Source organism: Sorex araneus, chromosome 5 (assembly GCF_027595985.1).
Source record: "Sorex araneus isolate mSorAra2 chromosome 5, mSorAra2.pri, whole genome shotgun sequence".
NCBI classification, from domain to species: domain Eukaryota; kingdom Metazoa; phylum Chordata; class Mammalia; order Eulipotyphla; family Soricidae; genus Sorex; species Sorex araneus.
This window is the reverse complement of record NC_073306.1, coordinates 98934100-99078278: the sequence shown is the minus strand read 5'-3', so window position 1 is coordinate 99078278 and position 144179 is coordinate 98934100. Positions and strand designations below refer to the sequence as shown.

At 43.2% G+C, this 144179-nt stretch overlaps 1 protein-coding gene across 1 annotated transcript; it reads right to left on the bottom strand.

Annotated features, from left to right (window-relative positions):
• Positions 1 to 46928: 46928 nt before the first annotated feature.
• On the bottom strand, positions 46929 to 120465 carry AKAP10 (A-kinase anchoring protein 10). The gene is made up of 15 exons (XM_055137968.1): positions 120193 to 120465; positions 112062 to 112109; positions 105605 to 105787; positions 103006 to 103560; positions 94113 to 94211; positions 84145 to 84229; positions 82995 to 83118; positions 81502 to 81638; positions 77978 to 78122; positions 74587 to 74760; positions 68696 to 68805; positions 61502 to 61584; positions 58470 to 58522; positions 57757 to 57852; positions 46929 to 54132 (listed from the first exon to the last, which is right to left on the bottom strand). The coding sequence occupies exons 1-15, from the start codon at positions 120278 to 120280 to the stop codon at positions 54127 to 54129; spliced, it is 1986 nt and encodes a 661-aa protein (XP_054993943.1). The 5' UTR covers positions 120281 to 120465; the 3' UTR covers positions 46929 to 54126.
• Positions 120466 to 144179: the final 23714 nt, after the last annotated feature.

Sequence of the window (144179 nt, the reverse complement as noted above, 5' to 3'; positions counted from 1 at the left end):
AGTTATATCCCAACCCCAGCAAATACACAATTTCCAATTAGGATACAATCTGCCTTCGACCACATTATTGCCAAACTAAATATTCAGACAAATGCACTGATTTCTAATGGAATAATTTTCAGAGTGAGCAGCCTAAAGTGCAAAACAGCAAATTCCACAGGGAGCCCTTTCTCAGAACAGATGGGTCAAGTGCAATTTCCAAATGTAAAGGCCACAATACCAGATTGGTGTCAGGCCCTAATGGATGGAATGGAAAGCTGGCACTGTTCCTTTTCGAGACCCCGCAATGCAGAGAATCTTCCCAAGGCTAGTCCAAGTCCCGGGGGATACCCCAAAGTATGATTGGGACAGTTGTGTGATAATGAGTGGGACAGCTGTGTGATACAGATGAAGCACAGGAATAAAGCTGAAGCAGACTAATGCCACACCAGGGTCTCACAGGAAAAGACTTTCTCCAATACACCAAAAAGCAAGAGAGCACTGAGCACAACAGATTTGTGGGACCCACACTTGATTTGTAGGGGGCCCCTCAGAGTTGTAGGGGGCCTATTTCTGGATCCTTTTTTTAAATTTTATTGAATCACTGTGAGATAGTTACAAGCTGTCATGTTTGGGTTACAATCTCACAATGATCAAATACCCATCCCTCCACCAGTGCACATTCCTCACCACCAATATCGCGAGTATACCCCTCTTTCCCACCCTCCCCCTGCCTCCATGGCAGACAATGTTCCTCATACTCTCTCTCTACTTTGGGGCATTATGGCTTGCAACACAGACACCCAGAGGTCATCATGTTTGGTCCATTATCTACTTTCAGCACACATCTCCCATCCCGACTGATTCCTCCAATCATCATTTTCTTAGTGATCTCTTCTCTATTCCATCTGCCTTTCTCCCCTCTGCTCATGAAGCAGGCTTCCAGCTATGGAGCAATCCCCCCCTGGACCTTGTATCTACTGTCCTTGGGTGTCAGCCTCATGTGATGTTATTCCATACTCCACAAATGAGTGCAGTCCTTCTATGTCTGTCCCTCTCTTTCTGACTCATTTCACTCAGCATGATAATATCCATGACTATCCATTTATAAGCAAATTTCATGACTTCATTTCCCCTAAAAACTGCATAGTATTCCATTGTGTAGATGTACCAAAGTTTCTTTAACCAGTCATCTGTTCTAGGGGACTTGGGTTGTTTCCATATTTTGGCTATTGTGAACAGTGCTGCCATGAACATATAGGTTCAGATGTCATTTCTACTGTGCTTTTTTGCATCCTCAGGATATATTCCCAGAAGTGGTATTGTGGGGTCATATGAAGTTCATTTTCTAGTTTTTGAAGAACTGTCCATATTGTTTTCCTATTTCTCGACCCTTATGTATCTCAAATCTGTTGATCTCGAAACAATCAGTTATCTCAATTTAAAAAAAGTGTTTGTTTCAGTTTAAACTACAGAAAAAGTAGATAATGTGGAAAAGACTTGGCAGTAATAGTGGTAGTAATAGTAGTAGAGGAGTAGTAGTAGGAGTAGGAGTAGGAGTAGGAGTAGGAGTAGTAGTAGTAGTAAAAATCAGAATAATTATACAAATAATAAAAAGAGAGACTTCAAACATATAAATATCAAGTAAATAAAGGAAGATCAAACCTGAATTTAAGTAACATTTTCCCAGCCCATACAGGTGTCATGTCCTCTGTCCACTCCCCTGGCATTTTTTCACTGTCACTGTATCACTGTCATCCCGGCATATTGAATACGCCACAGGGAGTTTGCCAGGCCTGGTATTTTTTAGGGGAACAAAATCCAAGCCTTTCAATTCCATAGAGGGTCACTTATACCCTTTAAATAGGGTAGAACAACAGTATAGCAGGTAAAGAGCTTGCCTTGCATGCAGCCAACCCTGGTTTCCTCCCTTTTACCATATATGGTCTCCCAAACACCACCGGGGTGATTTCTTGGCACCTCCAGGTGTGATTCCAAAAAAATATGTTGAAATTTTTTGTTTCGAGGTCACACCTGGTAGTGCTCATGTTTTACCCTGGCTCTGCATTCAGGGACCACTCTTTGTGGAGTCCCAACATATGGAATGATGGGACTCAAACCCAGGTCAACCATGTGCAAGGCAAGTGCCCTATCTACTGTACTATTGCTCCAGCCCCCAGTTTAAAATGTTTATACTCTTGCAGTGGTGTTTTGGTTTTACAGACTTCTGGAGAATGCATTTCCTGTAAACTTTGTGGAAGTAATGTCTAGAAAACTGAGTGATGGGAGAATAATAGAATAATAATAGAGGCGCTGTGGCCCAAGCACCTCTGTGGTTCCAGGGGACCCACCCACAGCCCAAAGATGGGCTCTTGCTTAAACTGGGATAAAGTTTTTTCTGCAGAGACTTGCACACTGACAAAATTGGAGACTCGGGGCCGGAGCGATAGCACAGCGGGTAGGGCGTTCGCCTTGCACGCGGCCGACCCGGGTTCGATCCCCGGCATCCCATATGGTTCCCCCAAGCACCGCCAGGAGTAAATCCCGAGTGCAGAGCCAGGAGTAACCCCTGAGCATCGCTGGGTGTGACCCAAAAAGCAAATAAATAAATAAATAAATAAAATAAACTGTTGAAAAATAACTTAAAAAAAAAAACAAAATTGGAGACTCTTGGGAAGGGAGCTCCAATGACTAGCAGTGGGCAGAGAACCCAAAAGACACTGTGGTCAAGGTGTTTGTATTTTGTTTGTTTGTCTGGGGGTCACACTTGGCAGTGCTCAGGCTTTACTCCTGGCTCTGAGCTCCTCCTGGTGATCTGGGGAAATAGGGGACCATGTGGGATACTAGGGATCAAACCCCAGTTGGCTGCATGCAAGTGTCCCACCCTTGTACTATTGCTGCTGCCCTGACATTTGTCACAGCCTGACTGTGCCTGTATCTGATCCGACCCTGGTGTCACATACACCCGTTGGTTGGGGCAGATTCAAATGTTTCCAGGAGGCTTAGCAGTAGCACTTCTGGGAGCCCATTTTGAGCTCCTCCTGTTTATATTAATTCCAGTTTATCTCTTATGTTTATTTGTTTTGATTTGGGGGACACACCCATTGGTTCTCTTGGCTTACTCCAGGCTGGGGCGGCATATGTGGTTCTGGGGTCACACCCCTGTAGGCCACATGCAAGGCCAGCTCCCTCCCACAGTCCTGGCCTTGATAGTTGCTGACATATTTGGGTGTTTGTTTGTTTTTTATTGAATCACCATGTGGAAAGTTACAAAGTTCTCAGGCTTATGTCTCATACAATACTCAAACACCCATCCCTTCACCAGTGCCCATATTCCACCACCAAAAACCCAGTATACCTCCCACCCCCTGCCCCCCTATCCCCGCCTGCATAACTGATAAATTTCACTTCATTTTCTCTTTACCTTGATTACATTCCATATTTCAACACAAAACTCACTATTGTTGTTGGAGTTTCCCCCAAAAAACACAGCCCTACTGCCAAGGAAGCATTTGATAGTTTTTCCATTGCTGAAAATGAAGAGATGTGAAGTCCCGCTGTTCCAAGTACATAACTCTTTTTTTTTTCCTCCTTCCCATGCCACCAAGTTCGTGCCTGCTTAATAGTCCTCATAATATGGCTGACGCCACGATGCCCGAAAAGGGAAAAAAAAACGAGAAAGAAGGATATTTCCTGTCCTTGGCCGGCGTGGGGCTATGGCACAGTCTAGACATGGCTGCAAGCAGTTTCTGGAACCAAAAGTAGTTTAGTTGGCCTCCGGATTCTGGTTGATCAGCAGCAAAGCGGCCGCACAAAAGTGTGGCCACCCGGGTCGAATCTCAGCGGAGCATGCACTGGTATCAGCCCCAGCCCTAGACTGCCCAAGCATCCCGCTGTTCCAAGTACATATTTTTTTTTCCCCTTCCCGCGCCACCAAGTTCATGCCTGCTTAATAGACCTCATAATATGGCGGACGCCATGCCGCGTTTCTCCCCAAAAAGGGAAACAAACTGAGAAAGAAGGATATTTCCTCTCCTCGGCCGGCGTGGGGCTATGGCTTAGTTCACAGTCTAGAGAAATGGCTGCTACTTTGATTACCTTCAATATTTCAACAAAAAACTCACTAATATTGTTTGGAGTTTCCCCCCAAAGTCAGACCTGCTAAAAAGGAACCATTTCACGTTGCTGACAATTAAGAGATATTAGCTCTTTTGGATTTTGGATTTCTGTATAAAGTCCAGGGAAAATTCTGCCAGAAATTGCATCACTTCAAGCTTTAACTTCCCTTTTGTGGTGCTCATAAGATGGAAAAGCCTGGAGAGAGAAACCCTTCCCCGCTGGCGCTGCATGGGCAGTGGCTCAGGTCACAGTCTGGAGGCATTTTTGCAAGCTGCTCGTGTCCAAAGTAGTTCAGTTGGAATCCGGGGTCTGCTGCTTCTGCAGCAGCGGAGAGGCCGCACACGTGTGGCCGCTGTGCTTAAATATCGGCAGAGGGTGGGGCCAGTATCCCCCCACCTGCCCCCTGGGATCTCGAGCGCATCCTGCCGCAGCTGGGCTGGTACCTCCATTTTGTGCTCAAAAAGCAGCGATCGCCATGCTGTGCCCAGGAAGGAAGGGTTGAGACACCGCATGGGGCAGTGGCTCAGTCCACAGTCTTTAGGCATTTTTGCGAGCTGCTCGTGTCCAAAGTAGTTCAGTTGGCCTCCGGGATCGTGCAGCAGTGGAGAGGCCTGTTGCTGACATATTTGAATATCCCTTGTCATTTCACGCCATCTTTTCAGCACAATTGCAGCTTTTTTTTTTAACCTTTTGGGTCACACCCGGCGATGCACAGGGGTTACTCCTGGCTCTGCACTCAGTAATTACCTATGGCGGTGCTCAGGAGACCATATGGGATGCTGGGTATTGAACCTGGGTTGGCCGAGTGCAAGGCAAACGCCGTACCCGCTGTGCTATGGCTCCAACCCCACAATTGATGCTTTTGCTGCCGAACAGGAGCCATTTAAACTTCAGGCAGCTTTACTCTGTCTGGCTTAAGAGTTTCCTTCTATTCCTTCTTTTTTTTTCCGTTTGTTTGGGCTACACCCAAGGGAGCCCACTCTGGCTCTGTGCTCAAGGGGTCACTTCTGGCAGTGCTCAGGGGAGCACAGTGTTGGGAATCAACTCTGTGCCTCTCAATTCAGTCCGCTGTGCTCTCTCCAGCCCTGGACAGGAAGTTTGAAACCAGCATTGGTGCAGAGATGTCATTTTCAAGAACTTTGCCACACCTTTGGAGCAGAGGTCTGAACTTCCCACACTCAGCTGTTTGACACCTGTGCCTGGAAAAAGAAAGACCAGGGTTCAAACCCAGTGCAGTCACACCATTCTTTTGGGTCTTTGTGGTTAGTTTCTGTTTCGGGGTCACACAGGCTATGTTCAGGACTGACTCTTGACTCATACTCAGGGATCGCTCCTGACAGGCTTGGGGAACCATATGGGATGCTGGGATAGAACGCAGGTCACTCTTAGGAAGGCAAGTCGACACTTGCTGCACTATCACTCTAGTCCAGTAGTAGAACTCATTAGCTGAGAAATTATCCTGCTAACAAATTGGCACCTGACATAGTGCAGGAGCCTCCAGCTGTTGGAGCTCCACACAGGAGTGAATGACCAAATGGTGGCATGGAGAAGTCCTTGTCCAGAAAGGTCTCCTGCTAGCACCATGCACTTGTCTGGACCTTTGGTCAGTAAGATTTTGCTATTTTTCCAAGTCAGCTCAGTGTGTGCAGTGACCTGTACGTCTCTCTCTGCCTCTACCTTGCCTGTCAATATCTTTCTCTCTCAGGATGGGTTGAATCCTCCTGGTATTTGGATTTAGCTCTGGTTAGAGATCTTGAAAGTTGGTGAGAACTTGCCCCTTCCCTACCAGGCTGTGAGGCTCAGTCCCCTCATTGGTCTCCCGTCTGCCTCATGTCACCGGTGCCAGGGAAAACCCTCCCAGCCTGGTCACTAATTTTGAACCTTGGGACTTTGAACTGGGTACCACCTGGCTGGGTTATCTTACACAGAGGGACATGGGAGAGGAGGCTGTCTGCAACGTCTCTGGCTGCTTTTCACATCAGAACTTTACCCTCAACCCTGTCTGCTTCTTAATGGCTAAACTGCTGCCACAAAGGTGTTTAGTACCAGACCAAAGAATCAAAAGTTCATGGCCATTCCCCAGAGTTTGCCCTGGACTTCTAAAAGTGACAGGTCATTGAAAAAGAGACTGGGTAGGGATGTGGACGCTCTGAAATGTAAACTCAGGGTATACTTCTACTTGCAGGCAAGGGAGAGAAGGAAACATTTGCCTCCGCCTCTCCAGCCAGGACCTGAATTAGCCTTTGGAGTCTATGCAGACATTCCCGGTGTTTCTAAAAGATTCTAAGCTCCACCTCAAGGCTGACAACTATGCCTTGCACTACCTGACCCGCCTTAGTTTTGCATGGAGCAGCCTTCTCTGTGTCCCAGGTGAGTCGAGCCTAGGGAGATGTCTGCCCTGCATGGTCTGACCACTTCATCATAAATCAGTGCCACAAGAACCACCTTACTGCCATAACGACGTGGAGTACCTCCTATCCCTGTGACTTCATGGTGCTGCATCCTGGTGCTGCATCATCCCCAGCTCTGCGTGCTTTCACCTTATCGACGAGCTGGTGCTACGTGACCTGCCTTACACAGCAGAGCTCACTGGTAAATGGGAGCAAGATTAGCACAACTGATCACTTGGGTTTTCAGTCTTACAATGCATTTATTTTGGGTTTTTCTTGTTTGATTTTGGGGCCACACCCAGCACCACTTTAGGGCAAATTCCTGGTTCTCTCTCTCTCTCTCTCTCTCTCTCTCTCTCTCTCTCTCTCTCTCTCTTTTTTTGCTTTTTGGGTCACACCCGGCGATGCTCTGGGGTTATTCCTGGCTTTGCACTCAGGACAAACTCCTGGTTCTCTCTCTTTTTTTTTTCTTTTTGGGTCAGACCTGGCGATGCACAGAGATTATTCCTGGTTTTGCACTCAGCAATTATTCCTGGCAGTGCTCAGGGGACCATATGGGATGCCGGGAATTGAACCCAGGTCGGCTGTGTGCAAAGCAAACGCCTTACTCACTGTGCTATCACTCCAGCCCCACTCCTGGTTCTCTTGATGGTGCTGGGGGACCATATGGGATGCCGGTAGAATTGGGTTGGAGGCTTGCTAGGCAAGTGTCCTACCCACTGTACTCTGGCCCTAGAGGATTTGTTTTTCTGTTTGTCTTTTTTTGGTTTGGGGCCACACCAGCGTGCTCAGGGTTCACTCCTGGTGGGGCCAGGGGACCAGATGGGATGCTGGAGATTGAACCTGGGTCAGCCACATGCAAGGCCAGGGCACTACCCACTGTACTATTGCTCCAACCCTTCAGCGCTTTTATTTTATTTATCTATTTTTATTTATTTATTTATTTTTTATTGAATCACCATGTGGAAAGTTACAAAGCATTCAGGCTTAGGTCTCAGTTTATATAGTGATCGAACACCCATCCTTTCACCAGTGCCCATATTCCACCACCAAGAATCCTAGTATACCTCCCCTCCCACGCCTTCCCTGCCTGTGTAGCTGATAATTTTCACTTTACTTTCTCTTTACTTTGATTACATTCAATATTTCCACAAACAACTCACTATTATTGTTTGGAGTTCCCCCCCCAAAATCAGACTGCTGAAAAGGAAGCATTTAATAATTTGTTTCCCATTGCTGAGAATGAAGAGATATGAGGTCTATTACAGGCGCACGGTTTTGGATTTCTGTGTTTTAGTATTTTAGTAACTAAGTCCAGGGAAAATTCTGTCAGAAATTGCATCATTGCAAGCTCATACCTCTCTTTAGTGGTCCTTATAAGATGGCGGTCGCCACGCCTTCCCCCGGAAAGAAAAGGCTGAGAGAGAAAAACCTTCCCCTCCTGGGGCAGCATGGGCCGTGGCTTAGTTCACAGTCTAGAGACATTTCTGCAAGAAGCTGCTGGTACCAAAAGTAGTTTAGCTGGCCTCTGGGATCATGGTCATCCAGCAACAGAGAGGCCGCACACGTGCAGCAGGTCACATCCAATGCTTTTATTTTGCAGCTCTCTTATTTACAGTACATGCAGGTACATTTTTGCAGGCCAACTCTTGGATATCAGCAGCAGTGATAAAAACAGGACCTCTGTGTCCGAGACAATGCCCAGCGAGCACCAACCTGGGGGTAACCTCCACCCTCCCATCACCAAATAAATAAATAAAAATGAATGGGGGGAGGGACATTCTCTATGAAAGCAAAAGTCAGAAAAGTGTCATTTTATTCAAGTCACATTATGGCTTTTCCTTCTATTTAGTTCTATTTTTTTCCTTTTTTCCCCAATGAACCACTCCCTTTGACACCCGCCTGCTCAGGCCTGCTGGGCCATCTCCTCCGCCCTCCATTTCTAGTTTGATTATACTGCTGTTGTGCTGAGAGTCTTGTGAATTAATGTGCAGAATTTTGATACTAACACATCACTGTATCACTGTATCACCGTTACTCATCGATTTGCTTGAGCGGGCATCAGTTATGTATGCATTGTGAGACTTGTTACTGTTTTTGGCATATCGAATACGCCATGGGTAGTGTGCCAGGCTCTGCTGTGTGGGCAGGATACACTCGGTAGCTTGCCGAGCTCTCCCAGAGGCTCGGAGGAATCTAACCTGAATTGGCTGCATGCAAGGCAAATACCCTACCGCTGTGTTATCGCTCCAGCCCATGCATAAATTAATAATAAAATATGGTAATAAGCACATAAAATGAGGATGACAGTTCTTTTTAAAAGTCAAATTTATCAGAATTAATTTAGAGATCTAATTGGCTTCGTTAAAAAAATTAATGAATCAGGCAGCACCTGGTCTAACAAAAGAAAAAGTTTTCTATAGAGTACAAAAATGGGAGGTTTTTACACTTAGAAAGATGATAAAACAGGGGCCGGAGAGATAGTAACAGAGGTAAAGCAAAACAAAAAAAAAAGATTATTAGGAAAAGAAAACGGAAATTATTTTCAGAGGCTCATAGACGTGGTTCACTGGGAGGGCATCTCTCTGCCTCATTGGCATCCAGCTATGAGTTTGATACCAGCACCACCCCAGGTAACAGATGAGATCACAGCACACAGCCTTCGACTGGTGCACAGGGGCCAAAAGGAACGCTCCCAATCAGTCCAACAACAACTAAGGAAAGGGAAGTGAAAAAATAAAACTTCTGATGGACTTGGGGGACCGTATAGCAAACCTGGAACCCAAACCCAGGCCTCAGTTGTCTGAGGTGGCTTCAACCAACCTCTCTGCTCCTACATTCAAATCAACCATTGAATTATTTCTTGAGACAAATAAAAGAGCTTGAGTTTTGGGTGAGGTCAGCCTATTTTCTTTTTTTTCTTAGCTCTAGAAAGAGCAAGATCTCAGCCTTGTCTGATTCATAGCTCCCTGAACACTGGGCAGCGGGACTTGGTCCCAGTCCGTACAGAAAGAGTGGAACTGAGGTGACCTGAGGACACCTGCTGGCACAAGACTCAGACCTGGGTCAGCTGCATGAAATGCAAGCACCTGGGTCACTGGTCCTGTAAATAACATTTTTGGAAGAGGTTGCAACTGCTATCGAGTTGGTATTGTGTATAGATGGAGTGGGGTGAACGACTCCGCTGGGGCTTATTTTTTCTTTTGTGGTTTTCTAAACATTTTCGGAACTAGTGCAACTGCAATGCCTGTGAACTACTGCGCCTTTCAGATACCATGATTACATTGTGTCAGAGATTAAGGCCGCCACAGAGATAAAGGAGGACCAAGCTGAGCTCCTACAACATGTGGTCATCTCCATACCAGTCCCTGAAAGTGGCCTGGCCTTCAGGCCACACTTAGGTCAGTTTGAGCTGCAGTGTGTAGAAACTAACCCCTGCCACCCCAACTTTCAGGGATGCTGCAGAACCGAGTCTGACATGAAATTTGTTTTTCAGGTCTAGAAAGAGATATGAGAGTGCCGTAAGCCCAAATGGGTTTAGTTCTCAGAGAGGTCAGGAGCTGAGGAGGAGGAGGAGGAGATTTAGCTCCTTGGCATGAGCTTCACAGGAGGGATCATTCCTGCCTGTGCTAGCCAGTTGTCAGACCGTTCCACTCATTCTGTACTGCGGCCTGGGACCAAGTCCCACTGCGAGATGTTCAAGGAGCTATGGACGAGACAAGGCTGAAATCTTGCTCTTTCTAGAGTTAAGAAAAAAAAGAAAATAGGCTGACCTCATCCAAAGTCCAAGCTCTTTTATTTGTCCAAGAAATAATTCAATGGCACATTTTAATGTAGGAGCAGAAAGGTTAGTTGAAGCCACCTCAGACACCTGAGGCCTGGGTTTGGGTGCTCTCAAGGGAGACCTATGCACTGAGGGTTAAAGGAACATCAACTAAAGGGGCTGAGTAGGAATGGCATGATTTGGGTAGCACTAAGCTTGTATACATATAAGAACTGCATGCTTACACAGTCACTGGGTGGCTCAGCAGGGCATTGGGACCCTGGAGCTGCTCTCCAGGGTTGAGGCTCTGCAGAAGCAGAAATCTAGGAGTCTGAATGTACTTTCCCAACTGGGCAGGACATCTCCAAGCCTACTCTAAGCATTTTTCTTCTTTCTTTTCTTGTGTGACACCCAGCTGTGCTTAGGGCTTACTCCCAACTTTGTGTTCAGGGATCACTCCTGGTGGACTTGGGCACCATATTTGGCACTGGGGACTCACAACCAGGTCAGACATATGAAAGGCAAGTGCTTTCCTTGCATTTTTCTTTCAACATATGGCTCAAGCTGGCGATGTTCCATCATTGTTAATGATGTGTGTATTTCACATACAGTTGTTGACTTGCTTTTAAATCTTTTTATTTTTATATTTGTAGGATAACATTGGTTTGTTCTTCCTCACTTGCCACAGGGAGCTTAGGTTTAGACACTCCTGGAGACACTCCTTTGTTTATCTGTAAACTCTTCTCTGCACCCTCCTTCCCAACCAGTTAATCACATTTTCTCTAATCAGATTCTGTTATCTTGTAAGATCAGATCCTTCTAAGGACTCTGAACTTGTTAGTGTCTTTTGCATAGTTTACCTTAAAGCAATGTCCTTTCTGTATGGACACAGGAAGACAGTTAATATTATGCTTTGTAACTTGGGAGTTGATTGACTCCAATAATATTTACTCCTGGGCATCTGCTTTCTCAACTCAGTTGCCCTTAATTACAGCACCCCAAAAGCAGGGTCCCGACGAGGGACAGAATGGACCCAGGGCAAGCTGTGAGCTACCCTGGCATCGAAATGGGCCAGGCCACAGCGCCACAATACTCAACTATAAGTTGAGGGCATGATTATGGACAATGCTGTCATGATCCAAAGGTAACGACAAGACTAGGACCCTGCTGGGGTTAAGAAGACTAACCTGGCCTGAGGACTGTGGTCTGGGATATATAGTGAGATGTCCTCAGGAAGAACCAAACTTTATATCTCTTACTGTGTTCATACAGAATGACATTGCTAGAAATATTAGAAGTAGATTTACTATAACTAAGCAGATTACTAGCTCACACCCTGACACACCCTTGTTTGGAATCACACCCTTGAGCGGATCTCCTTAGATCAGATTTCCTTAGATGAGATTTTGTTAATCTCCTCAAAAAATGGTCTTACCCTTCTTTGTTGATTTGTTAATGTTCAACCCACCTTTGTGTCACTTCCCTATGTAATTTGCTATATAAACTGAGACTGGGGCACTGAGGGGAGACAGAAGGAGACAGAGGAAGAAGACAGGGGAGACAGAAGAAGAAGACACAAGAGAAGACACAGAAGATACATGGGAAGACACAGAAGCGAAGGAGACAACACAGACAGAAGAAGACAGAAGCAGAGACAGAGCGGTAGGAAGAGACCAGAGGAGAGACTACAGAGACAAAGAGAGACAGAAAGAAGCAGGGGAGACACCAAAGCAGAGCTCAAGGGAAAAGAAGTGAGAGTGAGCGAGGACGAGAGAGAGAAGCAGAACGGGAACGAAGATTGGAATAAACTGCAACTCAGATCAACCAGCCTGGCCCTCGTTCCTTCCTTCACCTGCCTCATCATCCCCATCAACCTCCCCCGGGGTGGGGAAGCGGCGTGAGACTGAATGTGGGCAGCAGGAAAGATAGAGCCCCGCTGGTCCCTTCCTCTTTTGTGTGCTCACACAATATTGAACTACCATGATACACAAAGCTGTTCATGTTCCAACACCCATCCAACACCAACAGTCATACAACTTTCCAACACTCATGCCTCAACCACTTAATTCCCTACCACCAATGTCCCCAGTTTCCCTCCTGTCACTACTCCCACGCCCGCTCCAGTCTCTATAGCAGTCACTTTCCTTTTGTTCCTCCTCATTCCTTTTGGGCATTATGGTTTGCAACAGAGATAATGAGAGGTTATCATGTTCATTTCTTTACTTACTTTCAGCATGCAGTTCTTATCCACAGTGATTACTTCCGATTAAATCCCGTTTTCTTCCTTCTTCTCCTTGCTAACATTGGTATTGTTGTGATGATGGGGGTGCACACACACCTGGCTGTGGTACACCTGGCTATGGCACACACACCTGGCTGTGGTACACCTAGCTATGGTACACATGCCTGACTGTGGTACTCGCCCGGGTTACAAGGCAGGTTGCAGCGTTTGCACACTCGGCTGCGGTGCTCACCGAAGTTTGTGCTCCTTTAGTAGTTTGTGGTTCTTGCACACGTGCTGACCCGGCCAACTTGCTTGGTCAAGGCTCATGAGTGATGGCTGTAAGGCTCATACGTGTGCTCGCCAGAGGCGCTCTTCTGGCAGTGGTGTTTGCACCTCATTTTAGCAGTGGTGTTCTCTTTGGGTCACAACCCTCCTCCTTGTTTTAAACCTGGTTGTAGTGTGGTCAGAAATGTTTTGTGTCAGTGGGATTCAAAGACAGCAGACCTGCCAGGCTCCAGCCGCCGAGCTGCAGAACTGCACTCAGTGTACATGGGATATAGAGATTCGAACTCCTGCTTACAAGGCTTTTTCCAATGGGTCTTTCCTATGGGTCTCATGCAAATAGTTTAGTATTGTGTTTACTATGCAAAATTTGGTGGGATTTTTGCTTTTTTTACTTTTGGAAGTGGTACACCCAGCAATTGGGGATTACTCCTGATTCTGCCCAGAGGTCACTCCTAGAGGTGCTTGGGGGCCCTTACATGGTGCCAGGAATTGAACCTGGGTTGACTGCACACTAGGCAAGCACCTTTCTCGCTGTCCTATCTCTACAACCTTTAAAATGCACAGTTTAAGGATCAAGGATGAAACTCATTCCTTTCCTCCATTGCTACTCGGATGACTGGGGGTTGTACACACTCCTGACTGCAGAGTTGTGGGGGACGGGCTGGTGGGAGAACTCACTTGCAACCATGAAGACCAAAGTCAGCAGAGCTGCAGGGACTGCACTTGGGGCATGCAGCCGTTCAGGGATGGAACTCACAGTCATACACTTGGAGGTAGTTGCTCAAGCCACGGACTAGCCCCCATTCTTCTGAAGAGCAAAACTTAAAACTGAAGTTCAGCCAGTGAATCTTGAAAATGTATGGCACTAGCAGGAACAGCATAAAGTTATATGCTAAGTATGATTCTCAGTGCTCAAGAAAAATAGTTTTAAAAGACCTCAGGGAGGGAAAGGTCATGCGAAAAAGATGCCACTTTGGCATATTGACTATTTGCAGGTGGTGGTTATTATTTTTGTTTTGGGGCCACACTCTGCGGTACTCAGAGCTTTCTCCTGACTTTGGAGCTCAGAGGTCACTCCTGGGCAGGTTTGGGGGAACATTACAGGTTGATGGGATCCAGTCTGGGTTGGTCATGGGCACGCCCAGTGTCTCACCCACTGTACTCTCTCTCCAGCCCCATATTCCCTATTTTGAATTAAAGTTACCTCAGAAACACCTAGGGCAAGGAGCAAACTAACCCTACTCTGTTTCCCTGAAGCAGGACACGAATTTCACCTCAATGGGGAAGGTAGAGAGACAGTCTCAGAGACAGGGAAAGGGAAGGCAGGCCAGGAAAATTTATTTGGCTGCATTCTTTGCTAACTAGTACCCAAGCGTAAAGTTTCTTTTTCTTGTTGATTCACCAAAATGTGTTTCTTTATCTAAAAGGTGTAAAAAACAGTTTGCTTGGAGCGCTGCTTTAGTCTCCTGTGAACAAATACGAATCTTTTTCTTCTCTAATCTCATGTCAATTTAGCTACTTGGCCAACCCAAAGAGCCTAGGAAGGGAAAGAGAAGTTTTCCTCCTTTACAGTTCCATGGAGAACATGTCTGCGACATCCTGGTTGGATTGCACAGGCAGTGCTAGTGCTTTCTCCCTTTGCTTGGGAGAAAGGGGACATTCAGCTAAGGGTTTAGAGATTTTTCAGATATATTCATTTAACGTTCAGTCACAGTTATCTCGAATGTTGCTGTAAATTTAAACAAGAAAAGCACCTTAAAGGGCCCCAGCGATAGTACAGCAGAGTAGGGAGTTTGCTTTGCACACGGCAGACTCAGGTTTAGTCCCCAGCACGCCATGTAGTCCCCTAAGCACCGCCAAGAGTAACTCCTGAGGCAGAGCCAGGAGTGACCCTGGGGCATTGTGAAGCATGACCTTAAAACAAACAAACAGAATGAGGGGCCAGAGCAATAGAGCAGTAGGTAGGGTATTTGATCCTCATTATCTCATATGGTCCCCTGAGCACTGCCAGGAGTAATTCCTGAGTGCAGAGCTAGGAGTGACCCCTGAGCATCTCTGGGTGTAACCCATCTGTAAAAGAACAAAAGGAAAAGAATTTAAAATCTTCTCTTGATGAATATTATGCTTCCTAACTGTATCAAATAAACTGCTGAGGGACCAGAGTGATAGCGCAGCACAGGTAGAGAGCCCAGTAGAAAGCTGACCTGGATCTGACCCCCAGCACCCTATATGGCTCCCCAAGCCCTGCCAAGAGTGATCCCTAAGCGCAGAGTCAGAGTAAACCCTGAGCACCACTGGGTGTGGCCCCTCAATACGAAACAAAAAATAAACAGCAGAGAGAATGAAATAAAGGGCTGGAGAGAGCTCAGTAGAATGAATACATGACTTGCCTGGAAGATGTCTGGGCTCAATCCCCAGCATCACTGGTGCCCCAAGCACTGACGAGAACAAACCCTGAGCACAGACCTGGGTAGAAGTGGCCCCTGAGCACTGCCGGATGTGTGCTGAGAGAGAGAGAGAGACAGAGACAGAGACAGAGAGACCCAGAGGAAGAGAGGGAGAGAGACAGAAGGACAGAGAGAGAGAGAGAGAGAGAGAGAGAGAGAGAGAGACAAAGACAGAGAGACAGAGAGATAGAAACAGAGACACAGAGAGAGAAAAGCTGAAAAATTGCCCCCAGCTCTGAGAATTGAAAACAATGGAGATCTTGGGCTGAAACAGTAAATTTGGAATTTTACCTGGCACATTTGGGATTCTGGGGGTTTGAACTTGTAATCAGAAACGAGTTTTATAACTAAAACATGGCACTATTTTTCCATGTCACAGTCAGAAGGTTCAAAGCTAAAAAGTTTGAGGATGTCTGGGTTAATGAAGCAAAAAAAAGTTACTAAACACAAAAACTAAGGAACCTTGGAAAAAAGAGTAGAGATAGAGAAAACAGGATGTGCTCTTTGAAATGATACAAAGTATCATTTCAAGAGAAACTTTTAGGTAATGTTGGACACAGAACTGGTAAGAACAACTCCATCTAGCCTGGTTCCTGCTTCAGGTCTTGTTTCACTTAAACCTTTTTGTTTTTCTTAAAACCCTGCTTCTCCCCCCTGGCCATCTGCAAGGGAAGGACAATTGGGCTGAAAACTCGGTCTTGGCAAATAGTTTCATAACCACTATTCGCTATCTATAGAAGGGACGCAGGCTGGGCGGACAGCCGCCAGAATGTTCTGAAAACATGTCTAATGACCTATCTGTAACTATTTGTTTGGACTATTTAAAATTATGTTTTCTTCTGAATTATGAAACTTGCAATTTTCACTTACGTTTTTGTTTGAATTTGTAAGCGTGGGCTATGATGTAAGCATTGACTATAAAACTTGCAGTTTCTCCCTTGATCGTTGTCTTGCTTTGGTCTGCGGGTCTGAAAGCTTGACCCCAGCTAGCTGGCTTAATAAACTCTGCTTGTGTGTTACATTACTGGCTGAACTCTTTGTGCGGGTTAGGAGTGGGGGAAATTATGGACTCCAGACCCTAACAGTAAATTATATGAAAATAAATGCTATTAGTGACAGTAGTAAGTATACGTACATAATAAACATATAAATAATTTTACTTATTAAGCTCTTAAACTTTTCCAAATGGTATTTAATTCATTGATTTGAACAATAACGATTAATAAAATTTTGCCATTTAAAACTATCTTATGCTATACAAGCATTAAGAGAGAATTCAGAATTCATTAAGACAGAAACAACATAGTTAGTTTTTTTTCCCCAGTAAATCAAGGTGGTTCTTATTAAACTATACTTGCTTAGAAAGATGTAAGAGGGGTCAAAAACAATACCTTAACAGATAACGCACACAGTTGACCTCCTGGTTCAGTCCTCAGCTCCCCGTACAGTCCCCCTGCCTGCCAGGAGCGATCCCTGAGTTCAGAGCCATGAGAATGTCCTGAGCACTACTGAGTGTGGCCCCTGAACAAAATCAAACAAAAAAAGGTATAAGATGAGAGAACGAGGGGAAATGTGAGCAAAAAAGAACATAGGCTTCTCTAGAATGGAAATTAGCCAGCAGGGACAAATGAGATGCATGTTCAAGGGGAACTCTGCTTTGTTTTTGCCATACCCTGGTGTGCTCAGGCTGCCCATAGTACAAAGAATTGACCATGGCTGAAATGAGTGCAATCAAGTGCCCGTTCGACTGTCCTATGGGTCAGTTCCTCGCTGCCTTCTTTTTAACACTTAAAGTCATACAGAAAGTTCTGACCCTTCCTTATAACTTTAAATGTTAAAAAGATCAGAGGGGGGGCTGGAGCGATAGCACAGCGGGTAGGGCGTTTGCCTTGCACGCGGCCGACCCGGGTTCGAATCCCAGCATCCCATATGGTCCCCTGAGCACCGCCAGGGGTGATTCCTGAGTGCATGAGCCAGGAGTGACCCCTGTGCATCGCCGGGTGTGACCCAAAAAGCAAAAAAAAAAAAAAAAAAAAAAAGATCAGAGGGAAATTTTGCTGTGTTCCTTTTGTTAACTCTGATTTCCAAAGTCTTCATTTTCCTCATGACAACCGGTCAGGCAAATGGTCCCCCAACAATTTCTCAATATTAATAAAGTAGCTTAATCATTTCTATGACATATTTCTATGTTGATAAGATATGTGATACTGTTTAGTTTAACTCAGATTGAAACATAACGTTTAAGGGGCTGGGGCAATGGTACAGTGGGTACAGTGGGTGGGGCATTTGCCTTGCATGCTGCTGACCCAGGTTCACTCTCTGGCATCCCATACGGTTCCCTTACCCTTCCAGTAGTGAGCAGAGACCCAGGAATAACCCTTGAGCACACAAGGTGTGGGCCCCCAAATTTTTTAGAAACTAGAATGTTTAAGATTATTTCTTGGCCTTGGATTCAGCTAATCCACAGTTCAACTCCTGACACTCCATATGGTCCCCTGAGCCTCACAGGGGAAATCCCTGAGCACAGATTCAGGAGCAACCCCTGAGCACTGCCAGCTGTACCCTCCCAAAGTATTTCCTTGCATTTTAACATATAATACTATTTACATCAAATATTGTTAGTTTTCCTTCCTTCCCCTCCCCCCCGTAATGTCTTGGTACTTGGTTGTGTGCAGAGACAGCCAAAGGCAGTGCCAGGGTCACAGTCACGCTGAGGGTGGCACGGGGCAATGCAGCAGAGCCCCGCCCACACCTGCGGGTAGGCACTCCGTCACTGACACATCTCAGCCTCTTATTTGTATAGGCAGGGAGTGTTGGGCAACACCTGACAGTGCTCAGGGCTACTCCTGGTTCTGTGCTCAGGGATTATCCCTAGCCGGGCTCGGAGACCCTATGTAGCGCCTGGGATTGAATCTGGGCTGGCTGCATGCAAGGCATACCTGCTGAGTTATCTCTCCAGTCCCCCATATTTAAAAGATTGTATTGAGGCGCCATGATTTACAAATTTACTCATAGTTGAGTTTCAGGCTACGATTTTCCAGTACCAACACCATCACTCATAACAACCTTCTCTGACAACGTCTTCAGTTTCTCTCCGGCACTCCCGACCTCCTCCTTAGCAGGCACACTCTGTGCTCAGGAGTCACTCCTGGCAGGCTTGGGGGGATGGAGCTACGGTCCTGGTTTTTGTCAGAATTCACACATGGTTCTGCCTTTGGGGGATCACTCATGGGGCTGGAGACCCTATGGGGTGCCAGGATTGAACCCGGGTCAGCCAGGCATCCTACCCATTGTACATTCTCTCCACCTCTACAAAACTTTTGTTAATTTGGCTATTGTACTTTGTACTTTGTGCTTTCAGTTTTGTTGGTTCTGTGGTTTACGTAAGTAGGGGTGTGGTATTTCCATATATATGAACTTTTGTCCTTTTTAAAAAAATCACCCCCAATACATGAAAGATTTGGTGGCTGTCCTTGGGAGCTCCTCAAGGCTGAAAAGTTTCAGGACTCTAGTGCCGTGGTCTTACAATATCATCGTGAGGGGCGCAGGGGAGGCTGTGGATACTCTGCAGTCGAGCTTGCAGGTGTGAGCGTGAGTCTGAGCTGGGCATCCCACACCGGTGTCTGTCCCTTGGGTCCCACAGCTCAGTCTGTGAGCACTGCCCACCCCCTCAAAACTACAGCAGCTAAGAGGCAAAGGAGAAAAAACCGTTACTAAACTATTTTTTTAAATTCACTTTTCTGGGGCTGGAGAGATAGTACAGTGGATAGGGTGTTTGGCTAGGATGAGGCTCACTTGGGTTTGATCCCCAGCATCCTACATGGTCCCCTGAGAGCCACCAAGAGTAATTCCTAAGTGTAGAGTCAGGAATAACCCCTGGGCATTGCCAAGTTTGGTCCCAAAACAAACAAACAAAAGTTCACTCTTCCATGGTCAAGAATTTGGGTTGGGGCTGGAGCCATATCTCAGCAGCAGAACATGTGTGAGGCCCTGGCTTCCATCCCTAACACTGTAATATGTATATATACATATATGTATATATATATACACATATATACATATATGTATCTTGTATAACTTGTCATCCTGGTGCTCATCCTGGTGCTCATCAAAGGAGGCGGTGGTCTGATCCCATTTGGAATTTTGGGACAACAGCGACATAGGTCAGGTGAAACCGTCGATTGAATATGATGTGGTCAATTTCGTTGTGGTCCACCAGGATACTCCCATGTCCAACGTTTAGATTCAGCCTTATGGAACTGCAAGTTACCATGGATGGTCTTGGTTGACATGATGAACTCAGTCTCTCACCCTGTTTGTTCTATTCTAGGTCATTGGTCCTGATGTGGAGTCCTTTGGGTGACCTTCTCGGTCCTATCTTGGCATTAAAATCACCAACAATGACCTTGTAGAAAGAGTGGTCTGTTTTATAAAACTTCTCCAGCTCCATGTAGAACCTCTCAATTTCTTCTTTGTTGTAGTTAGATGTTAGTGTGTAGATGACGAAGATAGAAACTGCCAACAATGAGCCACTTCTATTCAAACATAAGCATCTGATTCAGGTTATTAGACACTCAAACTAACCGATGCCAACTTCATGTTGACGAGGACACTGACACCGCTGATGCCTCTACTGTCGCATGTTCCGAGGAACAGTTCTTCTCCAGTGTCAAAAACGGTGTGATGTGATCGATGCCTTCTCGTCTCAGTCCAATGATGTCATACTTGATCTTCTGCACTTGCACCATCAGATCCTCAGTGGATGCTTCCGATGCCAGTGTACGTGCTTTGAAAGTACAGACAATCATTTTAGTCCTTCTTTGTTTTGGCAGCCTAATTCGGCCCTTAGATTTTATCAGTCTCTCCTTGCTCATCCTTCCCAATGCTGCCGTATTGGGGGCTCTTTCAGCATCAGGGGTATGAGGCCCATTATTATTGTTACTGTTTTTGGCATATCGAATATGCCACAGGTAGCTTGCCTCGTATATACATGTGTGTGTGTGTGTGTGTGTGTGTGTGTGTGTGTGTGTGTGTGTGTGTAGGGGTGGGGAGATGGCTCAGAGGATCAGAACTGGTGCTTTGCACATGGGAGGCGCAGGTTTGATCTATAGCACCACACGGTTCCTGAGTACTGCCTGGAGTAGTCCTGGATGTGACACTCCCACCCTTCAACAACAAAAACAAACCAAAAAAAGAGGAAAAGAAAAGAAAAAAGGACTACTGAGAATGGTTCATCTCTGCCCTGCATGGTACTGGCTGTGTTGGTCCAGCTGGTTGGAAAGAGGATCCAGGACGGCCTCACTGCTTTGTGTGGTGCCTCTAGGTGGATTCACACAGAGACACCCCCCGACCCCATCTGGTAACTATCCACCCCCCTCCAAAGTGATACCATCCCAACTTGCAGATTTACTTTGCTTTTATATATAAGAGCATGGGGCCTTACTTAGCATGGAGGTGCTAAGTATGGCAGTGATGGCTAGAATGTTCAAGGCTCAGCCCCACAGTGTTCAGGGTCATCAGAGCTATACTCTTTGATGTAGCATCACACACCATGTGATGCTGGGATCAAACACCAGGCCTTGTGCATGCTAGCAGGGTACTCCACTGCCTGAGTCATATCCTGGTCCCAGATTTTTAAAAATTATATTTGTTTTTTTAAAACATGGACACACACTACTTTATATTAGTTTTATGCGTCTGGTTTCGGCATTATGCTTGTGCATTTCAACCTGTTTGTTACTTTCAGTTGTGGTGAGAAGGAGTTACACTTTCATCTTTGGCTTGCACCTAGCAATAGAATTGCTGGTGAGAGGCTGTGAGCATAGTCAGCAGTGACAGGTACAGACGAAATGTTTCCCAAGTGATTGGAACTAATGACACCGCCAGCAGTCAAGCAGAAGTCTAGTTGCTTTGCATTCTCACCAGTGTCTTATTTGCCAGTCAGTCTGTTTGCCCATTGTGGGGGTGACAGAACAGTGCTAATTTCTACCTTATTTAAAGGCTGAAGAGTGCCACCTGCCCTCTCTCCTCCAAAGCCTAAGCTGCCGCTTCACCCACAGCTCTCAGCTGCTTGGTCAGACCTTCTGGGACCTGCCCCTGTGAACAGGACCAAAGCAGGGGCACCATTGCCAATTAAGAAGACAAAAGTAGGAGAAAAAATGTGGGGCCAGGGGGCTAAGAGCTTATGTCCTGAGAGCCTTGACCGTCCTTCATCTTTGATGTGTCTGCTTTAAGAATCATTAGGAAGAGAACAACCTTCCGGGATCATGCGCCTTACTATCTTATTTTGGTTTTGCTTGTCTTTGTTTTGGGGTCATACTCAGCTGTGCTCAGGACTTCTCCTGGCCCTATACTCAGGAACCACTCCCGCTAGGCTTGAGGAACCACATGGGATGCCAGGGATGGAACCCCAGTAGACTGCTGGCTCTATCTGCTGTATTATCGCTCCAGCTCTTTGTGCCTACCAGGGCTAAAATCTATCTCCACACTGGAAGGTCTCTACATAGTGGGATAAACATCGTTGTTGCTTTGTCTAAAGGGATAATCTCATGGGGGGTAGGTGGGGTAACACACCTAGATCAGCAGTCACAGAAACTTTGCCCTAGTGTTTTTCCTTGCCACGGCCATGTTTCTGGGGTTTGTGGTCCTATTTTCTCCCCATTCTGCCTTTTCTCTAATTTTGTCTTACCCCTTAGTTCCCATCTGTTGGAACTGGGTCAGCAAGATAATACTCTACCCGCTATACTATGACTCTACCCCCCTGCCCCCCCACACACACACTAAGGGCGGTGGGAAACTACAGGACCTAAATTCAGTGCCGGAATATTCTCCTAAAATCCCTGGTAATTAAACAGGAGGAACTAGATCTACGCCTGCCTGTCCCACTGAAGTACCATTGCATGTAATGGAAATAGAATAGCAGGCATAAGGAGTATTCTGGTGTGTAAATTAACAAATCACATCAGTACTCACAGAACCAGGAGTATGAAGCTCTGCCAGCACTCACTAAACTCCTTACAGTGGGGAAACAAAGATTGCAGCTGTACCGCACACAGGCAAGTCCTTTAAGTTCATCAAAATTCTTTTTGTTGCCTTTGGGTTTTGTTTGTTTGTTTTGGGGTCACACCTGGCATTGCCCAGGCCGGGCTCAGGGGTTACTCCTGTCTCTGAGCTCAGGGGACTATTATGGGATGTCAGGGATCAAACCTGGTACAGCCACATGTAAAGCAAGTGCCCTACCCACTGTACTGTTGCTCCAGCCCCTCATCAGAATTTTTGAGCCTGCTTGAGGAGGACCTCAAATCAGCACTCTATGAAATAGTAACAGAAATTAAGTAATCACTGGAAGAAAAATTCAGTCAATTCAAATAATTGATCAGAGTAGAAAAGAATTTATACAAATGTAATTGAAGGAGCTAAAGAATACAATAGCAGGTCATAGTAACAGCGTTCTGAATGTGGAACTCTATGAATGTGCCAGTGAACTGGAAGTCAAATTACAAGTCAGCAACAATAATGAAATGGGGAAAAAAAGAAGTAAAAGAATGGAAGAGAAATTAAGATATTTAATGGATAACAATAAAAGGAATAATCTCTAAATTATAGGAATACCAAAAAGAAAGGAAAAAAGAGGAAAGGAAAGAACAGCTTGTAGAAGTGTTAATAACTTAAAACTTCCCAAATCTTTGGAGTGAGGCTTTTGCACACATACAAGGGACTCAAAGAACAAAACAGACTCAAACAGCTCATGTGCTACCCATGCACATGTGTTGCTGCCTAAATACATGTATCACCCACATCTCCCCTTTTGACTGTGTATTTCTACACTTTAGCACTGGAACGTGTTCTAAGGCTCTCTCTCCACGATAGAGAAGCCTATGTTTTCTCTTTCTCTCTCTTTCCCTCTTCCCCAAAACTTCCAAATAAAACATGTCTTTACTTAAAAAAAAAAAAAAAAAAGCTCAAACAGAACACCAAGACACACTGTAATCAGAATAGTAAAAAAAAAAAAAAAAAAAAAATCAAAGACAGAGACAGACTACTTAAAGTTTCAAGAAATAGACTTCAGGGGCTGGAGCAATAGCACAGCGGGTAGGGCATTTGCCTTGCACTTGACCGACCCGGGTTCGATTCCCAGCATCCCATATGGTCCCCCGAGCACTGCCAGGAGTAATTCCTGAGTGCAGAGCCAGGAGGAACCCCTGTGCATCGCTGGGTGTGACCCAAAAAAGCAAAAAAAAAAAAAAAGAAAGAAACTTCAAATACAAGTAAAATAATAAGAATCACAACATATCTCCCACATGAAAGAAAAGAGTGGAATGATATCATCAAAATATTGAATAAGGCTCGCTCTGACTCCCCCACCACCGCCTGGCACCTTTCAGCCACCGCACCGTAGGGTCCTGACCACTCCCCATTCTGCAGGTTAGGGGCGTATTCTCACATTAGGGGGTGTGGCCTCAAAAGTGGGCGTGATCTCTTTCTGAGGCTGCGGCCACATAAGCAGCCACAGTTGTTTTTTACCATTCCATGCATTGTCCTTTGGCCACAATTGATAGAATCTACTCCTCTGAAGAACTCCCTGGTCATCTTAGTCACTATATATTAATAGTCAACTAACCTAGCCTATCCTAATTTCACGAAAACTGTCAGTGAACACATCAAGTTGCACATAAAAGTCCTTTGTAAAAAGAGCATAGCCCCACATCTTCAGTTGAAGCCCCTCCCAAACTAAGAAGAGCACCTGATAGTAAAGCCCATAACAACATGAAGAAACAGCGAAAATCCCCACCACCAGGAGAGATCGAAGAAAGTATCTCACTAACCTCAGCAGCCACTTCCCAGAAATACAACCTCCTCTCAGATAAAGAATTCAGAGAGGAAATCATGAGGATGGTTGACGAACTCAAAGCAACTATGGAACGAACATCCAACAAATTAAGGGAGGATATGGATGCATCAGTGGAACGGTCCACCAAGATAATTCAGGAAGAAATGAGAGCAGAAATTTCAAAGCTACGAACAGAAGTCACACAACTAAAAGAATCAGTAGATGAAATAAAAAAAAACTCGATAGGAGCCCTCAATAGTAGAATAACTACAGCTGAAGACAGAATCAGTGAGCTTGAAGATGAACTGCACAAAGCATATAGGGAAAAACAAATAATGACAAAGGACCTCAAAATGGCTCTAGAGTGAATTAGAGTCCTAGGGGATGACCTCAGGAGAAACAACATAAGAATCATGGGAGTACCAGAACCACACGGAACCAATCCCAATGAAAAAAACACAGACATCATTGCTAAAAAATTCCCAGAGCTAGAGAATGCGGACATCCAGATCCAAGGAGTCCGAAGGGTGCCAGCTAAAAGGGACCCAAATAGAAAATCCCCAAGGCATATCATAGTCATAATGATGGATGCCGTGGATAGAGACACAATACTGCAAGCAGCAAGATCAAAGAAGGAGATCATATACAAAGGAGCACCCCTTAGATTTACAGCAGACCTATCAGAAGAAACCTTCCAAGCCTGAAGACAATGGTGGGATATAGTGAAAAAACTTAATGAAATGAACGCCTCACCAAGAATACTCTACCCGGCTAAACTCTCAATTAAATTTGAAGGAACCATACACTATTTCATGGAGAAGCAACAGCTCAGGAACTTCATAGACTCAAGACCAAATTTAAAAGAAGGACTCAAAGGGCTACTATAAGACAAGGAAAAAACCTACAAGAACAACAAACCCTACAGAAAAATGGCACAAAATCCCATTAAAAATAATTTCCCTTAATGTAAGCAGTCTAAATGCACCAATCAAGAGGCACAGAGTGGCAAAATGGATTCGGAAACTAAACCCAACTTTCTGCTGCCTACAAGAAGCACATCTGAATAGTCAGAACAAACACAGAGTCAAAATCAAAGGATGGAAAACAATCCTGCAAGCAAACAGCTCCCTCAAAAAAGCGGGGGTGGCCGTATTAGTATCCGACAACATAGATTTCAGGCTGAAAAAGATTAGAAGGGACAGCGAAGGTCATTTTCTATTCATCAAGGGATATGTACAACAGGAAGAAATCACACTCTTAAACGTATACGCACCTAATGAACGACCAGCTAAATACTTAAAAGAACTCCTAACAGAATTTAAGGAGGACATAACTAGCACCACAAAAGTAGTTGGAGACTTCAACACTGCTTTATCACCTCTGGATAGATCGACAAGAACAACACTCAGCAAGGAAACAATGGCTCTGAAGGAAGAAATGGAAGAGACAGGGATAATAGACCTAAACAGGGATATACACCCCAAAAAGAAAGAATACATATTCTTTTCCAGCGCACATGGATTATTTTCCAAAATAGACCACGTTCTGGGTCACAAATTATACCTTAATAGAATCGGGAAGATAGAAATTGTATCAACTATCTTCTCAGACCATGATGCACTGAAGATGGAAGTTAATCACGCACAGACGCAGAGAACCAAATCAAACACCTGGAAATTAAACAACTCACTATTGAACAATGAGTGGGTCACGAAGGAAATCAAGGAAGAAATAAAAAAATACCTCGAAACAAATGAGAATGAAGACACAACCTACCAGAACCTATGGGACGCTGCTAAAGCCGTGTTAAGAGGAAAATTTATAGCTCTAAAAGCTTTCTTCAGGAAGGAAGAAAGGGCCTATTTAGATAGCTTGACTACGCAGCTCAAGATCTTAGAAGAGGACCAGCAAAAGGAACCCAAACCAGATCGAAGGAAAGAAATAATAAAACTTAGAGCAGAAATTAATGATATGGAAACCCGGAAAACAATCCGAAAGATCAATGAAACAAAGAGCTGGTTCTTTGAGAAAATAAGTAAGATCGATAAACCGCTAGTAAGACTCACAAAGAAAGAGAGAGAGAAAACTCTAATAAACTGAATCAGAAATGAAAAGGGGGACATCACAACAGAAACCAAGGAGATTCAAAAGATCATCAGAGACTACTTTGAAAGTCTGTATGCCACAAAACAAGAGAAGCTAAAAGAAATGGACCAATTCCTTGATTCCTACAATCTCCCAAGACTGAACCAAGAAGACTTGAAATACCTGAATAGGCCCATAAATATCAAGGAAATCGAAACTGTAATCAAAAGTCTCCCCAAAAACAAAAGCCCAGGTCCAGATGGATTCACTGGCGAATTCTTCCAAACATTTAAAGAAGACTTGTTGCCAGTTCTCCTCAAGCTTTTCCAGGAAATTGAAAAGACAGGAACCCTTCCGAACAGTTTCTACGAGGCACATATCTCCCTAATACCAAAAGCAAACAAAGACACCACTAACAAAGAAAACTATAGACCAATATCCCTGATGAACACCGATGCGAAGATCCTCAACAAAATACTAGCAAATAGAATCCAACAACTCATCAAAAAGATCATACACCATGACCAAGTGGGATTCATCCCGGGGATGCAAGGATGGTTTAACATTCGGAAATCAATCAACATAATCCATCATATCAACAAAAGTAAAGATAAAAACCATATGATCATATCAATAGATGCAGAGAAAGCATTTGACAATATCCAACACCCATTCGTGATAAAAATTCTCACCAAAATGGGTTTTGGAGGAACTTTCCTCAAGATAGTCAAAGCCATCTACCACGAACCTATGGCAAACATTATCATCAATGGAGAAAAACTAAGGGCCTTTCCTCTAAGATTGGGGACAAGACAAGGATGCCCACTCTCACCACTTCTCTTTAATATAGTACTGGAAGGAGCTGGAGAGATAGCACAGCGGGTAGGGCGTTTGCCTTGCACGCGGCCGACCCGGGTTCAAATCCCAGCATCCCATATGGTCCCCTGAGCATGGCCAGGGGTAATTCCTGAGTCCAGAGCCAGGAGTAACCCCTGTGCATTGCCAGGTGTGACCCAAAAAGCAAAAAATATATATATAGTACTGGAAGTATTAGCAATAGCCATCAGGCAAGAAAAAGATATTAAAGGGATTCAGATTGGAAAGGAAGAAATCAAGCTCTCACTATTCGCAGACGATATGATACTATACCTAGAGAAGCCTAAAAGCTCTAGTAAGAAACTCTTAGAAACAATTGACCTGTACAGTAAAGTCGCAGGCTATAAAATCAATACCCAAAAATCCATGGCCTTCCTATATGCAAACAATGAGACAGAGGAAAGGGTCATGAAAAAAGCAATCCCGTTCACAATCGTGCCCCAGAAAATAAAATACCTTGGAATCAGCTTAACTAAAGAAGTAAAGGACCTCTACAAAGAAAACTATAAAACGCTACTCCATGAAATAAAAGAGGACATGAGGAAATGGAAACATATCCCCTTCTCATGGATAGGGAGAATAAACATTGTCAAAATGGCAACACTCCCCACAGCATTATACAGATTTAACGCGATCCCTATAAGGATACCCATGGCATTCTTCAAAGAAATTGATCAAGCAATCCTGAAATTTATATGGAACATAAACGCCCACGGATAGCTAAAACAATTCTTGGGAAAAAGATGATGGGAGGCATCACCCTCCCCAACCTTAAACTCTACTACAAAGCAGTAACAATTAAAACAGCATGGTACTGGAACAAAAGCAGAGCCGAAGACCAGTGGAACAGGGTGGAATATCCCCACACACAACCTCAAATGTATGATCATCTAATCTTTGATAAGGGAGCAAGAGATGTGAAGTGGAGCAAGGAAAGCCTCTTTAACAAATGGTGCTGGCACAACTGGACAACCACATGCAAAAGAATGTGCTTAGACCTCAACCTGACACCATGCACAAAAGTCAGATCAAAATGGATTAAAGACCTCAACATCAGACCACAAACCATAAGGTACATTGAAGACAAGGTAGGCAAAACCCTCCACGATATAGAAGATAAAGGTATCTTCAAAGATGACACGGAACTAAGCAATCTAGTAGAAGCAGAGATCAACAAATGGGACTACATTAAACTAAAAAGCTTCTGCACCGCAAAAGATACAGTGACCAGAATACAAAGACTATCTACAGAATGGGAAAGGATATTTACACAATACCCATCAGATAAAGGGTTGATATCAAGGGTATATAAAGCACTGGTTGAACTCTACAAGAAGAAAACATCCAACCCATCAGAAAATGGGGTGAAGAAATGAACAGAAACTTTCCCAAGGAAGAGATACGAATGGCCAAAAGGCACATAAAAAAGTGCTCTACATCACTAATCATCAGAGAGATGCAGATCAAAACAACCATGAGATACCACCTCACACCACAGAGACTAACACACATCCAAAAGAACAATAGCAACTACGGTTGGAGAGGATGTGGGGAGAAAGGGACCCTTCTACACTGCTGGTGGGAATGCCGACTAGTTCAGCCCTTTTGGAAAACAATATGGACGATTCTCAAAAAACTAGAGGTTGAGCTGCCATTTGACCCAGCAACACAACTGCTGGGAATGTATCCCAGAGGAGCAAAAAAGTATAGTCAAAATGACATCTGCACTTATATGTTCATCACAGTACTGTTTACAATAGCCAGAATTTTTGAAAATACCCGAGTGCCCTAGAACAGATGACTGGTTGAAGAAACTTTGGTACATCTATACAACGGAATACTATGCAGCTGTTAGAAAAAATGAGGTCATGAAGTTTGCATATAAGTGGATCAGCATGGAAAGTATCATGCTAAGTGAAATGAGTCAGAAAGAGAGAGACAGACATAGAAAGATTGCACTCATCTGTGGAATATAGAATAATAGACTAGGAGACTAATACCCAAGAATAGTAGAAATAAGTACCAGGAGGTTGACTCCATGGCTTGGAGGCTGGTCTCTCATTCTGGGCAACTCAGAGAAGGGAACACCAAGTAAAATGTGGTCGGAGGTCATGCGGGGGAAGGGTGATGCGTGCCGAATGTAGACTAGAGACTGAACACAATGGCCACTCAACACCTTTATTGCAAACCACAACACCTAATCAGAGAGAGAGAACGAAAGGGAATACCCTGCCATAGTGCAGTGTGTGGTGGGGGGAGATGGGACTGGGGAGGGTGGGAGGGATGCTGGGTTTACTGGTGGTAGAGAATGGGCACTGGTGAAGGGATGGGCTCTTGAACTTTGTATGGGGGAAACATGAGCACAAAAATATATAAATCTGTAACTGTACCCTCACGATGACTCACTAATTAAAAATAAATAAATTATTTTAAAAATTGAATTAAAAAAAACAACTTTTCAACTTAAAGCCCACTGCCTGCAAAGCTGACATTTAGATTCGAGTGAAGGATAAAACATTTTCAGACAAACAAAAGCTGTTGACATTTGCTCCATCTAATCCAGAAAAAACTACTGAAAGGCCACCTATAAAAAGCTAATGGCTAATTGAAAAAATAACTAGAACCCATACAGAAAAATGGTAACACAGCCTTTTAAATCTCTCTGAATGTCGTGGACTAAACTCTCCTATCAAATGGCACAGAGCGAGGGCTGAATCAGGAAGCAAAATCTATTTATTTGCTCCTTTAGGAAACACAACTAAATTTACAAGATAAATACAGGATCAGAGTGAAAGGATAAAAAACAATCATACCAGCCAATGGTAGAACAAACAAACAACAACAACAGAAGCCCACTGGGGGTGCTGGAGCGATAGCACAGCGGGTAGGGAGTTTGCCTTGCACTCAGCTGACCCGGGTTCGATTCCCAGCATCCCATATGGTCCCCTGAGCACCGCCAGGGGTGATTCCTGAGTGCAGAGCCAGGAGTAACCCTTGTGCATCGCCAGGTGTGACCCAAAAAGCAAAAAAAAATAAAAATAAAAAGCAAAAAAAAACCCCTACTGGAATAGCCATACTATATCAGACCAAATAGCATTCAATTTAAAGAAAGTTCTAAATGAAGATCTGGTATTAATGGACATATATAAGACCCTCCATCCTCCAAAAGTCAAATACATATTATTCTCTATAGTACATGGAACCTTCTCCAGGATAGATCACATACTAGGGCATAAGTAAAACACACATCAGTTTACTAAGGTAGAAATTATACCAAACATCTTCTCAGGTCACAATGCCACGAAGGCAGAAATGTGCCATATAAAAAAGATGGAAACATTCCAACAACTAGAAGCTGAACAAAATATTGCTAAATAAAAAATGGGTTAAAGAGGAATAAGGAATAGATAATAATAATTGAAATTAGTGAGAATGAAGAAACAATCAGAAGATATGAGACACAACAGAAGCTGTAGTAAGGTGAGGGAGGGGAATTCATAGCAATACAGTTCTCACTAGGAAAGAAAAGAAAGCTCAAATCAACAATCTAAATACAATCTTAACCTTCTGGAGAAGGAACAAAAAATGAAGCCCAAAACTAGAAGAAGGAAGGAGATAGTAAAACAACAACAACAACAACAACAACAACAACCACGTAGAGGATAGATCAATAATATAAAAAAATCATGAAAGCAATCAACATAGTCAATGAAACCAGGGGTTGGTTCTTCAAAAGAAAAAACAAGACTGACAAAACTTTGGCTAGATTCACAAGGAAAATAAGGCAAAACTATCTAAATAAATTGGACCAGAGGTGAAAGGGGGGAGGCTTCTCAGAAACTCAAGATATTATTAGAGTTATTATGAATTACCTTATGATGTTATGCTGGAAGAAATTAGAAGAAATTAACCTAGGTGTGTCTTTCAAATACCTCTAGGTTACCTGGAAAAAATGAACAGATTCTTAGAGTCATGTAATCTCCCAAAGCTGAACAGGGAGGTAGTAGAAAGCCTTAAACAGTCCAGTTACAAGTAAGGAAACTGGAACAATAACTAAGAAAGTCCCCTAGAACAAAGCCCTTGCTCAAATAGGTCCATTGGTGAATTCTACCAAACCTCAAAGAAAACTTACTACCTTCACTCCTTAAGCTCTTTCAAAATATTAAAGAAACATTAATTTATCCTAATAGTTTCTAGGAAGCCAACACTACACTAATACCAAAGTATAACATATAAAGACACTACTAGAAATGAAATTTTCAGACCAATTTCCATGATGAACATCAATGCAAAAATCCTGAACAAAATTCTAGTGAAACAAATCCAGCAGCATATCAGAAAAATCATGCTCCATGAGATTCATCCCATGGATGCAAGGATGGCTTAACTACATGCAGATATTCATTAACATAGTAAACCACATAATAAAAGCAAAGATAAAAATCATATGATCATATTAATCAATGCAGAGAAAATTTTCAGCAAGATCCACTATCCAACTATGATAAAAAAAAAAACCTCAATAAATTAGGGCTGGAAGGAACTTCCATAAGATAATAATGGTCATCTATACCAAATACATAATCACTATTTTTTTGTTTACTCCTAGCTCTGCACTCAAGAATTACTTCTGGTGGTGCTCAGGGAACCATATGAGATTACAGAGATCAAACCTGGGTCTGTCACATGCAAGGCAAACACTCCACCCACTGTATAATCGCTCCAGCCCCTCAGTATCATTTCCCCCCACTTTATTAAACAGCGTGGTTTACAAAATTGCTCATGATGTACTTGCTACAGGCATTCAGTATTCTAACACCAATCCTCCCTCACTTTTACCTTCCCTCCCCCATAGTCACCTTTTTCTTAACCACCTCTCAAGCTTGACCCCATAGCAGGCCCAAAATAATTTATTTTATATTGCTTTTACCAATAAATGGCTAATGGAATTATTAAAAATATTTCAGTGAAATAAAATTTGTGACAATTATTGTGTCTCAACATGGGAACATTAAGTTCTTGTCTGAGGGTTTACTAAGCTGTTTGTGCTAGTTGAGCCTTCTGTGTTAATGTTTTCATTAATCAAATTTATTTGGTTTCCATGTTACATTCTCATCCAATCTGGTGTGCTTCTACTGGGATGTTAGCTTTGCAGACTTTAGAGATGTTGCTCAAGAAAATCCAGAATATTTAATTGGGCAGTGAGTTTATATGGTGGTGGTGATGGAGTGTGGGTGTGGCTTTCAGGGCTTCGGGGAGCAGAAATGTGTGTGGGGTGGAGGTTGCCCACCACCACCCTGTGAAGGCTGGAGTTTCCAGCCAAAAGTACCCAGTATACCTGAAAATTTTGGCAGTTTTTCATCCCTATGAGGTGGTGGAGTTCAGCCGCAGGCATGGTGGCAACTGTGGTTGGGGTGTGGGAGTGGCTGCTGGGGCCCTGGCAGGGTCGGGATATGGCCTGCACCCCCTTCTTCTTTTCTTTTAAGTAGGAACTTTTTTAATCTACACAGAACAGACAGAAACACTGAGGTGCATGGAAATTAAAGTCATTACCGGCTCTCTTTTCAGCATTACCAGTTCTGCCCTGTGATGCTCTTAACGTGAAAGCGAAATTTGTTTCTTTACATTTAGTCTTAGGATTTTGTATGTCTTTTGATTCATTTCTCATTCTTCTCTTAGCTTTTCACCTCTGTATTTTCTATCAGTATATCATCAGCTTATTTTTTAATTGCTTGTATCATAAATTGCACAGTTCCCTCAATTTTGCTGAAAAAACAAATTTAGATGTGTTCTAAATTTTTTTCAGTTTACTAGAATCTGTCCGTCTCAAGAGTAATATCTTTGAATGCCATGTGAGTACTCAGTCCTCTGTTTTATGGAGTAGAGTTTCTCAAAGCCTCATGTGCTCCTTCTTTTCCCTTATTTACTCATCCTTTATCCCCCCCAAAAGGAAGAACAAAATAGAAAAAAAAAATCCATCTAGTTTAAGATATTTTTCTGGTGTATAAAATTATGATGAAGAAGAAAATAAATAAATGAAATAAAAGAGAATAAATAAAATGAAGTTTTATCCGACTTCTGTATTATCCGTCTACCTACCATTTGATTCCTGGAACCCAGGACATTTGTCCCAGATTTGGCTCAAGTGACAACCATTAAGTCTCGCTCCAATCTTCCAGTGTTTTCCTCTCTCAGATGTATTTTGAATCTGGAGGTTCAGGGACAGGAACACATTTCACTTTCTAGTCGGTCGGCTGGTCGCCGCACCCCCTTCTGAGATCGCCCAGAAGTCTCAGCCGGGGACCAGTGTTTCAGAGAAATGTTGCATCCACTTGATTTCTTTTGAGATTTAATCATGAGTCTCTGAAGCAGCGCCAATAGATGAGCTTAACATGGCACAGTGGTGGAATGTGGGTCCAGTATCATTAAAAAAAATTTTTTTTTGCAGGGGTGGGCTCTTTGGCTGACTCCCAGAGATGCTCAGGGGTTACTCCTGGCTCTGCACTCAGGAATTCTGGAGGTGCTCAGGGGACCATAGGGGTGCTGGGAATTGAACTCGGGTCGGCCGCATGCGAGGCATACGCCCTACCCACTGTGCTATCACTCCAGCCCCTCGCCTGTTCCTTTTCGATGTCAGGGTAGCTTACGGCTTGCCCTGGGTCCATTCAAGTCCCTCGTTGGGACCCTCCTTTTGCGATGTAAGGAAGTAAGAGCAACTTAGGCTTAAGTCAAGTAAATATGATGGGTGCCTGTAAAAAACTAATGAGCGCCGAGGGGCGAGAGCACTCGCGGGCTCTCTGGGTGGCTCTGTCTCACCGCCCGCGTCCGGTGCCCCAGAACCGCTGTGTGTGCCGTCGGTCGAGGGCAGGCGACGGAAGGAAGAAGGAAGAAGGCCAAACTGGTTGCTCGATCCGTTTATTTTATTCTCTCCCTCCGCTTCTCTCCTGCTCTCCTGGATCTCTCCCCGTGGATCTGCCCCGTGGATCTGGCTCGTGGATCTGGGCCCCCCAACCCACTCTCACAGCCTAGTTAAATCTCCACAGCATCAGGGGGTTGGGGCATACACGTAGGTGTGGTCACCATCAATAGGGTAAGGTTCCTTTCCCTTAGGGGATGCTTCTCCTAGGACTTAATTCTCTTTCAGCAGGAGGATCCACCCAAGGGCGGAGTCCCATGAATGTGTTTCTCTTCTCCTCAGCCAGCAAACATATAAGAATTCATAATATTAATTATTTTGTATGGACACAATAAGAGATGCATTAAAGCTTATAGAATTGCTCTCCTGGGGCCATCTCAATCTCAGACTACAGTGCTCAGGCCAGATCAGTCTTTCCTATCCCTGGCAGGGTCCCAGTCTCATAATTACTATTGGATCATGACAGCATTTGTCTATGATCAAGCTCTTAACTTATAGTTAAGAATTAGGCACTTTGGCCAGGCCCATCTCGATGCCAGGGTAGCACATAACTCACCGCTTGCCCTGGATCCTTCCTGTCCCACGTCGGGGACCCTACTTTGAGGTGCTAGGAACTGAGGGCAACTGAGCCTTAAGTGGAGAAAGCAGAGGCCCGGGAGGGAATATTCGAGGCCAATTAATTCCCAAGTTATAAAAACATAATATTGTCTTCTTGTGTCTATACAAAACAGTCATAGCTTTAAAGTAAATTATTCAAAAGGCACAAGAAGAAGAGAAAGGCAATATTAACTTATATAATATAAATTCAGTATCCTAGGAAGGTCTGACCTTGCAAATTAGCAGTCAGATTAAGGGAAAGCCTCGGATTAATTCTTTTGGGGAAGAGAGCATGGAGAAGTGATTATAGCTAAACAAAGGGACGGGAGAGATTCGGGAACACCTTGATGGGTGTGACTGGGGTAAACCTAAACTCTGGGTAAAACCGGGACAAGCTACTTGTGGCAAGGAGGGAAAGGGCAAAGTAATGTCATCCTACAGGTGCCCAGGAGTAAATATTATTCAGAGTCAATAAACTCCCATGTTACAAAAGCGTAACGTTAACTGTCTTTCTGTGTCTATATAAAAAGGAAATTGCACTAAAATAAACTATGCAAAGGACATAAAGAAAAGAGAAAAGCAATATTTCACTTACATATACAAAATCCAGAGCCCTCAGAAGAATCTGACTTTACAAGTTTCAGGGTCTGATTCGGGGATATTTGTGGTTAACAGACAGGGGAAGAAGAGCACAAAGGAGAGGTTAAAGGCAAACACAGGATTGGGAGTGCATGGTGAAATTGGGTGTGCCTCAGGAGCACTGTGATCGGAGTAACTCAGGGAGGAACAAGGACAAACTGATGTTACTTCTTAAAATTCTCAGAACTGTAATCCAACACTGTCACTCCAGCCCTAGTATCATTCTTAATATTAGTAATCATTCTTTGTGACTGATCACAAAGGAAGGATGTCCACTCTCGCCACTTTTATTCAATATAGTACTAGAAGTCCTAGCAACAGCAATTAGTCAAGAAAAGAAAGGGATCCAAACTGGAAAAGAAATCAAATTGTCACTATCTGCAGATGACATTGCAATATACATGGGCCATGAAAACTTCTTTAAAATGCTCCTAGAAGTAATAAACCAGTACAGCCAAGTCTCTGGCTACAAAACCAATACACAAAAACCCGTTGAATTTCTATATGTAGATAACTAGAAGAGAAAGAGATCAGAGAACCAATTTCATTCAAAATAGTGTCCCAAAACATCAAATACCAAAGCACTGTAGCACTCTTGCATTTTCGTCCCATTGTTCATCAGTTTGTTCAAGCTGGCACCAGTAACGTCTCCATTGTGAGACTTCATGTTACTGTTTTTGGCATATTGAATATGCCACGGGTAGCTTGCCAGGCTCTGCCATGTGGGCAGGATACTGTCGGTAGCTTGCCGGGCTCTCCGAGAGAGATGGAGGAATCGAACCCAGGTTGGCTTCGTACAAGGCAAGCACCCTACCTGCTGTGCTATTGTCCCAGTCCAAAAAAACAAAAACAAAAACAGACATCAAGGAAACAAATTTAATGAAAGATGTGTGAGAGGTCTATACCATAAAGACTGATATGAAAGAGAAGGAAGAAGACCTTAGGAAATGTAAAACTATTAAATATTCCATGGGTTGGAAGAATCCATGTTGTCAAAAGATGGCCATCCTACCTAAAATATTTTGTATATTCAATGCAATCCCTATTCAGAATCAGGTGACATTCTTCAAGGACTTAGAGCAGTCTTAATTAAGACTTAGTTCCTATGGAATCATAAAACATCCTGAATAGCCAAAGCCATACTAAGAAATAAGAAATTGTCTAACTTGACTACCTAATTTGAATTAGCTAACTTGAAACTATGCTGTTACTTAACTTGAAACAATGTTATAAAGTTAGAGTGGCCAGAGTGTCAGTTTTCCTCCCCCATTGTCCTGGTGGGCTCACCTTCCACACAATCTCCCACTCCCTCACCCCGCCCCCTTTAGTGAAAGCTTCAGCTAAAGGCCAGTTCTCAGTTTCTGTTGACTTGTTGCTTCCTAACTATTTTTCTCCCTATCCCAGATGTGAGGGAAATCCTTCTGTATCTATCCTGGTTTACTTTGCAATGATTGAACTTTGCTTATAAATCAAGAAACTGGCTCTCCAGCATACATTTGCTTGCTACAGTCTCTGGGAATTGCTCTCTTTTGTCTTGGGGTCATAGCCAGCAGTGCTCACATATCACTCAGGGGACCCTCTATTATGCCCAAGATTGAACCTGGGTTGGTTGCAAGCAAAACAAGCACCGCACATGCTTCAGCCCCATTAAAGTGTTCTTGAGGGTCTCTCCCTCTGAATTCTGGTGTCCAGAAAATCTAGTTAGTATCAATTCCCTTGACTCAAAACCAAGGTGTCCATAAAATCTAATTAGTATCAATTCCCTTGACTTAAAACCAAGCTCCCGGAAGAGAGCTAGGCAGAGAGTCTCTCGCCCGAGTGCCTAGCTGTCTTCCCTCGGGCCCCTTAGAGGGGGTAGGCTTCAGTTTCCCTCTCCGCCCGCCCCCAGCAGAGCTCCCGAGGCCGAAGACCTCCTGAGCCTAGCCACAGCCATGCTCAATGGCCCTCTCCACATGTTCAGACGAGCCTCACGCATGAAGGCACCAGCAGAGGAACCCAGGTGTGTGGGATCCGGGGCTGAGACCTCCAAGCCTGCTCAGATCGGGACTGAGCCTCTTCTGCCCAGATTTCCCTTTTTCCAGTAGCTAGGCAGTCACACCCAGGGACTGCACCCGGAACCATGTAATCCCACCAACAGCCAACATCTGGAGACTTAAAACCAAGCTCCTGGAAGACATCTTATAGCCTAGTTCTCGCCTTTGGGAGAACATGGCAAGCTATCGAGAATTCCCTGCTCACGTGGGAGAGCCTTGCAAACTCCCCATGGTGTATTCATATGCCAAAAACAGTAACAATGATGGGTCTTATTCCCCTGATCCTGAAAGAGCCTCCAATGCAGCACTATTGGGAAGGACGAGTGGAGAGGCTTCTAAAATCTCAGGGCTAGGACGAATAGAGACGTTACTGAGACTGCTCGAGAAATTCCACGATCAACGGGATGATGATGATCAATTCCCTGGAGGAGGTATCCCAATCATGAAACTTTGTTGTTCTTGTTTTTTTTTTAACTTTTTATTAAATCACCATGTGGAAAGTTACAAAGTTCTCAGGTTTATGTCTCAGTTATACAATATTCAAACACCTATCCCTTCACCAATGCCCATATTCCACCACCAAAAACCCCAGTATACTCCCCGCCCCCACCCCCTACCCCCTGCGCGTTCCCCTGGAGATCTCTCCGGCCCTCCGAGAGACAACAGTGGAAAGCGCTCCTAATTAGGTGGGTTCTGTGAGCGGTTCCGACCTGAAATAAAACTAGTGAGGATAATAAATAGGGGGCCCAAGACGACACATGCCGATCAAGGGCAACTTTATTAACTGCCACGCTGGCTTTATACTTTTCTTAGCAGGGGGTTGGTACATAAGTTGTCAATCATCAGGGAAGTGTCTTCTCAGACCAAATAAGGAAAGGTTCGGGGTGTATTAGGTGGGCTTACAACATTCGTCAAGAGTAGATTGAGAAATAGTGGGGAGAGGAAGGCAAGGGTTTATCTGGCAGGAGCATCTGGCAGGAGGAAGGCACAAGGTAGAGGAAGGTATTCTACTTTAGGGCTTTATGGCATCTCTCAGTTAACTGCCCTGGGCTACTTTTACCTCTTGAGTTTGGCTATTTCCTTTGTCACAAGGGCACCTTTGCCTCAGGTCATGCAAAGCTGGTAATGGAATTTTCCGGTTTGTCCAGGGTAAAGATTTCGGGGTCCTCTTTTGTTCAGGGTCCTGAGCAGTCCCCAACAACCCCCTACTGTGTAACTAATGAATTTCACTTCATTTTCTCTTTACCTTGACTACATTCCATATTTCAACACAAAACTCACTATAGTTGTTGGGAGTTTCCACCCAAGAGAGACAGATCTACTACCAAGGAAGCATTTGATAATTAGTTTTCCATTGCTGGGAATGAAGAGATATGTAGCCTCACTGCTATAAGTACATAACTCTTTTTTTTCCTTTTTCCTTTTCCCTTTTTTTTTTCCCCCCTCATCCCCCTTCCCACGCCTCATAGTATGGTGTACGCCACGCCGCGTCGGCCAGCGTGGGGCTTTTGCTTAGTTCACAGTCCAGAGAGGTGGCTGCTACATTAATAACCTTCAATATTTCAACAAAAACTTACTGTTATTATTTGGAGTTCCCCCCAAGTCAGACCTGTTCAAAAGGAACCATTTCACATTGCTGACAATTATAAATGTTAAGTCGCATAGACGCTGCATTTCTGTATAAAGTCTAGGGAAAATTCTGCCAGAAATTGCATAGCCCAGCTCACAGTCCCAGTGCTTTGCTGTAAGAAGTCTCTGGAATCAAAGTCTTTAGGTGCAGAGGTTCCGCTTCACTCTCAGCAGCTCCGAATTTATCTGGGCCGAGAGCGTGCCGGTTACACCCCCTTCCCATGAGTCCCTGGGAGCCCCAAGTGAAGAATCGAATACCTCTGGGTTAGGATTCTTAGAAGATGGTGCCTGCCATGTGGGTGCTGCCAAGCCGCCGTTTTCCATGCAGGAAGACAGGGTGGGGAGGAAAAAATCCACCCCCGGGCAGCACAGAGTTGTAGCCCAGTTCGCAATCCCAGTGCATTGCTATTCGATGCTGCGCTGGATGCCCGAATGTGTTAGGTCTCTGGAATCAAAGTCTTTAGGCGCAGAGGTTCCTGTTCTTGTTTTTTGTATGCCACATTCAATGGTGCTATAAGGCTACTCCTGACTTGGTGCTCCACTTGTGGTCAGGTGGGTCTCTCCCAGCTAGGGCCTCCAGAGGCTGGAGAGATAGTACAGAGGGAGGACCCACATTCAATCCTCAGCATCCCGAATTGTCTCTGGAGAACTGAGTGCAGAGCCAGGAGTAACCCCAGCACTGCCAGGTATGGCCAAATGACCCTCCCCACCTGCCATCATGAAGCCTGATAAGAAAGCTGGCTGCCAGCTATCTGATGCCCTTCGAGACAAGAAGGACTGACCTTGCCCTGGCTGTGGGTCTTTCCATCTGCTTAGAGACATTTTGCCTGTGGGTTATACTTTGCCCTTCTCTGAGTCCGACAAGGAGCCTCCTGCATTTCCTTCCTGGGGGCATCCCGATCAGCTCGGTGCTGAGGGCTGAACTCAGGACCAGATCTGGGTCAGGTCCCAAGAGGCAGAGGAGGCGTTGGGCCTGTAGCTGGGTCAGGACAGAATGTTCACTTCCTTTTGAGCTGGGCAGAGACAACAGATCAGCAGTTCTCCGTTGAGTGGGGAGAAGAGGAAATCTCCCTTTCCGGTGTTGGCAACTAAACAAGAAGTATAAATAAATTCTCAGGATCTACTGGACCTTTGACAAGGAACTGACGACCATACCCGTGCTGCTCTGCAGCCGTGGGCGAAACAGGGAAGACGAGAGGGTTTCTGGTGTCTCCCTGCTTACCTGCATCACCAGGAACTTTTGCTACCAAAGGCCGATCAGATCTGCAAACTTTCTCTCCTCTCTCTCTCCTCGCTCTCTCCCTTCCTCTCCCTCTGTCTCTGTTTCTCCCACAAATGCAGAAACGTGAAGGGAGAAAGGGAGGAAAGGCTGGAGACCACAGAGGGATGTTGCACAGTATGGACTTGACCCCACTTTCACACAGAGCAGCAGATATGTTCTGGCCTCCTGCCACAGCCTGAAGTAGATCAAGGGAAGTCACTTACACATGACTGACCGAGGACTGGTGCCTGGCTCTGCAGCGGGTCCCACGCACCACCAGGAGTGACCCCTGAGCACAGAGGCAGGGTAAGCTCTGAGCACTGCTGAGGGCGGACTACCTCACCTCTACAAAAATGTCTTGTTTTGGTCCACATTTGGTGGTGCTCAGGGGTTACTCCTGGCTCTGCATTCAGAAATCACTCCTGGTGGACTTAGAGGACCACACGGAGTGTAGGGAACTGAGCCTGGGTCAGCCACACTCAAGGCAAGTGCCCTACTCACTGTACTCTGGCTCCTAAAAAAAATGTCTTGAGGATTTCAAAGAACTTCTGTGAGCTGTATCTATTGACAAATTGTATTATAAAATAAAGCAAACAATTTTCAGTATTTATAATTTACTTTAAAAGATGGGGCCAGAGAGAGGTATGGTAAGGTGCTTGCCTTGCATGCCCCTGACCTGTGTTTGCCCCTGGCACTCCATATGGTCACCTGAGCACTTCCAGGGGTTATTCCTGCGTATAGAGCCAGGAGCAAGTCAATTATCAATATTAATAAATATAATATTGGGCCAATAAACACAATTATCAATATTTATTGGCCCACCCACACCACTGAGTGTGGCCCCACAACAACAAAACAAAAATACAAAAGAGAATATGCTCATTAATAAGAACATAAATTGCCTATTGTGAAAAACAACAATATTCAAAATAAAAAAATTTTTTGGTGTGTGGCAGTTTTGTAATCACTTTTTTTTTTTTTTTTGGCTTTTTGGGTCACACCTGGCGATGCACAGGGGTTACTCCTGGCTCTGCACTCAGGAATTACCCCTGGCTGTGCTCAGGGGACCATATGGGATGCTGGGATTTGAACCCGGGTCGGCCGCGGGCAAGGCAAACGCCCTACCCACTGTGCTATCTCTCCAGCCCCTGTAATCACTTTTGTTTGTAGATCAGAGTAGAAGTGTGGCAGAGCAGAAGACAGCAGGGGGCCTGTCTGTTTGTGGGATGTTGGTCTGGATGAGAAAATTCTCGCCCCACAGATATGTGGACAAAAGGGAAGTGTTTTAATAGACTTTAATACAGCATCAAAACTTTGGGGTTAAGGAAAGAATGAGCTAGCCATCCACACTCTGGAGTCAACAACACTGGAATCACCGAGACTCAAATTTTAATAACTAAATGTAAAAGGTGCCTGTCAAGATGGCCAGCTGGGGGGTGGGAGAGGGAACGTGGTGGAGGGACGCTGGCACTGATCATGGGCTTGATGATGGAACGTTTTTTGTCAAAAACCCAACCACAAATAACTTTGTAATTCACAGCGCTCCAATAAAATTTTTTACAAGTACTGTACCAAAACTTGACATGTGTTTTGTTTAGTTTTGGGGCCACACCTGACTGTGCTCAGGGTTTAGTCCTGGCTCTGTGCTCAGGGATCATGTTCTAGAGGGGCTCCAAGGTCAATATAGGGTACTGGGGATCAAATCAGGCTGACTCCATGCAAGTTAATTGCCTTACCACTGTAGTATCTCTCTTGCCCCAAAACTTAGTTTTTTTTTTTATCATTATAATTATCAATAAAGTGTGCATTGGCCTTCCCTTTTTTACACCAGAACCAACCACTGGGAGGGCACACTGGGCAGATAAGAGATGGGAGTTGTGACTGGGAGGTGGTGACAACTCCATCACATGGCAGAGAAGATGGCCAGAGGGCAGGCAGGCTTGAATGGTGGTGGGAAAATTCGAGCAAAACATAATGCCCAAAAGTAGAGAGAGAGAGAGAGAGAGAGAGAGAGAGAGAGAGAGAGAGAGAGAGAGAGAGAGAGACATTGTCATCCTGTTGCTCATCGATTTGTTTGAGCGGGCACCAGTAACGTCTCTCATTGAGAGACTTATTGTTACTGTTTTTGGCATATCCAACATGCACAGGTAGCTTGCCAGGCTCTGCCACGCGGGCTCCATACTCTCAGTAGCTTGCCGGGCTCTCCGAGACGGGTGGAGGAATTGAACACGGGTTGGCCGCGTGAAAGGCGAAAGCCCAACTGCTGTGCTATCACTCCAGCCCTAGAGACAGAGAGAGTATTGCGGAAATTGTCTGCCAGAGAGGCAGGGTGAGGACAGGGATGGGGTGGGAGGAGGGGGGTGTGGGGGGATACTGGGGACATTGGTGGTGGAAAATGTGCACTAGTAGAGGGATGGTGTTGGATCATTATATGGCTGATCTCAAACATGAAAGCTTTGTAACTCTGTCTCATGGTTCAACAAAATAAACAAATGGCCAGAGGGCGGGCCAGCGCAGCAAGGCAGCAGAGTGCTGCTTCAGAGCCAGGCGCAACCGTGTGGGCGCTCCTAGTGCAGCGCCAGCGCCAGGGTACCTAGTTGTGTATGGCAGTACCTGGCAGGCGCGCTGGTGAGCTCAGGGTGTGGGGCTGATGTACCTGTCAGCAGCTCTCCTTCCCACACTACAGCAGAGGGTCATCTGCGCAGCAGCTGAGAGAGCTCCTGACTAAGGCGGGGTGGAGATGAACTTGGTACTAGCAGGTAATTCCAAGGGATGAGTGGCTGTGGCAGGAAGCTGTTCCAGGGTGGAAAAGACAGAAGTTGCAGCACAGAATCTGAGTAGAACTCTAGACTCGGAGTAGACTCTCTATAGAATCTCAGTGTAGAATCTGAGCCTGTCATACCGTTAACATCGATTCCAACCGCATCTTGCATTCTTACCTGTCCATGGTTTTTTCACATCATGGTTTTTTCACATCATTGATCAGTGGAAAACACTGCTTCATTGGGCTATGCACATCTTCTGTGTGTGTGTATATGCGCACACACAGTCTCACTTGTTAGGGCCAGGGAGATGACTCAAAGGCTAGAGTGTGTGCTTTGCTTGCAGTTCTGCCCCCAAGGTTGTAGAAAGTGACTGGGAGCATCATGCTGGAATAGCCCTGAGCACTGTGGGGTGTGCCAAGCAAGATATTATGAAGCCAGGGACACGATTCAAGTGGTAGAACACATGCTTACCATATTCAAGGCCCTGAGTTTGAGTCCTAGTACCACATGCCCCAGGACTGCGGGGTGTGGTGGGGGTGGGGCGCTCCTAACTCTCCTTTGAGCACCAGAGTCTGAGTAGTGTGGGGACTGAGTTCTGCTAGGTATGGCCCCTATGTGGTGGTGGTGGAAATCACATTTATTAGAAAATCTCATTGCTAATTGGGAAGCTAAATTCACAACAGTAAATACCAAGGCTCTAAAAACAGAAGTTTTACATAAAAATGTAATTTATTCATGACAAAAAGGTCACTGTATCACTGAAATCTCATTGCTATATCAATTTGCTCTAGCGGGCACCAGTAACGTCTCCATTGTGAGACTTGTTACTGTTTTTGGCATATCGAATAGCTTGCCAGGCTCTGCCCTGCGGGTGAGATACTCTTGGTAGCTTGCTGGGCTCGCTGAGAGGGGCGAAGGAATCGAACCCAGGTCGGCTGCATGTAAGGCAAACGCCATACCCGCTGTGTTATCGCTCCAGCCCAACGTTAGTGATAGAATGGCATTATTTATGAACACAGTGCTGGAACTTAGTTAAGGTTTAATATTCTTCTAATTTGCTTTCTCTTTCTTTTATACCCAATGGGTGCTCAGGGCTTACTCCTGGCTCTGCACTCAGGGATCACTCCTGACAGTGCACTAAGGACCATATGGGATATCATGAATCTGACCCAGGCCAGTCGTGAGCACAGTGCCTTACCCTCTGTACTACTGATTTAATTATTTAGGCTTTTGGGCCACACCTGGCAGTGCTCAGGGCTCTGGGCTCAGGGATCACTTCTGGAGTGGCTCATACATGGTGCCAGGAATTGAACCCAGGCTGGCCACTTGCAAGGCAAGGGCCCTAACTATAAGGTCATTGTTACTGTCATTGTCATCCCGTTGCTCATCGATTTGCTCGAGTGGGCACCAGTAACGTCTCCATTGTGAGAGTTTTTTACTCCATTGTTACTGTTTTTGGCATATCGAATACACCACAGGTAGCTTGCCAGGTTTTGGCATGTGGAGAGATACTCTCAGTAGCTTGCCGGGCTCTCCGAGAGTGGTGGAGGAATTGAACCCAGGTCAGCTGCGTGCAAGAGAAGACGCCCAAACCCGCTGTGCTATCGCTCTAACCTATAAGGTCAACTTAAAAAAAAATTGTAATACAGTGACTTATGAAGTTGTTCATAATACAGTTTTTTCAGTCATGCAATGTTCCAACACCAGTCCCATCACCAGTGTGACCGTCCCTCCATCAATGTCCCCAGTTTCCCACCCATCCCCCAAGCCTGCTCCCTAGGCAGGCACTAATTTACTTCCTATTGCTTGTTACAACACAAATGGAATTATAAAAAAATCATCAAAAACTAATTAATAAGAGTAAATTTGTGATGTTCTCACAATGGTGTTCAAGTCATTGTCTGAAGATTTAGCGGGCTGGTTGGTGCTAGTTGAGCCTCTGTGATACTGTTCACACTCCTCAGAGCTGAGCTGTGTTTGTGCCACTTCCCCGTCAGATGTGCTGTGGTCCCATGGGTGCCAGCACTGAAATTCAGAGGCTCGTGCTGCCTCACAGTGGCCATGTGCTCTGGGACTGACTGGGTTGCATGACAAAATTCAGTGGTGGAGCCGAGCTATTTCTAGGCCAGAGGCGTTGGGTGTGGCTGGGGGCTGCTCTCATTCCTAGAAAGGCCAATGATGTATTTTGGAAGTGTCAGACTTCATTTTCCAGAAAGTATCTTTTAAATACTGAAGTTTGAATAACCAGCTCTTTAGTGTTCTATCCACCCGAATCACTGCGAAGTGCTTTTCCTGGAGACAAACCAACACTTTAGAATGCAAAAGTGCTTCCTGCATACTTGCCATTTGTCCCATGAGATACTACAAACTATGTATTGAGTTTGACTCAGTGTTACGCCACACAGGATACTGATGTACTCTGGAAGACCTGGTTAGAGCCCAGGGTCTCACGTAGTGGGGTCATTCTCTAGTGCTGAGCCACGCCGCAGGCGGCCAAGAAGGCAGTATGAAAGGGAAGTACTGGTGCCCGAGTGATACTACAGCAGGGAGGGCATTTGCCTTGCATGTGGCCAATCCGGGTTCAATCCCTGGTATCCCATATGGTCCCCCAAGCACTGCCAGGAGTGATTCCTGAGAGCAGAACAGGAGGAACTCCTGAGCACCACTGGGGTGACCCAAAAAGCAAGAAAAAAAATAAAAGAATGTTCTTTCCCTGCCCATATCCTTCCCTTTGTCACCGCTGTGATGACTGTGGTGCTCAGACACTTGGCTGCTGTGTAGGGTCTCACACTGTATTATTGTTGTTGTTGTTGTTGTCTGGGATACCCCAGCAGTGTTCAGGGGGACCGCATGGTGCTGCGAATGGAGCCAGCGTCAGCTGCACACTCGAGAGGCACAGCTGCTGCACTAGCTCTCTGGCGTTGGGCTCTCGAAGCTGGCATAGCTGCACTAGGGCCTCATCGGGGATCAGTCGTATGAGCTGGACTTCTGGCCTCACGCTTGCCAAGGTGCCCCCAAGCTCCCCCAAGGACATCCACCTGACTTTTTTACTGCAAGTGCTGGTGGTAACTGTAGTAAACTATGGGACTCGGGTGTAAGTCCTTCCTGTGAAGGTGCCTCTTTCACCCAAAACTGCAGCATCTGCAAATACTGACAGTGAAATGGGTGATATCTTAAGTGCTACACTAGGAAAATCATTTTGGCCTTGTTGACTCCCAGAGACTCAGTGACACTCAGTCATCTTGGGAACTGCTGGACAGTGCCAGGCAGGCACCTCCACTCTCTCCTGCCCTCTCAGCTCCCAAGGCTTAGGGAGACTTAGTTCCAGTCCTGGGCTGATGGGCAGAGGAAGGCCATTGGCTGGTCTGGCTCAGCTAAAGCCAGTGCTCCTCATTCCCCGTGCTGTCCACTGGGCCATGCTCCTTGGTAAGCCAAGCCAGACCTCTCCTGAGGAGAGCGTGTGCTCATCTGCTGGACAGGTCCAGACTCAACCTGCCACACCGTGGAACGGGAAATTGAGTCTCAGAAAGGCCGACGGGAGGTGTGGGAGGAAGTCAGTCAGACCTCTGAGACTGGCAGGGGGCTTCTTTAGGCGAGTGCGGGGAAGGGTAGGACACACCAGGCTGTGCCCAGGGATCAAACTCAGGTCAGCCCCACTCAAGGCCAGTTCCTTCTTCTATTAGGTTTTAGGCCACACTGGCTGTGACAGGGCTTACACCTGGCTCTGCACACAAGAGATCACTCCTGCTGGGGTTCAGAGAACCATATGGGGGTACCAGGGATTGGACCCAGGCTGGCAATGCGCAAGGCGAATGCCCTAGCTACTGTACTATCTCTTCTGGCCAAGGAAAGAGCAGTTTAAAATGTGAGGACTCGTGAAAAATCACATTTACATGCCCATCAAAGAAAGAGTGTAGAGGTTTTAGTCTCCAAGACTTAGGAGACTAGAGTAAGAATAAGGAAATTGAATTTTATCAGGGAGTTCATTAACATGATTCTATGTTTAAGGCAAACCACTATTTTCCTAGTAAAATAATTTAAGATACTTATGCATTTAAACTTGTAGAAATGTTGATGAAATAGCCAGATGTCTAATTATAATCTTATTTATTTAGTTACACATGCATATTTAAAATAACATTATATACAGCCATAGGTACAGAATATTGCTTTAGCCCTATTCTCACATTTCAAGTACATATTTTTCAAACTCTGTGTGCATCTTGGACATCCACATCTTTATTTTATGTGCCATAGTTTCTTGAAGTCTATCTCCATTTGAAGCTAAGTTGTTTGAGATACATTTAAAAAATATTTCTCTGACACTGCACACACACTGTCACTCTAAGTTTGGTAGAAGTCACTTTTTGGACAGTGATTAAGTCATATTCCTAACTTATGATGTTAGTGCATTTATAATCCTTACAACAAAATTATTGCTTTTAAAATTGCTCTTTGAATGGCTGGTTTATAAGAACTCTGATAGTGAGGCGATTATCTCCTGGACTTATCACCAAGTTTCTTCCCTCCCCTTGTTAACCCATCCCAATAGGAGGAAATCGGGAAGTGAACATGACTTGCGTTCTTTGTGGTGGTTGTGCGCTAAAACGTCAGCAGGAACCAGAGGTAGAGCAGCTGCAGGAGATGAGTCTGGCTAAGAGGTGCAACTGCAGAGTAAAACATCATTCCTGGATGAGGAAGGCCAAAGAGGCCGGCCTTTGTGTGGGTGGGTGAATTGTCACATGGACAGTGTTTTTTTTGGGTGGAAACGGGAGGATGGAAAGCAGAGAGAGCCTCCGTGTGACAATGGAGGGCGGGAAGGAATGGAGGCAGGGCTGATCTAGTGGCTGCCGTGGTCAACACGGACACAGGATCCTGGTTAGCTATGGGGCAAGGGGACGGGACAGCCTGCACAGGTCAGAACTTCGAAACTGGTATTTTGAGGGGAAAGGTACATGATGACCAGATCTATGAATCACAAAAGAGGGTGAGCAGCAAGCCCCCCAACTCATTACAAGAACTGTCAGTTTCCAAACAGGAAGGAGGAAAGGCATGTCCTGAGAAAGCTGCTTTCTCAGCAACCACAACAGGCATTTAACAGAAGGGAGAAGGAAAACAAGGAGGACAAGGAAGGAAATGAGGTACCAGTGTGCAGAGGAGGTGGACTTGGAAGCCATGGTGAAGAGTTCAGAAGTTAGTTGGCAATAAATTAAAAAAAAAAAAAAAGAAGTTAGTTGGTATAAAGTGTGTGTGTGGGGTGTGTTCTGAGGGGGACACAATTAGACATAAATTTGTGCAAAAGGTTTCAATGGGTGTGATGCCAACCATCTAAAATTTAGGCTGTGGAGGAAGAATGTCAGCAGCACTGGGGCTGGAGAACTAGATAAGGCTGAGACTGGCCAGTGGCTTTCTTTTTTTTTTTTTTGCTTTTTGGGTCACACCTGGCAATGCACAGGGGTTATTCCTGGCTCTGCACTCAGGAATTACCCCTGGCAGTGCTCAGAGGACCATATGGGATGCTGGGAATCGAACCCGGGTCGGCCGCGTGCAAGGCAAACGCCCTACCCGCTGTGCTATCGCTCCAGCCCCTCCAGTGGCTTTCTTGAACTTTAGCGAAGCAGGGGGCAGGGCAGTACCTTGAAGGTCTCAGGTCTATATAGTCTTCCAGTGATGGAGAAAGTGGGGTAGTTTCTGAAATGTCTTTGACCTTGAGAGACATCGAAATACTATTACAGGCCCCTGTGCGTGACTTGTGAACAGGGATCTTTAGTGACACTTCTGTGATACCCGGGAACTCCCCGTAAAATTTTTTTTTTTTTGCTTTTTGGGTCACACCTGGCAATGCACAGGGGTTACTCCTGGCTCTGCACTCAGGAATTACCCCTGGCGGTGCTCAGGGGACCATATGGGATGCTGGGAATCGAACCCGGGTCGGCCGTGTGCAAGGCAAACGCCCTACCCACTGTGCTATCACTCCAGCCCCAAAAGGAAAGATTTTTAAAAGCAGATTCTTGAGGGATCTGACGAGCAGCAACATCTGGGAATCTGTTCAAAATGCAAAAGACTCCATTTCCTAACACCTACTGAAAACTCTGGGGGGCAGGCCCTGTGATCTGTTTTAACAGGTTTCCAGGAGCTGCTGAGGCATGTGACAGCTCAATAACCCCCGCTTTCAGGTAACAGAAGGAATGCTTTCAGTTCTAAAGTCACAACCCTTCCGGCTTTCCTTGTGTCTCTCTGACACCTGCTCGACCGCCCTGAGTACCGATAAGCTGCAGAGGAAAAGGAGTCCAAGTGTGGGGCAATAGCTTCACTGCCTGCATTTGATTCATTTGATTCCTGGCTGTGAGGTCTTGCAGAAGCTCCTTTATCGCTTCGACTTGTTTCACTTAGAATAAGGGGTCCTTACTGTCTAAGACAATCGTAAGGAGGAACTGGGGTTCAGCCTGGCACAGAGGTACTCAGGCTGTTGGCTCCTGGCCCCAAAGGGGCCTCGGAAACTGCCTGTCTCGTGAGGTCAGCGCGATGGCGCACACTGTACAAGGCATGCATCTTAATATACATTCAGCTAACATTTATTTTTTGCTTCTAGTTACTCAAATTTCACATCGTAAAGCTCCATGGGAAATTAACCACTGCTTCCTAGAGTGCTGTGATTACTCTCTTCTGAGTTCTGTTAGACTCAGAGACGTGTCTTGTGGGCTGCAGAGATTGCGGTGCACACCACTCGTCACCAGGAGCACCCCGCTGAGTGAGCCTAACCTTGGGAGGGAACGGAAAGGCACAGTCCCTGAAGGACCAGTGGCTGTGCAGGCAAAACGGCGAAGGCAAAGGGTGATTCTTTCTCAGGCCCCTCTTTTCTACCTCTAAGCCCCAGTTATAGCTTCCTCTGGGGATGGCAAGCATGATCCAGGAGGAAATGGGTTCTGGAGTTAAAAATATGAGCACACATTTTAGACAGGACTTCCAATTCTATCTCCTCTTCAGCAGACTAGAAATTCCAACTGGCTGGAAATTTGTTGTATTCCTTCCTGTGGCCCTGCATATAAACAGTGCCTGGCACTTTATGATCCTTCACATCCTTCTGAACAGGGGGATATTTGCTAAACTAAAAAGCTTATCATCAGAAGCTTGCTGTTTGTTCACCAAGAGCTGGGGGCATGGAAGGCTGCCAGCTATGCTCAAGTACTAAAAGGAGAGTTTTCCACCGTCTGCACAGCACATGGGATTCCTACGCTGAGGTACACAGAGATCAGCAGTGAGACGGGAGTCTTGGCATATCTGAGAGACCTGGATATCTGAAGGAGGGTAATAAGTTATCTTATCATCTCTCACTGCTTCCTTGACGAATCACAGTTCCTTTCAAGCTAGAGCCATTTTCTCGGTGCCAAACCTTCACGACCCACCCAGGGTCAAAAGCCCAGCTGTCCCAGCCTGTGTTCCTCGAGTGCGACACAGGTCCCACTCAGGAGCAGTTCTGGAGGAGATGGGGGGCAACCACTCCCATTAGGGCAGGGGCTTCATTACTGCAGTGGTCCTGACACCCTCCGTGCCACGGCAGAGGTCTGATGGGAACAGACTAAATAGAACCACTAGGCAGAAATAGTCACCACACCATGTGCAGAGCAAGCTGATGGGCTTTTCTTTCCCTGAACATGAATGCCTTCCCTCACACACAGGGTCCCTTAAATGTCCTTTGTAATTATTTCTACCTGTTCAAAACCCGTACTTCCATACGTTCTCCTCCAACCTATTCCTAGTCCTGCCCCAGAAGAAAAGCCCACCTCAGTGCTCAGAGTATTTGTTTGTAGAAGGTCACAGAGGGGAATTGTTAGTGCAAGCATCCTAAGTTGAATCTTTCAAGAGTTATGGCTGTAGCTAGGTGATCACTGATAAATTTTGTAGTGATTACTGCTGTCCGTTATCTTAAGTTTGCATCAGTTACTAACAGAAATATAAAAGCGGGAGAGTGCTTATTCTTCACAACAATGTTGGGAAGCATGAAAAGGCCATGGTGCAAAATGCCAGCAGTCCTATTGGTAAGGAGCTCACAACAGGTCAAAGACCTTTTTCCTGGGTCACAGTAAGTCCTCACTGTAAAAATAAGGGAGTATCTTTGACTCCATTGTTTAGTATTCCACTTTGGAGAAAATATACAAGTAACCAATGAAGATTTGATGAAATATTCTCCAGAATTCAGTGGTACTTGGAAATCACACCAAATGTACAAAATCATTGGAAATCAGAGCATTTTGGTAGTATTAAAGTCAGGTGCCTTTTGTTAAATAAAACTCACTTTAGTCTGGTTTTATAAAAAAGCCCAAATGCATTATAAGGACACCTGAGGGATCTGGAGTCCACAAAGAGGCTGCGGGTCTAGAATCAGAAGCAAGTCCTTGGTTGTCCCATAAGTCCTTGCTTATGTCTGTATTTCTACTTAGAAACGTCTCTGTTTGTGCAACACTCATAGTCCTGACTTTCTAAGTGTCCCATCCAAACACATCACCCCAGCATTCTTCCTCCCCCTATAAAATTCACTCTTTGGTTGCCCCGCCAAAATCATAAACATAAAATGTTTTCTTTGGCCCATTTAGATGAGGTGGGGGAAGGAAAGGAGCAGAAGCCCTCATTGGGGCCAATCTGATGCCCACTCGATACTACAAGAGGTGTCACTACAAGAGGTGTCAGAGCAGCCGCTGTGTGTGGCAGGCAGGGCCCACTTCCCAACAGTGTCACCATGTGCTTTGCTACAAGTACTTATAAAAAAATAATCAAGTTTGTCATTTGCTGCAATTGAGTAACCTTCCACTTCCAAAAAATGTCGCTTAACGAGTCACAGTTCCAGTATTAAAAATTTCTTACATTTCATACAGGTTTACAGAACACTGAAACCCTAGTAGAAAAGGTTATAAAAATCTGTTCCTGACTGTACCGCTCTTCACTGGACTTGGTTGACATTTCCTTTTTAATAAGAAGTGATGAACACATCTTTAATATTACAAAAGGTATTATTTTCTCACTTTCTCTTTTTTGGGGATTGTGGTGGGACCAAAGGGAAGTTTGGTCTTAGGAGTTAGAAGTTCTAGGACCACTGGAGCTACAATGAGCAACACTGGGAGGCTAAGAGGTGCTAGGGTCAAATTCAGGATCTTGCACATGCAAGGCATATGTGATTCATATCTAGAATGATCTTTTTGAATAACTGAATTGATGTCAACAACAGGAAAAAGATGGAGGTTCAACTAAATCTTTAAATCTATAAACACCTTGACAAAGAATTCTATTTTGTGGGTACAGGTATGGCACCGGAAACACAGAGTCAGAGTTTGATATCAGATGAATCTAGTTCTAATTTTAAAATAAGCAAAGGATTTACTTTAAATCAAATATTAAACCTTAACAAAAATTCAGACTACAGTGCTGCTGTGTTCCATTGCAGATGAGGGAGAGAACTGAAATCTCAAGCTTGTTATTTTTTTTTTCATCTTACAACTACTGAAAGCTCCATCTTAGCAGCACAAAATGTCTACAAAGAAATGACTACACATTATCTTAAATGAAAGCACTGGATTAAATAGCCTACAGTCTCACAGATACTGTTACTCCAAAACATGCAAAGGTGGGAAGATTACCCCAAACTATACTTTATTCTATAACCTTATTACTGCTTTTTGTTAAAGACTGCAGCAAAATGAGGCTGATGGAAAAGAACAAAATTAGTTACTCACATCAAGTACACCTAAGTAAATTTCAGCTCTATGCTGTACACTCCAAACACAAAGGTAAATCTAGTAATGGCTCATGGTTTGGGTGTTTGTAAAACAAGTGAAATATCGGGAAGAATCAACACATTTCAAATAAATAGGAGAGCCATAAATGCCCTGAAAGTAGAAAGTTGACACAATTTTAAATATAATTCATATATATATTTTAAAATCAAACACAATTAAATAGAATATGGTTTAAGTACATGAATACTTTGCTTTAGAATAACAGAGGTGGTACATAGTACCAAAAACTTACACATAGACTTGTTGCTTCTGTTGATGAAACAGTGTGCCTCTAAACAATCAAATATTGCAATGAAATAAATTTTCTATTCATTCAAGACTTTCTCAAGTACAGAGGTGATTAGTAATCATATATATTCATATAATTTTTTGTGTTTTTTGCGAAGTCTGAGCAAAAGCATTAACACCTAAAAGAATGAATGCTCTTTCCCCTCTGTCACATGAGATGAGAAGGCCTTGGCACTGCTTAGCCAGGGAAGTGTGCCTGCCAAGGTAGCCGCTGATGGCTGCAAGGTTCAGAGGACAGTGAGGGCGTCTCCTACTGTTCCCAGGATAGAAGGATGAAGGGCTGTCGCTGCACACTTCCCAGCTCAAAGAAAAGAAAGGGGAGGGGGCCAAAGCTGAAATCTTCCCTCCCCCCCACCCCTATTCACCCACCTTTAAAAAAGAAAGCACAACCTGGAAATAGACATTTTACTCAGTGTACCACAGGAAGAAACTGGAGTGACGTTAGCATTTAATTCCTTTCCAAACGCTTTCTGAAGGAAAAATTAGCTATCTGGAGTGCAGCATTCCAGAAGAGTTAGTCTTAATGCTCAAAGTCGAGTAGAGGCATCTTTTTGTTTGCAAGGGAGACCTAGTTCAAGCAGACTGCACCTCAGGAGCAATCAAAATGTGAAAACCGTATCCTGTCACCAAAGGGAAGGACAGTATCATGACACTCATCTGTCAGCTTCCTTCCAAATGAATGCCTCCATGAAGGCGGACTGCAAGGAGCCTTTACCCAGCTGGAAAAAAAACACCAGCTAGCACCACACCGCCATGCCCAGCTGCTGGCGCTCAGACTCCCCCTCCTGACTCCGTCTCAGGAGGCCAGAGCGAGCACCTCTGGTGCCTCTTCCTGCTGCTGCTAGGGTGGCTCCCGCCACAGGTGTGCACCAAATACCAACCCTCTGTCATCTGCCTCCCACAGTTTGTGGTCCCTGTCCATTCTAGGGGACTAAAACGCTCTCACAAACGAGTTATTGCCACTGGAAAACGATTAATTCTCTAGTAATGTAAACAATACTACTTGGTCTCTGCATGACTGCCCCTGTGTGAACATTGTGAACAGTCACGCCTACACGTCATTCCGCTCTGAAGCCTGGATTGTCCGCCCAGCAGTGAGAGAGCAGTGAAAGGGTGTCAGTGCTTGTCAGGACTGCGCTGAAGTTTCCAACCAAAGGGAAAAAGTTCTCTTATTTTTGAAGGCAGATTTCCTTTATGGCAGATCTTGAGTCAAAGCTGAAAAAAGATAAAAATAAAAAGGTAAGGTATGTTTCTGTAACAGTGATGTTATCACTATAGGTTAAGGAAGAAGGGACCATCTGGATCACCACATACCAGGCCTCAGAACAGCCAGAATCTGACTACAAACATGGAAGATAAAATTCTCTAGGAATCCTCATCTACACAGTGGTTAGTGATCAGCAACACACTCTACAGTTATATAACAAGGACTTGTACCAAGGATGCTATTATCTATTCTGGCAATAAATATTAGAATAAAATATCTTTAAACGGAATATTCTACTACAGGAATTAACCCTACGGCATACTAATAAGACAGCAAAGACTCTCACACTGACATTCATGAAAATATTTGTAACAGGGAGAAAGAAACATCCACAGGGATTAGGTGAAGATGGAGCTCATGGTGAGCTGCATGCAGCCCAGGCTCAGCTCTGCAGACTGACAGGCCCGAGCAGGCCACGTCCTCAGCGACAGCACTGAGCCGCCTTGCCTGATTGGCCTATTACGTTAGAAGTGGTACCTACGCCCCCGAAGACTGCCTGTAAGCCCCCGCCCCCGCCAACGCCTTCCCTAAAAGAAATAAAGAGCTTTGCCTTTATTTCTCCCGAGACCAAACACCTATGGCTAAATCCCACCTGACTCAGCGTTGGGAAGAAACAAACAGGCCAGGCCTTTACTATTTCTGAGAGGAAACATAAATCTGAAGGAACTCAGAATAACACTGGGAGGGCGCCTAGGCTCAATGCCCCACAGCATTCTCCAGACAAGCACAGAGCAAGGGGCTCAGAGCAGAGAAGGGACAGGCGCTGAAGAAGCTGGATCTTCATTCACAGATGGAAGGTTTCTAAGAATAAGGTAGCATGGCTTTCCCCCTTTGCTTCTGGGGCCACACCTGGTGGTACTCAGGGCTTACTCCTGGCCCGGCACTTAGGGATCACTTTTGGTGGGCTTGGGGGATGATATGGGATGTCAAGGATTCAACCTAGGTTGGCGGCGTGCAAGGCAAATGCCCTCCCTGCTGTACTATCCCTCCCTGCTGTACTATCGCTCAGGCCTCCAAGGTAGTTTTTATTGGATGAAATTTACTAATAAAGAAGTGAGGTTAGACTGAGCCAGGAAAGATAAATACACAAGGCCTAAGAGACAGCACAGGAGGTAAGGCGCTTGCTTATACCCAGTGCACTGTGGTTCCATACCTGGTAGAGCATATGGTTCCTCAAGCCTACACAGAGCCAGGAATAGTCCCTGACTACTGCTGGGGGGCCCACAAACCATCACCTACACCTCAGAAAAGAGAAATATACACAGAACTCACACTTGGGCCAGAAAGATAACTCAATGTGGAGCACACGCTTCACACAGACTATAGACCTTAGACTGTTTTCAATCCCTGACACCTCATGGTCCCAAGGATCATAGAAAACATTCCTTGAGCACACCAGGAGTAGCCCTGAGCACCACTGTATATGGCCCCCAAAACAAAAACATGCAATCATGCTTACATAGAAAATATAAAAGTCTACAAAGGCAAACAGAGCTTCTGTATAAATTAGCTTTTGTATGAAAGTTTCAAAATTATATTAAACTCTAGTAATCTTAAGAGTTAAAAAATTGGTGAGGGCAACGATGAACCTCCATCTAAATTTAAGCCCTTCCCCCGCAAAAATAATTTACATGTCATTTGTCAAAAGGTTAATAAGAACCCCCGTCCCCCAGCAAAACCAAAAAATACAAAAAACAAAACCTATAACAAATAACCTCATCCAAAATTGGGTAGACATTGGGCATGAATGGGGCTGGAGCAATAGTGGGGGGGAGGGGGAGCCGTCTTGCCACATCATGTGGCCGACTTGAGCACTACCAGGAATCTACCAGGAATGATTATTTAGTCACAGCCAGGAGTAATCCCTGAGCACTGCTGGGTCTGGACCCAGAACAATACAAAAAATTGGATCACAAGAACTGAACAGATAGTTCATCCAAAAAGGCACAGATGGGAGAGATAAGAACAAGCTGGAGAGGCCGGAGCGATAGCACAGCGGGTAGGGCGTTTGCCTTGCATGCGGCCGACCCGAGTTCGATCCCCGGCATCCCATATGGTCCCCCAAGCACCGCCAGGAGTAATTCCTGAGTGCATGAGCCAGGAGTAACCCCTGAGCATCGCTAGGTGTGACCCAAAAAAAGAAAAAAAAAAAAAAAAAAAAAAAAAAAGAACAAGCTGGAGTGTATGCTCTGCACGAAAGAGACCTGAGTTCTATCCCTGGCACTGATGGGCCCCATAAACTACACAGGTGTATCCCAAAGAAAGTGCATTATGATGTTTCAGATGCATTGTTTAATAATAACCACTTAGTTCAAGTGCTTGATAGTGTTGTCAAAATATTCGATATATTTTTCTGACCATTAGTGAGATAGGTTTACTAAAATCACTAATAGTTATTACAGATTTGTTTTTCCTTTGTAGTTCTACCATTCTATCTTTTTTTTTTTTTTTGCTTTTTGGGTCACACCCGGCAATGCACAGGGGTCATTCCTGGCTCACGCACTCAGGAATTACCCCTGGCGGTGCTTAGGGGACCATATGGGATGCTGGGATTTGAACCTGGGTCGGCCGCGTGCAAGGCAAACGCCCTACCCGCTGTGCTATCACTCCAGCCCCATATTCTATCATTTTTTTATTTTTTAGTTTGTTTGTTTGTTTTTAAGCTCTGCTATGAAGTACACACACATTCAGATTCTGGTGTCTTTGGATAGTGTGTGTGTGTGTGTGTGTGTGTGTGTGCGCGCGCGCGTGCGCTGGTGATCACACATGCACAGCAAGTGCTTTCCCACTAAGCCATATTCATATTCCGTCCTCAGATGCTTGAGATGCTTTGATTGGCACTAGAGAAAGGCACAGTGTTTCAGAGGACACAACTCCATGTTCTGGGCACTGAACTCTACGCTCAGGTCAGTAGTCCCATGTTTCAGAAATCGTTCAGCCTATAATTTTTTAGTTCTTTCTCTGGCCATGAGAATTTCTACCCCCACATATTGTAAAAGGTCAGTATCACAGAAATGAGGGGGATCTAAGTTATCACTGGATTTCTTTCCTGATAACCTATTCTATAACTTCCAGCTACTTTGGGCTCTCCAAACTAGGGCTGCATTTTCGGTTCATTCTGGCCACACCTGGCAGGTGCCCCAACTGGTATAATATTTCTCTAGCCTAAACTTTCATTTCTGATGCTTTGATTCACCAAGACTACTAACCTCCCAGGATTATGTCCTTCATTCTGGAGATCCTTGCTTCTGGATAGTAAGTTAGGGATTTTAAACCCGCCCTCCCCTCCCCCACCCAACATGGGATGTCATGTATTGAACCCGGGTCAGCATGTGCAAGGCAAGTGCTCGATCTGCTGTACTATCGCTCTGGTTTCAATGTCATCCTTTTTAAAAGGGTGAAGTCAAAATAATTGTTTCAATTTGGTAGTTTCTAGTTTTTCTGAGCGTGTAGTTTCCATAGCAGTGATTCCTTCAAAGACAGAAAGAAGTGCCTGTATGTATTTTGTTACTCTTACTCTTACTCTTTTAGGTTTTTAACACGAACCACAGAAGTCATCTTTGGAGACTGACCTTTGTTGACTTCTCTAATGGCTGGTCACACTGCGCCTGCTGCATGACGTCACTGACGATCATCTTAGCAATCTTCCAAGCTAGTTCTTCTTGGGTCTAAAAGAAGTAATTCAAACAGTGGGTAACAGTTATTCATGAAGAATCAAAACATTAATTTTCAGTACTCTCAGCAAATCTATCATGCATATCATTCATTTGGCCAAGAAGTGTATTTCCACTTCTGAAAGGAACTGAGTTACCTTCTCTGGCCCTGGTAAGCAATAATCTAGGCATCTGTCTCTCCTCCAGTCAGCTGCTGGGTGATCAACTTTTCATGGTAAATGGTCAAAACATCTTTCTTTTCCCATTCTTATTTCCCAAAGAATTTTACTACTGAAAACACAAATTTCCACTTCTGAAAGTTGAAACTGACAATGAGAAAGGAAATATTTGCACTTCTTTTTCTATACTGATGCTAACTTCTGCTGGCTGAGGTAATCCCGAACGTGTGAGTATCTTCCTGTAGCCAGTCTCTGGACTGAAGATACTCCCACTGTTCCCTCCAGGGAACCAGAAGCTAAGACGGGTCTACCCTGTCCTATGACATCCTGGAAAAGGGAGCAATGATGTGCCATGGTAATGTGAGAATTAAAGAGAAAAACTTCAGGTGGACAACCTTGTCCACCTTGCCACTTATAAACAAGAAACCTTTTTGTACTTAAAACAAAATTTACCTCATCGGTATTTCCTTGTACCCATTTCTTCATAGCTTGTGAGAACATGGATCCTAATAAACAAATCCAAAATTGAACATAGATTTCATTAATAATTTTACATTTAAAAATGCTCTTATTTAAAAGCTACCCCGTAATACTCATGACTCACTCCTTAGCTCTGTGCTCAGAGGTCACTTCTGATGGGGTCGGAGACCATATGGTGAGGCCGGGATCAAACTCTCAGTCGGTAGAATGCAAGGCAAGCGCCCTACCTGCTCTATTACATCCCTTAAACCCTTCTTTTACTTTTTCAGTGGGGATGCAGTTGGGGGGAGCACACCCACTGATGCTCAGAGGTTACTCCTGGCTCTGCACTCAGGAATTAGTCCTGGAAGTGTTTGGGCAACAATACTGGCTGCTGGGGATTGAACCTGGGTTGGCCACCTGCAAGGCAAGTGCCTTACCTGCTGTACTACTGCTCTGGGCCAAATAATATTATTTTTCATTCAGACAACCCATACTAATTTTTTTTTAATATCTTCAGTTATTCTACATAAAATTTCACCTTGCTTGGAATGCAGTCTGTAATTCCACCATGGAAGGCTTATAATGTCTGCTACTACTGTCTATAACTTCATAAACCAGAACCTTCTCTGCTATCAGTCTTTCCCAAACTCCAATTCATTCTCATACAAGTGTCAGAAAAATGTAACAACACTCAGCTTAGAAATCCTGGGTGCTGGGGCTGGAGCAATAGCACAGCGGGTAGGGAGTTTGCCTTGCACGCGGCCAACCCAGGTTCAATTCCCAGCATCCCATATGGTCCCCTGAGCACCGCCAGGGGTAATTCCTGAGTGCAGAGCCAGGAGTGACCCCTGTGCATTGCCAGGTGTGACCCAAAAAGAAAAAGAAAAAAAAAAAAAAAGAAATCCTGGATGCTGATGAGGCAAGAATCTAAGCTTCTTAGCATGATATGCTAGGGTGATCACAGATAAGCACAACTTTCCAACAGATATTGCACCCAGGCACATGCCAGTGCCACTGTAGGGACCACAAGCTCATGACTTTTCAAATAATTTCTTTTTATACTTTCTCCTCCTAGATGATTTTAATTAATTTCTTTGAGGGGATGTGATTTTGGATCAAACGTAGTGATGCTCGGGGGCTATTTCTTGCCCTGTGTTCCGGTAGTGCCAGGAATCTGAACCACGGTCAAGGCCATGGAAGCAAGGCAAATGCCTTAGCTCCAGAACTAGCACTCTGCCCCCATTTTTTAAAAAAATAAAGTATGATCCCTAACTTAACATGCAGATAATCCGCACTGAAAAATAGAAAAAAAATATAGACAAGTATGTAAAATAAGCAAAGATAATTTAAGGCACTGAGTAAAAAAAGAAAGAAGAGGATGTTAGTTTTACCGATGATTTCAGATCACTTGAGTTGGGAAGTCATTCCTAATATGATATGAAAAGGAACCATTCAGTCTGTGTGAAGCCTCAGGCTGGACTTATATGGCAGGACCATAGCTATTTGAGGACTTAAAGAGCCTCAGAAAAAGAATGAAAGAAATTCAAGTAAAACTGAGCTTGTGAAGGAAGAAAGGTTCAAGCTAAAGTTGATGAAGCAAGAGCTAAGGGTGTAGCATGAGATAATGCATGATTTGCATGTAGGAGGCCTGGATATATACCACACATATAGATATACACAGTATGTGTATATTTCACTATTGTATGGTCTAACCAAATGTGTTACCTTGTCAACAATGAATGCAATTTCTAGTTTACAAGAAATACAAAGGAAAAGAAAGAAGCTAAATATAATAACAAGGAAACTCCATGAGGTTGGGCATTTTATGGAATATGAGCATGCTACAACTTAGGGTATGAAAAGGAACTAAGTTACATTAAAATAAATTGAAACTGTATCTTTGTATTTGTGTCCTTAATATCTAGCACAAAGGAAGCACTCAAATGCTTTCTGAGTCAAAGAACGGAATCTGTAGTCCCCTACATTTACTTACACCCAAAAGACTGTACGAAGCACCAAGATACATGGATATGTTTACTCAAATTGCAAAAATTATTATTCACAAGTTTAAACAGGTATGCCTCAAATTAACAATGGTGGATAGGCTTGTTAGGAGATTATATAACGCAACTGAAGTATTTTCTTCTTACAAAACTATCTTTTACTAACAATCCGATGATACAAAAAAATTCTTGATATCGGGGTTGGCAAGACAGTATAGTTGTACACAGCCAACTCGGGTTCAACCCCAGCACCCCATATGATCCCCTAAGCTCTACCAGGAGTGATCCCTGATCACAGAGCCAGTAGTAAGCCCTGAGAACCACTGGGTGTGGCCCAACCTTCCCTTCCCTTCCCAACAAAATATTGCTAGCTATCATCCATATGGATCACACAGATTTCCAAAATCTTTTAGTACACACCATCACCTGAAAGCTGAAATAAGTTGCAAAGAATGTTTTTGTCAAAAAAGATCTGATCTTGGGGCTGGAGAGACAGCATAGCAGGTAGTGATTTGCCTGTGTGCAGCTGACCCTGGTTCAATCCCCGGCACCACATGTTCCCATGAGCACGGTCAGGAGTGGTTACTGAGTGCAGAGCCAGGACTAACTCCTAACCAATGCTGGGTGTGGCCCCCAAACAAAAACAAAAGATTTGACCAAGCATTTTTATTATTTTACAAAGGACTTGAATTTCAACATTTTATCCAATTTGGAGGAATTTAAAAAATTAAGGGTTTGAAGTAATCCTCTAGTCTAAGTTGAAGTATGTATTCAGCATTAAATTAAAAAGTGACTATGTTTTTTTCTCCACATAGGTATGTATTCAGTAATGGTAAACAGCTAGGGAACTCTGACTCACAGGAAGGTTTTTTAAAGTCCTCTTGTGATTTAGATACAGGTGAAAGATATGTTGACTATTTCATAAAACAAACACTCAAGCTCTTAAACAATCCTTACATAACCTTCAATTATTGATGCAAGGAAAGCTTAACAAAAATATAAAAAAACAACAACACGAACCTTTTGATTTCTTCACATCAGGTTCAGGCTCAGATTCTCGAATGAATTGGCCTAAATCACTGACTCTTCCAAAGGTCATCTTCCTAAAAATACGCATAGAAAGAAAGTTATTTTAGTGCATTTCACCTGAAACTAGGAACACAACTTTTAGTTATCTTATGTTACTCAAGATTATTTTATACAGAAAGTAAAATATTTGACTCAATGTAATTTCATTTAAAATCTTCAACATATTTATGAAGCTGCTTAGTTAATAGGTAATTCACAATTCTAAAATTCACATAGAAAAAGCAGAAGACTTGCCAAAATAATTTTGTAAAAGAGACAAAAAGTTAGGACTTGTAGCAATAAAAATAAATAATAAAACTATAGTAATTAAATGTAATAATCATATGCTATTGCAAAAATTTGTATGGCAATCCCAGAACTCCCGAATGTCAAAGTATCTGGAGCAAAAAAGAAGATGGAAGTGTCACATTCCTCAAACTCCCATTGAGTGCTTGGAGCTCTCTCTTGGTGGGGCTAGGGAACCATATGGGACACAGGGGATTGAACCAGGGTCAGCTAAGGCAAGTGCCTGACCTGCATATTATCTCTTTGACCCCATCTTCTACTGGTGTTTCTGAGCTACACTCTGAAGTCTCAGGACGTACTCCTGGCTCTGCACTTCTGGTGGTTCTCAGGGAACCATCCAGGCTCTGGACCGAAACCAGACTGGCTATAAGGCATGAGCCCTACACACCATACTCTCTCTCCAACCCCAACATTCTCAACTTTAGTCAAGATATAGTAGTCAAAACCATATGCCTAATAAAAGCAGACACTCAAGCCAATGGAATAGAACTTGGAACTTAAAAACAAACTTCCAGGTATATGGATATTAATTTATGACATAGGAGCCAAGAGTATTAAATGAAGAAAGTTCTCTTGAACAAACGGAATTGAAAAAACTAAATAGTCAAATGCTGAAGAAACTGAATCCCTATCTTATACCATGAACAAAATTTAACTCAAAATGGATCAAAGATTTAAATGTTAGGCCCTAATCCATAAAGCACAGTTAAAAAGACAGACAACCCCCTCTGTGACACTGGTTTCACGGGTATCTGCAGCCATTCCATTCTTGTGGCAAAAAAAAAAAAAACGAAACAAAACAAAACCCCAAAAAACCCAGTAAGATTACATCAAACTAATAAGCCTCTGTTCTACTTACTACCACTATAAGGGGGGGGAAGGGAAAGTATTTGTACACTGTACATCTGACAAAAGAGCTAGTATTTAAAATTCTCAAGGAACTCATGAAACAAAACCGGAAAACCACAAAGGTTCATCCATAGAGGCCCTGGCGATTGCCAAAGCAACACAGGTCTGAGCAGTCCTGTGTCCTCAAACTCAGTGGCGCAGAAATGCCAGCTGTCTGGGAGAATAGCTGGTGGTGTCCCCTGGCTGCCTGAGCACTGACCAGAAGCCTGCCCTGCCCCCTCACGCAAGAAATGGGAATAGGCAAGGGGCTGAACCAAGGACATACAGATGCCAACTGGAAAATGAAACTGTGTGAAAAAAGGTTCATCACTAGTAATCAGAGAAACACAAGTCAAAATGATGAGGTATCATCTCATACCTATGAGAATGGCCTAGATTAAACAACAACAACTCAGAAAGAGAGTGCTGGTGGAATTGTGGAGAAAAAAAGAACTCTGAGAAAGAGCAATAACATAGCTGGCATGTGGCTGATCTGGGTTTGATAGCTGGCACCCCACATGGTCCTCAAGCAATGTCGGGAGCGATCCCTGAGCACTGCTGGGTGTGGCCCCCAAAACAAAAACAAGAACCCAAAAAAACACTCTTTCCTGTTGGTGGGAATGTAGGTTGGTTCACCCTCTGTAAAAACAGTATGGAGATTTCTCAAGTTACAAATAAACTTACCACTTGATCTGGTAATCCCAATTCTAGATATTGACCCAAATATCACAAAACACTGCTGCGAGGCTGGAGAGATAAAACAGAGGGCAGGGTGGCCTTGCACTTGCCTGGCACACGGGCGACCAGGTTATTCCCAGCACACTGAACAGTCCCAGGGCCCAGAGCCAGGAGTAAGCCCTAAGCATGGCCAGGTGCAGCCAAAAAAGCTGGGGTGGGGTGGGGTGGAGAAGCCATACACCCAAACACTACTTTAAGAAGATATTTTTGGGGCTGGAGCGATAGTACAGTGGGTAGTGCATTTGCCTTGCACGCAGCCTACCAGGGTTCAATCTCTAGCATCCCATGCACTGCCCCAAGCACTACCAGGAGTAATTCCTGAATGTAGAACAAGGAGTCACCCCTGAGCATGACTGGGTGTGACCCAAAAAGCAAAAATAAACAGATAAATAAAATCTGTGAAAAAAAAAAAGATACTTGTATACCCACTTATCTTAGTTACTAGAAATAAGTTCTGGAAACACTACCAGGGTCCAAGGACAGATGTGTGAATGAAGGAAAGAAATCATAGTATCTATACACCATGAATAATATTCAGCTATTAGAAAAGGACAAAATTTTGTCATTTTCAACAACATGGATGGAACCAGAGTGAGTCATGCTAAGTGAAATAAGTCTAAAAGAGTAAGACAAATACTGCATGATCTCACATGTGGGATAAAAAAAATAAAGGACTGGAATAGACAATATCCAGTTAAAACAAACCCTTAGGTGACAAGAGAACTGAAAGACACCGGGCAGCAGGAAGAGTGCCAGAGTCTACGAGCTGGGTGGAAGGACACGGGCAGTTTGGTGGGGATCCGGTCAGTAACGAAACACATGCAAAGTATATTCACATTCTTATTAACCAATGATGGAATACTAAAACTAGTTGAACAATTATAAATTATAGTGCTAAAAGAACACATGTAAAGATATTATTAACATAGTGACAGAAAATTCTAACAAGTCAATACAGAATTGCACAACCCAAGAAATCGAAAATTGAAAAGCAACTAATAAGTCACTGAAGAAAACACGATCAACCAAACATTTCAAACATTCCATATTACCAATAATCCAAGATTGGTAGAAAAAAATCAACACTATCACTAATGAACTAATGATAAGGCAAATAAGTAGCACTATAGTCCCGTTGTTCATTGATTCGCTCGAGTGGGCACCAGTAATGTCTCCATTGTGAGACTTATTACTGTTTTTGGAATACCGAATACACCATGGGTAGCTTGCCAGGCTCTGCTGTGCGGGCGGGATACTCTCGGTAGCTTGCTGGGCTCTCCAAGAGGGGCGGAGGAGTCGAACCTGGGTCGGCTACGTGCAAGGCAAACACCCTACCTGCTGTGCTATCGCTCCAGTCCAAGGTAAATGAGTACGGTTTATTAAAATTTTTAAATTGTTTCTCCATGTAAATCCTCCAGTCTGATATAAGATGCCTGCCTGGGAGGAGGATGGGGCTCTGGGACAGCTGGGAGCGAAGGGGACACTTGTGAGGGGGTGCCGAGAGGCCGTAAGATGCAGGAAACCTTGTCATTAACAGTACTGTAAACCATGGTGCCTAAGGTTTAAAAAAGGTTTTATTTTAGTGATAAGAATTAAAAAATTTTTTTTTTAATCGAATCACCATGATAGAGCATTACGAAATAGTTCATGATTGTGTTTCAGTCATACAATGTTCCACCACCCATCCCTCCACTGTTGTACTCTTCCAGCAACAGTGTCCCTAGGTTCCTTCCCACCCCTTCAAGCCCCTCCCCGCCTCTCTCTCTCTCTCTCTCTCTCTCTCTCTCTCTCTCTCTCTCTCTCTCTCTCTCTCTCTCTCTCATTTTAGGCATTATGGTTTGTGATTCAGATGGTGAATGGTTATCACCTATATCCCTTTACCTGCTTTCAACAACACTCAGGTCCTGGCTCTATGCTGGGGACACTGGTGGCAGGGCTCAGGAAACCACACAGAAGCTAGGGGTTGAACAGGTGGCCCCTTTCCCACTGTCCTCTCTCTCTGGCGCCTCTAGTCTATGAATTTAATGTTTTATAAGCAAATTAATGAATCTATGGTTAAAAATTCAAATTTTATTATGCCTACGTATTATTTTATTTCAAGCAAGGTGTACCTTATGTTAAGATATTCTTTCTATAATAGTATTTCATATAAGATATTCAGGTACCAAAATGTGTTTGCCTTGAGAAAAATTTTACAAAGTTACCACGCACAAAAAAAGAATGTCACCTATCTTTTAAAAATATTTAATCTGAATAGACTTACACTTCTAAAAACATTTTTACATATACACAAATATTAAAAACATATGTGATTATGAGGGCGGCAGGGGAAGGTGGTTGGGGCCACTCCCAGCCATGCTAATGCTGGCTCTGTGCCCAGGAGTCACTCTTGGTGGGTCTCAGGGGACCATTCGACATGTCTGAGATGGACCCAAGGACAGCAGCAAGGCAGGTTCAAACAGTTGTATGATTACTCCAGCCTCAAATGACAGGTATTTTAAAGAAAACTTCTGAATAAAAAACCCAATCATTCCTTAAGAATAAATCTCACTTTGTGGGACATTAACTTATTTAGATTTATTATCCACCACTTACTAAAATAAAGATTGCTAAACATGCCGGCATGGCTACGATTGTCTTTCAAAGACAAAATGGTCAAATGATAACTTTTTACTTGCTTCAAATCATTTTCCAGCTCCTTGATTTTACAAATATTATTTGCAAATGTTATTTTTAGATAATGTAGAAATCTTACTTCTGAACTGAGGCTGAGGCGGTGAGGTAAGGAAGCCTTTACACTGACTTATGTATTAAATCTTGAGGGAGTTAAGTGATTTACTATATGTGGTAAAGTTTACCACATATCCTATGTGTCATTGCTTTTTGTTAGTTCCATCTTTTACATACTACTGCTTTTTTTGTTAGAAGACAAATAACCATGCTAATTGTTAAATAAAAAAGATGATTATACCATTTCCAACTGTTATTTAAGCAATCTTTAATAAATGATGGTGACGTTGCTTTATAGTATATTATTATTATTATTATTATTATTATTCTGGTTTTGGGGCCATCCCTGGTCTTGCTCACTTACTCCTAGCTCTGCTCAGAGGTCACTCCTGATGGAGCTTGGGGGGCGGTATGGGGTACCAGGGATCAAATTCAAATCACCTAAAAGCAAGGCAAGCATTCTAGCTGCTGTACTCTGGCCCAAGGCTGGAGCAATAGCACAGCGGTTGGGCGTTCGCCTTTCATGCGGCCACCTGAGTTCGATTTTTCTGCCCCTCTCGGAGAGCCCGGCAAGCTACCGAGAGTATCGAGCCCGCATGGCAGAGCCTGTGCGTATTGGATATGCCAAAAACAGTTAACAATAAGTCTCTCAATGAGAGAAGTTACTGGTGCCCGCTCGAACAAATCGATGAGCAACGGGATGACAGTGATAGTACTCGGGCCCAGGCCTTGTTTTGTTTTGTGTTTTATTTTTAACAAAGTCCAAGTTTTATTGACGGGAAAATATTAACTCTAAGGAGAATGTGGGATTCTTCAGAGATAAAGACCAAAAACTAAAGAAAATCTGTATCTAAATAAGGACATGAGGGGGCTGGAGAGAGGGTATGGGGCATGCCTTGCCTGTGGCTGATCTGGTCGGATCCCTGAGCACAGACAGCAGTAAATCCTTAGCACTGCTGGGTGCTAAGGACTCCTTCCAGCCTCCTCTTCTCCCCAAGTAAGGACACGAGCCAGAGCTAAAAAGCTAGAAAGAAGGTAAAGGAACAAACATGATAACCTCTCAGAGTTGCAGACCATAGCGCTCAGAAGGGAGAGGGAGAGAGTGAGGAGAGAGAGAAGGAAAGTGCCTGCTATAGTCAGGCTGGGGGTGGCTGGAGGGAAACTGGGGTCACTGGTGGGAGAGATGGGTGCTGGGTCATTGTATGACTGAAACCTGATCATGAACAGCTGTGTAACTATATCTGACGGTGACTCAATTAAAAAAATAAAAATTAAAAAAAAAATGACAGCAAGGAGTTAAGGCACTTTCTGTGCATACGGCCAGCTCTACTATGTTGCTGTCACTACCCAGTCACACTACAAGGGGTCTCTCCTAAGCAGAGCAGGAAGTGGTCCAACACAGCATGTCACCCTAACACCGCATGTGTACACCCTCCCCACAGGCACAGACATGAGCAACACACCCACACACCCACCCACACCCACGCATAGACTTGAGCAACCCCAAGGTCACAGTCACTCACACACGCACAGACATGAGCAACACACCCACACACCCACGCACAGACATGAGCAACCCCAAGATCACAGTCACACACACACGCACAGACATGAGCAAACCCAAGGTGAAGGGCTGTAAAAGAAAAATTATACTCCAGAACTGATTACCAGCGACCCCAGAGAATCTTCGTACTTTTATCTTTTTTTTCCCTCTTTTTGGGTCACACCCTGTGATGCTCAGGGGTTACTCCTAGCTCTGCACTCAGACCATATGGGATGCTGGGTATTGAACCTGGGTCAGCTGTGTGCAAGGCAAACACCCTACCCGCTGTGCTATCGCTCCAGCCCTTTATTTTACTTCTTGATTTTAAGACAGAGACCTTGAAATAGCTAACGTTAAGTGTCAAATGAAATGTACAGGAGATAGCTTAAAACACATGTTGTGATATTCATTAATCTCACATGTGGTAGCAGAGTAATGGTATCTGTGGAATGCTACTAGGTATCAAGTAATGGTTATTTTTTGGGGCCATACTGGGTGGTGCTCAGGGGTTACTCCTTTCGGTGCACAGGAACTACTGCCAGGATCAGGGATCAGATGGGATGCTGGGGATCGAAGTCAGGCTGGCAAAGGCAAGTCCCTTCTCACTGTACTATCCCTCCAGTCCCTGAGAAATGTCTTAAATAATTCTCATGGATTATTTTACTTACTATCCTCAACAACCCAAAGAAACAGTGTATTATTCCTATTTTATAGATGAGATAACTGAGACATACAGATTAAAGAGCTTGTCACTAAGCACCTAAACCAAAATTAAAAGTCACAAAAGTCAATCTTGAGCTTTTACTCTTAATCAGGCTTCATGACACAATATAGGAAAAAAAGATGACAGTGTAATAAGAGTAGAAAACAACAAAAACTTGTATTAAGAAATATGAAAAAATTCAATACATCCGTAAACATCCAGCCAGGAGTCAAGTTACCCTGCATATGTCCGCTGGTACAAAGACTCGGGATCCAGACTCGCAGCATCCACAATTATCGCTTCATCAAAATTTTTCAGAATTTTAACACTGGCTTTCTTCATGCTGGACTACAAAAGAAATTGTAAAATTAGTGTTACACTGGGCTGGAGCGCCTGCAGGCAAGCGGACACTGTTATGAGCACCAGAGCGGGCTTGCAGCCCAAACAGCGCAGGGCCCTGCACTGCTGGGAGTGGCTGGGTCTTCCCGAGCTCTGCTTCAGGGACCCTCCAAGCCAGCAGGTATCACTCAGGAACATAAGGTCTGGAACTGACAGACAGGCCCATCATTTCCAAGGGGTGAAACAGAGAATGTTCACTCCAGCTCCAAACACTACCAAGATACTGAACAGTGATGATTCTAATATGTAGTTGCAAAAAAAAGGCATGTTAGAATTGTCATTTCTTAAACAAACAAAGCAATGGGTTGACCTAGAAATTTATAAAATTAAACTACAGAGTCCCATTTATGCAAAATGACACACACTGTAGCATTATCGTTCCGTTGTTCATCAATTTGCTCGAGCAGGCACCAGTAATGTCTCCATTGTGAGACTTGTTACTGTTTTTGGCATATCGAATACGCCATGGGTACCTTTCGAGGCTCTGCCGTGCAGGAGGATACTCTCAGCTTGCCGGGCAATCCGAGAGGGACGGAGGAATCGAATCCGGGTCGGCCGCATGCAAGGCAAACACCCTACCCGCTGTGCTATCGCTCCAGTCCATTAAGATTATGGTTTATATCATGCTAAGTGAAATGAGTCAGAAAGAGAGGGACAGACATAGAAGGACTGCACTCATTTGTGGAGTATAGAATAACATCACATGAGGTTGACACCCAAGAATAGTAGATAGCAAGGGCCAGGAAGATTGCCCCATAGCTAGAAGCCTGCTTCATGAGCAGAGGGGAGACAGCAGATGGAATAGAGAAGGGATCACAAAGAAAATGATGGCTGGAAGAATCAGTCAGGATGGGAGAGGTGTGCCGAAAGCAGATAATGGACCAAACGTTATGACCTCTCAGTGTCTATATTGCAAGCCATAATGCCCAAAAGTAGAGAGAGAGTATGGGGAATATTGTCTGCGATGGAGGCAGGGGGTGGATGGGAAAGGGGGGTATATTCGAGACATTGGTGGGGGGGAATGTGCACTGGTGGACGGATGGGTGTTTGATCATTGTGAGATTATAACCCAAACATGAAAGCTTGTAACTATCTCAGTGATTCAATAAAATTAAAAAAAAATAAAAGATTATGGTTTATAAATTTAACATTAACTACTAGGTTCATGTTGTACATTTAAATTTTATTTTTGAAGCTATGTAGTAGACCCAGGTATTTGTCCTCAGTAACAATAATTTAATCAATTTCATATAAGCTCTAATGACATAAATATTTTTAATAAACAAAAAGAAATTTTAAAAAAGTGGATCAAGGAGTTGTTTAAAATCAGTATAATGCAGATAACAAAGCTTTGTTTAAAGCAATGAAAGATAGCCTAATTAAATGGAATGACATCACATGTTCACAAACAGGAAAACATACTATTATTAAGAAGGCAACTCCAAGCCCCAGTCCCTGCAATCAATGTGGTCTAGATCAAAATGGAAAAGTTAAGCCGAAAATTCCTATGAAACTACAAGAGAATCACTAGTCAAAAGAATCTTGCAGGGAGGACTACAGAGAACCTATATACTTGCCTGTATACTTAGTACAAAAACCATGGTACCCAAAAAAGCAATCCTGGAAAACTTGGTCCTGAATTATTCGAATCCTACCAGAGGCACAATAGTAATTTTGGGGTGTCAGAAAGTGTGAAGTGCATCAACCTCTGATGCACTCGACCTGCGGGTCCATTTGGTTTGATCCCCAGCAATCTACAGGGTCCCCCAAGCCTGCCAGGAGTGACCTGAGCACAGAGCTAGGAGTAAGACCTGATCACGTCTTGGGGATGCCCCCAAACTAAAAAAGACTGTGATGCTCCTCAAATTTATCTATGAGGTAAACATATGAGTTGACTCTATAGAAAGTGAACAGCTAGATCGATCTTACTGTTTTGGGAGTCATGCTCATTGATGTCTGAATACTGCTTCTGGTTTTTATGTGGACCATGAATCAAATCCAGAGTTCCAGTGTGCAAAGTACTCCCATACTTTAATCTATTTCTCCAGCCCCCACAAGCTGATTTAAATATATAAGGAGGACTATAGAAGGAAAGTACAGACGGTAAGGAGCTTGCTTTATATGTGGCTGACCCATGTTCCATCCTTGGTACCCCATATGGTCCCTGGAGTCTGCCAGGAGTGATCCCTGAATGCAGAGCCAGTAGTAAGCTCTGTGGCCCACCTCCATCCCAGGTAATATAAATTAGTAAAACTTAGATAGAAACTCAAGGGGCCTTGAAGGGTCCAAAAAATCTTCAAAATGAACTAAATTAGAAGACTTTAACTTTCTGACTTAAAGATTATAGAATAACAATAATCAAGCCAGAGTTCAACAGAGTTATCATTTGACCATCAACTCTACTGAGCATAAATACACACACACAAAAAAACACATTTACACAAAACCTTGTACAGTAGCATAATGTTATAAATTATAGCAATAAAATTTTTAAAAAGCAGAAATAAATCAAATGTGCATCAATTAATGCATAAATAAAAATGTCTACACCATGGAATATTATTATATCATTTTAGGAATAATATGTTATTCCTAAAAAGGAATAAAATTCTAATGCATGTTAAATGTGCGAGAACCTTAAAAACCTTATGGTAAGTGAGAAGCTGAAACCATGGATGGCTTAATGGTTTTGTTTATGTATTCATTCGTTAACTCATTTTTTTTCCCCCTTTTTGGGTCAGTGCTAGAGCGATAACACAGTGGGTAGGGCATTTGCCTTGCACGTGGCTGACCTGGGTTTGATTCCTCCACCACTCTCGGAAAGCCCGGCAAGCTACCAAGAGTATCTCTCCCGCACGGTAGAGCCTGGCAAGCTACCCGTGGTGTATTTGATAAGCCAAAAACAGTAACAACAAGTCTCACAACGGAGACGTTACTGGTGCCCGCTCGAGCAAATTGATGAGCAACGGGATGACAGTGATACAGTGATACTTTTTGGGTCACACCCGGCAATGCACAGGAGTTCCTCCTGGCTCTGCACTCAGGAATTACTCCTGGCAGTGCTCGGGGACCATATGGGATGCTGGGAAATGAACCTGGTTGGCCTTGTGCAAGGCAAACTCCCTATCAGCTCCAGCCCCTGTTAGCTCATTTTTGGTTTTAGAGTAACACTTAACTGAGCTGATGGAACACTCCAGCTCTGTGCTTGGGGGTCACTCCTGGTGGTGCCAGAGAACAAATCTGGAGTCCATGCATGAACTCAGTCCACTGAACTAACTCTTCAGTCCCATAGAGTTCTATTTAAACAAAACACCCCAAATAGAAAAACAGAACCTGCAAGCAGATGAGAAGAATCAAAGATTTAGATGGTGACAGTTAAAAATATGTAAGAATTCTTTTAGGCCAGGAAAAAAGCTGTAAAACTGACGTAGATGATGGCTAAGTAACTCTGTAAATATACTATAAACAGCCAACTATAAGCTGAGGGGATAACTGATGGCTTACAACGCCTGACTTGAAAGTGGAAGGCAAAGTGTGAATCCTTGGTCTGTGACATACATGTGCTGAGCATGATCCCTGGAGCTCTGTGACCTGAATCCAGCAGCGCTGATGTCTGTGACCCTGGTGCAAGGGCTCCTGGTTGTAACACAACCAGATATGGGCAAACACCAGAGCTAAGAGGTGCAGCCCTTGATACTCAGCACCACAACTGAAAAAAGATGAGCCAGGGGTCAACAATGTAGCTCAATGGCAAAGCATTAGCCTTGTACGTGTGAGACCTGAGATTTGATCCCAGGCATTGCAAAACAAAACAGAAGACATGCAAGCACCATGACCAAGAATCATGGCATTTCGGCATGTACTACAACCAGAATATGCATAAGCACCATAATTAAAGGAGTGCAACCCCAGGCAAGCATCTGTGCATGCAATGTGACTTAACAAAGTGCAACTCCAATGAGCATGACAGCCATGTGTGTGGCACTACAACATGATGTGTGACCTCTTGGTTGCTGCAACGACAATGAAGGGAAGGGGGGGGAGCCACTGATCAATCGAAACAACAAAAAATAAACACCGAAGAGACAAACTGCACGGCTTACTGAACTATCTCTATTTTTTTTTTTTTTTTTTAGCTTTTTGGGTCACACCTGGAGATGCACAGGGGTTATTCCTGGCTCTACACTCAGGAATTACTCCTGGCGGTGCTCAGGGGACCATATGGGATGCTGGGATTTGAACCCAGGTTGGCCGAGTGCAAGGCAAACGCCCTACCTGCTGTGCTATTGCTCCAGCCCCCACTATCTCTATTTTTAAAAATGAAAAAGTACATGCAGTATACCTTTAGTTATCAAATGACAAGAACAGGGGTCATGTAGCTACTTCAAAAGACTGGTGTACGTGCTCTGAATGCTGGGGCACAGCTGTGATTCCTGATAATGCATGCTCCCCCGAGCACCATGCGGAAACATCCCTGAGCATTATGCCAAAAGTAGCCCTTAAACACTGTGGGTGTGGCCCCCCAAAAATGCAAGTACAGGAATACCAATTTATGCATGAGTGTGTGTGTATGTGTGCATGTGTGTGATGCTGGGGATCAAAACCTGGGCCTCACACTTGCAAAGCAGACATTCCTCCACTGAGCCAGATCCTGGGCCCCTGACCAAGCCATTTACACTCAAGAGTACCAGCAACCCTGACGAGGAGATGACAGGAGAAAGGAACCAGAAGCATGCCCCAGAACAAGAGATGGTAGTACTCTGATTCTTGATTTGAAACTAGTCAAGTCCAGATTTACAAAAATTCTTTAAGCTGTGACCACTTACGATATGTAATTTTTGTCAACCAAAGTATAAAAATGTATTTATGCTGAACATTTAGGCCCTTTGAAATGCTTACATGCAAATAATACATTCTAGCCTATATATAGAAAAATATCAACCATATTCTGCAGGTCATATGCTGTGAAACTTGGTTAGTAGAAAGAGATAACGAGGAGAGTGGGCAGGAGAGACAACAGAGCACGTAAAGGCATTGGTCTCAGGCATCTGTAAAGGCAGGCTGATCCTTCACATCCCTAATGGTCCCCTGAGCACCACCAGGAGTAATTCCTGAGGGCAGAGTCAGGAGTAACTATGAATATTGCTGGGTGTGCCCCCAAAACAAAACAGTAATAAAAAGATACCAAGGAGAATCTTATTGATGGCAGTAAAAAATACTGTCATGTAACAAAGATCACAAATTGATATTTATGATTTTCTAATAATCCCATTTACCACTTTGTTAAAAACAAGAATATAAAGTAAATTGGTGCCTTCTAAGAGGCAGGTTTCTGGGGAAAGGAGAGTGGGAGGGAAACTGGGGACAGTAGTGGAGGGGCGTTCACATTGGTGGTGGGGTTGATGCCGGAACAATGAGTGCCTAAGACTACTGTATTATGAAAAAAATTGTAAATAACGATTTCTAAAAAAAGAGAAAAAAATACTGTCATATAAACTAAGAAAAGGTATCCAACCCCTAGTGTCAAGAAAGCCAAAATGTTATCTGTAAATACTGAAGTGACAAAAAATTATGATGTTCTAGTATTACATTCTTATGGTACAAAACATTACATGGGGAATATAGTTCTGGCCCTCCTATTTCTAAAACTTAAAACAAAAGGACTTTCTGCTAGTATTGGAAGGGCTAATACATCTTTCATCCTGGAGGTAGAGGCAGATTGGTCAGTACCTGAGAAGATGAGCTGTCGGAACCACCAGACTGGACATTATCATGGGGGCCCGCAGGACCATGGGCAGTCATGGACACATTTCCTCCCAGAAACTCATCTCCTCGGACAGAATGAATGAGATCATTCAAGTATTTATAATAAAGGTTGCTGGACAAAAAGCCAGGTAAAAAGACCTGAAAGTACAATCACAAAGTTGAAATAAATACAAACGGAATTATTTTTTTTTTAAATAAAAATTTTATTTTATTAAATCACCGTGTGGAAGATTACAATGCTTTCAGGCTTAGGTCTCAGTTATACAATGCTGAAACAACCATCCCTTCACCAGTGCCCATATACCACCACCAAAAAAAAAAAAAAAAAACCCACACAGTACACCTCCCATCCCGACCCCCCACCCCCTACCTTGTAACTGATAAGTTTCATTTTACTTTCTGTTTACTTTGACAACCGGAACTATTTTAAAACAAAATTTTACCGACAGTTATACCAGTTAGCAAAGCAGTTTTCACTTGTGCTTATTAAACTTTACACTTCATGCAGATACAGATTTTTGTTTGTCTGTAGGCCACAGCCTGCAGTGCTCAGGACTTACTACTGACTCTGTTCAGTGATCACTCCTGCCTGGCTCAGGGGAGCACTGGGGTGCTAGGGATACAATTCGAGCCAGCAGCATGCAAGGCAAGCGCCCTACCCACTGTTCTGTTACTCCAGCCCAAGCAATACAATTTTTAATGACCAACAAACAGTTCAGGGAATGAACATAATTTGAAACTGTATTTTTCTTGTTCTTCGTAACTAATAAGAGCTCTGAGATATAAATGGTTTTCACTTTTGAGCTGATTACCTGGGTTCAATCTCCAGTACCCTGAGCCCTGCCACGAGTAATTCCTGAGTGCAGAGCCAGGAGTAAGCACCACCAGTGTAGCTTAAAAGCAAAACAAAACACCCCAAAATCAAAACACAATTTTTACTTAAAAAAAAAAAAAAAAAAGATTGGGCATGACAGATAGCACAAGAGCAAGGCACTTGCCTTGTACTCAGCCAGCCCCTGCTTGATACCCAGCAACGTGACCCCGAGCATGGTCAGGAGTGAGGCCTGCACATAGAAGCCCTAAGCACAGCAATAATGTGACTCAAGAACAAAATAAAATTATTATTGAAGCTAAATAAGTTTCCATGATGATTATAATAAGCACAGAAATACTCAAAGAGTTAGTGAACAAATTATCCATGTCTTCTCCATTACATAAATGATAAAGTTAAGCATTAATTAACCTAAGTTCTTTAGGTGCATGAATTTAATAAAGAATACTTTTTTTTTCTTTCTTTTTGGGTCACACCGGCGATGCACAGGGCTTACTCCTGGTTCATGCAATCAGGAATTACTCCTGGTGGTGCTCGAGGGACCATATGGGATTCTGGGAATCGAACCTGGGTCGGCCGCATGCAAGGCAAATGCCCTACCTGTAAGGTGCTATTTCTCCAGCCCCAATAAAGAATATTTTTACACTTTGTTTCTCTGCATTTATTTCATTACTATAGAAAGTTTACATTCTCTCTAAGATACAGATCTAGAACTTCTGCTTTAAAACTAGGAAGATTTTAATTATGCAAAAACTAATGCCCCTAGGCAGTAGCGGTCACTCCAGCTTTACAATGATTTATATTTATATGAAACTGAAATGGGCTGGAGCACAGCAGGTAGGGTGTTTGCCTTACACTCGGCTGACCCGGGTTCAATTCCTCCGCCCCTCTCAGAGAGCCTGGCAAGCTACCTGTGGTGTATTCGATATGCCAAAAACAGTAACAAGTCTCACAATGGAGACGTTACTGGTGCCTGCTTGAGCAAATCGATGAGCAACAGGATGACAGTGACAGTGATATATGAACTGAATTCCTAGAATTCAGTTTTTAATGTACGTGTCTATTTCTATACAACACTGTTTACTTATTTTTTCCCACCTGAATATGTATGTATGATATATATAAGCAATATAATTTCTTGGAAAAAAATATAATTTCTTGGGTTTATGCTAGGTGTTCTGTAATTACTGAGAAAATACGCTTAGGTCCATTAGAATAGGCTGTTCACAAATTTTTGTATTTTATCATTTATATTAGTGACGCTTTACGAATTATCATAATACATAAAACTAATGTTTCAATAGATTGTTGAACTTCTTGGATAATTCTTAGGTTAATTTTCCTCAATATTGCTATGAATTACTATCAAAAAGTAATAGTAATATTTTAATAATTTATTTTGTTTTGAGGCCACACCTAACAGTGCTCAGGGATCAAACTGGGGTCGGCTGTATGCAAGGTAAGTGCCCTACTCACTATACTATCACTCTGGTTCCCAATAGGCAATATTTTAAAATGCTACCTACATATAGGCTACTACATTAAAAAGCACTTCATACCATCTTATATCTCTATCCTCAAAACATCAAGGTGAGAGGCTTGAGAGATAGTCCAGTGGGTAGGGCATTTATTTACCTTGCAAGAGGCTGACCTGAGTTTGATCCCTGGCATCCCTTAAGGTGCCCCAAGCACTTCCAGGAATAATTCTGGGTTGTATAGCCAAGACTAACACCTGAGTACAACCAGGTGTGGACCCAAAACAAGACAAACAAAACAGTTTCAAGGAGTCAGGGAGGCACTGTAGGGAAAGGCACTTGCCTTTCAAGTGCCCAACTTTGGTTTGATCTCCAGCACCACATATGGTCCCCTGAACACTGCTAAGAACGATGAGTGAGCACAAGTCAGGAGCAAGCCCTGAGCACTGTAGGTGTAGTACAACACACACACACACACACACACACACACACACACACACACACACACACTTTTAAATACCGAGATAAGAAAAACTGCATTAAAAAAAAATTCTGTAACTGTCTGAGCTTACTTAGCCTATAAAGATTAAGGTTGATATATACCAAGCCAGACTCAAAAAGCCTTTATTCAACCCCATACCTTACCCCTTTCTGTGCCACAGATCAAACCAAAAGCTCGAATCTGCAAGGCTTTACTGCTCTACTGCTAACTAGACTCTTGATCTACAAAGCCTGTAACTATAATCACTACACAGCACTGCTTCAATTTCCAACTGTTCTGCTACACTTTAGTTTCCCCAGTTACATTTACTGGGGTCCACCAAAATGGTTTCTTGTATAGTTGGAGTGATAGAATGGGTAGGATGCTTACCTTGCATGCTGCCATCCCAGGTTCAATCTCCGGCATCCCCTGTGTTCCCTGAGCTCTGCCAGGAATAATTCCTGAGTGCAGAGCTTGGAACAACCCCTGGGCATTGCTAGTATGCCACCACCTCCCCCCCCACACACATAAAAGCTTCTTGTAGTTCACATTTAAGTTCTAAGTTACCTTTTCCATGGTTGTCCAAGCCTGACGTAAAGGAGTTGTGAAACAGTTAGGGAGTGGCCCACCTTCCCTGCAAATGTTGGATTCGATTTCTAACCGAACGACATCATCAAACCCAAGAGGATGTGTGGCTTGGAGGGAGAAGTACCTGTGGTAGAAAGACAGCCAGAGTAAAACCAAGTTCCACAGGAAATGTAACCAATTTTTGGTACTCAGTGGTAGCAGCATGCAGATCTGTAGCGACCTGGCCGATTACAGCTCTACCTGGAGAGTTACTGAGGAAAGCTCTTAATGTCCAATTGCCCTTCCAGTACCCTAGTTCTTACCTGATTTTTGAGGCCAGACAACTGAGGCAAGAAATCAATCACGCATATTCTCCGTTCATGACTTGGTAGAAAGAAAAGGTTAAGAGACTAAGATATGCCCATCTCTGGATATGACCAGAGAGCAGAAAGAATCTCTTTACACAGGATAGATGCACACTGTAATAGCTATGAGGCATATACATTATACATGCAAAATACAAAAAGAGTGTGAAGTAGATAAACTTGATATCTTTGGATAGAATAGACCTTGTTGTTATATGGTGTAGAAAGGAAAATATATTCTACAGTAACTCAAGAGATTTCCAGTTTCATATGATAGAATGTAACTAGTATGATAAGCAATAAAATGAATACTAAAAACATCATTAAAAGCAAAAAAAGAAACCCTTTCTTTTCTAAGCATGTATCTCCTAACTCCTATCTATGACACAAATACATAAAAGCTGACGATGCCCAATAGTGGTAACATACATGTGATGTATAAAAAGAACTATGGCCAATGTAGTATAAACTAATTTGGCATAATGACATTGGGAAAATACCAGTTAAAGATACCAGAAAGAAAGCCGAAGCAATAGTACAGCAGGTAGGGCGTTTACCTAGGTTCAATCCCCGGCATCCCATATGGGCTCCCAAGCACTGCCAGGAGTGATTCCTGAGTGCAGAGCCAGAAGACAACCCTGAACATTGCTGGGTGTGACCCAAAAAGAAAAAAAAAAAAAAAGACCAAAAAACAAACAAACAAACAAAAAACAGGAACTAACTTTAAAATAAAATGGTTCCCAATGGGGAAATGGAACCTAGTGGAAACAAGCTCGGCTCTGTGGCTGCTCGAAAGCCAAGACACCCACTAGCCACTACTCTGCTCCAGCTTAAAACACCCATTTTGTTATCAGCATCTTCTTAACAACAACAAAAAATTAGTCTATCACCTTATAAAGAGTAAATGGTAAATAATCCTCCCTGAAAAGAATTTGTGGGTATATATATATATAAAAAAAATATCGGGGCTGGAGCAATAGCACAGCAGGTAGGGCATTTGCCTTGCACACGGCCGACCTGGGTTCTATTCCCAGCATCCCATATGGTCCACTGAGCATTGCCAGGAGTGATTCCTGAGTGCAAAGCCAGGAGTAAAAAACCCCTGAGCATCGCCAGGTGTGACCCCCCCCCCCAAAAAAAAAGCAAAAGCAAAAGCAAGAATTTGTGAGTATTTGTGGGTATCCCTAACCAAATATAAAACTTTGCCATTTCAGTGCTCATAGAACAATTAATCTTGCTTTGGGGCCACACCAGCAGTGCTCAGGGATCACTCCCCTGGTGGTGCTTGGGAACCATAGGGGGTACTGGGGATCAAACCTGGCTCAGCTGCATACAAGGCAAGTGTCCTCTCCACAGCACTATTGCTCTGGCCCCAATTCTTTTTTTTTTTTTTTTTTTTGCTTTTTGGGTCACACTCAGCGATGCTCAGGGGTTACTCCTTCTCTGCACTCAGGAATTACTCCTGGTGGTGCTCGGGGGACCACCACCCATATGGGATGCTGGAAAGTGAACATGGGTCGGCCGCTGTGCCCCCCAATTATTCTTATATAATACTTTCTGTGAGTAGATAAAAATAACAAAACACTGAACAAAATTAAGAACTGCATTTCAGTCCCAGTCCTGCTATTAATTTGCTCTCTGACCGCCATGGGCTTTAGTTGATGAGATGAGAAAATTAAACTAGATCTCTTATCTAGCTTTTCATCAGAGTCATTTGGAAGATCTTCAAATATAAAGATTCCTGAGTCGCCCTCAGATGTGCTGAATCAGTCTTTTAAAGAGGAAACTACTATTCATTAACTCTACTTTTGATTTTGAAGGTGTCACACCTGCCCATGCTCAAGGCTATTCCCAGCATAGTGCTCAGGTATCATTCCCAGGGCTGCTCAGGAGACCATCTGGTTCCCAGGGCCTCATAAATGCATGGCAAGTGTTCCACCATTGAGCCACATCCCCAGTTCTGGAAATCTACTTTTATATAAATTTTTAGGTGATTATTACTCAGACAGTTGAGCATAAGTCTTCAGACCAATGACCAGGATCAATGACCTAGGAAGGCGCTTTTGCTCTTCCAATGTACCCAAGACTAGGAAACTTCCCCTACTTCCAAGTTACTCCCTTAGCACTGCTGTGCACTCGAGTATTTTTCTTTAAAGAACAAGAAAATGTAAGTGAAAGGAAAAAACACCTATGCAATGGAGTTAGCCACAACGATCCCTTACTTGAGCAATTGTTTTCAATTCTGTTCACTATAAGATTCTACCACCCTTTCATTTCCAATGAAGACCAATAAAAAAACGTTACTGAGTAGTTATGTAATAAATTCAGTGATCTGACCAGGCATAACTGTAGTAGAAAAATGTTACTCCCATATTCTAGACTGTTGATTACATATTCTAATTGGTTTCTGCTTCTTCTTATATTCCCTAATCTCTCAATTACCCAAAACTGAATTTTGTAGGAATGCTGCCATCTCTGGGCTGCTGTGGTTCTGCCTGTACTGGACCTGAGCCGAGGCTGCTCTTCCCTGTTCATTCTGATTAGGCGCACACAATTCATTATTGAGGATAAATTCAGAGCTTTCTTCTCAAAGACTTTTCCTGTCCTCCACCATCACTGTCCAGCTTGCAACTGACATACACATTTCCGCAACAGAAACTTTTGCTCTAAGGGCCCCCAAACTTAAGACATATCGTATAAAAAGATTTTCGGGTTTTGGGGGACGGACCTGGTAGTTCTCGGAGACTTCTCTAGTCTTAGTGCTTCAGTGCTCAGTGGACCAAGGCAGTGCAAATTTGTTTGTTTTAATTTTTGTTTTCTGGGCCACATCCTGTGCTGCAATCAGGGATCACTTCTGGAGGGCTCTGGGAACCACAGAGGGAGCCAAAGACTGAAACCAGGTTGGCTGCGTGCCAGGCAAGTACCCTACCTGCTGTACTATTGCTCAGACCCAAAGTGCTGAGGGTGAACCCAGGCCCCTGCTCAGAAAGCATGTGCTCATCTGACAGACCTACCTCTGAAGCTCATGAAAAGAACTTTCATGCTGTTCTTGAGAGCTCTTTGTCAGCTGGGACTGATTTTATTCACCTTTATGTCAGTACATACCAAACACTCAATAGATATTTGCTGAGTGATGAAAATATCTTCAATAAAACTCACTTGTCATATAAAATCATGGCATCATTCTGTGCTTCCTGCCCATCATACTGGCCCTTTTTCGCAGCAAGCTGAGACTGGAAGTTATCTGCTGCCAACCAGAACTGTAAGATATTCACTGCATCCTCTTTTTCCATGTACTAGAAAGGAAAAATATAAAGAGGAAAGTAAGACTATAAGCAGATTTTTCTCATAAACTCTAAATCTACAAGCCCCAATTATTAAAATAAAGTACAAAAGTTAAAGGATACTCTTGTTCATTTAATGCCAGTGAGCAATTTACTTATTTGAGATAAAGAATTTAAAAATACTTTCAGGAAATAAACAACAAACAATCCAAACCAAACCAACAGAAAAACCAACCAAACAAAAACAGCCATTTTACAACTCATACAAATGTTAGTAGCACTGGGGCTGGAGCAATAGCACAGCGGGCAGGCCGCTTGCCTTGCACGTGGCTAACCAGGGTTCGATTCCCAGCATCCCATATGGTCCCCTGAGCACCGCCAGGAGTAATTCCTGAGTGCAGAGCCAGGAGTAACCCTTGTGCATCGCCGGATGTGACCCAAAAAGCGGAAAAAAAAAAAAAGAAAAAAGTTAGCATTTTATAGCTAATCATTTTTCATCACTTCATGTACTCATAATAATCTGAACAAATGCTAAAAAGTTTGCAACAAACAGGGAGTAAAAAAAAAAACAACAACTAAATAACAGTATTCTAGAAAAGAGGCAGAATGTGAGCATGAATCTAAGTATCCGCTGTGAGACTGGTACTCCATCACTACTTATTACTCATCAGATTAATAATACAGAAGAATTTCATCTGAAGCCAACAACATTATACTAAAATGGCATACCTCAAAGGGATTATATACTCCTTAATTGTGGCAAATGCTTAACCAGGCAGTTCTGTCTAGTTGCTAAAATGATGATAGTAGGGCGAAAAATTACTACTTTTTTTTCTTTTGTAGTCTGGTCTATAAACACTTGTGCACTAGAATCAATGATCTAATTCTACAGTTCTTAAAAAGCTTCTAATAATTAAAATCATGTACTTTCTTATCAGAAGTTAATTAGGTTTTTAGAAAATTAGTTTAAATTTATACTGAGTTTCTGTGGTTTCTTTAATCGGTCACTAAAGTACTCTTAAAACTTAAGATACAACATAAAAAAAGTGTTAATTTCAATTAAGTTTAGAAACATCTTTTTTATGTTATTTTTTTTAATGTGTGTGTGTGTGTGGGGGTTCTTTCTGGGGTCCTCAGGGCTACACCCAGACGTGCTTGGGGGACCATTCATTTCTGGGGGGGTCAAACCCAGGGCTCTGTGCACACCAGTCAAGCACTCTGGCCCTTTGAGCCATCTTCCCAGCCCTGTCTTGTCATGCTTTTTTTTTTTTTTTCTGTTTTTGTCTTTTTAAATAAAAACCAGACCAGCATTTGTAACTTAGATGCTGGAATGCTCTAACAGAGTGTGAAAGGAAATGCAGACTTTACCTCAGAGAAATAAAAGAGGGCTGACTCACAGAAGAGAATGTCAGCCAGGTAAACAGTTCCACTGGTCAGCACTTCAATCTGGTATTTACTGAAATGATGACTTCGCAGAAACTCACTAAAGTGCCTGCACACGGACAAAATGGGAACATTTGAAGGAATGACCAAAGAAAGAGCTTAATTGGGAAAAATACACTCATTCCACTCTGTGCATACGATATCTCCCAGATTGGTACTATTTCCCTTCCCATGTCTCAGGTCTGATTCTTCTTCCTGTAAAGTAATTTCTCCTGCCTTATAAAGATGTTGTAGTTCTCCTCTAATATCTAACACATGCTACCTGTTTTTATACATAGTAACCAAAAAAACATGTTCTATTTCTCTTTTGACACTGTAACTTCCTTTAAGGCAAGCACTCTAACATTGCCTTGCATAAAGCAACCCTTCATCAAAAAATAACTAGGCAGGTTTTTTACTTTTTAAGGGCATGCAGCAGCAATTAATCTTTAAAAATCTAGAGTCAGTTTCAACAAATCTATGTGAATTTAGCAATAAAGCATCCATTGTGTCAAGTATGCACGGTCTGGAGCCATAGTACAGCGGGTAGGGCGTTCACCTTGCATGCGGCAGACCCAGGTTCAATTCCCAGCATCCCATATGGTCCCTTTAGCACCGCCAGGAGTAACTCCTGTGCATAGCTGGGTGTGACCCAAAAAGCAAAAAGCAAAAAAAAAAAAAAAGTATGCACTAATAAATTAGGACAAGCACCTGAAGACATAATACTATTTAATAAATAAACAACAGTAACATTATAGTCACAATCATCTTCAGGCAACTTCAGAATTAAACCAAAATTATTTTCTTTTGTGCTTGGGACTGAACCTCGAATATGAAAATTTCACAATTAATCACTGTGCTACATTGCCAGACAAAAACAATTTACGATTTAAAAGATAATGTTAAAAATAAAAACTTGATTTTAATACAATTCATGTGATTTCAATTTTAAAGACATTAAAGAGTCGTAGTGCATGTTATTATGAGAGCTTATAAAGAGTCAAAGTACTTAAATCAAAGATACTTTAAGTGAAGTTCATTTTTCACACTGAATACAAATTTCCAAAAACACAGCGTATAAAGGAGATTAACTTACTCTTGTTCCATTGCACTAAAGACAACAGACTGTGCCAAAACAAAACAATTGGGGTCCACCTGTCCATCTTCCCCACAAATCTTTGCTGTGAAAAAAAAAAGGGGGAATACTTAAACAATTACTAAATTTAAACAAAATACAATTGTGAATCAAAGTAAAAACAACTGCAAGGACTCATACATTAGAAAGTTTTAAATGAATTAAAGAAAATACAAACAGCTGATCTTGAAGCAGAAATGACTTTCTAAGCATAAATGCAAGTGGGCAATTTCTAGACTGTTTTAAAAATGAACACATCCGTTATAAAGAACATGCCTAGGGATTACAGCAAGTCAGGTGCTTGCCTTGCATGCGACCGACCAGGTTTAGGCTGATCAAACTTCAATCCCAATCCATTATAGCAATATGGCCAGGAGTGATCCCTGAGCACCACGAGGTGTGGTCCAAAAGCCAAAAACAAACAAAACTGCCTTGTTGATTCTTTTGGACCAGAGAGGTAATTCAGCAGGTAAGGCACTTGCCTTGCATGTTTGATCCCACATACTGTCCCCATCTATCCCTGGAGTTATCCTGGATGCAAAACAAATGTAATCCTGAGCACAGATGGGTATGGCCTCCAAATCAAAAAGAACATACTTTCAACCAATTATTGTTTTTCTGAGGCTGCAATCCAACAATTCACAGCTCTGTGAAAAGCTTATCAAAGGTGGTGAACAGGCCGGGTCACTTGCACAAAGCCCCGAGTACTCATTGTCAGGCCTGGTCTGTCAAGTGTCCCTGCAACTGGTCCCTAGAGGCCCCTCTCAAAAAATGTTTAATTGGTCAATATTTTAAAATCCTAAAATGCACTGGAGAAGAAACTGGTGTTAGAAGACTGTACACTTGAAATTCAATCAAGAATAACTGTTAACTTGTGATTCACAGTGATCCAATTGAAAATTATAACATTCGTTAAAATTAAGAATTGTTTGAAATGTGCTCATGAATTACCCAAATAAACTACAGCGTGAGTCAGGGGCTTAGCTAGCTATGTTACGTGATTGGGGGAGAGTGACCCGACACACTGTGACTTTAATTCATGCCGCCAGCTAGACCTTACGAAAACTGAAGGATCGAACTAGTTTCCTGTCCATTTATTTACTCTGGCGCTCTGAGACACACAGAGCACCATCTCCTCTATCCTGCAATGTCTGATACCGCCTTTTCTCTTTGCTTCCTACTTCATTATGAAAATAGAACTAGAAGCTTCTATCACTTCCCACCAAACCTCCTGACTCATCTGCATCTCTACCTAGGAAGCCTATATTCTCATGCTGTAGAGAAACTCCTGTTCTTATCTGAAAAAACTTCTATCTGAGCACTGGATCCTGTTCCCTTTAACACCCTAAAGCCTACTGCACAGCAAATTACCCTCTCCACATGATCTTTTCTTTCACTACTGCCTCATTTTCACAACTGAAGAGTCTGATAGCTATATACTTCTTAAGAACAGATAAGGTATGTGAAAAAAAAATTAAAAACCACATACAACTCTATCAAAAAATGAGGAGATGAACAGAAACTTCCTCAGAGAAATACAATGACCAGAAGGCACATGAAAAAGTGCTCTTTATCACTAAACCAGGGAGATTCAAATCAAAACAATGATAATGAGACATCGTCTCATGCCACAGAGACTGACACACAAAAAGAACAACTAGTACATTCTTCAAAAAAGTAAAAATTGAGCTCCCATTTGACCCAGCAATACCAGTTATGGGAATATACTCTGGGTGCCCAAAACACACAGCAGAAACATCATCTGCACTTCGATGTTCATGGCAGCACTATTCACCTGATAATCTTTTATTACCTGTATTGCAAATCATAAAGGAGGGGGGAGGGGGAGGGGGAGGGAGAGGGAGGGCGGAAGCGAGAGAAAGAGAGTATATACCCCTGGAAATACACTCTTTTCTTTTTTTTTTTTTGGAAATACACTCTTGTGGCCCAAAAATACAATGTGGAAAAGCCATCCGCACTCCTATGTTCACTACAGCACTATTCACAACAGCCAGAATCTGGAAACAACCCAAGTGCTCAAGAACAGATGACTGGATAAAGAAACATGGTATATCTACACAATGGAATACTATACAGCTGTTAGAAAAAATGAAGTTATGAAATTTGCTTATACAAGGATGGACATGGAGAATATGATAAAACTGAGTGCTGGAAGGAGGTAAAGTGATAAAATGACAACTTTTTACCACCTGTATTGGAGAGCTAAGGAGGGGGGAGAAGAGGAGAAAAAAGGAGGGAGGGAAGAAGAAAGGAGGGAGGGGAATTAGCTGCCATAGAGGCAGACTGCAGAGGTAGGCAGGCAGAAAGGAAACGAGTGACACTGCTGGGAAATGTGCACTGGTGAAGAAGAGGTGGGTGTTGGAATATTAGATGACGGAGACTCACCTCTGCACTCCAACTACTCTTAATATTCCACCAATTAAGACTGTGTCTCCATTGGTTCACTATTATTCCCAGTGCATTTCGGTTACCCATAAGAATATAAAATCGATTCCATTTCTAGTTTTGTCTTAACAACTTAATAATCAACTTTTTAAATTTTTTTTTCTTTTTGGGTCACACCCGACGTGTGACCCAACACATTTTCATTAGATTTTCTTTTTTTCTTTCCTTTTTTTCGTTTTTGGGCCACACCTAGTGGTGCTCAGGTAACCGTCTTGAGGTGCCAGGGACCAAACTTGAATCTGGCACATGCAAAATCAGAGCTGAACCCACTGTACTATCTCTCCAATTTCTTTTTTCATTCTCTCCAATTCTTGATTTCTAAAGAAAAATAAAAATCGTAGCTACTACCAGTGTGGAGGAGCTCTCCAATCGCCCCCCACCCTCGGTCTGGGGCTCTGAAGCTCCCAGTCCCACCTTGCGGCTCTCAGTCACCTCCCCGCGCTGCCCTGACCCCCTCCTCTTGCTCAGGTTGTTGGGGGTGTGGTCTCAAAAGGGGGCATGGCCTCCTTCTGGAGTGGCCACAGTTACTTCTCCCATTCCATGTATTGTGCTTTGGCCACAATTGATATAATCTATTCCTCTGAAGAATACCCTGGTCATCTTAGTCACTATATGTTAATAGTCAACTAGCCTATCCTATCCTAATTTCACAAAAACTGTCAGTGCACATAAAGTCCTTTATAAAAAGATTATAGCCCCATGTCTTCAATTGAGGCCCCTCGCAACCTAAGGAAGAGCGCCTGACAGTAAAGCCCATAACAACTTGAAGAAACAGCAAAAATCCCCACCACCAGGAGAGATGGAAGAGAGGATCTCAGAAACCTCAACAGGGACTTCCCAGAAATAAAACCTCCTCTCAGATAAAGAATTCAGAGAGGAAATCGTGAAGATGGTTGACGAACTCAAAGCAACTATGGAACGAACATCCAACAAATTAAGGGAGGATATGGATGCATCAGTGGAACGGTCCACCAAGATAATCCAGGAAGAAATAAGAGCAGAAATTTCAAAGCTACGAACAGAAGTGACACAACTAAAAGAATCGGTAGATGAAATAAAAATTATATTTTTTTTTATTAGGAGCCCTCAAGAGTAGAATGACTACAGCTGAAGACAAGAATCAGTGAGCTTGAGGACGAGCTGCAGAAAGCATATAGGCAACAACAAATAATGGCAAAAGACCTCAAAATGGCTCTAGAGCGAATTAGAGTCCTAGGGGATGACCTCAAGAGAAACAACATAAGTATCAGTGGAGTACCAGAAGTACAGGGAACCAGTTCTAATGCAAAAAACACAACTAAAAACATCATTGCTAAGAAATTACCAGAGCTAGAGAATTCGGACATCCAGATCCAAGGAGTCCGAAGGGTGCCAGCTAAAAGGGACCAAAATAAAAAAATCCCCAAGGCACATCATAATCAGAATGATGGATGCCGTGGAGACACAATACTGCAAGCAGCAAGATCAAAGAAGGAAATCATACACAAAGGAGCACACCTTAGATTCACAACAGACTTATCAGAAGATGGGATATAGTGAAAAAACTTAATGAAATGAACATCTCACCAAGAATACTTTACCCGGCTAAACTCTCAGTTAAACTTGAAGGAACCATACACTATTTCACAAAGAAGCAACAGCTCAGAAACTTCATAGACTCAAGACCAAACTTAAAAGAAGGACTAAAAGGGCTACTATAAGACAAGGAAAAAACCTACAAGAACAACAAACCCTACAGAAAAATGGCACAAAACCCCATGACAATAATTGCTGCTAATGTAGACGGTCTAAATACACCAATCAAGAGGCAAAGAGTGGCAAAATGGATTCGGAAACTAAACCCAACTTTCTGCTGTCTACAAAAAACACATCTGAATAGTCAGAACAAACACAGACTCAAAATCAAAGGATGGAAAACAATCCTGCAAGCAAACAACTCCCTCAAAAAAGCGGGGGTGGCCATACTAGTATCAAAATAGATTTCAGGCTGAAAAAGATCAGAAGGGACAGCGAAGGTCATTTTCTATTCATCAAGGGATATGTATAACAGGAAGAAATCGCACTCTTAAACGTATACGTACCAGATGAACGACCAGCTAAATACTTAAAAGAACTCCTAACAGAATTTAAAGAGGACATAACTAGCACCACGATAGTAGTTGGAGATTTCAACACTGCCTTACCACCTCTGGATAGATCGACAAGAACAACACTCAGCAAGGAAACAATGGCTCTGAAGGAAGAAATGGAAGAGACAGGGCTAATAGACCTATACAGGGCTATACACCCCAAAAAGAAAGAATACACATTCTTTTCCAGCGCACATAGATCATTTTCCAAAATAGACCACGTTCTGGGTCACAAATTATACCTTAATAGAATCGGGAAGATAGAAATTGTATCAACTATCTTCTCAGACCATGATGCACTGAAGATGGAAGTTAATCACGCACAGACGCAGAGAACCAAATCAAACACCTGGAAATTAAACAACTCACTATTGAACAATGAGTGGGTCACGAAGGAAATCAAGGAAGAAATAAAAAAGTACCTCAAAACAAATGAGAATGAAGACACAACCTACCAAAACCTATGGGACGCAGCTAAAGCCGTGTTAAGGGGAAAATTTATAGCTCTGCAAGCTTTCCTCAGGAAGGAAGAAAGGGCCTATTTAGATAGCTTGACTACGCAGCTCAAGATCTTAGAAGAGGACCAGCAAAAGGAACCCAAACCAGATCGAAGGAAAGAAATAATAAAACTTAGAGCAGAAATTAATGATATAGAAACCCGGAAAACAATCCGAAAGATCAATGAAACAAAGAGCTGGTTCTTTGAGAAAATAAGTAAGATCGATAAACCGCTAGTAAGACTCACAAAGAAAGAGAGAAAACTCTAATAAACTGAATCAGAAATGAAAAGGGGGACATCACAACAGAAACCAAGGAGATTCAAAAGATCATCAGAGACTACTTTGAAAGTCTGTATGCCACAAAACAAGAGAAGCTAAAAGAAATGGACCAATTCCTTGATTCCTACAATCTCCCAAGACTGAACCAAGAAGACTTGAAATACCTGAATAGGCCCATAAATATCAAGGAAATCGAAACTGTAATCAAAAGTCTCCCCAAAAACAAAAGCCCAGGTCCAGATGGATTCACTGGCGAATTCTTCCAAACATTTAAAGAAGACTTGTTGCCAGTTCTCCTCAAGCTTTTCCAGGAAATTGAAAAGACAGGAACCCTTCCGAACAGTTTCTACGAGGCACATATCTCCCTAATACCAAAAGCAAACAAAGACACCACTAACAAAGAAAACTATAGACCAATATCCCTGATGAACACCGATGCGAAGATCCTCAACAAAATACTAGCAAATAGAATCCAACAACTCATCAAAAAGATCATACACCATGACCAAGTGGGATTCATCCCGGGGATGCAAGGATGGTTTAACATTCGGAAATCAATCAACATAATCCATCATATCAACAAAAGTAAAGATAAAAACCATATGATCATATCAATAGATGCAGAGAAAGCATTTGACAATATCCAACACCCATTCGTGATAAAAATTCTCACCAAAATGGGTTTTGGAGGAACTTTCCTCAAGATAGTCAAAGCCATCTACCACGAACCTATGGCAAACATTATCATCAATGGAGAAAAACTAAGGGCCTTTCCTCTAAGATTGGGGACAAGACAAGGATGCCCACTCTCACCATTTCTCTTCAATATAGTACTGGAAGTACTAGCAATAGCCATTAGGCAAGAAAAAGATATTAAGGGCATTCAGATAGGAAAGGAAGATATCAAACTCTCACTATTCGCAGACGATATGATACTATATCTAGAAAAGCCTAAAAGCTCTAGTAAGAAACTCTTAGAAACAATTGACCTGTACAGTAAAGTCGCAGGCTATAAAATCAATACCCAAAAATCCATGGCCTTCCTATATGCAAACAATGAGACAGAGGAAAGGGTCATGAAAAAAGCAATCCCGTTCACAATCGTGCCCCAGAAAATAAAATACCTTGGAATCAGCTTAACTAAAGAAGTAAAGGACCTCTACAAAGAAAACTATAAAACTCTACTCCATGAAATAAAAGAGGACACGAGGAAATGGAAACATATTCCCTGCTCATGGATAGGGAGAATAAACATTGTCAAAATGGCAATACTCCCAAAGCATTATAAAGATTTAACGCGATCCCTATAAGGATACCCATGACATTCTTCAAAGAAATTGATCAAGCAATCCTGAAATTCATATGGAACAATAAACGCCCACAGATAGCTAAAACAATTCTTGGGAAAAAGATGATGGGAGGCATCACCCTTCCCAACCTTAAACCTTACTACAATGCAGTAACAATTAAAACAGCATGGTACTGGAACAAAGGCAGAGCCGCAGACAAATGGAACAGAGCAGAATATCACTACACGCAACCCCAAATGTATGACCATCTAATCTTTGATAAGGGGGCAAGAAATATGAAGTGGAGCAAGGAAAGCCTCTTCAACAAATGGTGCTGGCATAACTGGACAACCACATGCAAAAGAATGGGCTTAGACCTTAACCTGACACCATGCACAAAAATCAGATCAAAATGGGTTAAAGACCTCAACATAAGACCACAATCCATAAGGTACATCGAATACAAGATCGGCAAAACCCTCCACGGTATTGAAGATAAAGGTATCTTCAAAGATGACATGGAACTAAGCAATCAAGTAGAAACAGAGATAAACAAATGGAACTATATTAAACTAAAAAGCTTCTGCAGTACAAAAGACACAGTGACCAGAATACAAAGGCAATCTACAGAATGGGAAAGGATATTTACCCAATACCCATCCGATAAAGGGTTGATATCAAGGGTATATAAAGCACTGGTTGAACTCTACAAGAAGAAAACTTCTAACCCCATCAGAAAATGGGCCGAAGAAATGAACAGAAACTTTTCCAAGGAAGAGATATGAATGGCCAAAAGGCACATGAAAAAATGCTCTGCATCACTAATCATCAGGGAGATGCAAATCAAAACAATCATGAGATACCACCTCACATGACAGAGAATGGCACACATCCAAAAGAACAAAAGCAACCACTGTTGGAGAGGATGTGGGGAGAAAGGGACCCTTCTACACTGCTGGTGGAAATTCCGACTGGTCCAGCCCCTTTGGAAAACAATATGGACAATTCTCAAAAAATTAGAAATTGAGCTTCTATTTGATCCAGCAATACCACTTCTGGGAGTATATCCTGGAGAAACAAAAAAGTATAGTCAAAATGACATCTGCACTTATATGTTCATCGCAGCACTGTTTATAATAGCCAGAATCTGGAAAAAACCCGAGTGCCCGAGAAGAGATGACTGGTTAAAGAAACTTTGGTACATCTATACAATGGAATACTATGCAGCTGTTAGAAAAGATGAAGTCATGATCTTTGCCTATAAGTGCATCAACATGGAAAGTTTCATGCTAAGTGAAATGAGCCAGAAAGAGAGGGACAGACATAGAAAGATTGCACTCATCTGTGGAATATAAAATTACAGAGTAGGAGACTAATACTCAAGAATAGTAGTAGTATATAATACCAGGAGGTTGGTTCCATAGCTTGGAAGGTGGCCTCACACGCTGTGGGAAAGTCATCCCAGATAGAGAAGGGAACACCAAGTAAAATCTCCTGCGTGGGAAGGGAGATGTGTGCTGAAAGTAGACTATAGAGACTGAACAGGATGACCACTCAATACCCCTATTGCAAACCACAATACCCAAAAGAAAAGAGAGACATCAAATTGGAATGCCCTGCCACAGAGGCAGGGCGAGGGGGGCATGGGATTGGGGGAGTGGGAGGGATACTGGGTTCATTGGTGGTGGAGAATGGACACTGGTGGAGTGATGGGCTCTCAAACATTGCATGAGGGAAAAACAAGCACGAAAAGGTGTGAATCTGTAACTGTACCCTCACTGTGACTCACTAATTAAAAATAAATAAATAAATAAATAAAAAACATAGCTACTATACCCTCTGGACTGGAGCAATGGCACAGCAGGTAGGGTATTTGTCTTGCATGCGGCCGACCCAGGTTCGATTCCTTTGTCCCTCTTGGAGAGCCCAGCAAGCTATCGAGAGTATCCAGCCCACAGGGCAGAGCCTGGTAAGCTCCCTGTGGCGTATTCAATATGTCCAAAACAGTAAGTCTCAAAATGGAGATGTTACTGGTGCCCGCTTGAGCATATCGATGAACAACAGGATGACAGTGCTACAGTGCTAACTAAACCCTCAATCGTTTTCATCTTATAAGCTGCATCTTCCCTCTCCTAGGTATTTCATTTTTTCTTTTGTTTCCCTACAAGGACCAGTCACAGCAGTGTAACCCTAATTCAATCTCTGACACCGAACATGGTCCCCTGAGCACTGTCAAGGGTCACTCCTGGGCACCATTGAGGCAGCGCAAAAAACAAGTAAGATGAAAAAACGTATTTTTTATTTCTACCATTTCAAGGACAGTTAGGGCAGAGAAGGGACCACTATTGACAACGATAGTTGGAAATGATCACTCTGTATTTTTTTTTTTTTTTTGCTTTTTGGGTTACTCCTGGCTCTTCACTCAGGATTTACTCCTGGTGGTGCTCAGGGGATCATATGGGATGCTGGGAATCGAATCAGGGTTGTCTGCTTGCAAGGCAAATGCTCTACCCGCTGTGCTATCGCTCCAGCCTGGAAATGATCACGCTGGAAAAGAATTGAGTGCTGAAAGTAGGCAAAGGAATATATATAACCTTCTGATACCTGTACTGTAAACCACAATGCCCAAAAAAGGGGGTGAAGGGTGATAGAGAGAGGGAGGAGAGTGAGAAAGGAGAGGGAGAGAGGGAAAAAGAGGGAGAGGGAGGGAGGGAAAGGGAGGGAAAGGGAGAAAGAGAGAGAGAGAGGGAGAGGAGACAGAGGGAGAGTAAGAGGAAGAGAGGGAGGGAGAAAGAGGGAGAAGAGAAAGGGAGGAAAGGGGAGAAAAAGGGCGAGGGAGAGAAATGCCTGCCACAGAGGCAGACTAGGGATGGGGGTGGGGGTTGAAGGAGGGATGCTGGGTACTCTGGAGAAGAGGAGAGTGTTAGAACACTATATGACCCAATCATGAACAACTTTTTATCTTTGTAGTGAAGTAACTCACTGTGGTTTAGAAAAAAAGAAAGTAAAGGTAAAAATAAATCTTTCTTAGGTACTGGAGCAATAGCCCAGCAGCGCAGCACGTTTGCCTTGCAGTTGGCTGGCAGGGATCTAATCCCTGGTATCCCAAATGGTCCCCCAAGCACTGCCAGGAATAATTCCGAGTGCAGAGCCAATAGTAATCCCTTAGCACCTCCAGGTGTGGTCCAAAACCAACAACATATTATTTCTTAGTGAATGACCAAGAAATAGGCATTTATTTTGCCAGAGCTTTAAGCACTGCTTACCTATAATATCATTTCTCATTTCTTCAGTAATTGGTATTGGTTTAGCAGCATCTGGAGATATATATTTGGTAAAAGTATTCACTGCATCTTGCTCTATACCTGCAAGAAAAGGATAAGGCAACTTCAAAAATCAAAACAAAACTTCAAACCATTAATGGACTATATTTATGAACTGCAGAGCTCTATTTGCTATATGCCAAAGCATACATACACATAACAAAAACATAAAAACACAATTACTTAAATTTTATTACATGTATAATAAAATTAATTCATCATTATAAAACAGGTCTCCATCACAATATTGCACGTTCACTATTTTGTGGCACAAAGAAGTCATATGTGAATTTCCCTACCAGCTAACAAGTTAACCGAAATTATTTATATGTAAATATCTATAAATATTTATATGTAAATATCTTGAGTGCACCCTTGAGAACATAAAGTGACGACTGGATTAGGAAGGAATGGGAGTGAAGATAGATGGTCGGCAACACCTCCGCTTCGCTGATGACACTGTTCTCATTAACACCAAACATTAGCCAATCGGCACGAATGCTGGCCAACTTCAACCACGAGAGTGGAAAGGTCGGATCGCAGCTGAATCTCAACAAAACGATGCTCATGAAAAACGAACTAGTCCCTGAAGCTCCATTTGCTCTCAATGGAACGAACATCTCCGAATGCAGCAGCTATGTTTACCTGGGTCAAGAAATCAACATGAGGAATGACTTGGTGCCAGAACTGCGCAGGAGGAAGAGAGCAGCGTGGAATGCATTCAAGAGTGTCGAAGAAGTGGTTAAGAGGATGAAGAACCTCTGACTCCGGGCACATCTTTTCGATTCCACTGGTCTTCCTGCACTAACACACACCTCAGAGACCTGGGCCCTACACAAACAGGATGACAACGCTATTCGAGTATCCCAAAGAGGAATCGAAAGAACTATGCTATGAGTAACATATCTCACTCAAGTGAGAGAAGGAATCCGGAGCTCTGACCTCCGTTGACGGTCAAGAATCAGGGACGCTGTCTCATTTTCTAAGGCATCAAAAATCAGATGGGCCGGTCACGTAATGCGATTCAGAGACGACTGCTGGACTAGAGCTGTTACCGAGTGGATTCCACAGGATGTTAGAAGACCTCGTGGCCGCCCACCAACTAGATGGTCAGATTTCTTCGTCAAATCCCTAAATGAATGATTTGAGGCTCTTCCTGTTCCTGGAGCAAGCAGGTATCATTGGGCTGCACTAGCATGCGACAGGGACAAATGGCATTGTTACTGGCGCCCGCTTGAGCAAATCAAAGATCAACGGGACGACAAGTGATACAAGTGACAAGTGAAGTATCTTCTCCAAAGTCCCACAATGGAGTATTTGCACAGCAATTGAACAAAGAAAGCTCAAAAACAATTTTATGAATTTACATTTATTTTTTAAATGATTTATTCCTGAATACATTCATTTGACTTTCTACAACCCCAGAAAGTTAAAACAATGAATCTCAACCTTTTTAGATTCAGGATTCTTTATAACCTCAAGATAATATTTTGAACTCTTAAGTTATGAGAATATTGTCTAGAGATAATCAAGTATTTTAAATTAAAAACACCTAGTGATTCTTTTACAGTTACTATCCTCCTAGAAGTTTGTTTTTTGTTTCCCAGGTCATACCCAGGGTGCTCAGGAACTGACCCGGTGGGCTCAGTGGTGCTGGGGATTGAGTCCAGGTCCCCTGCTCGCAAAGCCTGCACCCCGGCCCACTGTGCTCTTTCTCCAACCCAATCTTAATTTTTAATACAAGTTATTCTCTATAGAATTCTCTACAGAATAAGTTGTATTAAAAATAGAATACTTCCCATTTCCTACACACATTAAAATGACATGAACTCAAGGACAGAGATCTAATAAATCTATCTACTCCTCCATAGACATATTTAAGGAGAGACTGACACTGAGTTTCCTGGGAGTATGTGACAATAATAATTACAAGTTCAATTTGGTGCAAGAACCCAAATTTGGGCTGAAGAGATAGTACAATGGGTAAGATGCTTGTTTGGCACACAGCCAACCTCTATTCACTCCTTGGCAACCCATATGGTCCCCTGATCCACTGTCAGGTGTTATCGTGAACACAGAGCCACGAGTAATTCCTGCAACCAGATGTGGCATAAAACAGAAAGGAACCCCAAATTTCCCACTACTGCCTTTGTACCATCTTTACAAATTTAACAACAGTCAAGTAGAATCTTATAATTGTTATGAAATTTTTTTTGATCACACAGAACCCCTTGAAAAAGTCTTAGGAACATCCCACAGGGTGTAGACCATAATTTGAGAAGCCTGGATTGAAATATATTGTTATCCCTACTTTACAGAACAGCAGAGCCTGGCAAGGATATCGTGGTGTCTTCGATATGCCATACACAGTAACTACAAGTCTCACAATTGAGATGTTACTGGTACCTGCTCGAGCAAATCGATGAACAGTGCTACTTTACAGAAAGCTTATGTACAAAAATTCAAAATTATTTATTTGCATCAAAGTGTCAGGGAGAGAGACAAGGTTCAAGCAGTAACACTATACAGTTTTATATACAACTGAAGTTGTTGCCAGCTTCAAATAGATTTTTATAACCAGTGTTTCCCAAAGCAAGTGATAATGCTCCCAGTGGCTTGGGCCACTGGAATAATTCAGGGGGCTGGTAGTAGCTTTTGTTGAAATTAGGGGGTTGTATTCAGCTGGCTTAAAGAAAATAGATTTCTGGGGCAGGAAAAACAGTTCAGTAGGTAAGGCACTTGTCTTGCATGTGGCCAACCCAGTTTGTTACCCCACATCCTGTATGTTCCCCAAACATTCCAGGAGCAAGCCCTGAGCACAACAGAGTGTGGACCCAAAACAAAGGAGGGGTAGGGAGAAGCAAGGAGAAGGAGGAACAAAAATGAGTAAGGAATTAAGTGTACATCTTATGTAACAACAAACACAAGAGACAGCAACAGCAGAAAGGATAAAAAGAATGCCTAAAATAAGTAAAAAAAAAAAAACTAAAAAGAAATGGCAATAATACATCCCATCAACAATTAGTATTTAATAGATTAAAAAATTAATAAGCAAAACCCCATTACATACTGTTTACAAAGGAGTAGACTAAAATTTAAGGGCACAGTGTGTAAGCAAAGGTAAGGAACTGAAGATATTCCATGTAAATAGTAGCCAAAAGAGGAAGCAGGGCATGACTATGTAAATCACAAAAATAAAAACAATCCTCAAGATCTTCTAGCTAAAGCTACTCTGAGAAAGTAGCACAAAGCTGAATGTATCATGCTTTCTGATTCCTACATATGCCATAAAGACACTAACCAAAGTTAGGGAGACAGAACACAGGGTCGGGGCATACGCTTTGCATGATCAGTATCCCCATTCGTCCTCAGCAACACATGCCCCCCTAAGGACCACCAGGTGTATCACCAGCACCACAGGGCCTGAGTAGCTAGCTGTGCCATCTTTGGGTCCAATCATTCAATCACCCAGCCCAGTCGGGTAAGTGATTTCCCAGGATCCTGAGCATTGCTTGGGAGGCCTCCTCCACTCACAGATATCTAGTGCAATGGTACAGAATATAGGCCCAGAAACATACCCTCTTATATATGGTTAAGTCTGTGACAAGAGTGCCAAGATAACACAACGGAGAAATGTAACATCTTCAACAAAGTACGCTGAGAAAAGTGGGCATCCTCAAGCAACTAAAATTAGGGTCATAGTAAGTATTTGGGGCCAAGGATGCAGTTCTAGTCATCAAATACATGCTCTGTATGGGCAAAGTTCTACATTCGGTCCCAGGCCCTGCAGGCCTCTTCCCCACCAACACCATTGGGTGTGGCCACCCAAAACAGAGAAAGTATTTTACAAAGCCAAGACTAAAACCAAGTTTCATGCCTTATACTTTACCACTAAGCCCACCCCCAGTTCCAACCATTTCTTTCTTTCTTTTTATTTTTTTGAGGAGTGATTTATGGGGCCTGAGGATAATATAGGGTATGCTAAACCACATCAAATATGGTCCACAAGCACCACCAATGAGCACAGAGCCAAGAGTAAGCCCTGAGTACCAGAGGGTGTGGCCCCACCACAGCCTCCCCAAATGGAGGACATGCACTTCTATTTCATTCACAAGGTCAAGATAAGGAAGCAAACAATATCTGGTGTGTGTGTGTATACACACACAAACACAGAGAAATATTGTTCAGCTATTTAAAAATAAGGAAATCCTGGATGAACTAGAAACATTATACTGAGATAAGAGAAATAAGTTATGACAACAAATATTTTACAATTCCACTTATATAACACATTTAAAGTACTTAAACTCCAGCAGCAGGAAATAGAATGTGGGTTCGGGGATCGATGGAGAACTGCTGTTAGCAAGTATGAACTATCCGCCCATACAAATTCTATTCTTTCAACAGACATTTACTATATAACTACTATGGGTTAAAACCTCAATGGCTTTGCCCAAAATGTCAATCAAAATGCCTAAAAATCAGAAGCTTGGGTCGTTCCTGAATTTTGGCTTTTCCAACACTAAAAACAGCTGCAAGGGCCCTGGATGAAGCACAGTGGAAGGGTGCCTGCCTTCTATTCTGGAGGCTGCCCTTGGGACACCCAGCTGTTACAACCCCCTATGCCACAATAAGTATGACATCCTGCACTGCAACCAAGAGGATGTCAACCAAGTGTGTAACCCCTGGACATCGCAACAACAAAAGGGAAAAGAAGGAAAAGATAAAGTGAAAGTTAGAATAAAAACTTAAGGACTGGGATAGGGCTCAGTGGAAGATGTCTGCCTCACCTATGTGAGATCCTAAGTGTGAATCTCAGCACAATAATAATAATAATAAAAAAAAAAATCAACCGCCAAACCCAGACAATACCCTCAAATAAAATTCGAAATCTATTTTATTTCAAAAACATACTTCATTTGGAACCAGAAATTTGGTGTTTGAGACCACAGAGATAGTACAGCGTAGTAAAGCAGGCAGGGCCCTTGCCAACCTATGTTTGATCCCCAGCATCCCATATGGTTCCCTGAGCACCACCACGAGTGATCCTGTAGCACAGACAGATCCCAATCCCACCCAAACACACACACACACACACACACACACACACACACACACACACACGCATGCATGCCAGAAAACTTGGTTTTTCATTTATGTTACACATTTAAGAAAAAGGACCAAAAGTACAGCAGGTAGGGCGTTTGCCTCGCACGTGGCCGAGCCCTGTTCGATCCCCAGCATATGGAAATATGGTCCCCTGAGCCAAGAGTTAATTAACTTAATTTAATCAAGTTAATTAATTAATTAATTAACCGCCAGGAGTTAATTCCTGAGTACTGAGCCAGGAGTAACCAGCCCCTAAGCGTCACTGGGTGTGACAGAAAAAGAAAAAAAGAAAAAGAAAAAGAAAAAGGACTCAGGAGATAGTCTGAAGAGTTGGAGCACCTGCCTGCATGCAGAGGCCCAGAACAGCACAGGCTCTCAGGACCACCAAGAGAACCTGGGTCAAACAGCAGCAGGATTAATATAGACAAAAGTGGTTTCTAGGCCCTGGAACATTGCCTGGGAGACCCCTGACCAAAATATAATAAAATCACTAACAGAAAAAGAGAAATAAATTGAAAATAGTCAGGAAAGAAACCTACATAACAGAAAACCCGTGAAATTAAAAAGATAAATATCAACTAATGGAATCCAGACCAGGGCAACAGCTCAAAGGGCTGCATCTCAGGTCTGATCCCAGCCCTCCCCAGTCCTGCAAGCACTATGTCAGGTAGAACCCCCAAACAAAAATCAATTGACATCAAATGCTGCTTCTTTGGAACAAAATAAACTCCTATACTGAAAAAAAGACACAATCACCAACATTAGGAATGAGAGCCCATCTATACAAAACAAAAATTAAAAAAAAAAAGAAATGGCTTAATTACATGCCCATAAATTTGACAATTCCATGAGCCAACCATTTCTTGAAAGCCACTGACTTACGAATGAACAGAGGCTGACGAGACAGTAGAGAAGATACCAGCCTTGCACACAGCCAGTTTGGGCTAGATCCCCAGCAACAAACATCTTCAGAACAAAAATACCAATTCCACATGATCTTTTCCAGAAATGTGAAACCAGTCTTCCCAACTTATTTTAAGGGGGCAGCAAAACTGACCTCCAACCAAACACAGAGGCAGTGGGTAGGGCATTTGCTTTACATTGCAGAGGTCCCCCAACCACCACCAGGGAATAAATATACCTACCCTCTTCCCCCAAAAGGCCACAGACAGTGTATGAAAACAACAAATATGTATCATAAAAACAAATGCAAACATGTTAAACAAAAGAAAATCAAACCCAGACCTGTATTAAGAATATAACATGAGGGTATCTACACCATCAGTTGTAACCCCTCCCCCCACAAAAAAAAGAACATCTATTCTCACTACTCCTTATTTATTTGATTTTTGGCCATACTTGGCCATGTTCGGGGGACATATATGGTGTGGGGATTGAATCTGAATGGCTGCATTAAAGCCAAGTGCCCTGTCACTATATTATCACTCTAGCCCCCATTCTCACTAATCTTAATCAACATGGTATTGGAAATCCAAGCTAGTGCAATGGAAAAGGCGTTAGGTTCTATCCTTGGCACCCCTTCCAGCCCTGTAAATAATAACTTACTCAATAGTGGAGTAGATCAATCTTTAAAGTAGAAGATCAATAAATTAACAGATAGTGACAGAGAAATCATCAATGATCAAAAAAAGGCCATCTACTGTAGGAGTCCAACTATATGTTAGTTAATACATAAAAGGAGATCATTGGTTGCTGGGAATTAGGAAATAAGAGATGAAAATAGAGCACTGAGGATTTTTAGAGCAGTGAAAATACTCTGTATTAGTATCACAATGATGGATACATAGTATCATTCATTACTAAATTACAAAACATACAACATTAAATGAACCATAACAAACTGAATTTTTGCTGATTATGATGTATCAAGGGAGGCTCAATTGTAAAAAAATGTACCACTGGGGCCAGAGCTATAGCATCGTGTAGGGAGCTTGTCTTGCACACGGCTAACCCAGGTTCGATCCCCAGCATCCTCTATGGTCCCCTAAGGACCACCAAGAGTAACTCCTGAGTGCAGAACCAAGAATAATCCTAAACATTATTGGGTGTAACTCCAAATCAAACAAAGGAACATTTTTTAAAATGTACCACTCTGTTGGAAATGTTGACACATGTGTGGGGCAGAAAGGACCCAGGAAATACTAAAATTTTTATACCTCTCATCTATTTTGTTATGAACATAAGAGTGCTCTTTAAAAAAAAAATAAAAATTAGGTGTGGAGGAGGAGGGACCCAGAGAGATCAGATTATGGTTTAAGACACTCACATGTGGCTGACCTTGGCTGGAATTCCTGACACCATATATGGTTCCTTGAGCATCACCAGAAGTTACCCCTTAGCACTGCCAGGTGTGGCCTACCAACATTTCCCACACCCCTCATCCCAAAACCCCAAGTTTTACACACACAAACATTAAATGGAAAAGTTTTTTTTTCTATGCCATAGAGCATGTGGGTCTCATGCATGCAAAACATGCACTCTACCATTGAGCTACATTCTTGGGCCCCCAAAATTAAATCTTCATAGAAAAAAGAGCGAACAAGAAAAGAGTGTCACTTAGCTCTTAAAGAAAAAAGGTAAATAAAAGAGAAAAGAAAAAAAACATGAGGCTGTCTATTCAGGATTCTAGAAGGTTCTAGAAAACAAGAATATAATTTTCAAATGAGAAGGCATTAGAGTAAGAAATTAGCATAACTTCACACAATCAGAAAAGAAAAAAAAGACACCACTGTCAAAAATGCCTGGATTTTACCTCCACACTCACTGTAGACCAAGTTACTTTACTACCCCATTTCCTATGCACAAAACAGGGTAAGGAAGACTTACTTATAATGTGTTGTATAAAATGAAATTCAAGAATAGTACTTAGCAGAAAACTCAATACATTTCAAGTATGGCAAATAAGTTAAAATTTTTCTTCTGAGGGGCTGGAGCAATAGCACAGCAGGTAGGGCGTTTGCCTTGCACACGGCTGACCCAAGTTCAATTCCCAGCATCACATATGGTCCCCCGAGCACCGCCAGAGGTAATTCCTGAGTGCAGAGCCAGGAGTAACCCCTGTGCATTGCCAAGTGTGACTCAAAAAGGGGGGGTGGGGGGGAAAAGACAAGTTAAAATTTTTCTTCTGAGAATTACAGCAAAGTATTAATAAAATTAAGAGGCTGAATGGATTCAGAATAATGGTCTAATTTTAAAAAGGGAGGGACAAGGACTAACACAAGAATTTTCATGTATTTTTTGCACTTCTGGAGACAGAACTCAGGTCTGTGCAGACAAGTCATGCTGAGCCTCAACCCTAGTCCTTACCTGTTCATTTGTGAATTCAGCTAATTTATTGCCTTAGAGATTTCAAGAATTCAATACTCGTTCTGTTTCTTTTTCATACTGATTCTATTTCAGAGCACTTTCCAACCCCCCACCTTTTTTTGCCTTTTGGGTCACCCAGCAATGCTCAGGGGTTACTCCTGGCTCTGCATTCAGGAATTACTCCTTGTCGTGTTCAGGGGACCATATGGGATGTTGGGGATCGAACCTGGGTTGCTGCGTGTAAGTGCTACCCGCCGTGCTATCACTCTGGCCCACAACTTCTTAATTTGAAAGTGGGTGTGTGAAAAAACAATCTATTCCATTCCCTTTGTATCCCCATGTCAAGTGACCAAAAAACAACAACAACAATGAAACAGCAAAGGGACACAAGTATACTTACTTTTCATTAATTTTCCTGATAATTCCTTTAGTGGCGAACAAGGACTATTCCTACTGGCTACTGCAAGTCTAGAGGAGGGTTCTTGGGTTTCAATGGAAACTTGATCAGTTACTGTTCTGGACATTTCAAGATGGAGAGAATGTGTACTATCCCATTCGTGGGAAAGTAAGTGATTCTGGGCGTTGCTAGTTCTACTACTCAGGTCAGTTTCTTCTGACTGTGTTATCAGCAACTGCGCTGAGCTAGAGTCCTCCAATCTCCTGCCAAGAGACTCCGTTGCAAAAGTTAGTGCAGTTTCATGCTTCAGAGATGGAGACACAGGCTCAGCCAAAGAGCTCTGCTTCACTGTGTTCAGACTGTATGCTCTTATTCGGGACCAAGTTGTAGTGTGGAAACTTTCAGCTTCTAACCAAAATTTAACCATATGCTCCATTCTCCGATGTTCCATGAATTGAATGAAATAAGGGAGAACAACAGTGTCATGTAACACTTGCTCAAGAGTCTTTGAAAGACTTGATTTGGTCTCTTGTGTCTGGTAGTCCAGACAAGATCTGCCTAGAAGAAGTAAAAGAATTAGCAGTTCAGTAACAAATTAAGACTGTCAGATTAAATATACAAACACATATATACATATATACACACACACACAAACACACACAAAGATTAATGCTAAGTTTAGCATCCATGGTACCAATGATCTCTTTTAAAATGTTTACTTACCAACAATTTAATGAATAGACAAACAAGAAGAAACACTATGATTTTGGTCTCTAAAATTTGTAAACTTTTGTTACTCAATCCTCCCATGTCTTTTGATGGTAATTCAAACAAAAGTTTTTTGGGGGGCTGGGGATGAGAAGAGAGAACCTCCCAAGTGGTGTTCAGGGGACTTAAGTAATAATTAACCAGATGCAGATTCAGTGAGCAGGATTAAGGGTATGGTGCTGTTCAGGACCTGTGGTTTCAAGAACCACTAGCCCCCAACTCCCCCCAGCCCTAGCTCCAGTGCTTGTGGCCATCCAGGGTCACACCCAGTGGTGCTCTGGAGGCCATACGACATCAGGAATCAAACAAGGCATGTGTTCTAACTATGAAACAATAATAATAATAATCCACTGATGGAGTGTTTTTGTTTCTGGACTATACCCAGCAGTAGCCAGGCTTCTTCCTGGCTCTGTGCCTTCTAGCAGGGCTCAGGGGACCATATGGGGTGCTGGGTCGGCCATGTACAAGGCAAGTACCATTCCTGCTGTGCTCCTGATCTGCCCCACTTGCATCAGGCACTGAGGAAAGAACAAAGGGGCAACTAGGAAACAAGCTGTAGAGCTGGGTTTGGTCAGCAGCAGTGTCTGACCTCCTGACCACCAGCAGGTTTGGAGCCCAGTGGCCTACAAGCACAGCCAGGGTGACACTGGTGGTCCCTGAGAAGTGCCAGACCCAAGCATAAGGCTGGGAGTGGGCCCTGGGCCCCCAAGCACAGTTTGGAGAAGACCCCTATAAAAATGGTGGGTGGATCCCCAGAAACCCTTATTGGGTCCCTGAGCCCCAACAAGAGTGATCCCCGAGTGCAAAGTCAGGAGTAAGACCTGAGCACCACCCCATATAGCCCAAAAACCAATAATAAAAAACAAAATAATAAAATTAATAACTAGGGGGCCAGAGCAATAGTATAGCGGGTAGGGTGTTTGACTTGCACCTACCTGACCCAGGTTTGGTCCTCAGTACCCCATACTGTCCCCCAAGGCCTGCCAGGAGTGATCCACTGAGCACAGAGTCAAGAGTAAACCCTGAGTACTCCTAAGTGTGGTCCCAAAACAAATCAAACAGGGCCAGGAAGGAGGCTCAGTGGGAAGGTGTACAACTTGCATGCATGAGACCTGAATTTGATCCACAAATTCAGCTTTATCAAAAATTCCAGGAAAGTAAATGAATACAAGATAACACATTTGCTTATCAAACTGAATTTTTAAAAAAATAATAAGCACTCAAGGTCAGAGCAAACACTACCACTGATGATAAAAATGTAAACTATCAAAATCTTTTTATTTTTAAAAATTTTTATTGATTGAAGTTCTGTGATTTACAATACTTATTATTGTTGGCAGATTCCCATTCATCTAATTCTAACACCTCACCGGTGTACCCTCCTACTTCACCCATGGATCCCAATATCCCTCCCTTCAGCCCTCCCCCACCCTCAACTCAACTGTATGAATCAGTTCTTTCTTTTGCATTAGCAAAATCATTTTGGAAGAGTATGCAGTAACAAGATAACAAAACCTTATCAATCTGCATGATTCTCAATCTCAATCAAGATAACAAATGATGTTACAAATAACATCATTTACAGGTACTTATTCTAGGAAAAATCACAACTGTATGGATGCAGCTAAAAAGATGCTCCGGGAGTGCCAAGACATTGCTCCCCTAGTTAAGTGCATGTTTGGCATACCGGCCCTGGGCCTGCTTCCCTGTCACTGCCAGGACTAGCCTCCGAGCACAATGTAGGGAGCAGGGAGATCCTGAGTACTGCTGTGTGTGGCCCAGACTTAAAAAAAAAAAAATTCTATTGGAATTTAACAAAAAGGATACCACTTACCCAGGTCACCAAAATGAGCAGCCTCCATGTGGCTTGGTTGCTTCTTAAGCGTTGCTGTCCTGCTACTTGAAAAGGAATCCATGTTGGCAGAAATGGCATTGATTGCAACATGACTTGGTCCCGCAGCCTCCAGCAAGGCATGATTTTTCGTGCTTTTTTGTGGGGAAAGTACGGCTACAGAGGCTATAATTTTTTCAAAAATTGCAAAAATTAAGCACAATTTGATAATCTTAAAAACTGTTTCATAAAAGAACTGAGAAAACCTTGAAAATTAAAGCTTTAACAACTCTCAAACACAAAAAATACTTAGAGAAAAGATAAATCAACCAGCAGAAAATTGCAAAGAAATACCACATTACTATTTATAACTCTCAAAACACTGTTGTTCCCCCACACCCCCAGCAAAAGGAAGTTAAAAAAAATTCTCTGGGCTAGAAATATAGATCAAATTGCTGAGTGTAACACGGGGAGCTCTGGGTCTGAAGCTGAGATTCGAGCCTCAAGTCTGCACAGCTGTGACTCCCGAGTCAAGTTCAGAGTAGCCTTGAGCACTGCTGGATATGACCCCAAAACAAAAGAAAAACAAGAAGAAAAAAATCTTTCTCTGAAGATTAAAAAAAAAAAACGCTCTAAAGAAATGGATCCTTTTTATTTAGCCTTACTTTATCATCACTTTGAGAAAGAAAAAAAAACTAAAACTACAGAATAAAAGTTCTTGGAGTTCATATGAGTGTGACTGTGTGTGTGTGTGTGTGTGTGTGTGTGTGTGTGTAAATTGGGAAAATGTTCTTCAGAATACTTTATTTTGTGGCTGTGGGTTTTGCCAAGTGATGGAGTGCTTTTTTTTTCCTTTCAGTGCTCAGGGCTGAATCCCAGCAGTGCTCAGGGAACCATATGAGATGCTGTGGATAGAACCCAAGCACCTGCTGAACTATGACTCCAGCCCCAGAAGAGTGTTATCTTGCATACACTGCAAGCACGAGTCTTGGATTCAATCCTGGGCAGCCCTGGGGGTTGGGGGGGGGGGGGGAAAGGTTAGAATATCTGGGACTACAGGGGTGACACTAGCAGTACTCAGTGGTAATGGGGATCAAATCCAGGATTGGAAGCATGGAAAGCAAACTCCTGATACCATCATAACCACTATACAAAATCATGGCTTTGAGATAAAACAAAACAAAACACCTCCTAAAATTCAAAAAATATAGAACTGGGAAATTATACATATAGTGGTCAGAGAGCCTGTCTGATGAGTACATGGCCTGGGCTCCCTTCCTGGAACCACGCGGTACCCCAAGCATCACCGGTTACAGCCCTGGAGGTCTGTAGGGTGGCCCAGGGATCCCACCCCCAGCATGGAGCATAGGACTGGGGGGCCCCGTCCTAAACCAACCAACAGGTCGGCCAAGAACGGTTGGTAGCGCTCTGGACCTCTGAGCAGTTTGGAAGGACCCCCTTCCCCAACCACAGCACACAACAAAAACACAATTTAAATAGGGCCTGGTAGACATCACAAAACCTAGAGCCTATGTCTTGCATGTGGTAGCCCTGGATTTGAACCATGCACTGACCACATGGTTCTTCAAGCAACAATAATGGGATCCACCCCATCCAAATTTTTGAAGAAAAATTCACAAGTACATTTTCTTTTGTAGTATATATGTGTGTGTGTGTGTGTGTGATCATCTTTTTGATTTCTTAGCTGAAGGTTCCATGTATTGAAAGGCAATAATCAACTCAATTTTATTATAATACCCTCCCTATGAAATTTGTTACTACTGCTGAATTAAAACTGGATCAAAGATATCACTGAAAGGGCTAAAGCACACGCTTTACACGCACGAGGTTCAGGTTCCATCCCCGCACTGCTAGGAGTGATCCCTGAGCTCCAGAAGAGAGCTGGTGCAGTTCCTGAACATCACTAGGATGCGTCCCCAAACCCAGCAAACAGATTAGCCAATTAAAAAATAAAAGACTAGTCAATAAAAAAAGTCTACTGTATTCGTTCACACAAATACCAGCAGCTCTTACTAGCGATGTTTTAAAGGTGTTGGCTTAGGGTCAAAAATATAGCTCAATGCTAAAGCTCACATCAGCATGCATAAGGCATGGGTTCAATCCCTGGGACTGGAAAAGGGAGGTTCCCAAACTTACTTGGCCTACTTGTCCCCTTTCAGAAAGGCAAATTTATTCAGTGCTCCCCCTGGAATTCTATCTTCATTAAGCAAACCAAGCCCAAATCTCTGGAGGGAAGCTATGTGCCACGCTTTGGCAAACACTGGTTTAAGAGAGAGCACTATAGCAAAAAGGACAGAATCTACACAGGTCACAGAAACTATACAGCATTCCACATCCTCACGAAAAACAACTCACGATAAACAAGCTTTCATCTACTAGCACCACTGACTAATGATTTATAAATGCTCACAATCTTAAGCATATGGTTCTCAGACACAGAATCTAAGTAATATTTGGCAATAGTTCCTATAAAGAGCATGTAGTACTATAATTAAATCAACTATTCTTTTGAGATGCTACAGAAGCAGACAAAAGTGAAAATGTGCATACCTGTTTTCCAGGTATCTATAGTTATCAATCATTCAATAATATTTGGGATAATTACAATGGAGTTGTCTTCAAAGGACTTTTTCAATTTAGAAGTCTTGTTTGGTTTTTATTTTTTTTACAATAAATTGAAGACAAAACCATTTTAGCAAGTGCACAGGCAGCAGAACTAGATTCTTTACATAGCTAATACAACACAAACAACAGTGAGGCCAAGCCAGGGTGAGAGCCTGGCAGTCAGGGATGCATGCTTTGCATGCTCCAGTTCTGAGTTTGAATGCTGGGCCTCCCAAACACTGACCAGAGTACTGCTGGGTGGCCCAGGTGGTCCTAAACACCCAGGACTCAGGGAGGTCTGCATTGTTGGGCCATAGCATTGAACTGCTCAGCCCAGTTGGCCAAGTGTTATCGTATGTCTCCAGTATCTCTGATGGCCAGTACCTCTTGGGACCAACAAAATACTAAGGAAAAAGAAATAAATAAGAAGATTAGACATTAAGGAAATTGTTTTTTAATCAGATGTTTATGAAGACACAAATGCTATTCATTTTACATGGTTTCTTGCCTTCTCTACCACAATCAGCAGCTCCTTCATGTATTCCTTCTTGACTGCTCACCTTCCTTTGGTCTCCATGTTATTCACTGTTTTCTTTTTGTTCCTCCCTCTTACCTTTTACTACTAATTTATTTATTAAATGCTCACTGTTATCAGATAATCTCTTTCCATGACTACTGTTCTTCCTAAGGTTCTCTTTTTATTTTTCCTACTAGGGAGCACATTATCCAAGTCTTTAATTATTACTTGGACAGTATTTCTCAAATTTTCTTCATTTCCTCTTCTATCAATGATCCCTCTTAGAGCTTAGAAAGAGAAAAAAAACTAACAAAATTATGGCATATATGCACAATGGAATACTGCTCAGCTGTCAGATAAAATTTTGCAGTTCAGTGCAACTTAGATAGAAAAGGAGGGTATCATGCTAGGCAAAGGAAGTCAAAGGAGAAAAGACATTCAAATTACGAATGACCTCATCATATGTGGCATAGAAAGAAACATTAAGAGAACAAGGACCAGTCACAGCAGACCCCAACAACGAGTTGAGCTGGCTAAAAAAGATCCAAGATGTGAGCACAGTGAGGGGAGAGGACCTAGCAAGGGTAATCGTGGACGGAAGGAAGGATGTGTGCATTCTCGAGGTAGGGAGGTGGGATGTCACAAAACATAGGCCTGAAATGTAGTGTAAGTCCACTGTGCAGAAGTAAAAATAATTCAAGTTGGGGCAAGCAAGATAGTACAGTAAGCAGGATGCTTGCCTTGCATGCAGCCAACCCAGATTCTATCCCCAGCACCTTATTTGATCCCCCGAGGTGGCAAGGATTCCTGAATAAAGAGCCAGGAGTAATCTCTGAGCACCACTGGATGTGGCCCAGAAATAAACAAAAAATTAAAATAGAATAAAAACTAGGCAAAACAGATAAAAATACAAAAACAGACCTAAAACAGTGAGAGGAAAAGAACCACCAACTCTCACTAATTTCAGGGGAAAGTCTCGGGCACTCATTCCACAGCAGCTCCCAGGGCTTCCTCCATGCGAACAGAACTCTAGCAAAGCCACTCCTTGAGCTGGGCCTTGAGCCTGTACCTCCACTTTCCACTAGCATTTCACTTGTTTTGGGTCCATACCCAGCGGCACTCAGGGCTTACTCCTGGCTCTGTGGTCAGAGATTACTCCTGAAGGACTCAGGGGACCCCTGGGGTGCTGGGGATTGAACCCAGGCTGGGTACCTGCAAGGCAAGCGCACTCCCTGTTGTACAACCACTCTAACACCCGAACTGTTCACGTTCCTTACTTTGATTTTACCATCTCAAGTCAAATATACCCAAATATCAAACTTAATCACATTTCCCTCAAATTAATTTTCAATTTCCCTATGAAATTCTTTTCAACTTCCCTATGAATGTCTCAAAAGCACCTCTCATTCAATGTACCAAAACTGAACCTCTCCCCAGTCACACTCTTAGGAAGCCCACAGGATGGGGGTTACCCTAGAATGTCCCTCTACCTACTAACCCACTGTTTAGTGACTAACAAATATGAATAACGAGGTTTTATCCTTTTCACCTTCTAAACTGACCTGTCCAGATATTTTCATTTCCATTACTCCCAGTCTAACCCAAGCCACCCCCGGGGCCATCTGAGCCAGTCTCCCTTCTACAGAGATCTGCAAGTTCAGTAAGGGCCAGATCCCAGTCACTGGTCTGGTCAGTTTTGTCTAATACCTAGATCACAATATGTATGCTATACGTGCTCAACAAATGGTAGCTTTACTTGCTTTTATTTATCTAGCCAGTACCACCAAGTGAGGTCCCCACAATTAACAACAAAAAGTAAATTAAATAAATAAAAAGCAATCAGTATAAACAAGGGATTCAACCGACATCATATAATCAAGAACAAGCAGAAAATAAGGCTGAAAGGTTATTTTTATCTTCACTATTCTTATAAATCTATTAAGTTATAACTGATATATCTGGCAAATTGAGCATAAAGAGTTAATACTCAATGCTAGACACTATAAACATTTGAAATAAAAATCTAAGTAGCAACTTGTAGACTAAATAATTTGTGGAATTTATATATAATGACCATAGAAATAATTTGTTGTAATTTTCCCATTCTAATCTAGATACATGGTTAACACTATGGCAGATATTACAAACTAAAAAAAGTCCCTAGCACCACTTGGTGCGCCGCCACCCCTCTTCCCCCAACTGGCAACAGGAAACAAGTCTGTTCTAAGCTATTACTTACTATAGATAATACATTGATTCCAGTAACATACTATGAATACATTTTAAATTAAGGCCATCCACCCAAAGTGATGAAGCATCATTCTGAATAAACATTTCTGAATGAACAACAGAAAATCAAGCCTTGTAAGTGACAGTGCTTTCATACAGACGTCAGACTGCTTAGTTGAGTATTTCTGCTTTTCATTTATGTTTCATGAGGCTAATTTCTAGCTGGTACCAGGCAGCACAATCTGACAGTTCAGGATCAGGCAATTGGGAGCTACCTGGTGGTCCTGGGAAGTGAGGGGAGAGGGATGCTTGGTGCTAGGATGGAAGTCAAGTTCTCACACATGCTAGGCATATATGCTCTTCCACAAGCTCTCTAGTCTTTTTAAAGAGATTTTTGGTTCTTTTGGGCCATACCCAATACCCAGCTGTGCTCAGGGGACTAAGTAGTATCAGGGATCAAACCCAGGCCTACTTCAAGCAAAGCATAAACCCTCGCTTTTCATTTATCTATTTAGCTTTTAGCCCAAACCCAGAGGTGCTCAGGGTTTACCCCTGGCTCTGCAATCAAGGATGACTCCTGGCGGGCTGAGGGGACCATATGCAGTGCCAGGGCTCCAACCTGGTCAGTTGTGTACAAGGCAAACACCTACCCACTGTATTATTTCTGGCCCTCCACTTTTTATTTTATGAAGTGAAGTCAATGAACTGCTTTTAGGAAACAATCAAATGTATAATATGGACATTGTGGACTACATCTTCTATCAGAGAAAAATTTACAAGCAACTAGATGACAGAAAAGATTAATATCAAAAGGGGGAAAGATACAAAATAAAGAAATTCAGGGGCTGGAGTGATAGCACAGTGGGTAGGGCGTTTGCCTTGCACGCGGCCGACCCGAGTTCGAATCCCAGCATCCCATATGGTCCCCCGAGCACCACCAGGAGTAATTCCTGAGTGCATGAGCCAGGAGTGATCCTTGTGCATTGCTGGGTGTGACCCAAAAAGCAAAAAAAAAAAAAAAAAAAAATTAAAAAAAAAAGAAATTCATAAATGTAAAGCACAGTTTTATAATAATGTCACTGAGCTCACCTTTAGGTGACGTAACATCTGAGGTCTTCTCTTGTTCTTTGCCTTTCACTAAAAAAAAGAGCAACAAGATTAGTCAAGAGGACCCATTCTGTATAGCGTGAAAATGAGACAAAGCCCAGCCTCCAGGTGGCCCCGGCCCACCCTCTGTGCCATCTTGCCACATTCAACAGAGAAGAAGCCGGGCGTTCTGGTGAGCAACGCGGCCGGAGAATGCTCCGGACCCGAGACCGGGCCAGCAACACTGGGGATCCAGACGGAGGAGGTGCAGCCACCACACCTTCTCCAGATGGAGCCCCGGCGACACTGAGCAGCAACTAACACGGCTCCGGGATGCGGGACTGGGACAACTCCGAACCGCGCGGCCGCTAATGCGGCCGTGCAACATTTTCTAAAAACTAAAACCATACAATCTTTTAATGGAAAACTAATCATCAAATGCTTCCTTGGTAGTAGGGCTGTCTTTCTTGGGGGGAAACTCCAACAACAATAGTGAGTTTTGTGTTGAAATATGGAATGTAATCAAGGTAAAGAGAAAATGAAGTGAAATTCATCAGTTATACAGTTGGGGATGGGGGGCGGGGGCGGGGGGTATACTGGAATTTTTGGTGGTGGAATATGGGCACTGGTGAATGGATGGGTGTTTGAATATTGTATAACTGAGACATAAACCTGAGAACTTTGTAACTTTCCACATGGTGATTCAATAAAAATTTTAAAAAATAATAATAAAAAAATTAAAATGAGATAAGCTTATTCTAACAGTTGACTGCACAGTTTTGAAAACAATGGACTAATTTCCTTGGAGAGGGACAGGGCAGATGTCAGGGAAAGTTATTCTAAATTCCCTTTAAACAACATTCAAAAATACCTTAGAACAGTGTTTCATCCCTTCCTTGGGGAGGTGCACAGGAGTAATCCAAAGGGGTGGTAAGTAACCCTGGGTTCAATTGGGCAGGGGGAAGAGGAGCAGTACTGTTTTTATGATTAAAGAAGGTGGATTTCTAGGGGAGTATTGAGTGACTTTTTTCCTGAAAAGTGCGTGGTAGACCAAATAAGTTTGGGACACCGGATTCAGAGTGATTAAAGGACACAACATTAAGAATATCTGTCCGGGGCTGGAGCAATAGCACAGCGGGTAGGGCGTTTGTCTTGCATGCGGCCAACCCGGGTTCAATTCCCAGCATCCCATATGGTTCCCTGAGCATAGCCAGGGGTAATTCCTGAGTGCAGAGCCAGGAGTGATCCTTGTGCATCGCCAGGTGTGACCCCAAAAAGCAAAAAAAAAAAAAAAAAAAAGAATATCTTTGTCTGGTTTTGTCATTTAATAGCCTTGGAACTGATCCTGGACAGGTTACTTTATTTCTCTGAGTTTCAAGTTTCCTGACTTATAAAATTAGGTGAATAATAGTGAACACTAATAATTACAGTATATAGTAGACTTCAAATGAAAAAAACATGGCTTAAAATGGAACTGGCTACTAGACACACGTGAAGACTTTTGTGCATCATATCTTACTTCTGTATCACTCATCAAGTACACACTTAATAATGTTTCAGGCTTAATACAACTTTCCCTTGAATAAAGTATACTGCTTTCTCTATGATACATGCAAAACATATCTATTGTAGATATGCTACCAATGTAGTATCTAAGGAAGATGCAAGGTAAACTTAGCAAACCCGACACAATGAATGTGTTTGGAAGACCCAGGGTCCCCACCCCAACCAGTCAAGCTGTTAAATGGAAGAGCCCAAGGATGCAGTGCTCCTGTGCCAGGAATAAGAGGACCACTCCAGTGGTACTCAGGGACTTCGAGGGCCATACCCAGCGTTGCTTGGGGGTATCCATGGCTGCACCAGGAGAAGAGGGGCCACGTGGTTCTGTGGATCAAACCCAAGGTGGTGAACAGTTGTCACCAATTCCTGTACTTCCACATGACTATTTTAACCATCTTCACTTTTTTTTTTTTTAAAAAAAGCAAAACTTCCTTTCACCTCTTTTTTTAGCATCAAACTTCCTTTCACTACAGTTCACAACTTGCCCTGGCCCTAAACCTGTAGAACTTTTTGTAAGGACCACCAACGCAATGATTCATTTGGGAATGCTCCCATCTCTCTGGTTTTAATTCTGTCAATGAACACAGTATACTCAGTTCTTTTACAGCCCTCAATTACATCTTGCAAATTCCATACATTTCAGTCCTTTGTTTTCACTTGCATACCAAACTAAAGACTTTAAATGATCCATGTGTAGACGTTTACGTACAATCAGTTCTAGCTGGGAAGGATTCTCTTCCTTTCCATTCCACCCCAAACGCGCCACACACCCCAAACGCGCACACACACATGTGCTATTTGAGAAGATTACACTTGTTTGCACTTTGCTCATGTGTCTCATCCTTTTACTTTTAACCCTCCCATGATCTTTTCTTTCTTTTGGAAAGGCCTCTCCATGGTCCTGGGGGCCACCAGGGCTACAAAGCGGTGCTCAGGAGGCCATAGAGTGGCGTGGATTGAACCCAAGGTCCTTTGCAAACCAACCATCAGTTATCCCAACCCCTTAAGTTTTCTTTCTTTCTTCATGCTAAACACATCGCCTTTTCTCCCTCTCTATAAAGCTACAAGATCTCCCTCTATACAAAATAATCCCTACAAGCATACAAATGTTCTGGGGCTCTTCCTTTGGGGGCACAGGTACACCAACAGTGCTCAGGAGCTGCTCCTGACAGTGCGGGAGAGGCCATAGGAATTCCCAGGACAGAACCCGGCCTCCTGAACTCAAAGCAGCTGAATTCTCTGGTTCTGCTCTACCATTTACTTTGAAAATCAAATAAACCCTACCCCCAACCCAACAGCATCTTTCAGCAACTGCTCCCTTTTGTTACTTCCCAAGCAAAGCTTCTTGAAAAGGGCATCCTTACTATATTTTCTTCATTTCACATTTTCCCTTAATCCATTCCACACCCTCCTTCACTTACAAGCATTATGAATTGCTTCTACATATCTAAGTGACAATTTCTGTTTATCTTGACCCGGCAAGTAACATACAACACAATACTTCCCCCCCTTTATTTTCTAAAAAATGTCTTTTAGCTTCCATGGCATTGCTCACCTGTCTTAGTGACATTTTACTTTCCATCCTTTCTGCCAATGACTCATGATCCTTAACTTTAAAATGCTTGATTAGGGCCAGAGAGATAGTAAAGGGTTTAAGGCACACAGCTGACCCCAGTTTGATCCCAGGCTCTGTATATGACCCCCTGAACACAGAGCCAGGAATAAGCCTGGGACCACAAGGTATGGCCCAAAACAAAACAAAAAGCTGGATTAAACCAGAGGTCTTTCCTAGGCTCCCACCTTGCCTATGATTTGAGCAAGAAATGCTACCTGACCACTGAACACACACTCCCTTCCCCAGCAAAAGGGAAGCAGGCTGGCAGATGACCAGCTAGCTGCTCTCCGGCGCCTGTACCGCCACAAGGCCTCTGCAGTCAGCTGCAGGGACGAGACAGAACACAAATACCTTTATGTTCCTTCAAACGGTATTTACAACGGCCAAGATTTGGAAATAACTCAATAACAGATGAAGAATGAAGGTGATGTAGGAAGATGTGCAAGATAAAGAGGATGTAATTAAACATATACTACTCAGTCTCAGAATGAAATCTTATCTTTTGTTAAAACATGACTAAAACTAAAAACGGTCATGCTAGGCAAAGTAAGTCAGAAGGAGAAAAATAACTACATAACGATCAACTACAGGTGAGATAGAAAGATGTAAGGAAAACAATGTACAATAAAACCAAGGCTCTAACAACAGCAACAATTTTACTGAGAGTGAAAGATGGGAGAGGTAGTGAGCTAAAAGGGTCCTACACCTGTAGCGGAGCTACAGTGACACACTGTGAATGTGATACAGTAATACTGTACACTTAAGATATAAACATTTAGTCTTTTAATATGCTTTCATTCCACAAAAATGAAAGCAAATTAAAAACTTAAAACATTTTAAAAGTATGAATAGAAAAGGTATGTGTCACTGTCTGGCCAAAGTTTTTCTTTACTCCTTTCTTCCCCCTCACACATATCACAAGAGTGAAGACAGACTGGAGGAGGAAGCAGTAGGAGATAAGGCACTTACAAGTGGCGATCCAAGTTCAACCCCCAATTCCAGTCTGATCCCCAGCACTGCATGTGGTAGCCTGAGCAACACCAGGAGTGATCCCTGAGAGCCAGGAATAAGCCCTGCACTGCCAAGGGTGAGCCCAAACCACCTATCCACCCACCACCACCCCCAGCAGCCAAGATTCAAGACTGAAGACTGACAGAAGGGACTGTCTTTAATAAAAGAGGGGAAAAAAGTAAGAAAAGAGGATTAGTTAATTCCTCCTAGTTCAAGCTCTGTCCACAAAGCTTTCTCTATTTCCCTGCCAGCATGTACTGAGGTCATTATTTCTATCTCCAAAGCACATCCTCATCCTCTACCAGTTAGTTTCTACCTTCTGCTCTTTAAACACAGCAGCTCACGCCTGCCTCAGGACATTTGTATTCATTTCTGTCTGGAATGCAGTTCTACGTAACACGGGTGGCTGTCCTCAATCAGAATCCGGTTTAAGCACCATTTCTCAGACGTCATCCCTTATGATCCCATTTCTAACTGACACCAATTGTGATCAGGTAATCTGTTCTCATATTGCCATTTAGATTCTAAGCACACAATATTTACTATTAGTTTTTTTTTATTTTTTATTGGACTGGAGCGATAGCATAGCGGGTAGGGCATTTGTCTTGCATGTGGCTGACCTGGGTTCGATTCCTCCGTCCCTCTCGGTGAGCCCGGCAAGTTACCGAGTATCCCGCCCGCATGGCAGAGCCTGGCAAGCTACCCGTGGCGTATTTGATATGCCCAAAACAGTAACAAGTCTCACAATGGAGACGTTACTGGTGCCCACTCGAGCAACTTGATGAACAATGGGATGACAGTGCTACAGTGCTTTTTATTGTATTTTCCTTATCTTTAATTTATTCAAAAACATTTTAGGCACTGATCCAGATATGAGGACAGCTACGCACAAAAATCCATGCAGGAGGCCTGGGTCTGATTACACACGGACTAAGGTCAAACATGAGCCTGGAATAATCCACGAGCACTGCTGGGTATGGCCAGAAATCCTCCACCCTCTCATTCAAATCAGCTGCCATTCTAATACACTATATGGAGCAACAGAATCACTGTAGAGAAAAAAAAACATCTGAAGTAGGATAAGGGGATTGAAGTTCAGGGATCAGGGAATGGCAATCCTAAATAGGGCAGTCAGAGAAAGTTTTACCAAGATACCAAATGATCAAAGAATAGGAGCAAAAGACCAAGTGCAAGGGTCCTCCAGAGGTGGGAATGTAAGGAGTGATGGGGTGGGGGTGGGGGTATACAGAGGAATGAGCAGTAAAGGGAGATAAAATGGGACCTTGATTATGGAGGGCCACGTCCAGGAAGCCACAGGAGGAATATGAATACAGGTGTGTCATAAGGTAGTTGGTAAATATATGCCAAGGACAGGAGGGAAACCAAACTGAAAATCATGGCAAAACAATGACTTCTTCATTTTTCAAAACACCAGCTTCTGGACATTTAAGCCAAGATAGGGAAGGAAAACCTTCCAGAGGATGTCCTGAACCTGAAGGAGAGATGACTTTTTAGAGCACAATATTCATGGTCAGAGGTTGGATTTTGGATATTGTAGGGTAAATAGAAGAGACTTGCTGACTAGTCAAATATAAAATAAAATAGATTTAAGAACTTCAAGTATGCACTAAAGCTTAAGTCTAAGAGATTAAAAGACCAGAAATAAAATCGAGATGAGAAATACAGATGTACCATTTTTTGGAGGATTAAATGTGGAGTTAAACTTTAATGCAGCTCATATTTTTGATAAAGCTAAAGATTAATCCATTTTATCTGCTAACATATAAATCTATTTGCAATTTTTCCATTAAATATGTTAGCTAGAGATAAAGACTGGCAGGTTGATACCAATCCGGATTCAGGAAAGAGAATCCAAACTGTAGATACCAATTTGGCTATCATTGGTATATAGGTAGAAATTTTAAATGGTATTTAAAGGTCGGATGAATTTCTAAATAGGACCATATCCAACTACTATTTCTGCCATATTCAGTTGCCAAACTGCATATAGAATTACTTTTAGTGGGTGGGGTGAGGAGTCACACCTGTGATAACAAGGGGCTACTCCCAGCTCTGTGCTCTGGGAACCACGCGGTACGGAGGATAAAACACGGTACGAGGCTAGTGTCTTACCTCTGTATCTTACCTCTATACTAGCTCTCTGGCCTCTAGAATTATGCACACACACACACACACACACATATATATACACACAAAAATATTACTATATATAATACATATTTTTAAATCCACTTTAAATTTTAGGGTTTTTTTGTTTTGGACTGGAGTGATAGCACAGTGGGTAGGGCATTTGCCTTGCACGAGGCCAACCCGGGTTTGATTCTTGGGTCCCTCTTGGAGAGCCTGGCAAGGTACCTGACTGTACCTGCAGAGCCTGGCAAGCTACCCGTGGCATATTCGATATGCCAAAAACAGTACCAAGTCTCACAATGGAGACGTTACTGGTGGCCACCCGAGCAAATCAATGAAAAATGGGATGACAGTGCCACAGACAGTGCTACCGTGCTTTGTTTTGGGGTCACACACAGCAGCACTCAGTAATCATTGGTAGAGGGCTCAGGGGACCATATGGGATGCAGGGAATGGAATCCAGGTTGGCCACATGCAAGGCAAGCACCGTACCTGCCCTGGCCCCTCCACTTTAAATTTTTAAATTAACATTGTCTCTGCTCCTGGAATGAAATCTAATTTTGGACTATAGTTGTGAATCATCCTTATCATCCTTATCTCCTCCTCTGCCTAACTCACAGTGGCCTTTCCTTTCTTGAAGGACACTAACCCCTGGCCTCATCTTCTTCGAAAATGCTCTTTCCTGATCTCTAAGTTACTTCCTACTGACTCTTCAGCTCTAAATTTCAATATCTTCTGGCAAAGGCCTTTCTCTTATATCCAACCAAAACATTTCCTTCCTCAGATCTCTTTCATAACACTTTAATTTGTAAACAGAAAGAATGAATGAAAAGCAAACAAGCAAAATAGAAAAAAAGAGATTTATTTATTTATTGCCTGTCTATGCCAGCACACCTTGGTCGAAGCTGACAGCCCAGCACAGAAGATATTCAAAGTACTTGGTGAATAGAGACAATAGTTTGTTGCGCAACACCCAATTTCCTTCATTACACATTGAATAGTTTTCCCCTTTCAAAAGGGGAAACGACAAAACTTGAAGCAGGTCAAACAAATTAGGCAATCATTAACTATCCGGGTACTTTAAATGCTTATTCTCGCCCTATCTTAACATTCCATTGCGTTCTTTTAGCACTGTTTAGGTGTATAAATTCATAATATATTTATCACAAAGCATCAGTTTCTAAATGTCTATGCACTTTAAAATATGCTTCTTAGTAGACTGGGAGGCTCAGGAATCCCGGGTCGCCGACGGGAAAGCAGCGAAGTGAATCGACACTTTTCCGTCTCGCGGCGCCGTCGGGCGAGCCCCAGCCCGACTTTTACCCAGCAAAACGTCTCTGTCTGGCACGTCTTCTCCGAAGCAACAAGCTCTGATACAAGACCCACCATCACTCAAAGACCCATACTTGCTCGCTGTGCATCCGCGTTTCCAACGGAACGCCAGCCCCTCCGTAAGCCCCTCGCCGGACGGCCGGGGCCGGGGGCAGGAGCCTGCCGGACTCGGGCGGCAAGTGGCGTCCCCGTGGACAGCCCCCTCCAGCCGCCGGCGGAGACGGGGCGGCACACGACAGAGGGAAACCACGCTCCCACGCCGCTCCGGCCCCTCCCGGCCCGAGGAAGCCAGGCGCTCCAGTGCCCGGGAACTACGGAGCCCTCCCTCCCGGCGCGGCAGTGTCCGGACGCAGCGCCACCGCCGGGAGGCGGCTCCAGCCTCGGGTGTGTGCACGCCGGAGGCGCCCGCCCGCCCCGCGCCGGTCCCCCAGCGCCCGCCGCCCGCCCGCGCCCGCCGCCCGCTACCTTTCCGCCGGAAGAAGGACATGGCGGGGCCCGGGTCGGGCCGGAGGGCGCGGGGGGACTGGCGCGGGGAGGGCCCGGCTCCCCTCATCCAGCAACCGGCCCGGACTCCCGGGAGCACAGCGGCCTCCGCACTAGCCCGGAGAGCGCCCCTTCCTCCGGCTGAGAGCCCCGCGGCAGCGTCCCGACGCCCCAGCAGCGCCTGCCGCCATATTCTCAACAAGCCGCCGGGCCGGAGTTCCGGTCCTTCCCCGCGCGAGGCTTCACGGGAGGCCGCGCCGCGGCCCCGCCCCTCCCGCCTCCTCCGGCGAGGGGGCGGGGCGCGCCCGCCACGTGACTCGCACCCGCCACGTGACCCGCGCCCGCGCCCGCCATGGGCTCTGCAGCCGCTGCCTTGGGAAGAGCCCAGGCGTGTGAGCTTCCCCGAAGCAGCCTCCCCGGGACCGGCTGCGCTCTGTGCCAACAGCGCCTGCTCAGAGGGCCTTGCCGTCGACTCAACGGCCCTGGCCGGCAAATGCGCTTCCCCTTGCGTCGCCACCCCCCGCTTACCCGGAGAACGAGCCCCGCGGCGCGCGCGCTGCCAGTGCCTGGCTTCCCCGTGGGGACGGGAAACGGCCTTCGTAGCAGGCTCCCTCCGTTCCAGCGCCAGCGAAGATCTCGTGCTTGCAGTGCGATCCCTGCAGATGCTCATAGTTTGAAGAGAGTGCAACAGCGAGATCACCCCTCCCGCGATTCCTGCTGCCTGCTCTTTCGTGTCTGTGGTGCATCTTCTGCTCTAAGCCGGAGCGTCTTCAGTACCTTGCACCGCGAATGGGTTCTGGTTGTAACTGATCCTGCTGGGAAGGAGCATGGTCTTAAATGTTCACTGGGGCTTGTTTGTTTTATTTGCTTCTTTGTTTTAATACAACGGAGCCCTTCCTGTGCCGAATGTGGAAAACAAGCCCTGAGAGGAGGCATTTTGGCTGAGACGATTCGGGGTTTTTTCACCATTACTGAAATACATCAGTATTGGTAGCAAGTAAACAGATTTGCCCATTTTGTTGATAGCGTTTCAAGTCAGCTGATGGTAAAAGTTGACTGTCGTCGGCATTGTGCTAAAGCCCCTCAGAGGAACAACATTCCTTCGAGTCGGTTTTAGCGGAGAGAAAACTCACCTGGCCCAGGTGGTGAGCCAGATGTAGCGTCTACACCGCCACCGGAGAGGCAGCGCCCTCCGAGGTCCGGACAGCGCAGGGACAGGAGGCCGCCTCTGCGTCCTGCGACCGACTGGGCCCCAGCTGGTGCTGAGGTTGCGGGCAGACAGGCGGGGCTCCGCTGATGAGGTTTGGGGAATAAAGCTTGAGGGGGAAATTGCGCTGGGACTGCGGGTAGGGCGCTCGCCTTGCACTCGGGTGACCCGGGTTCGTTCCCTGGCACCACATGTGGTCCCCGACGTCTACCAGTGATCCCTGAGTAGAGCCAGGATTAAGCTCTGAGCACCGCCGTGGGGGGGGGGGAGGCCGGGGGAACCCCTCTTTCCCCCCTCAAATAAATAAACCCTCAGAACCTGCCCTCCTCATCCCAGGAAAAGGGAAATTCGCCGGAGTGGAGAAGCTGCGCTGGTGTTCAGGAGCTTGAGCTTGGCGAGCACTGCCTCTCCTTCCTGGAGCTCTGTCTCCCTGCAGTCCCAGACTCGCTGGTTGGTGGTTTGGATTGGAAAGGGCAAGGCAAAACATCCCTGCTTATCTCCAGGGAAGGAGAACATGGGGCAAAGGGAGCCATCAGCTTCCTCTAAGTTTTAAGCCTTTCCCAGATTTCTCAACTAAGCATAGAATCAGTATAAAAGCATGACTTAACGCTTCTAAAGTGATTGCTCCTTTTTTTTTTTTTTTATTGAATCACCATGTGGAAAGTTACAAAATTCTCAGGCTTATGTCTCAGTTATACAATACTCAAACACCCATCCCTTCTCCAGTGCCCATATTCCACCACCAAAAACCCCAGTATACCTCCCACCCCCCGCCCCCCACCCCGCCTGCGTAACTGATAAATTTCACTTCATTTTCTCTTTACCTTGATTGCATTCCATATTTCAACACAAAACTCACTATTGCTGTTGGAGTTTCCCCCCAAAAAAAACAGCCCTACTGCCAAGGAAGCATTTGATAATTAGTTTTCCATTGCTGAGAATGAAGAGATATGAAGCCCCGCTGTTCCAAGAACATAACTCTTTTTTTTTCCTCCTTCCTGCGCCACCAAGTTCGTGCCTGCTTAATAGTCCTCATAATATGGCTGACACCACGCCGCCCGACAAGGGGGGAAAAAAATCGAGAAAGAACAATATTTCTCATCCAAGGCTGGCGTGGGGCTTTGGCTTAGTTCACAGTCTAGAGACATGGCTGCAAGCAGTTTCTGGAACCAAAAGTAGTCTAGTTGGCCTCTGGATTCTAGTTGATCAGCAGCAAAGTGGCCGCACAAAAGTGTGGCCACCCGGGTCGAATCTTGGCGGAGCATGTGCTGGTATCAGCTTCGGCCCGAGACTGCCCAAGCGTCCCGCTGTTCCAAGTACATACTTTTTTTTCCCTTTCCCGCGCCACCAAGTTTGTTCCTGTTTAATAGACCTCATAGTATGGTGGATGCCACACCGCGTTTCTCCCTGAAAAGGGAGAAGAACCGAGAAAGAAGGATATTTCCTCTGCTCAGCTGGCATGGGGCTATAGCTTAGTTCACATTCTAGAGAAATGGCTGCTACTTTGATTACCTTCAATATTTCAACAAAAAACTCACTATTATTGTTTGGAGTTTCCCCCCAAAGTCAGACCTGCTAAAAAGGAACCGTTGCACGTTGCTGACATTTAAGATATATTAGCTCTTTTGGATTTTGGATTTCAGTAAAAAGTCCAGGGAAAATTCTGCCAGAAATTGCATCACTGCAAGCTTTTACTTCCCTTTTGTGGTGCTCATAAGATGGAAAAGCCTGGAGAGAGAAACCATTGCCCACTGGCGCTGCATGAGGCAGTGACTCAGTTCACAGTCTGGAGGCATTTTTGCGAGCTGCTCATGTCTAAAGTAGTTCAGTTGGCCTCCGGGGTCGTGCTCATGCAGCAGCGGAGAGCCTAAAGTGATTGCTCCTCTTGCTCCCCTCCCAGCAGAGATTTCTAGACCGCTGCATACATCCCAACCAGCTAATGATAGCTGTTGCTATTCATGAAGCTTTCAATATAGGTGCTTATAATTAGAATTCCACCTAAATCCTTAGTCCCCCCTCCATGGCCTGTGAGACAGCCACCTACACTGCCCTACACGGGCACTGTCTGTGAGACGGTCACCTACTTTTACTGCCCACAGTGTACAGGTAATGACTGGGTTACTTACCCAGGATCACAAGGCAGAGACAGTTTCAGTCACTGTCATGGGACTCTAAAACCCTTTATTTACATCACTCCTTTCTTTCCCTCCATCTCCAGGAATACCTATTTATCTGATATTCTGCATGAAATGCCTATTTATTGGGCAAGCATAAAGGGCATGAGTGATCATTTCAGAACAGATGCTTTCTGAATCATCACTCATTAAAGTGTTTATATGCTTATGGAAGCTTTAAAATTATTATCTTAAGCTTTTGATAGTTGATGATGTACATCTGAATTAAACTGAGATAACACAAATATATGCATGAGTATTCTATTAACCTGAATACCCACTTGTGGCAAATTGATACTCTATTGCATTTCTGTTACTATAGTTACTATAAATTTATAAGTAAGCAAAATACATTTTTAGAAGGAGTTCCTGTATGTTACTAATTTTAAGGAAATCCTCATACTCCTTATTACCAATTGTATAATAATTCAATATACCAATTGTATAATCCCTCCACCAGTGCACATTCCCCACCACAAATATCCCAGGTATACCCCCCTCTTTCCCACCCTTCCCCTGTCTCCATGGCAGACAATATTTCCCATACTCTCTCTCTCCTTTTGGGCATTATGGCTTGCAACACAGTCACTGAGAGCTCATCATGTTTGGTCCATTATCTACTTTTGGTACACATCTCCCAACCCGACTGATTCCTCCAGCCATCATTTTCTTAGTGATCCCTTCTCTATTCCATCTGCCTTCTCCCCTCCACTCATGAAGCAATCTTCCATCTATGGAGAACCCCCCTGGCCCTTCTATTTACTGTCCTTGGATGTCAGCCTCATGTGATGTTATTCTATACTCCACAAATGAGTGCAGTCCTATGTCTGTCCCTCTCTGACTCATTTCACTTAGCATGATACTCCCCATGTTTATCCATTTATAAGCAAATTTCATGACTTCATCTCTCCTAACAGCTGCATAGTATCCCATTTCACACTCCAGCATGGATGATGTACAATTCATCAAGTACCTGAATAGAACATAAGGCAGGAAAGGAAGATTTTTTTCTCTTTTTCACTGCTGTATAGCTTGAGCTGGGACACCTCATCTCATTTCCTGCCATCACACTGGAATTTGAATCAGTTCCCCAGGTCCCAGACCTTCACATTCCATCCAATTATACTGTAATTCACTTTCCTGGGTCTCTGATTTACAGAAAGCTAAGTTGGGCCATACCTCTCATAATCTTCCATAATCATATGAGTCAATCCCTAATACCAAATCAGTCTCTCCCCCAATTATCTTCCTGACCTTTGTTCTGTTTTTCTGGAGAATTCTGTTACTGAGAATAGCAATTAACATGATTTAGACAAGAATAAATTTATCTTCATATGTTCTTCATCACAGGTGAACACAAACTATTTTAAATCCTTCATAGTAGTTTGAAAATGATGACTTTTCTAAATCAATACTCAGTATAAATTGTCAGAGGCTATGTTCATCTGAAATGGCAGCTAAAATTAAGGTTACATCATGATTATGTTCCTGGTAGTCCACTAACATCTACCATTATCTGAGTATTGCAGTGATTATATTCTAGTGAACAAAATGGAAAATAGAAAGTAAATCACCATTCATTCTTTCTTTAAAAGGTTTTATTATTGAATCACTGTGAGATAGATTTATACAAAACTTCATAATTTAGGTTCAGTTGTCATACAGTGTTACAACACCCCTCTCTCCACCAGTGTACACTTCCAAGCACCTGTATCCCTAGTTTCCCTCCCATCACCCCCCACTACCCAGCTTCCTCATCATTTATTTTTTAATCTTTTTTTGGTGGGGGGATTGGTTTTAGGGTCACATTTCTTGGTGGTGCTCGGGGCTTACTACTGGATGGACACTCAGGGGTCACTCCTGGCAGAGTCGGGGGAACATAGGGGATATGAGGGATTGAACCCAGGTTGGCCACATGAAAGGCAAGTACTTTACCTTATACTATTGGTCCAGCATCCCCATTCTTTAAACTTTGTAGAAAGCACTACTCTGTCATTTGTCCCTGGATGGAATATTACGTGCCTAGAATGCGCCCAACCTGGCTTTCATCCCCAGCACCCCATGGTACCCTGAACCACCAGTAGCGAGATGTGAACATCCCCCATTGTGACCCAGAAACTAAAAACAAACAAAAAATTCTACTTCCATTCACATAGCATTGAATGGCACCGTTTCGTCTTTTCTTATGTCAGGGTCAGATTCTTTTGTATATATATACCACAGTTTTTAAATATATATAATTAAAGATTTTAATGAGGGCATCATGATTTACAAAGTTATTTATAGTTGAGTTTCAGACACACAATATTCTAGCACCAGTCCCACCGCCAGGGTCAGTTACTTTCCATCACTGTCCCCAGGTTCCCTCCATACCCTGCAGCCAACCTCCTTAACAGGCATCTATTTTTTTCTCTTATTTTTTTATTAATGAATCACTGTGAGGTACAGTTACAAACTTATGAACTTTCATGTTTGCATTTGGTTACTATTTTTTTATTAGTGAATCACCATGTGGGTACAGATACAGATTCACACATTTTAGAACTTGTTTTTCCCTCATACAATGTTCACAAACACATCCCTCCACCAGTGCCCATTCTCCACCACCAATAAACCCAGTATCCCTCCTCCCCAATCCTATCTCCCCCCACCCCACCCTGCCTCTGTGGCAGGGTATTCCCTTTTGATCTCTCTCACTCTCCAATTGGGTGTTGTGGTTTGCAATAGGGGTATTGAGTGGCCATTGTGTTCAGTCTCTAGTCTACTTTCAGCACACATCTCCCTTCCCAAGCGGGATCTCCAACCACATTTTACTTGGTGTTTCCTTCTCTATCTGAGCTGCCTTTTTCCCCAGCAAGTGAGACCAGCTTCCAAGCCATGGAGCCAACCTACTGGTACTTATTTCTACTATTCTTGGATATTAAGTTACTATTTTTTTAAAATTTGGAGTTGGAGTTTTATTTGAAATTGTGTCAGAGAATTCAGATGAGGGATTCATTTTTCCTGGCTACTATTTTTCACTTATTGTATTTAAATTTTTTATTTATCAATTTTTTAAAAAATCAAATCACAGTGAGATACTCAGTTACAAAGTTTTATGATTGGGTTTCAGTCATACAATGTTCCAACACCCCTTTACCTACCCTCAACACTAAATTCTTTTCCAGAGTAATCATTTCTATTATTGCATTGTTGTCATACTGGTCTCTTTGCCTCCCCCCATCTCCCCCCACACACTTGTGGCAAGCTGACAAACTTCCAACAAGAGGACCAGTCCTCTTGGCCCCTGTTTTCCTGGAACTGACACATTTTAAAGTTTAGTTGTATAGTTTGGGTCTCTTGCTCTCAGTGTCGTTGACTCTGTAGTTTGGACATACAGATTAATACCACTCTTTTACACCACTGAGTTCCTGAGATCCTTGACACCTGCTCCCAGTTAACGTCCTGTCTTCTTATTCTTACTTCTCTTGCTCAGTTTCTCTCCTTTCCTGTTCTCCTATATATATTTTATGAGTGCTCATGCCTTGTGTCTTCTGACTTCCTTCACATAATTCCATATCCTTCAGGGGCTGGAGAGATTGTACGGTGGGGAGGGCACTATAGGGCACTTGCACATGTCCAACCTGGGTTCGGTTCCCAGCACTCTCAGAGGTCCCCTGAAACTGCCAGGAGTGATGCCTGTGTATAGAACCAGAGTAATCACTGAACACAACCATTTGTGACCCAACAACAAACAAAACAAAACAAAACAAAACATAAACAAAAGATTGTGATATCCTCCAGTTCCACCCAAGTTGCTTCAAATTGCACGCCATTTTTCCTTGCAGCTTCATGGTATTCCATTGTGTACATATATACCCATGCACGGCAGAGCCTGGCAAGCTACCCATGATATATTTGATATGCCAAAAACAGTAACAAGTATCACAATGGAGACATTACTGGTGCCCACTTGAGCAAATCGATGAGCAATGGGATGACAGTGATACAGTGACAGTGATATATGCACCGCACCTTCATAATCCACTAGAGTTCATTAGACACCTAGATAGATTCCATATCTTAGCTATTGTGCTGAGTAATGCAATGAATTATGGTATGACCTGTACTTTTTTTTTCTGGCCTCCTAGCAACTGGGAATAACTGAAGCTTCTTTTTTTATTTTTATTTGTTTTTATTTTTAATTAGTGAATCACTTGAGGGTACAGTTACAGATTTATACATTTTTGTGCTCATGTTTCCCCCATACAAAGTTCAAGAACCCATCACTTCACCAGTGCCCATTCTCCACCACCAGTAAACCCAGCATCCCTCCCACCCTCCCCAGTCCCATCTCCCCCCACCCCACACTGCCACTATGGCAGGGTATTCCCTTTTGTTCTCTCTCTCTGATTAGGTGTTGTGGTTTGCAATAAAGGTGTTGAGTGGCCATTGTGTTCAGTCTCTAGTCTACATTCGGCACACATCACCTTTCCCCCCGCATGACCTCTGACCACATTTTACTTGGTGTTCCCTTCTCTGAGTTGCCCAGAATGAGAGACCAGCCTCCAAGCCATGGAGTCAACCTCCTGGTACTTATTTCTACTATTCTTGGGTGTTAGTCTCCTAGTCTATTATTCTATATTCCACAGATGAGTGCAATCTTTCTATGTCTGTCTCTCTCTTTCTGACTCATTTCACTTAGCATGATACTTTCCATGCTAATCCACTTATATGCAAACTTCATGACCTCATTTTTTCTAACAGCTGCATAGTATTCCATTGTGTAGATGTACCAAAGTTTCTTCAACCAGTCATCTGTTCTAGGGCACTCGGGTTTTTTCCAGATTCTGGCTATTGTAAACAGTGCTGTGATGAACATATAAGTGCAGATGTCATTTTGACTATACTTTTTTGCTCCTCTGGGATATATTCCCAGCAGTGGTATTGCTGGGTCAAATGGGAGCTCAACCTCTAGTTTTTTGAGAATAGTCCACATTGTTTTCCAAAAGGGCTGAACTAGTCGGCATTCCCATTAGCAGTGTAGAAGGGTCCCTTTCTCCCCACATCCTCTCCAACAGTGTTTGCTCTTGTTCTTTTGGATGTGTGTTAGTCTCTGTGGTGTGAGGTGGTATCTCATGGTTGTTTTGATCTGCATCTCTCTGATGATTAGTGATGTAGAGCACTTTTTTATGTGCCTTTTGGCCATTCGTATTTCTTCCTTTGGAAAGTTTCTGTTCATTTCTTCGCCCCATTTTTTGATGGGGTTGGATGTTTTCTTCTTGTAGAGTTCAACCAGTGCTTTATATACCATTGATATCAACTCATTATCTGATGGGTATTGTGTAAATATCCTTTCCTATTCTGTAGATAGTCTTTGTATTTTGGTCACTGTATCTTTTGCGGTGCAGAAGCTTTTTTGTTTAATGTAGTTCCATTTGTTGATCTCTGTTTCCACTTGGTTGGCCAGTTACATGTCATCTTTGAAGATACCTTTATCTTCAATATCGTGGAGGGTTTTGCCGACCTTGTCTTCAATGTACCTTATGGTTTGTGGTCTGATGTTGAGGTCTTTAATCCATTTTGATCTGATTTTTGTGCATGGTGTCAGGTCAAGGTCTAAGCCCATTCTTTTGCATGTGGTTGTCCAGTTGTGCCAGCACCATTTGTTAAAGAGGCTTTCCTTGCTCCACTTCACATCTCTTGCTCCCTTATCAAAGATTAGATGATCATACATTTGAGGTTGTGTGTGAGGATATTCCACCCTGTTCCATTGTTCTTCAGCTCTGCCTTTGTTTCAGTACCATGCTGTTTTAATTGTTACTGCTTTGTAGTAGAGTTTAAGGTTGGGGAGGGTGATGCCTCCCATCATCTTTTTCCCAAGAATTGTTTTAGCTATCCGTGGGTGTTTATTGTTCCATACAAATTTCAGGATTGCTTGATCCGTTTCTTTGAAGAATGTCATGGGTATCCTTATAGGGATCGCGTTAAATCTGTATAATGCTTTGGGGAGTGTTGCCATTTTGACAATGTTTATTCTCCCTATCTATGAGCAGGGGATATGTTTCCATTTCCTCGTGTCCTCTTTTATTTCATGGAGTAGCGTTTTATAGTTTTCTTTGTAGAGGTCCTTTACTTCTTTAGTTAAGCTGATTCCAATTTATTTTATTTTCTGGGGCACGATTGTGAACGGGATTGCTTTTTTCATGTCCCTTTCCTCTGTCTCATTGTTTGCATATAGGAAGGCCATGGATTTTTGGGTATTGATTTTATAGCCTGCGACTTTACTGTACAGGTCAATTGTTTCTAAGAGTTTCTTACTAGATGACCTGTACTTTTGAATTAATGTTTTTGTTTCCTGGGGTAGATACTCAGAAATGAAATTGCTGGGTCATATGGCCACTCAATTTTTACTTCACTGAGAAATTTCCATACTGTGTTCCACAGGGGTTGACCCAGACAACTTTCTATCCAATAGTGTATTAGAATTCCTTTTTCAACATATTCTGCCCTTGTAGATTGTTCCAGTGTTTTTGATATATGCCATCCTCACCAGTATGAAATGACATCTCCTTGTCCTTTGATTTGCATTTACCCAATGATAAGGGAGGATGTGCATTGCTCCCTGTGCCTACTGGCATTGCCACTCTTACTCTGAGAACTCTCTGCTTATTTTCTCTCCTCGCTTTAATAGGATATTTTTAGTTTTTGTGTTGTTGATGTTAGTCTCTGTGAGTACTTAGTGTGTCCTGAATATCTGATGTTGAATATTTGATGAATGTCATTATTTATCTGATGTTTTGAGCAAAAATATTTTTCTCAGTTAGTTGTCAGTTAGTTGTCTTTTAGTTTTAGCCTGTGTTTCGTTTGTCATGCAGAAACTCTTGATTTGAGTTTATTGAACCATCCTTGCGTCTCTGGGATAAAATATATTTGATGGTATCACAGTTTATTAGCTCATCTATTCTTGGGCACTTGTTTCCAGACATTGACTATTGTGAATAGAACTACAATGAATACAGGAGTGCATATATCTTATCAAAATACTGTCTTGAGGCTTCTGAGGGTAGGTGCCAACAAGCAAAATTGTTGAATTATATGGAAGGTCAATTTCTAATTTTTTGAGTATTGACTAATCAGATGACATTCCCACTGGTAGGGTAACTATTTCCAGCACATTCCCAATACATTTCTACTCTATTTGATGCGTGCCAATCTAAATGGTATGTTATTTTTTTGTTTTGGTTTGAATTTCCTGATACGTTATGAAGAAATATTTTTTCATCTACCATTGACTATCTGTATGCCTTCTTTCAAGAAATATCTGTTTAGCAATCATCCCCCTTTTTATGGGGTGTTTTATGTTAAGTTTGGCAAGTGTTTTATATATCTTGGATATTTTTGTCAGTCACACTTTTGTCTGATGTGTTTTTCCTTTTTTAAACAATAATGGTTTGGGTGAGGAAATGGTACAGCAGTTGGAACATGTGTCTCACATGCACCCAACCCAGGTTCAGTTACCATCACAACATGGTTTCCCAGCATTCCTGGATGCAGTTTTGGAAGCCCCTGAGCACTGAGGTTGTCAGTGGTCCCAGGTATCCCCAGCACCACAGGGGCTGTGCAATAGAGCATCTTCATACTCTTGCATTGAACCACTAGCCCTATTTGCTGGGAATTGCTAGAGACAGGTGGGAGATGAGGGAATTTCTTGAGCATCTCTTAGGAACCCTCTTCCCCCACCAAACAAAATTAATTTTTTTTTTGGTTTTTGGGTCACACCCGGCGATGCACAGGGGTTACTCCTGGCTCTTCACTCAGGAATTACCCCTGGCGGTGCTCAGGGGACCATATGGGATGCTGGGATTAGAACCCGGGTCGGCCGGGTGCAAGGCAAACGCCCTACCTGCTGTGCTATCACTCCAGCCCCCAAACAAAATAAATTTAATGACCCTTACTCACAGGTCAGGAGGTCACTGAGGTATTTGACAAAATGCTAGGAAAATCCATCTTGTTTATACCCTATAATTAGATGTGGATTATGGATTTTATGATCATGGGGAAATGACCACAGAGTGAGTCTACAGATCACTGGTCCATGATTGGCTAGACTCGGAACAGGACCCCATTCAATCACCTGTACTTAGTTACTTCACAATGCAGTAAACAGAGCAAGAACTGAAACCTAACCCTAACCCTTACATATTACATGATAAATATGTGTGCAAGCACCACAATGAAAGGAATGCAAACCTCAGTGAGCACCATGAATGTGAGTACTGCAATGTGATGTGTGACACCTGATAAACACAACTAAATAGATGTGGAAACACCACAGCAACTACCATTACCTCTCACTCCACATCAACATAAAAACAGTCTTAATGACAATGTAGAGAAAATGGGGGGGGCGGGGAGGAGTGAAAATGAAAGCACTGTAGCACTGTTATCCTGTTGTTCATCAATGTGCTCGAGCGGGCACCAGTAACGTCTCCATTGTGAGACTTGTTGTTACTGTTTTTTGCATATTGAATACACCATGGGTAGCTTGCTAGGCTCTGCTGTGTGGATGGGATACTCTCAGTAGCTTGCTGGGCTCTCCGAGAGGGATGGAGGAATCAAACCCAGGTCGGCTGCGCGCAAGGCAAACGCCCTACCTGCTGTGCTATCGCTCCAGTCTGAAAGTGAAAAATAAACAAGAAATAAAGCACGCTTTATTAGGGAAAGGCTGGGTCACACCTGGCTGTACCCAGAGCTTACTCCTGACTCTGTATTCAGGGATCACTGCCAGTAATGTTCAGAGGACCATCTGTGTTGCCAGAGATTGAACCCTAGTTAATCGTGTGCAAGGCAAGCACCTTACCCCTTCTGTACTCTTCTTCTTTCTCTGACTGCAAATAATGCACTATTGGTACCTTTCAGACATTCATGGGAATTATACCCATAATTTATCTGACAGGTTAGAGGACTCAGATTCACAGAAGCATTTCCTTCCTTAAATTGTAGGTCACAATTTAAGTTCTCAGTGATTTAACGGCCTTCTCACCAATTCATTTTTAAAAAAATTGTTTAGACACCAAAAGGAGAGAGAACAAAAGGGAATGCCCTGCTGCAGAGGCAGGGTGGGGTGGTGGGGGATAGGGTGGGGATGGTGAGAGGGATACTGGAATCACTGTTGGAGGTGAATGGGGACTGGTGGAGGGATTGGTAAACGATCACTGTATGAGTGAAATGCAAACAAAAGAGTTCATAAGTTTGTAACTGTACATCACAGTGATTCTCTAATAAAAAATTTTAAAAAATTATTTTAGAGAAAGGAGTACCTTGTGGGTCATCCCAGGAAATATAGTCAACCAATAGATCTCTGACCTGACATGGCCCACTCTGATGTTCTCAACCCTAGACTGGAATTATTAGCTCTCTAGGATATTCAGTATACCTGTTAAAAAAGTCACTGGTGTTTTTATAGGAAGTTGACAGGTCACAGTGCACAGGAATAGTAAGTGAGAGGGGAGAGGTAGTGAACCAGGTGCCAATAATGGCTGCTTACCCGGATTCCAAGGAAAGCACCTTATTTTCTATACTATCACTCCAGCCACTAGGAATCTGTTTTCATCTGGACTCCATGAGTACTGATTCTCAGAGCAGGAGCATGTGATGGCCTTCTGGTTTCATTTGGTCTTATCTCAGATTCCATATTATTTAGTTCTTGATTTATTAAGAATCTTGTGTGTTCTTCTTTCACCAATGAATAGTTAGTCAAGTTTCTCTCAGGAATGATTGGGAAAATGTTTAGTATATGTATTTATGGTTGTGGTATAAGTTTCTTACTTAAGGAGACCTGGCTTCCTTTTAAAGAGTGGGCACTGAGATTGTGAACTGATTCAAATCTGGAATCTGGAAGGGAAAGTGATTCTTCATCATGACAACAAATATCAGCCTTCTACGAGCTTGAGACTTAAAAAAAATTAAATTAGCATATCTCATCAGCTATTCAATTTTTTCTTCACTAGGAGCTCCAGAATCCAGTAGCCATATCTCTAGATCCCAGTGTGTTATGAAACCTATATGGCTATTCCGGCCTTTCTTCTCAACTTAGTAACCACATTTATCTATTTTTGATACTGAAATGGAATCACCAAGCTCAGTAATCCAAGAATCCCATCATTCTATTGACAGTGACACCTCACATGTGTACAGTGGCTGCCTGAGGCCCACCATCATGAAATTACTCAAAGGTGCCACTGGCTTGTGACAGGCTCTAAATCAGTTCCAACTCAAGCAAACATAAACAAATGGGACTACATTAAACTAAGAAGCTTCTGCACTTCAAAAGAAACAGTGACCAAAATACAGAAAGAGCCCACAGAATGGGAAAGAATATTTACCTAATACCCATCTGTAAGGGATTAAGATCCAGGATATACAAGACACTAGTAGAATTGTATAAGAAAAAAACCTCCAACCCCATCAAAAAATGGGGAGAAGAAATGAACAGAAGTTTCTTCAACAAAGAAATACAAATGGCCAAAAGGCACATGAAAAAATGCTCCACATCGCTAGTCATCAAGGAGATGCAAATCAAAACAACAATGAGATATCATCTCACACCACAGAGACTGGCACATATTCAAAAGAACAAAAGCAACCAATGCTGGCGTGGATGTGGGGGAAAAGGGACACTCCTCCACTGTTGGTGGAAATGTCGACTGGTCCAGCCTTTCTGTAAAACAATATGGACAGTCCTTCAAAAACTAGAAATTGAGCTTCCATATGACCTTGCAACACCACTTCTGGGAATATATATGGAGGATGCAAAAAAGCACAGTAGAAATGACATCTGTACCTATATATTCATTGCAGCACGGTTCACAATAGCCAAAATATGGAAACAACGGGAGTGCCCTAAAACAGATGACATGTTAAAAAAACTTTGGTACATCTACACAATGGGATACTATGTAGCTATGGTAGATATTATAATATCTACCATTGTGTAGATGTACTTTGGTAGATGTACTTTGGTACATCTACACAATGGAATACTTTAGGAGAGATGAAGTCATGAAATTTGCTTATAAATGGATAGACATGGAGAGTGTCATGCTAAGTGAAATAAGTCAGAAAGAGAGGGACAGACATAGAAGGACTGCACTCATTTGTGGAGTATAGAATAACATCACATGAGGCTGACACCCAAGGACAGTAAATAGAAGGGCCAGGGGGATTGCTCCATAGATGGAAGACTGCTTCATGAGTGGAGGGGAGAAGGCAGATGGAATAGAGAAGGGATCACTAAGAAAATGATAGCTGGAGGAATCAGTCGGGTTGGGAGATGTGTACCAAAAGTAGATAATGGACCAAACATGATGACCTCTCAGTGACTGTGTTGCAAACCATAATGCCCAAAAGGAGAGAGAGAGTATGGGAAATATTGTCTGCCATAGAGGCAAGGGGAGGGTGGGATAGGGGGGTATACCTGGGATATTGGTGGTGGGGAATGTGCACTGGTGGAGGGATGGGTGTTTGATCATTGTGTGATTGTAACCCAAACATGAAAGCTTGTAACTATCTCACGGTGATTCAATAAAATTAAAAAAAATTTAACTAAAAATAATAATATTTGTCCCCCCCAAGAAAATACTAGTTCCAATCAGTTCCAACTCTCCTATTTCCTTAATCCTTCTGACCTCTTCCTCAATAATATGTTGAGGAAATTCTAGTGATATTCTGTTTATTTGTGTAGACAAAATTCCATCCAAATGGTTTGTTACGGTAAGTTCTGGTTTTCTTTTAATTAATTAATGTTTTCTATTTTTTCCCTTATACTTTATGTAAACTCTGTAGCTTACAAAGTTGTTCCTGATGATTTGCTACAGGTATTCAATATTCCAACACCAAACCCACCACCACTATGCTTTTACTCCACCATTGTCTCTAATTTCCCCAACCACCGCTTAGGCCTGTTCTGATAGCAGGTCCACAATAACTTATTTAATATTACTTGTTATCAATAATTTGCTAACAGAATGATCAAAAATGTTCTCTTAGAAGAAAGTTAGTGAAGATTGTTGTATCTCAACATGGAGCCATTAAGTCCTTACATAAGAGATTACTAAAATGTAAGGTTAAGCCTTCTGTGCTTATATTTTGTTAACCAAGTTGGTTGCCTTGTACATTTCATCCCATTCTGATTCTGATACTCCTGACCTATTCTGATATTGCAATATTCTTGAATCTTGACTTGTGGCTAAATAACTCCAAGTAGGAAAATATTCCCTTTACCTGGACCTATATTCCTCCCTGCCCCAGCCCAATCAGTTCAAAATTATTTCTTCTACACAATCCCTGGGTTCTTCCCAGATATAATAGTCAGAGCCCAGAAGGGCTTTGATCTGTATTCTACTTTTACCCAAAGCAGGGACTGACACCCTCGCCTTGGTTGCACAGAAATCTGACTGGTGGAAAGCATCAAGAGTGGATGGGATTGATTTCCAGAAAAACCAGAAGCATCTTGCTGGACTCCTGCTTCCCCCGAGATCATTTTCAGACTCTTCTGGCAAAAAGAAAGTTTTCAGAGTGTGACAGGCAGATTTCTTAGACTTAAACACTCAAATGTTCCTATTTCATGTCTTGGATTCTGCCTCATGCATTGAACTCTGGCTTTAAATATGACACTGGTCAAAACTATGCTGTCTTGGAGCCAGAGAAATAGTACAGCAGGTAGGGTGCTTTCCTTTCTTTATTTCAGCTGTAACTCCTTGGACCTTCTTCAAACAAGGTCTGCAACTGGTCCTTAAAAGTTGACAAAAGAGGAGCAGAAGCAACAGTAGAGCAGGTAGGGTGCCGTCTTGCATGTACCTGACCCAGGGATATACCCAACTACCCTATATAGTTCCTCAATTCTTGAACACAGAGCCAGGAATAAATCCCGAACAACGCCAGGTATGGACCAAAACAAAACTTGAAAGGGCCCTGTGGCTTTCACACTATGACTAGACTTAGCAATTGGGTACCTTGAGCCTGTTTTCTCCTTTCAGCCAGAAATCAGGTTACTCCACATCTTTAAAGGTATCATTGACTCCATAAAGTTTAAGTGCCTCCATACAACTATAACCTACACCCAGACTTCATCTCAATTTAGCATAGGTAAGAGTTGAAGGCATTGCAGTAATGAACCTTGATATTTGAGTTGCCATTCACCACTAAATTGCTGTCATACCTGTGAATATCTGATCCTAAATTTCAAGCAGCCTATTAGGCCTAACAGGCATCTCTAGGAAGTGAGCCTGAGTCAGAGGACTCCTCTCAGGGCTGTGTTAAGGAGCATAGCATGAAGGACAAGTGAATTGCAGCAGGAAAGGGAGAGAGGCAGTGTGAGGCTGTTACTGAGTGGATAGACTGCACTGTAGGACGGTATTCCAAGAACCTGTCTAAATAGCACCCATCAGGTTCCATATCTATTGATCAACAATTCACCCACATAGGAGGATGAACCCAGACTGCACTTTGTCCATCTGAAAGCCTCAAGCATAGGAGAGAAGCCTGGTAAGGAAGAGGAGGTGAGGGACTATTAGAATGCCCCTCTATGGAACCCAGGTAGAGATGGAACTAAAGCCCAGAAGTCTCTGAATTGGTCCAAGACAATACTTTGGGAACAGTGGACAAACATCCTGGATCCACCTGTACTCTAGACAAACAAATTTAGAGAGGTCAGGAAGGACCCAGGAGTGTGCGCTTATAAGTATTTGGTTTTGATTTGGGGCCACATCCGGCATTGCTCAAGGCTTAGTCCTGGCTCTTTGGACCAAGATCTCTCCTGGTAGTGTTCAGAAGGACTATATGTGGCTCTGGGAATCAAACCAGAGTCACGAATGTACAAGGCAAGTACCTTACCTGGTGTACTATCTCTCTGAGCCTTTGCTCATGTCTGTATTGTATTGACATAGGTGAGAGTTAGAAAAAATATAACAACTGGATTATTAATATCTGGGGTGGGGAGGAAGATAGCTCCATGGTAGAGCACGTGACTAATATGTGCAAGGCCCTGAGTTCAGTCCCTGGTATCATTTGACCCCTAAATACTTCAACACATTTCCTTACTCAGTAGTCTGTATTCAACAGGTAAGTGAGATCTTCGTATGTTTGTCTTTCTTCTTCTGAATCCCAGAAATGCAAGGATGGTTCAACATATGCAAATCAATTAATATAATACACCACACTAATAAAAGGAAAGATAAAAATAATTTGATCATATCAATTGCCGCAGAGAAAGTTTTTCACAAGGTCCAACATCCATTCATGATAAAAATTCCTCAACAAAATAAGGGTGTAAGGAACCTTCCTCACGATAATTATGACCACCTATGACAAACCTACAGCCACAAGAAATCCAAACTGGAAAAGAAGAACTCAAACTATCACTATTTGCAGATGACATGATAATATGCATATTCATAGAAGACCCTAAAGAATACACAAAAAAGCTCCTAGAAACAATAAACCAATATAGAAAAGTGTTCAGGTACAAAGTCAATACACAAAAATCAGTCACATTCTTATATACAAAGAATGAAGCAGAGGAGAAAGCAATTAAGGAGTCTATTCCATTTAAAATAGTATCCGAAAAATCAAGCATCTAAGAGTTAACTTAACAAAAGACGTGGGAGAGCTTATACCATGATAACTTTAAATTACTTAAGAAAAATTTAGAGGAAGACCTTAGGAAGTGAATAAATTTCCACGCTTATGAATTAGAAGAATAAATATTATTAAAACAACTATCCTACCTAAACTATTATGTAGATTAAAAGCAATTTCCACACAAATTTAGAAGACAACTTCCAGGATTAAAAAAAACAATATGTTGGGGTGGAATCAGAAAAGACTGTGAACAACCAGAACCATCCGAAAAATCAGAAACTGGGAGGTATTCCACTGCTTAATTTGGAGTTGTGTTATAAAGCTGTAGTGATAAAAACTGCCTGGCACTGGAATAAAGATAGATACTCTGATCAATGGGTCAGAATCAAATACCCTATGACAAAATCCTATATATGTGGGCAGTTAATTTTTGATAAGGGAGCTGAGAACATGAAATGGAGTAAAGATAGCCTCTTCAACAAATGGTGCTAAGAAAAATTGAATAACTACATTTAAGAAAGTAAAACTGAATTCATATCTTACACTTCATACAAAAGTCAATTCAAAGTGGATCAAAGACCTTGAGATCTCATTGTACATTTCCTTAAAGTACATTGAGGAAAATATAGGCAGAACAAGCACTTCAAGATTCGAACCTTAAAGATGGCTTCAGTGATCTGATACCATTGGCAAAGACAACAAAATCAAAAATAAATTGAACTGCATAAAGTTAGAGTTTCTGCATGGCAAAAAAAAAAAAACAGACCATTTTTCTGATTTAAAACCCCACCACTTGGCCCTGACAGGAGAGTGAGACAGCAAATGTGATACTTGGGACAACATGCAGCAAGACAAGGCAAGGCAAATCACCCATAAGCAACAATTTTTCAGGGGCAGGGGTCACACCCAGTGATGCTCAGGGTTTACTCCTTGCCCTGCACTCAGGAATTACTCCTGATGGAGCTTGGAGGACCAGATGGGATGCCTAGGACTGAACTTAGGTTAGCTGTGTGCAAGACAAATGCCCTAGCCGCTCTGGCCCCCCGTTTAATTGATTGTTAAAATAGGTTCATGACACAAATATTATTAATGTCTGTCTAAAACAATTAGAAATTCTTTTTTAGAACGCTGAATAATTCTGCTGCAATCTGTTTTTTTTTTAGTTTATTCTTTTATTGAATCACCATGTGGAAAGTTACAAAGCTTTCAGGTTTAAGTCCCAGTTATACAATGCTCAAACACCCATCCCTTCACCGTGCACATATTCCACCACCAGGAATCACAGTATACCTCCCTCCCACCCCCCAACCTCCCCACCCCCCCACCCCGCCTTCCCAGCCCTCCACCCTGCATGGAACCTGGATAACTGATAACAACTATCAATTTTTAAAGATTAATGGTTTAACTGACTATTGGTTGTCTTATTATTTTTTATTATTTTCTTCAGCTTCCAGGCACATAAGGTATCTATAAATAATAAAAATTTGCCTCATTCTACCAATATCTACATATTCTTTTTTTTTCTTTTAAAAAATGCATTGGCACACTGTGGCAGAACACTTTCAAGCACATAGGTCCTTGTTTGGAATACTTGCCCTGTTGTTAACTTACAAATAATTGCCTTTATCATTTGCTACAAATGTTAAAGTGTGCTTTGAGGTCTCAGTTACTAGAATTTTATTTATGAGAGTATACTAAATTTTGGCACTGGCATTTTTTTTTAATTTTATTTATTTTTAATTAGAGAATCACCGTGAGGGTACAGTTACAGATTTATACACTTTTGTGTTTATACTTCCCTCATACAAAGTTCGGGAACCCATCCCTTCACCAGTGCCCATTCTCCACCACCCGTAAACCCAGCGTCCCTCCCACCCTCCCCAATCCCATCTCCCCCCCACCCCACCCTGCCACTGTGGCAAGGCATTCCCTTCTGTTCTCTCTCTCTAATTAGCTGTTGTGGTTTGCAATAAAGGTGTTGAGTGGCCGCTGTGCTCAGTCTCTAGCCCTCATTCAGCCCGCAACTCCCTTCCCCCACATGGCCTTCGACTACAATGTAGTTGGTGATCGCTTCTCTGAGTTGACCTTTCCCCGGAACGTGAGGCCAGCCTCGAAGCCATGGAGTCAACCAATGGAACAGGGTGGAATACCCCTACACACAACCCCAAATGTATGACCATCTAATCTTTGATAAGGGAGCAAGAGATGTGAAGTGGAGCAAGGAAAGCCTCTTTAACAAATGCTGCAATCTGTTAAAAGCAGCCCTGGTGAGTCCTGAAATTGTTGCTTACTGTGCTACTGTGCAGTAATAGAACAGTCCTCAAGGTGGCATTACCCCTCAAATAAACCGGTTTTTTGTTTTTGTTTTTTTACATTTTCTAAGTGGAGATATACACACACACACTGACAAAGATTTTACTCACTCTGAGATTTTTTTTAGTTTTTTTTTTAAGTATTTTTGGGGGCTGGGGTCACACCCAGTGTGCTCAGGGCTTACTCCTGGCTCTGTGCTCAGGGATCACTGTTGGGCTTGGAGGACCATATGTGGTGCTGGGGATTCAACTCTGTTCAGCAGCGTGCAAGGTAGATGTGCTGCTGTACTAGCAGTCCCTCTTATATTATTTTATTTGATTTTTAAAATTTTCTAACTGAATATCCATGAGATAGATCATCACAAAGCTGTTCACAATCGGGTTTCAGTCATACAATGATCCAACAGCCATCCCTCCACTAGTGTACATTTCCCAGCACAGTGTTCACCATTTCCCTCCCACCATCCTCCAACACCCCCTTTCCCCCCCGCCCCGGTCTGCCTCTATGGCAGGCAGTTTTCTTCTTTATCTCTCTCCTTTTGTGCACTATAGTTTGCAGTACAGGTATTAAGAGGTCAGTACGTTTGTTCAGGGCATTCAGTATTTTTATTGGAAAGGTGAGGTTGGAGTAGTTTTTTAACTGGGTGTCAGCTTGGGATGTGGACATGACTGCCAAGGCTTCTGGAAAAAACAGGGGCGAGCTCACCCTGACCTCGAGAAAGCCTGGAGATTTCAGTCACAAAACCTGCATATCCGAATTTTCATCAGATTATATCTTGGTGATAGCGCAGCGGGTAGGGTGTTCGCCTTGCACACGGCGGACTCGGGTTCAATTCCTCCACTCATCTCGGAGAGCCCAGCAAGCTGCCGAGAGTATCTCACTCGCACAACAGAGCCTGGCAAGCTCCCCGTGGTAAATTCGATATTCCAAAAACAGTAACAATAAGTCTCACAATGGAGACGTTACTGGTGCCCGCTCGAGCAAATCCAGCAAATCGAGCTATGGGATGACAGTGAAAGTGACAGTATATCTTGGTGAGGTCCATCCTGAGATGGTGGAGTCTGGTCAGGGGTATGGTGGTGATTTTGGATTGTGGGAGCAAGCAGCTTCTGGGGGCTCTGCTTTGCATGGGCGCCAGGCTGACCCACCCCCCTCTGATTTACGGTCTGTTCAGCCATGAGCAGGTACAAGATTAACTGTGGCTTTTGATCTCTTTCGAGATTTATTTATGGTGCTGATAAATGAGCTCATATAGCTGAGCTGGAGGTGGTCTGTGGGTCTGGCTCCCACATACCTGACTTATGGCTGTTTAATTTCTCAGGAAACTTGGTCCCTAATTGTTGGGGTCCAGCCAGAGGCACAATGGCAATTTGGGGGTATAGGAAGCCTGAAGGCAGTATCAGGCTGCTGATACACTTGCCCTGCAGGTACAGGTTGACCTGCTGGCTGCACTGTCCCCCCACCAGTCCCTTTTTTTTTTCATTTTATTTTATTTATTTATTTTTATTTTTTTAAACTTTTAATTAAATCACCATGTGGAAAGTTACAAAGTTCTCAGGTTTATGTCTCAGTTATACAATATTCAAACACCCATCCCTTCACCAGTGCCCATATTCCACCACCAAAAACCCCAATATACCCCCGTCCCCACCCCCTACCCCCTACTGTATAACGAATGAATTTCACTTCATTTTCTCTTTACCTTGATTACGTTCCATATTTCAACACACAACTCACTATAGTTGTTGGAGTTTCCACCCAAGAGAGACAGACCTACTACCAAGGAAGCATTTGATAATTAGTTTTCCATTGCTGAGAATGAAGAGATATGTAGCCCCACTGCTACAAGTACATAACTCTTCTTTTTTTTTCCTTTTCCCTTTTTTTTTTCCCCTCATCCCCCTTCCCACGCCTCATAGTATGGTGTACACCACGCCACATCGGCCGGCGTGGGGCTGTTGCTTAGTTCACAGTCCAGAGAGGTGGCTGCTACATTAATAACCTTCAATATTTCAACAAAAACTTACTGTTATTATTTGGAGTTCCCCCCCCCAAGTCAGACCTGTTCAAAAGGAACCGTTTCACATAGCTGACAATTATAGATGTTAAGTCGCGCAGACGCGGTAGCGTCCGCGCGGTTTTGGATTTCTGTATAAAGTCCAGGGAAAATTCTACCAGAAATTGCATAGCCCAGTTCGCAGTCCCAGTGCATTGTTATTAGAAGCTGTGCTGGATGCCTGAAAGTGTTAGGTCTCTGGAATCAAAGTCTTTAGGCGCAGAGGGTCCGCTTCATGCCAGCAGCTCCGAATTTATCTGGGCCAGGGTGTGCCGGTTACACCCCCTTCCCATGAGTCCCTGGGAGCTCCAAGTGTAAAAATCGAGTACCTCTGGGTTAGGATTCTTAAAGATGGCACCTGCCATGCGGTTGCCGCTGCCGCTGTTTTCCGTGCAGGAAGACAGGGTGGGGAGGAAAAAATCCTCCCCCGGCAGCACAGAGTTGAAGCCCAGTTCGCAGTCCCAGTGCATTGTTATTAAAAGCTGTGCTGTCAGCGCAGGATCCGCGGTTTTCCTGAGCGCAAAATGGAGCCGGCGATCCAGCTGAAACAGGACGCTTTCGCGCGCTTGCGGGAGACCCCAGGGGGCGGGGGCGGCGACCCCCGCCCACAGCAGATAGATATTTAAACCCACCTCCCCCACGTGTGCTTCCCTTTGGATCCGGCTGCGGAGCGAGCATGATGGAAGAGCCCAAGGGAGCGCCCTTGGACTCCAGGCAGCCCACTGAACTAATTCCGGCATGGGACCAGAGACCCCGCGGTGCGCTGAAACAGTGGGACCCGGGCATCCCCCAATTCTTTTAACCTGTCTCTCTCTCTCAACTCCTCCCTCCTGAGCACAGCGCAGGATCCGCGGTTTTCCTGAGCGCAAAATGGAGCCGGCGATCCAGCTGAAACAGGACGCTTTCGCGCGCTTGCGGGAGACCCCAGGGGGCGGGGGCGGCGACCTAATGTCATCTTAGCATCAGCAATATGTAATGGTTCGCTTTTAATGGGTCGGACTTTTGTGGGAGATCCTAACAAGAATAGTAAGTCTGTTGCTGAAATATTGAAGGCAATCAAAACGGTAGCCATCTCTCTAGACTAAACTAGGCTATATCCCCACGCCAGCTGAGAAGAAATTTTCTTCTTTCTCGGGAAGAAACGCGACGTATCGTCAACTACAGTGTGATGTCCATTAAGCAAACAGACCTGGTGGCGTGGGAATGGGATATAAGGGGAAAAATTATGTACATGGAACAGTGGGACGCTGGTGGAATCTCGAGCCGGAGCCGATACCAGCGCAAGACCTTCGGTTCCAGAAACTGCTTCCAGACACTCTACTAGTCTATCAACTAAGCCAGAGCCCCACGTCTGCTGATGACGGGAAATAACCATCCTTTTCGTTTTTTTTTTTTTTTCCCTTGTCAGGCAGCGTGGCGATTACTAAACAGGCGTGAACTCGGTGGCGCGGGGCAAGGGGGAAAAAGAAAAGTTATGTAACAAACAGCGGGACTTAATATCTCTATATTCTTAGCAGTGGAGAACTATCAAATGCCTCCTTGGCAATAGGACTGCTTTTCTTTTTTGGGGGAAACCCCAACAACGGTAGTGAGTTGT

Coding starts and splice junctions, on each gene's coding strand:
- AKAP10 (XM_055137968.1), bottom strand. CDS start 120,280: ATGAGGGGAGCCGGGCCCTCCCCGCGCCAGTCCCCCCGCGCCCTCCGG. Junction 68,806..74,586: donor CCGACAGCTCATCTTCTCAG/GTACTGACCAAT, acceptor TTTCTTTTGTAG/TCCAGCATGAAGAAAGCCAG. Junction 57,853..58,469: donor TACAAGGAAATACCGATGAG/GTAAATTTTGTT, acceptor TACTTCTTTTAG/ACCCAAGAAGAACTAGCTTG.